This window comes from Microcebus murinus, chromosome 21 (assembly GCF_040939455.1).
Source record: "Microcebus murinus isolate Inina chromosome 21, M.murinus_Inina_mat1.0, whole genome shotgun sequence".
In the NCBI taxonomy this organism is placed as follows: Eukaryota; Metazoa; Chordata; class Mammalia; order Primates; family Cheirogaleidae; genus Microcebus; species Microcebus murinus.
In genome coordinates this window covers 40844665-40986269 of record NC_134124.1, presented here as the reverse complement: position 1 = coordinate 40986269, position 141605 = coordinate 40844665, and the positions used below count along the sequence as shown (strand labels likewise).

General features: G+C 56.8%; 1 protein-coding gene across 3 annotated transcripts; it reads right to left on the bottom strand.

The window, feature by feature from the left end:
• Positions 1 to 20932: 20932 nt before the first annotated feature.
• Positions 20933 to 104747, bottom strand: FBLN2 (fibulin 2). Of its 3 annotated transcripts, XM_012752455.3 has the most exons (19): positions 104654 to 104738; positions 78932 to 79095; positions 74890 to 76200; positions 51102 to 51213; positions 49863 to 49992; positions 46212 to 46392; positions 42032 to 42241; positions 41304 to 41417; positions 40584 to 40685; positions 37197 to 37337; positions 32775 to 32909; positions 31412 to 31549; positions 29568 to 29711; positions 29323 to 29451; positions 28705 to 28830; positions 27556 to 27672; positions 26972 to 27100; positions 22412 to 22535; positions 20933 to 21671 (listed from the first exon to the last, which is right to left on the bottom strand). In XM_012752455.3, the coding sequence occupies exons 3-19, from the start codon at positions 76160 to 76162 to the stop codon at positions 21314 to 21316; spliced, it is 3663 nt and encodes a 1220-aa protein (XP_012607909.1). In that variant the 5' UTR covers positions 76163 to 76200; positions 78932 to 79095; positions 104654 to 104738; the 3' UTR covers positions 20933 to 21313. The 3 variants fall into 3 exon arrangements, with proteins under 3 accessions (XP_012607909.1, XP_012607910.1, XP_012607911.1); XM_012752456.3 differs by lacking the exon at positions 78932 to 79095 and having other exon boundaries at positions 104654 to 104747; XM_012752457.3 differs by lacking the exon at positions 37197 to 37337.
• Positions 104748 to 141605: the final 36858 nt, after the last annotated feature.

Genomic DNA, 141605 nt, shown 5'->3' with positions numbered 1-141605 from the left:
CAGAGGGACAGCGGGACAGAGGGACAGCGGGACAGCGGGAAAGCGTCCCGCCCAGAGGCGGCCGGGCGCCTGGGCCTGTCGGGGAGCGGGCCTGGACGCCCCGCAGCCTCCGGCTCTCTCTGGCAGCTGCCTCCCCCGGAGTGCGAGGCCGGGGCTCCCGGGACGGCCCGCTCGGCACCGCCGGGGCCGGGCCGGGCGCTGCGGGCACCGCGGGAAGCCGGCTGTCACCGCCTTGGCGGGCGGGCCGCGCGTCCCCCGGCCCGGCGCCCCCTGGCGGCAAGCGACGCCGGGCGCTGCGGTCGGGCCTGGGCGGGCGGGAGCGGAAGGCGCGGCGGGGCGGCTCCGCGCCCGCCACCGGCCGCGCCCGGGCCGGGCGGAAGGTTCCACCCTCCGAGGGCCAGGCTAGGGGCAGAGAGCGACCACGCCCGAGCCCCACGGTCAGGGACGCTCCCGTCGCAGCAGCTCAGCAGGCTCCTGCCCCGCCGGGCCCTGAGGGCGTCCCCGAGGCAGAGGGGTGTCTCCACCTGTCACCACACGGAGGGCGCCGGGCATGCGCGCCCCGCCAGCCCGCGTCCTGCCGGTGGGCGTGGAGCAGGCAGGTGGGCTCAGCACGGATTCTGTCAGAGCAGAGCTGTGCGCACGCGCAAACGCCAGGCCCAAGGCCGCAGAGAGGGCGGGCGGCGGGGGGCACTTGCCTGAAGCCACAGTGGGTTGAGGACATGGCCCTGGTCCCTCTGCCCCTAACCCTCCTCCGCTAGCCTGGTAAGCTCTGCCCTTGCATCTTCTGCCCCACACACTAGTGAAGTGAACTGCAAGCTGGGGTGTGGGCAGGGTGGCCAGGGTAGGGCCCCCAAGTGCTGGCCACTGGCCCCTCAACAAGCTCAGACCCCTGTCCCCACACAGGCGGGGCTGGGGGAGGTGCGGAGAGGCAGGCCCTGGATCTAACAAAGGGAGGTGGATGCTCCCTCTGCTGGAGCCTCCTGCCTCTGTTTCCATGGCAACTCCACTTCCAGGACAAAGCCAAGGCCCGGAAGTACCCACATCATCTTAGCAGGCTGCAATAGGGAAAGCCCAGGTCTCTGGGTACAAATGAGGAAACTGAGGCCTAGGGAGGAGCAGTGAGTTGCTGCAAGTCTCCTGTAGAAACCTAGGTTTCCCCCATCACGGCACCCATCACACCACAGAGTCTGTCTCCCAGGGACGCCCACACTGTCATCGTACAGCTAAATATATAAAATAAAACCCCCAAGTGAGCCTGCTTTGAAGAAATACATAAAACGGTAAGAAGGCAGGAACTGAGAGGCAGTGGGGGCACAGGGGCTGTTGTGGGTGGAAGACCAGCTACAACAGCCTCAGGGAAGACCACTCTGAAGAGGTGACATTTGAGAAGAGACCTCCATGTAGAGAGAGAAGGAACTTGATGAACATCTGGGAGGCAACACATTCAGGAGAGAGAAACAGCAAGTGCAAAGGCCCTGAGGTAGGAACGTCCGGGTGAGCTCAGGGACAGTGAGGAGTGCCACAGTGGATGCAGCAGAGGGAGGGCAGGGGGCTGGAAGGAAGGAGATGCGGTCAGAGAGGAAGGCAGGGCACATTCTGAGGGTCTTATAGGCCATCATAAGGAATTTAAATTTCTTCTGGTGTGATGGGAAACCAGGCGTGGGTGGCTTGAGAGCAGTCATTGGTGCTAAGTGCTCTGGCGGCTACGGGAGAAAGGCTGTGCTGCTGGGGCTGCAGACCCAGACGGAGGCAGAGGCCACCGAGTAGGCAACTGCAGTGGCGCGAGAGCTGCTGGTGGCTGGTGCCAAGCTGGCAGTGGCGGGGCAGGGAAGCAGCCTGTTCAGAGTGTTCTGAGGTTGCGTGGGGCTCGCCGATGGTTAGGAGGTGAGAGGGAGGAGTCAGGCTGTTCAGTTTCTAACTGAGCAACTGGGTGACGCAAGGCGCTATCTCCTGTGCATCCCTGATCCAACTGGGACTCACTCCTGCCCCAGTCCTTCCTCGGTGACTTCTGGACTCAGAGTACTGCCAGCGGACCCCCTAAAACCGCCTCTCCTCTCACTCTTGCTCACCTGCGCCCTGGCTCGCTCCTGAGCACCCCTGTGGAGGAGAAACAGTATGTAAAGGCCAGTCCAGCAGAGACCTGTGGGCTGGTGAGGGGACCGGCCCAAAGGAAGGTGGGGGCATTGCAGGTGGGCACATTCACTGAGGTCCTGTGGGTGTGCGTGTCCAAGGGGACTGAGATTCAGGATAATGCCCATTCACCATTGAGGAAACCGAGGCCCAGGGAAGCAGGATGTCACGTCCCAGGTGGATTTCTTTCAGCAGGACAGAGTCCCCAGCAGTATTCACTTTGGACCCAGCCTGCAGTGAGGTTGTGTCTCAGAATGCCTCTGCACCTCCTGCCCCCCAACCCCTGTCCTCAGGCTCTGTGTGGACCCTGCAGGCATGGCTCAGCGCCCGGTGCCGGCCTCAGGACTGGCCAAGGGTTGGGACATCAGGGCATAAATCATGACCCACTGGCAGTGCCCCAGAGCAGGCGCAGACGCCCTACTGCCCCTTCCTGTCCCCACCCTTCCTGGCATGTTTCACAAGGTCAGTAGCTGGGGTGGGGACAAGCACAGAAACCTTGGCCCCCCGCCAGGACCAGCCTTGAGCTTCCAACCTGATAAATGGGCAGAGAGGATGGGCTTGGCTGAGCACTGACCTTTAGGGCCAAGACAGAGTAAGCCACAGAGGGCTGAGCCCCAGCGGGGCTACTCGGGCCTGTGTTGGATCCACAGCCAGGCCCCCTCGAGGAGCACGCTGAGGATCCTGAGCAGATGCTCCAGATGTAGGGGCATGCTGCTCACAGACAGGCCCAGCCCAGGGCACCCAACCCCACACTGTCACCACTGCCACCCAGCCTTGCTGCTGCTTTCTTCAGCTCTGACCCCTGCCTGGACAGTTGGACAAATTCTGATTGCCACCTGAATAGCTGGGAAGGACCTGGCTTTTCTTTCAAGCAGCTCACACATGGGTAGGAGGGTGCACACAAATGCTTGTTTACCCATTCCACAAATATCTGTTGGTGCCTACTTTATGCTGCTCCTAGTGCTAAGTGCTGGGGACTCAGGTGATGTTTATCTGCATGTACCCTGAGAAGGGCACCCTGCAGGGATTTGTGAAAGCACAGAGCAGGGAGGTGCTAACTCTGTGTAGGGAGGTCAGAACTAAGCATTGGAGGATGCATAGGGGTTTGCCAGGCACTACAAGCAAAAGGTAAAGATTGGGCAGAGGCAAGGAGGTGTGAAGGGGCTTGGAGGAAGCTAGGAAGGGCTGGCAGCCAGGGCGACTGGAGTGCAGGGAGTGCATAGGGAGTGATGGGCCATGAGGCCGGAGAGGGCAGGGGTGAGAATGCCGGACCGTGGAGCTTGGACTTGATGCTGTGGGCAATAGGGAGCCATGGTGGGATTTACACAGGGGAGGGACATGAGCTGAGTGCCCCTCTGCTGGCTCAGCCCCAGGCATCTTCCTCTCACCTACTGACACAGCAGACAAGGGTGCTGGGACTCAGAAAGACCAGGTGTTCTGTCCCGCCTTGATTGCCAACCCCTCATCAGCCATGGCTGTGTTCCCTATGGGGCCTGGGCAAGATACTCAGCCCCTCTGGGCCTCAGTTTCTGCGTCTGATCGTGGAAAGGAGGTGTGGTGAGGCAAGAAGGCTACACACGTAGCCCACTTGTCTCCCTCAGAGGAGGTAAGGCAGAACCATCCGGACCACTTGCCACCCTGGGAACGGCTGGGCAAGGTCTCCTCTAAGGGCTGGATGTCCAGGCTGAACATGGGAAACATGGGGCAGTAGGCATCTGATAGAGCCCGGGCACCAGAGATCAGAACGCCCTACATACACACACACACACACACACACACACACACACACACACACGCACCCAGGACTGTGGCTGGCCCTCCAGCTCAGATCCAGTGTCCTGGGTCCCTCCACACACTCACACCCACATGCCCCCGGAGATGCAAGCAAAGACACAACCACCCGATGTCCTGCAGGCCTCAGGCATAGAGCAGCCTGACCCCGGTGTGCGAGGGACAGGCCTGCTTTATACCCACTGTCCTGGCCTTACTGTTATTAATGGTAATTCCCTTTCTCGGTCAGGTTTCCAGGCCCACATAGTAAATTCCGTGATCAGCCACCGCTGCATCCTGGACACTCACTGGCGTTCCCTTTCCTCTCCAGAGGGGTTCTCAACCATGTGTGCATGGGGAGTGTTTGCACACGTGCATGTGCATGCATGTCTGTGTGGGTGCGTGTGCGTGTTTATGTGCCAGGGTCACCTTCGGCAGGCTGGGTGAGTCTGTAGGCTCTTAAACGCCAAATAGATTGAAATTATAGTTAACAAGACACTGAAAGAGGTCTGTCTGTGACACGGCACTGTGTGGGCTTCTTAACACAAAGGTCACAGTGTCGCAGCGGGGCATTGCCCGCGGCAGTGTCTAAGTCCTGGCGAGCGCGGCTGACATGGAGATGCCTGATGCGTGCAGTGCTGCAGTCACTGACTGCGTTCACAGTGACAGGAAACGCTATGCTCCCGCTACAGATCATTGACAAACACGAGATACGTGCTTGCACACCCACGTTCGCATGCCCAGATCCCTTTCCAGCTCCGGGGAGCTGCTGGGTCCTGCCCTCTGGCCTGCACAGCCCTTGGCATCTGCGCCTGCGCGGCCGCCCGCAGTCCCGCGCGCCACCGCCAGGAGTCGCTGTGCACACGCGTGGCCGAGTGGTGCAGGGGCCCGCAGCCTTCCCGATCGTGGAGCGCTCTGCCCTGCTCGGACCTCCTGCGCCCACCACCTCACGCCTCAGTACCTTTGTGCATGCAGATCCCCGCCTGGGCCGTCTCTCGCTGCGCCTGCAGAGCCCACTGGAGGCCAACACCTCCTCCAGGAAGCCCTCCCCATGCAGGTGTAGTGGCCCCTTCCAGTTTCCACAGCCCGGGGCACTCACGGGTGCAGCGCTGCACGTGTCTGCTCCGCGTCGCACTGCCCGCAGCGCCTGCAGGAGGCTGCGCCATAGGTAAGCTTCTCTGTTTTCTAAATAGACTGTTTTTTTGAGAGCAGTGTTAGGTTCACGGCAAAATGGAGTGCACATACAGTGCTCCCATACACCCCGCCCACGCGTGGACAGCCGCCCTCCGCCAGTGCCCCACAGCGGTGCGTTTCCTGCCAGCGCATCACTGTCACCCAGAGTCCGCAGATTACGGTCACTCTTGCTGTTGTACATTCTATGGGTTTGCACAAATGTATACTGACATGTACCCACCATTGTAGATCATATAGATCCTACAATGATCCTACAGTGTCACTGCCCTACAAACCCGAGTTCTGCCTCCAGCCTCCTGGTCTCCCAACCTCTGGCAACCACGATCTTTTTACTGTCCCCATAAGTTATACTTTTTCATAATGTCGTATATGTGGAAATGTTGCAGTGTGTACAGCTAGCATTACAGCTCTTATTCATCTGACCGAGGAAAGAACCGAGCGGCACACGCAGAGTCAGAGAACAGCCTTTATTCTTCTACAGCAGGCTCAGCACACCTAGTGTCTTCCGATGTTCTCCCTTCCTGCCCTTCTGCCCCTGCTTTTATACCCTTGGTAGGGCTCAAGAGGCGTCCAATCAACTACAAGCTTTAACATCCAATCAGCAACGAGCTTTGACATCCAGTCAACAACAAGCTTTAACATCCAATCAAAAACAGTGGGACTCAAAAATTACCCAATCAGAATCACACAAACAGTGTGGCCGGAAACAAGCAGCAGCTTGCGGGGCCCCAGCAGCATGCTCTCCAACTGGGCAGGTGCAGCGCTGGCCTGTGGAGATGCAGAGCAATGGGGAGGCGGCCTGGCGCCCGCCATTTTCCATATCATTCCCCCCTTTTGATGCCCTTATCAGTTTACACAGAGGCATCAACCTCTCTATGAATCTAATAACTACATTGGGCCCCATGGTTACATAGCCCTTTGACTTTGGTAGTTACAATTCCTGATTGGTTTACATCCCCAGAGAGCCCCAACCAAGAACACAGAGCCACCCCAGGTAAACCCAGAAAAGGATTACCAAAGCAAGTTAGTCCAGTCTCTTGGGGTGAAGGCCCCGAGTCCTATTCCCATGAGAGGACCAGTGGTCCTATACAGTCCAGCCATATTCAGGGCCAACTTGTAGACGAGTGTCTGAGCCGGATCTTTAGCGGGTCCTGTTGACCTTGTTGCAATGTCCAATGACTGGTCGTATCATCTGTCTCGGCTCACTTCACCCGAGAATGGTGGATCCATGGAGTGACACCTGCAACTTTGACCGCAGTGGGGGCAACCAATATCACAGTATAGGGTCCCTTCCAGGTTGGCTCTAGAGGTTCCTTCTTTCAATCCTTTACCCAGACCAGGTCCCCGGGTTTATGGGGGTGGACTGGGAGCTGTTGGTCTAGGTTCAATTTTCCCAACTGCCTAGCGTCCCCCTTCAGGCGTTTGATGAGGGGGGGTGGCCTACCATATAGGATCTCAAAGGGTGAGTACCCAATGGGGCCAGGAGTGCATCTTACCCGCAGTAAGGCGATGCTTAACATATCTACCCAGGGTAATGTGTCTCCTGACAGAGTTTAGCCAATGCAACCTTGAGGGTTCGGTTCACGCGCTCTACTCTCCCTGAGCTCTGCGGCCTATAGGCTGTATGTAACTCCCACTGGATACCTAATGCCTTGGAGAGGATCTGTGTAACTTCTGCGTGAAGCTGGGTCCATTATCGCTGCTGATGGAGAGAGGCAAGTTGTACCAGGGGATGTCCTCTCTCAGCAAGAGCTTCACTACCTCTCTGGCCTTCTCAGTTCGGGTGGGGACAGCTTCAACCCAACTTGAGAAAGTACATATCATAACCAGCAAATACTTGTATCCCTGGCTTAGTTTGATTTCTGTGAAACCCACTTCCACATCCTCGAATGGGGACACCCCAGTGTGCTGAATTCCTGGAGCTGGACTTGGTTTAGCCACTGCATTGTTCCTGGCGCAGGTCTGGCACTGGGCACTGGCCATCATTACCGCTGAGGGGAGTTTGGCTATATAATAGTATCAGGCAAGCAGCTGGGTGAGGGCTGTTTTTCCCAGATGAGTCAGATTATGATACCGTGACACAATGGGATAGGCCAGCTTTTCCGGGATGAACACGGTTTCGTTGAGCAACTGCCACCATCCATCTGCGTTTTTCTTGGCCTGTTCCTTCTCTGCCCATTGGTCTTCCTCTGGCGTATACCTCGGTTTCTCTGGCCACTCAGGGGCCAAGAGAATGTGGCATTTGGTGGGATCCTCTGGTTGTCCCATACTGGCTGCCTGCCTTGCTGCCTGGTCTGCCAGACGGTTACCGTGGGTGACTGAGTCTGTGCCCTTCTGGTGCCCCTGCAGTGGATGACTGCAATCTCCTTCGGTGCCCACACTGCTTCCAATAGGTGAAGAATTTCTTCCTTATTCTTGATTCCTTTTCCCCCTGCAGTCAATAGCCCTCTTTCCTTGTAGATTGCCCTGTGTATGTGCACCGTAGCAAAGGCATATTTGGAGTCTGTATATACATTGGCCCTTTTGTCTTGGGCATACCTGAGGATGAGTGCCCATAACTCTGCCCTCTGGGCTGACCATCCCTGAGACAGAGGGACTGACATGATGACTTCGCTCCCTGTGGTGACTGCATAGCCAGCCAACTGTTTGCCATCCTGGATGTAGCTGCTGCTGTCTGTGTAGAGCTTGAGGTCGGGCGCCGGCAACAGACCATCCCCCAAGTCTGGCCGGCTTGCACAGACCTCCTCCACGGCCTCAGCACAGCCATGGTCCGGGGCCCTGGCCCGGTAGGAAGGAAGGTGGCAGGGTTCAAGGTCCGCACATGGACACCCTGCCCAAACACACCAGTCCACCTCCTTCACCAACAAGATGGTCGCTGCCAGTGCCCACAGACAAGGCGGCCATCTAGCTGCTTGGACAGAAAGGCCACTGGCCTCTGCCAGAGGCCCATAGTCTGTGCCAGTACCCCCATAGGTACCTGCCTCTCACCTCTGAGGGCAGCTTGTTCAGCCTCAAGCTGGGCCTGGAGCTCCCACGCCATCTGTTCCAGTGTATTCTGTTCCAGGTGTGCACTTGTGTCCTGCTCCTTCTTCAGTTCCTCAGCCATCATGCTGGCATCGGTCATGGCCTTTTGGCCTTCACTGCCTTCCCACTCGGGTGGGCCAAATCCACCCCGAGCTGCTTCTTCTGGTTCAGGAGGCCTGTGTTCTGCAAATGCAGGAGTTTGAGGCACTTGGTGGCCTCCAACAGTTCCTGCTCCACCAGCCACCGGCTGTGCTCGCCCTGCTTCAGCGCAGCCCACAGCTCCCCCAGCTCAGAAGCCAACGGCGCAGCCCAGCGCTCCAGGGCTTGCGCCTGCTCTCGGAGCTCAGCCGCCAGTCACTGCTCCTCATCCCGCCCTGCCTGCTCCTCCTTCAGTTGGGCCTGCAGCAGCCGTGTGGCCGCCTGGGCCTCCGTGGCCTGCTGGGTAGCGTGGCCCAGCTGCAGCTCCAGGTCCCTGAGGTCGCCTCCATCTGCTCCTTGAGCCTCAGTGCTTCGTTGTGGGCCTGGCTCTCAGCATCCAGGGAGGCCTGCAGGGCCCCCACGGCCTGCTGGTGGCTGCACCTCAGGTCAGCGCACTTCTTATCTTTCTCTGCCAGCTTCTTCTTGGCCTCCTCCAGCTCCTCGGTCCTCTGGATGGCGTCTGCCTCATACTTGCTCAGCAAGTCCTGTCCCAAGAGAGGCACCAGACAGTCTGGCATGTGGAGGACCTTGTGCCTTCTCACAACTGAATGTTCTGCTCCAACGTCCACAAATGTCATCTGTTGGCCCCCTACTTCCATCTTGACTGTGGGTTCCTGAGGCTAAAGGAACCCAGTCGGCCCAACTCGGACTCAATGCCAGTGAGCGCCACTAGCTCTTGGGCTTCCGGTTTCTGTTGGGTTGTCCTGAACGGGGCCCTCCTTTGCAACAGGTGACTTCTCTTGTGGGGACATTCCTTCTTCCAGTGGCCAAACCCCTTGCAACTGGCACACTGGTCTCTTGCCAAGGGTGCCCGTCCTCTGGTTCCCCCCTTTCGTGGGGGTCTGGGCCACCTGCATAGGTCAGATCTACCGAGGGCAGCAGCCAGTAGAGCAGTCTTTTTCTTCATCCTCTGGTCTTCCTCCCTCTGAGCGGTCCAGTCCTGGTTGACGTACACCTCCTGGGCCACTTCCATTAACTGCATGATACGCATGCCTGCAAATCCTTCGAGTTTCTGCAGCTTCCTCTGAATGTCGGAGGCCGATTGCCCGACAAATGCTGCATTCACCATTCTCTGGTTTTCGGCTGCCTCCAGGTCAATAGGTGTGTCTATCCTGTATGCCTCACAGAGGCGCTCGTAGAAGTCATACGGTGACTCCTCTGGCTTCTGGGTAATTAGGGCAACCTTGTTCACGTTGGTCGGCTTTTTGGCCCCTTCTCGCACTGCTTGGAGAAGAGCCTCTCGGTACCGCTCCAGTGCCGCTTGTCCTTCTGGTGCATTGAAATCCCACTCTGGGTTGGTCTCAGGCACCGCTCATGATACCCATTGTTCCACATCCAGGGTGCCCACCGGCGCCCGTTCCTGCAGCCATTTCAGAGTTCCAATCATCATTCGACACCGTTCTTCGGTATTGAAGAGAGTCAGCAGGAGTTGCCGGCGATCTTCCACGTGGGGCGGTGAGTCTGGAAGGTAGACTCCAGGAGGTCGATGAGGGCCTGCAGTTTCTCTGAGTAGGACGGCGTACGGTGTTTCCAATTCAATAGATCGGTGGTGGAGAAAGGCTGATAATACAGGGCAGGTTGCCCCGGCTGGATGGTTCCGTCATCCCAAACCTGCGGCAGACCTTGCATTTCACGCAGAGGCATCTGGAAGGCTGGGGCAGACTGCAACCCGTGGACGAGTGGTGGAGATGCCGGCAGTGGAGAAACCGATGGTGGTGGGGTGTCGGATGCAGTCCCAGTCACCACTCTCCATACTGAACGAATGAAACTTGTCAGCATGCACCTTGCAACTGTTGGCTTGGATTCGATCCCTCCCATCTTTATCCAGCACTCCTGTTCCCTACACCACCCAACAACACTGCTTTCCTGAACCTTGTCATTGGCCAGACTCTGGTCCCTGCTCTGGTTCCTAACCAGTGCTCCTGTTCCCTATGACACCTGACACCACTCCTTTTCTGAACCTTGTCCCTGCCTAGACTCTCATCCCTGTTCTAGCTTCTAACCAGCACCCCAGTTCCCTACGCCGCCCAACAACACTCCTTTCCTGCTCTCAGGTGTCCACCTAGCTGTGTCCCTTGAGGGAACTTAGGCGCGTCTTGGCAATCACTGTTATGCCAACGTCACCACAGAACCCCAGATTAGGACCCACTCAAACCCCGTAGCCGAAGCTGTGGGGCTACCGACACAACCACCGCAAGTCACTGCTCCCTCCTCACATTCACTCAGAGGTTCCACATTCTCTCCCCTGGGTAACCCTGTCCTTAGGAGCCAATGGGGTTCCTCTTCTGTCCTGCTGATGGGATCTACCCTGAGGAGCCAATAGGACTCCTCTTCCGTCCCACTGAAGAGCCTACACTCTAGGAGCCGATGGGGCTCCTCTTCCATCCCCCTGATGGGCTTATACCCTGGGAGCCAATGGGGCTCCTCTTCCATCCCACTGATGGGCCTAAAAACCTAGGAGCCAACGGGGCTCCTCTTCCGTCCCAATGATGGGCTTATACCCTAGGAGCCCATAGGCTCCTCTTCTGTGACAGGCCGATCTCAGGCAGGTCCCAGGGACCCTACCTTGTCCAACGTCCTGGCCTTGGTCTGCCGCTCCAGCTGGCTAAGCCTGGCACTCACCTGCTCAGCCTCCTGCTATTGCAGCCAGCAGCACCGTGGAGGCCAGCACCTGCCAGGAGGCCTGTCGGCAGTATGGCCTGCGTCAGTGCTCCTGATTCCCCTCCCTCAGCAAGGCCTCGGCAAGCTTATTGACCTTGGGCAACAGCTCTGGGTGCTGAAGGAGAGAGATGCTGCTCGGTGCCACCCACTGTCCAGGTGCAATCCGCTCGCCATCCACACCTTAGATCTCAGCCCTCTGCCATGCTGTTTGTGCTGTTCTCCGTCTGCACCGTTTGCCAATCTGGTGGCTTCAAGGGGCCAGCTCAGTCAGCTTTCCGGGTCAGGGAACCAAAATGTTGCGGCAGTGTGTACAGCTAGCATTACAGCTCTTGTTACAGCTCTTATTCATTTGACCGGGGAAAGAATCAAGTAGCACATGAAGAGTCAGAGAACAGCCTTTATTCTTTTACAGCTCTCTTCATATCTTTGGATCTTCTCCCCTTCCTGCCCTTCTGCCCCCGCTTTTATACCCTTGGTAGGGCTCAAGAAGCGTCCAATCAACTACAAGCTTTAACATCCAATCAGCAACAAGCTTTAACATCCAATCAACAACAAGCTTTAACATCCAATCAAAAACAGTGGGATTCAAAAATTACCCAATCAGGATCACGCAAGCAGTGTGGTCAGAAACAGGCAGCATCCCTGCATGTGGGTGGCTGTGTGCCCCGGGGCCCTGCCCCAGCAGCGTGCCCTCCAACTGGTCACGCGCAGCACTGGCCTTCAGAGATGCAGAGCAAGGGGGAGGAGACAAGTGGCTGCGTCCCGGCACCTGCCGTTTTCCACATCAGAATCACATAGTGTGTGGCCCTTTCAGATTGATTTCTTTCACTTAGTAATATGCATTTAAATTTCCTCCGTGTCTTTTCATGCTTGATGACTCATTTTTTTCTAGCACTAATATTCCGTCATCTGGATGTACCACAATTTATCTATTCACCTACTGAAGGACATTACGTCTGCTTCCCAAATTTTGACAATTATGAATAAAGCTGTTATAAATACCTGTGCACAGGTTTTTGTGTGGACATAGTTTTCAACTCATTTGGATGAATACCAAGGAGTGCACTTGCTGGTAAAGTGTGCTTGGTTTTGTATGGAGTTGCCACGCTGCTTCCAAAGTGGCTGCACCTGTCACGTGCCCACCAGCAGTGAGTGTACCTTGCTCCAAACCCTCACTGTGTTCACTGTTGTCAGCGTTTTCAATGTTTTAGATTTGGGCCATTCTAATGGACGTTCAGTGGTATCTGATTGTTGTTTAATTTATATTTCCCTAATGACATAAGATGTTGAGCATCTTTTCATATGCTTATTTTCCATCTATATATCATCTTTGGTGAGGTGTCTGCAGATATTTTGCCCCCTTTTTGATTTGGGTTGTTTTCTCATTGTTGAGTTTTAAGGGTTCTTTGTGTATTTTGGATAACAGTCCTTTATCAGATATGTCTTTTGTAAATATTTTCTCCCAGTCCGTGGCTTTTCTTCTCATTCTCTTGTGCAGTGAGCTCAGTGTGAATCCCTGTGTGACCTTAGGCAAGTCACATGTACTCTCCGAGCCTCAGTTTTCACTTCTGTAAAATAGGAACAGAAGCCCTCATTCCACATTGTACTGAAATGAAATAAGATCCCAGGCACAGAGCCCCCAAGCACAGAGCCTGAAATGCAACATGTGGATGTTGCTGGAACCGAGTCATCTCGGTTCTGCGTGGGTGCACTTTGTCCACAGGTCCACCATTAAAGCACGTGGCCATGAGTGGCAGTCCCATCCGTGACAGGGCAGGCCAAGCCAGCCAAATCTGTTTGCAAGATTCCTGTGGGTGGGAATCCCTTGGTCCCAGGCATGGGACAGAGGTCAAGACCATGGGGCCAGGGACATACCTGCTGTCCAGGGGAGGGCTGGCCACTCTGTCAAAGTCAGGGCACCACCCAGGCCTAAGTTCCCTTGAGAAGCCCCCTCAGCATCCAATCCTTTCCCACAGGGTCCCCACAGACCTCCAGCGCTGCTCCCACTTCGCCCTTCCTTCCAGCTACACTGGAGGCAGGGCCTCCAATGCACCCTGTGAGGCCTGGCGACCCTCCCTGCCACTAGAAACACCTTCCCCCATGCCCGCCATCCCAATCTACTGCCTGGGTTAGTTGCAGGCAAAGCATCTGGGCTGTGCCATGCCACAAGGGGGCACTGTTGCGCCACAGATGTGCAGGAATGCCCGCAGCGCTGGAGGACGCTGCCCTCCCCCGGCTCGCAGAGCAGCCAGCCAGGGGATGCCTGTCGCACAAAATCTCAGAACTTGGACCTGACAGAACTCCAGGGGCCCTGGCCCATGCCCAGGACCTCCTGGAGCCACCCTCACTCCTGTGATGGGGCACTCGCCGCCTCCAGCCCGGCTGCCCGGCCCATCTGAAGTGGTTCTGCCTGGGAGAAAAGCTTTGCAGTGTCCTGAATCTATTTTGCAGAAACCACCAGGCTTATGGGGCCACAGGGATGCCCAAACCAACAGCTGTCAGGAGGACACATTTACCTTGGGAAGCCATAAGATTTCAGAAGAGCTCAAAACCTAAAAGTTCCTGTGACATTTCTCAGTGTTTACATGTTGGCTCAAACCTTCTTTAAATATTGTGCCAGCCACGCAGTGCACCACTTGGGCCTGAAGCCCACAGGGCGGGGCGCTGGTTCACAGTGCAGCTCACACCCTGCCTGTGTGGCCAGGAGGTGTGATTATCAAGGGGATGAGAAGCCTTCTGGAAAGCAGCCTGATAAAATGCTGTCAAAACTGGGGTGCAGACACGCTGTGCCGGCAGTCACTCTTGGCTGCATGACCACAGAAGTCCTCAAACAGGCCACTGCAGTGCAGTGTGATCCCTGGGGCAGCCTGCGAAGCACCCCCTGGGAAGGTGGGGGGATGCCCCACAGGGTTCTGCAGCTGCAGCCACACACTAGACGTACACAGTGACAGCAAGAAAAGCTTAAAACAGTCCTCAGTGCACAAAAATTAAGAAACAAAATAGCACCTATAACACAATGCCATTAAAGCAATTAAAATGTGCAATTAAAAATAATTGCAAGGATATGGAATCAGCCTAAGTGCCCATCAACCAAGGAGTGAAGAAAATGTGGTATATATACACCGTGGAATACTATTCAGCTATATAAAAGGATAAAATAATGCATTTCATAGCATCTTGGATGGAACTGGAGGCCATTATCCTAAGTGACATAACGTAGGAATGGAAAGCAAAATATAACATATTCTCACACATGGGAGCTAAGCTACGGGTGCCCAGGGACATAGAGAGTGGAAAATGGACACTGGAGATGGGCGAGGGGCACAGCAAAGGAAGCAAAACTACCTGTGTGTCACACTGTACACTATGTGGTTGGTGGGTACACTAAAAACCCAGACATCACTGCTGTGCAACTCATTTGTGCAACCAGAAACCACTTGTACCCCTGAATCCATCAAAATATAAATAAAAATATAAGAGCACAAAAGAGTGCAGCACGGCACAAGGGAAAGAAGAGTGGATGCATGGTGGAGACCTACCGGCACGACCCAGCCAGGCCGTCAAGGCCAGTGTCACCAGCACTACGTCACAGCGATGGGTTGTGAGGAAGGCACTGGCCTCGGCGGTCTTCCTCCCCCAACCCGCAATCCTGGTGTAACCATGAGAAAAACACCAGATACACCCCGGCAGAGAGCACCCCACAACACACTGGCCAGTCCTCAACGCTGCCAAGTCGTCAAAACAAGTCTGAGAAACTCTCACAGCCCCGAGGAGCCGTGCCAGATTCCAATGTGACATTCCGGAAGAGGGCCTGGGTCAGAAAAGGACTGTGGGTAAAAACCAAGAAAGGCCAAATAAAACATGGACTTCGGTTAATAACAGCATGTCAGTGTCGGCTCACATGCACTTCATCACGACACGTGTGCACAGTAACGTGAGGTGTTAGCGTGAGGGCACTGGGGTGTGGGCTGCACAGAAACTCGCCTCACTACCTTTCACCTTTTCTGTAAATCAAAAACTATTCTAAAATTGAAAGTTTCTTTTAAAAGACACATGTGCACCGCCCCACCCTGCCGTTTCCTAAAGCCGCTCTCAGCACAGAGACCACCAGGTATCAGGACAGAGGCCTGGGGGCGGGGGTGGGGACACTGCCACAGACCCCAGGGACAGGGCTGTGGGTAGGGCTGGCCCCAGGCCCCCCAACCAGCCTGACAGGAAGGCCAGCGGCCCCAGAGCTCCCGCGCAGCCCCGCGTGCCCTGCTGGTGGGCAGCGGCACAGAGCCGGGCCTGTGAGCCCAGAGCGGGCCGGCGGCTGGCCGACGGAGGCTCCGCAGGTGCCAGGAAGGCCGTGGCCGGGGAGGCGGCAGGTGGCGGCCTGCTGCTCTCAGGGCCAGGAGAGCAGAGTGCACGCAGAAGGGCCGATGGCACGGCATGAGCACACGTGCCACACGTCCACGGGCTGGTCTGGGCTGGCGGGCGATCCCCAGCTTGTCCCTGAGATAAGAAAGAGAGGGCCCAGCATGGGACACTGCCGACGGCCCTACCAGACAGGGCCTCGGCGTCCCCAGAGGGCTCTGCTCCCACAGGGGCCTGCCCGCCCTGCAGCCAGAGGGACCCAGAGCTGTCCCGTCGTCACTCCCCGTCACCGAGCATCTCCCACCGTCCTGAGGATCGGGGAGAGCCTGTCAGGGACCTGCCATGCCCTGTCTGACCTCCCCCTCCCCGAAATGACGCATTCACCCCTCGGCAAGTCCCTACAGACACATCTGTCTGTCTCTGTCCCTGCCAAGGAAGCTTTGCACGTGCTGTTCCCTCAGCCTGGCATGTCCTTCCGCCCTCCTCACTGCATTCCCTGTTGTATCTGACAGAAAACTCACCATCGGGTCTTCAGCCCACTACTCAGCTCTGCCTGCCCGTCCTCCTCCGGGGACAGGTGCCTCTGTGTGGGCTGCCACGAGGCCTCTGCGCCTCTCCTCAGCCGTGGACTGCCCACTACAGCTCTACTCCCATCGCCCCTGCAGGCCGCTGCACCCGAGCAGTCAGCAGCCACGCCCACTGTCTTTGTCGTCATCATTCCCTAGTTTTTCAATGCCTGCATCAGCACTCCCTGCCACAGCATTCCTTCCGTGGGGACGCTGGTGACATCACTAGCAAGTGCACTGCCACCTCGTGCCAGGAAATATCTGTGCCCTAACTACCAATGAGCTGCAATAAAAACTCTGGGTACCAAAGGCTCAAATGAACTTCCTTGGTTGGCAGTCCTCATGTGTCATGTCTGGGAGGGGCCAATGCCACCTGGGACTCCACAAGGAGAGGACATGAGGAAGGAACTCCATGTTTGGACCCCTCCGCACTCAGACCCATGTGTGTCTTCCCTTGGATGGTTCTGATTTAGATTCTTTTGCTATAATAAGATTGCAGCGATAAGTATAGCACTTTGCTGAGTTCTATGAGTCTCTAGTGAATTATTGCACTTGGATATGGTTATGGGAACTCTGAATATGCAGCCAGCTGGTCTGCAATGAGTGGCTGGGCCTGGAGGCACCCAAACTTGTGGTGTTAAGTGGTCATACCCAACCGCGCAATCTGCTGAACTCCTTACACTTGGTGTCAGAAGTGGGACTTGCTAGACCAACCCTGACTCACTGAGATATGGTTTGGGAAGAGCAAAGGTCAAAGAGTGGCACATGAGGAATCTTTGATTCCTGGTGGCCAAGGAAGCATTCACGGTCTGAAAAGGCAGCTGTGCTGCAATCAATTATTGGAGGTAAAATTTACCAATGGAATTTGGAAATGATAGATCCAAATAATAAGGAGTTGGCTCACTGAAGCATAAGGAAATAAAAAGCAACAAGAAAAAAAGAAAGTATAAAGTGCTTTGGGTGTTGGGGCAGATGCTGACGCTGGGCCACGTGGACAGCGGTCTCCAGCCTGGGCCTGAGCAGAGGCCTGTGCCGGGGCAATGCTGGCGCTGGGCCGGGGTGCGGTCGGCGTGGACTGTGGTCTCCAGCCTGGGCCTGAGCAGAGGCCTGTGCCGGGGCAATGCTGGCGCTGGGCCGGAGGTCCTGGTTGGCCCAAGAAGGGCTGCTGACCTCAGAGCCTCCTCCAAAGGGAAAAGGTGTACAGAGACTGACAGGTGTCATAAGAGAATGGACACAACAAAGGGGCAAGACAGAGAAGAAAGTCAAAGAACTCATCCAAGCAGTGGGGAAATTTTTAAACAATGGTTAAGAAATGTGATGAGTCCTGGTGTGGTGGCTCACGCCTGTAATCCCAGCATTCTGGGAGGCCTAGGCAGCAGGTCATTGCTTGAGGCCAAGAGTTCAAGACCACCTTGAACAAGAGCAAGACCCCATCTTTACTAAAAACAGAAAAAATTATCCAGGTATGGTGGTGCATGCCTGTAGTCCCAGCTACTCAGGAGGCTGAGGCAGGAGGATCGCTTGAGCCCAGGAGCTTGAGGTTGCTGTGAGCTAGGCTGACGCCACAGCACTCTAGCCAAGGCGACAGAGTGAGACTCTGTCTCAAAAAACAACAACAAAAAAAAAAAAAAAAAAAAGAAAAGAAAAGAAAAAGAAACAGATGAATAAGCAGACACTGATGAGGTGATAATGCCGCACTCTCAGGAGTCCCAGACTGAAGGGGACCCGGCTGCGCCCCCAACACTGAAGAGCCCTAAACAAATCTGCTTGATTCATCCCAGTTTTCAGGATGTTAAAAAGCAGGAAGGCCTTAAATGACTACGAGAAATCTGACCTCGAATCCCCCAAGGCGAAGGCCCCACACTGTCATCAAGGGGGCCCTGAGAGAAGACAGGTCCCTGGACCAAACCCCAGCGGGGCCCAAAGCCACGTGCACGCAAGAGGGGAGACAGCGAAGGGGAGACTCCAGGACTGCTTTCATGGGAGCCCATGTGTGACTCCAAGACCTCTTGTTAGGGTCCCGATGGGGCCCGGCCAGCTTGGAAGGGTTTGGAGATGCAATGGCTGATGGAATTAAGGTGAGCACTAGACGATACTGGAATGTTTGAACAGTCTCTTTGTGCAGTGGTCGCATCTCCTTGACCGAGCACGCCATGGAGACGCCGTCTGACCGGGACCCAGCGCTGGGAGACCCATCGCGCCGGCCCGCCCCTCAGGCAGTGCCGACCGAGGACCAGCGTCAGCCGGCTTATTCACATTTTGGAGGGCACGCAGTCCACACACAGGAACACTGCTACTCCTAAAGGTGGAAGTCACTCGAAAGAAGGCCTGGAGTCCTACGCACACTGGGCTTTCTGGTAAAATCCTGTCGGTGTCACCCAGGAGTGACCGCTGGGATTTGGGACCGGAAAGTTTCCATTTGAGGGACAGTTGTTGGACTTTGATTGAAACTGTCCTTGTGACTGAAGACCATAAAACGTCCTGAAACCTGAAACACACAGAATGTTTTGGGCGACGCCTGAGAAACACTCCAGCGGGGAGGGCAGCGTCCCGTCCCGAGTTTCGCGTGCAGCGGGAACGGCTGGCGCTGGCAAGGTGTGACCCAGCTCCCACACGCGGTGCTTTTCTGTGTGCACTGCCACGTCCAGGCCAGCAGGGCAGTGCGTCCTGAGGACGGGGCTCGCGCCTGGGCCCGCCCGGGTTCTGCTCGCCACCTCGCTGCCCCGACTCAGCGTGTCCCGGCCTGCGCAGTGCGGCGTGGCTGTAAGTGCAGCGCTCGCCTGCGCAATTCAGGCGAACTGACAGACCTGGCGCTGGCTTCCAGCTGTATCCAGGACATACCAGAGGGGACGGGTATATTCACACTCAGCGGGTGCGGTGTGCACCGTCTGGGGGACGGACACGCTTGAAGCTCTGATTGGGGTGGGGCAAAGGCAATATACGTAACCTAAACTTTTGTACCCCCATAATATGCTGAAATAAAAAAAAAGTTTTTCTTTTTTTCTTTTTTTTTTTTTTTGAGACAGAGTCTCACTTTGTTGCCCAGGCTAGAGTGAGTGCCATGGCGTCAGCCTAGCTCACAGCAACCTCAGACTCCTGGGCTCAAGCAATCCTTCTGCCTCAGCCTCCCAAGTAGCTGGGACTACAGGCATGCGCCATCATGCCCGGCTAATTTTTTTTTTATATATATTAGTTGGCCAATTAATTTCTTTCTATTTATAGTAGAGACGGGGTCTCGCTCTTGCTCAGGCTGGTTTCGAACTCCTGACCTCGAGCAATCCGCCCGCCTCGGCCTCCCAGAGAGCTAGGATTACAGGCGTGAGCCACCGCGCCCCGCAAAAAAAAATTTTTTTTCTTAAACTGACAGTGGTAGTAAGGGCCCCCAAATTTGTAGCCAGCTGGTCAGATGTGAGGGTGTTCCTGAGCTCGAGTCTGGCCCCCAAAGTTAGGGCAGTCTTGTGGGGGGGGCATTCCCTCAAACTGGAGTTTGCAAGACTTGCAGGCATGGAATTCTAGATCACCGAACCTTAGAGACTCTGAGGTCAGCAGGAAAACTGTTTTCCGGGAGCCCACGTGGAAGTGTGCTGGGAGCCAGGCTGCTGATTTACACGTGTTGCTCACTTGTGGGCACAGCAGCCTGTGCAGGAAGAATCCCTGGTGTCCCTGTTCACAGGTGACACAAGTAAGCCAGGATGGTGAAGTCGCTTGCCGGAAGTCCCAGAGGGAGTACCTCACGGCTGAGGGAAGAACCTGCAACTGGCAGGAAAGGAATGGCTGCTGCCATCCCAGTGCCACCTGTCCTATCCCTTGTTGGTCCTTAAACTGCCCGACCTTTCAAATGGAGTGCCCTGCATACTGGCCCCTGCCAGGTAGGTGACTGTGCATAACAAAGTTATTAGCTCTGGTTTTGTGAAAGCCAGAGAAACAGAAGGAACAGAGGCAGCAGGGCCAGTGACAAGGAAGTCCTGGCTTCTGCCTCACCCCTGTGGGGACAGAAGCCAGCAAGGAACAGGGGGAGGAAGGCCCCATCACGGCAGGCTTGCTCATGGCAAGTGTCTTCCAGTGACTCACAGCTGTTCTTTAAAAGCTTCAGTCATCACATCTTAAAATTGAAGGATTCTACATCAAAATATAGTTTGGGAAATTGTTCTGAACAGTGAGACCATCGGGCCATCCCGGGCCCGCACCCAGAGGTTGCAGTTTCTGGAGCTGGGTGTGGCCGCTCCTCACACAGGGTGTGCACACCCCAGCGTGCCCCAGGCCCGCTCCTCCCTCGCCACCCCTCATGGTAGAAAGTGTATTTCCAGCGCAGCCAGAGCTGGCGTGCCCACGTGTGCACACAGACGCATGCACTGTGCTTGGCAAAACAACTCTCTCCACCAGGTGTGAAGCACTTGGACCTCTGGGAGACTGTCTGCTCTTGTCCGCGTGATTTTTAAAATGCTCCCCGCATCCCACTACATTTAACTCAAGACCTGCAAGTCACGGCTGCTTGCTCAGAGAGAGCCCAGGGCAGTGGCAAGCGTGCACGCGTGGGGTCGTCAGAGCTGGGTCCAGATGCTGCTCGGGTTCTGGTGGCCACCTCCCTTCCCCTCCCAGGGCCTCGGTTTCCCCTGTTCTCATACTCTTCTCCCCTGCCCCGCCTAAAATCCCCAGAAGCCTACCCTGAACTCTCTGGAAAAATTGAACTTTCGCATTCTTCATGTTGCCCAGTCCACTGCCTGACCTGCTGTCGTTGGGCCTCAGCCACCAGGACCAGTCCTGGGGCTCTGGATGCCATCCAAGTGACAAGCTGGCAGCCGAGGTCCACGAGAGGAGAAGGGGGGGACAGGAAGGGGAGGGGAAGGACAAACACAGAAAGACTCCCAGAGTCAGCCTCTGTTTACCCTGGGATTCCCTCATCCCCAAGGTGAACTCGGGCTTGGGGGCTCATCATTGAGTATTTGAGTGGCCACCAAGAAAGAGGTTGACGACAAACAGACACGCTGGTCACAGGCAAACCAGGACACTTCACAGAAGTACAGGGACCCAGAGACACTTCACTGTTTTTACTTTATAACTCTTTTGTACTAGCTGATTTTTCTATAATGTACATCTACTACTTTTATAATTAAACGAAAAACTTAAAAAATGATTTTTAAAAAAGAATGAATCACAGTGGAACATGAAACGGAATGTCAGCCTTGGGGACAGGTCATCCAGGTGAGCCCAGAAGCCCCTGCGTGCTGGCTGCCCTCGCGCCTGCAGGTGCACCAGCCTGTGGCCGGCCCCGCTGCCTCCCGGCCTCCCGCGGGGCCAGGAGGGCCAGGGCCCCGGAGGGATCCAGCCAGCAAAATTAAGTCAGTCTACAAAGCTGTAGCCGGCGCCGCTGTAGTGCAGCTCGGCCGCCGCGGCCCTGGCCCGCCACGGGCGCCTCACGGCGCAAGGGCGGTGAAGAAGATGTGCATCTTGGCCAGGAAGGAGGTGACGGCGCCCTGCCGCCACAGCTTCATCTCCACGTCCAGGGCGAAGTCCCGAGGCTGCAGCACCGCCCGCTGCAGGTAGACGACGCCCGTGTAGGCGTTGAGCCGGCGAGTGCCGAAGTAGCCCTCCTCGTTGCCCTTGACGATGGCCAGCGCGATGGTGTCCCCCGCGAAGGCGGGTGCCGGGCCGATGCGGAAGATGTGGGCGGGCACCAGCAGGCCCGTCTGGAAGCTGAGCTGGTGGTGCGTGATGCGCGCCGGGGAGCGCTGGCACTCCGCGAAGTCGTGGCACGCGGCGCGCTCACACCTCCTGCAGGACGCGGCGCTGGTCACCCGGGCTCTCCCGCCCGCCCGACGCGCGGCCAGGCCAGGCTCCAGGCCGCACTGCCCTCAGCAGCCGAGTGCGTCGCCTGTGACCAGCAGCCGCACGGTCTCCCCCACGGGACAGGCGGGCCACAGTCGCGGCACTCACGCGGGGCCTGGCTGGGCTTGGCCATGCGTGTGCTCCGGCCTGCCTTCTCCCTTTCTCCGTCCTGCCCCATGTCCCTGGCGCCCTGCCTGCTGGCAGCCGCAGCCTGCCCGGCCCCTCCCACACCCCTCCTGTGAGCGGGACCGTGGCTGGTGGCACAAGTGGCGGTCTGCTGTTGCAAGCTTAAGTGAGGTTAAGGGACGGTCGCCCACGCTCCTGGGCACCTGTGCTGGGGGAAGGCACGCCGCAGCAGCCTCAGGAGGCCCAGAGCCAGAAACACGCAGCTCCTCCGCCCCGACCTCAGCAACTTGCTGCATGAGGGTGCCAGGTGGGATAATCTGTTACGCGCACTAACTGGCAAGCGTGCGTGAAAGACAGCGAGAGGGAGGTACTTTCTTCTTCCTTCTCTAGGCTGAAGCACCTTTCTGCCAGGTGCTTCTATCTGCTTTGGGTCAGGGCCGCAGAGCAGCGGCCGGGGGCTGTGAGGACAGGGAGCTGGGCAAGGCAGGGGCACCCACCGCTTGGCCTCTCCCGGGGTCGGTGCAGGGTCTCTGGGCCATGGCCGGGGTGCGGGCACTCACGTGTTGGAGACGCGGACGTAGTTTGGAGGACACTCCAAGCGCAGGCAGCGGAAGCCGCCCTGGATGTTGTGGCAGGTCTCGGCCTCGGAACAGTTGTGGGTGCCCAGTGCACACTCGTCCAGGTCTGAGGGAGGACAGGAAGGGCGATGGACCCCACAGCTGGGCTCCCCAGCCTGCACTGGAGGCCTGGCCTCAGAGCAGCCCCCTAGCCACCCTGAGCCGCACAGGCCCTGCTCTGTACCCAGCAAGCTGGGGCCTTGCTTTAAAATGTAGATCATCTTATGTCATGTCCTCTGATGGCTTCTCCTGCTCCCAGAATAAAAACCCAAGTCCCTCCCCCAGACACCAAGGCCCACACTGCAGCGCCTCCCTGGCCCCTCCCATTCCACATGGGCTGCGGTCCTGCTGGATGCCTCTGGACCACCCCAACAACCTGACCCTTATTCCACCCCAGGGCCTTTGCACATGCTCTTGCCGCTGCTGAGACGCTTCCCACATCTTCCCACGGCTGACTTCTCATCTCTTAAGTCTCAGACCTCAAGTCATCTCCTCCAGGATGGCCTCCCTGACCACCCATGATCCTTCTCCACTGTCCTCCAATCCGTCCCACCCCGTTTTCTCATCCTCATACTGCTTGTCACACTCTGAGACATACCTAGGCTATTTTGTATGGCTGTCCTGTTTCCCCTGTCCCCTCCCCAGCCCGGGCTCTGTCTTTCTCACTGCCGTGTGCCGGCACCCAGAGAGGGCCTCGTGGAACAGGCACTTGGCACATCTTGTTGGACGGAAGTGGAGGACCTATCGCTTATGCAGACTCAGATGCACAGCTACAAATGTCCCCGTAAACAATAGGCAAGCGCAGGCTTCCTGTGTGCACGCACACAGACACACATGTATGTGCAAACTCCAACAGGCACATGGGCTAAGTACACGCACAAACTCACGCATACCCGCACAGAAACACACAAACACACACAAGGCCCATTTGGACAAAGAAGCTTGCACACACATAGGTGGATAAGAGCTCAGAGAAGGAAGCACAGGGTGCAAGTGTGTGTGTGTGAGACCCAGGTAACCTGTAGCACAAAAGACCAAAAAATGAGTTTAGAGACCCTTTCTTTGAGGATCTGCTGCTCAGCCCAGAGAGGGCAGCCTCGGGAGGCCTGGGGCTGCCCTCTGGGGTGGGAAGCAGGGGCCTTTCGGGGGCAGCCCGGGAGGGGTTCAGCTTTGTTTTCCGATCCTCCACACTGACCGCATTCAGGGCTTGCCCCTCACTCGATCCTCACCACAGCGGTGCGGTGCGGGTCTCCTCCTCCGACAGGGGAGGACCCTGAGGCTCAGAGCGGGGTGCGGCCTGGCTCAAGGTCACACAGCAGTCGACGGGCGGCAAGTCAGGCTTGCCTATGCCAAGTCTGGGACCCAGTGATGAGCCCAAGCTGACTCCTAACAACAACACGATAGCAATACGATAGCAGCACTGCACCCAGCGTTTACCACCTGATGTCCTTACAATGCTTGAGGCACTCTGCACTCCCACCAACCCCACGGGGCAGGTTCCGGTGTCCCCAGAATGCACGCATGTGCTCATGTGTGCCCACATGTGTCCCATGGCAGCAGCAGGGCAGGCCAGGGCTCAACACCCCAGCCGCCCTGAACGTTGGGCTGTTGGCCACCAGGCTCTCCTGCAGGCTCAGCTCACCTTTCGTCAACTCTCCATGCCCCACTTTCCTCCTCTGCAAAGTGCGTAATGATCCCAGCTTCCAGGGTGGTGTCAAGGCGGGCCGGGCGCAGGTGGGGCGGCCGCTGCTCTGCTGCTTGCGCACAGCGGCTCCCGTGGAGTGGCCTCCTGCTCCTCAGCCCACACCTGGGGCCGCCGCACTGCCCCGGAGCTGGGCCGCGGTGGAGCAGGAGCGGGCGGGCACTGATAGGGCCGCCCGGAGGGAGGGGCCAGAAGGTGCCTGGGGGCCATCGACCCCGCGGCTGCTCTTGGAGCCCGCAGGCTGGCCCAGGGCGCACCAGGCCCCAACCGCGCCAGCCACAACACAGAGGGGAGCGAGGCGAATAGCTGCAGAGACAGCAGGGCACAGAACGCAGCCCGGAGAGCGGCCTGAGGCCGAGTGGGCTCAGATGGAGCCGAGGCCAGCACGCCCCGCCGAGTGCCGCGAGAAGGGCTCACGCTAGAAAGGCGGGATTCCAGATTATTTTCAGCGTGATCCGTATTTCACGCTGTGTGTGAAATATGCACATGTCGCACACGGGAAGACTAGCGGGAAACACGTGCAAACATGAACAGCAGCTGCTGCTCCGTTCGTCACGTGGGCAAATGTTCATGGCCGCCATCCACGTGCTGGGCGCATGGCCGCCTCCTCAGAGTGCACACTGCAGGAGAGACAGCCGACCCTGCACTCCCACAGCTGTTTGCCCTTTTCTTGTCCCACTGCTGAGGAGTGGCCGGGGCGCCCAGAGACACCAGCCTTTCGTCCTCTGTGTGAGCTGGCAGACCTCAGAGTTGGGCCTGCGCCGGAACAGGACAAGGGGCGCAAAGGGCCGGCTCGCGGCATTAAGGGTGCAGCCGCAGACGCAGGCAGCGGGGTGACTTGGGAAGGGGACGAGGCCAGGGGAGTCGGCAGCCCCACTCTGCCCTCACCCACCCCATGAGTCAAAAGACTCCTCCTGCAGGAGAGTCTAGAGAGGAAGAAAGAGCGTGTGGGTGGAGGCTCGGCCTCACCGGCCTCCTGGGCGGTGATGGCGACACAGCGGGGCCTGGAGAGGGCCTGGGCTCGGGTAGGCTGTGGGCAGAGCCGCTGCCCCCAGGAAGAGGGAGTAGAGGAGGGCGGGGCACGCCTGGGCCGGAGAGAGGCACTGGGGCAGGTCCACCCTCGGGGGCACTACAGACCCCTGGAAGCCCCCTCTGGGGGCCAGTGCAGGCACCTGTGGGTGCCCAGGTGCCATCAGTTCCCCCACAAGCACTTGGCATGGCCAGAGAAGGGGACCAGGAGAGACCATCCTGAATGTGGGAGGCTTCATCCCCCCGAGTGCCTCCAAGAGCATGTGCCACTGCAGCGTCTGACAGGGCCTCCCAGAAGTGTCCACACTTGTGCTCTGCCACCGTGGGAACAAGGCCTGTGTCACACGTGAAATCACGTTCTGGAAGCATAAAGTCATAATTCCTGCCCAGCTGAGCATATGGCAAGTGAAATCCTTACCTTTTACAGAGGCCAGCCCAATTCTTTTTAAATTAAGGAGCAGAGGGCTTTGCAGCCAGGGAGCCCCAGGCCAGCCTCTATGAGCTCAACAGGCCTCCCTGTTGGTGATTTTCAGGGTCTTGCTCAGGACCTTGCACTTCATTTATGACTATTTTTCACACCCACCTACAGAAAGGAGTAAGGGCTCCTTTTGCACTGCAACTAAGTACACACCCAAGGAGCAGAACCCGTAGGCACAACACACTCTGACTCAGCCCTGCCAGCCCCCACCTGCCCTATGTAGATTCTGCTCTGCATTAATAAAAACAGAGAACACAGGCAGCCGGCTGCACCTACTAACTCAACCTCAGGGTCCATTTACAGTAGCAAGCACCAGCCTGCACTGTGCTGGTGTGACACTGTACGTACCAGAATGGGGCCAACTCTGGTCCCCCAGCGATACCGAGACCTGCACTTGTAGACCAGGAAGATGCCCAAGCCTCAGCTGGGGCCTGGCCACACCCCAAAGGCTGCAACCCAGAGAACTCCAGGCCGTCGGCTTGCCATCAGGGAGGGCGCAGCCCCTGCAGCCAGGAGGCCAGGTGATCTGAGCTCTGCAGTGCCGCGGCTGGTTCTCCCAGCCGATGCTGGTGCTCCTCCTCCATCCTGCCCCCCAACCTTGCCCTGGTGGCTCCAGAATTTAATGGTCAATGGCGCTGAACTTAGAAACTGAACTCTCTAGCTTAGAAGGAACCTTAAATGTCACAGAACCTGGTCCCTATCCAGGGACACAGTCCCTGCTACTGCAAATTTTCCAGGTGACTGCCCAGGCCTGTCTTGTATGTCCCCAGTGGCAGGAGCCCCTCCCCGTGCAGCCCTTTCCGGCTCTGCACAGCCCTCACTGGGAGAACACTTTCTGCATCAGGGCTGAGAAATGCCTCCCTGCGCCCACTTCCCCTACTCCTGGGGGTCCCACTCTACCCTCTGGGACCACAGAGCTGCCTGCTTCCCCTGTACCTGCATAGCACTCAGAGACTTGACAGTGACTGGGGCCCCTGCGCTGCCCCTCTACAGCACCCTGACTGGGCAGGCCTGCTTCCTTAGAGCCGCCCCACAGTACCCCTGCCCCACTCCCAGGGCATCGTCCAGAGCTGGGCCCAAGCCTGGAAGATTCTAAGCTGGATTGAGCAGCAGCAAGACTGTCACCTTCTTCATCCCAGGGCCAGACCTCAGTTATCATGGCCACCGGTGGCACTGGCCACCCGGTGCTTATGCACTTGGCATTGGAGCTTCGAGCACACACAAGCCGTGTGAGGGTTCCTGTGCCTGCTCAGAGCCTGCCCCAGGCCTGGCAGAGCACAGGCCACTTGCTCACCCTTGCAGGACTTCCCGTTGGCTGTCATGGTGTAGCCCTGCTCCGGGCACGCACACTGGTAGCTCCCCGGCACGTTGAGGCAGCGGAAGGTGCAGAGGAGGCCGACGCCCTGCGTGCACTCGTCAATGTCTGTCAGAGAGAGGCCCAGCGCCTGGTAAACCCACAGGGCCCAGCCACTGACAGCCAGCCTGTCCCTGTCACAGCCAGAGAGTCTGGGGGCCCATTTTACAGATGAGGACAAGAGGCTCAGAGACGGGAAGGGACCGCCAAGGCCACCCGGCAGCACAGCCTCCCCCGGCCCATTCCCTGCGGCTGCCGTGACGCTGCGATCAGCTGAGGGCCGATCAGTGCCAGTCACGGGCCTGGGCACTCGCACACGGACACTGAGCTCAACCCTTCACTGCCCTGAGGTCAGAGCCATCACTCCCATCTGACAGAGAAGGCACGTGAGGCCATCTGCCCCAGTCACACAGCCAAGAAAGCACAGGGCTGGGACTTGCACTCAGAGCTCATGCTAAGGCCTCTGTGTGTCCCGCCCCTGGAGGGCTGTCTGGGAGCCTGCCACAGGGGCAGCGAGCAGGTACCTGTGCAGGTGTGCCCATCCTCGGCCAGCTGGTAGCCCTGGCGACAGTAGCACTGGTAGGAGCCGTAGATGTTGGCGCACTCCTGGCTGCAGCGCTGGCCCTCACACTCGTTCACGTCTGCAGGGACACAGGCCGGCAGTCATGGCGGATGCTCCCAGCCACGAATGAAGGCGACACAGCCTGTCTTGAGGAGCCCAACCGGATGCCGCCCAGCAGCGCCAGGCCTGGCCACGCTGCCCTCCAGGCCGGGTGGCGAGAAGGGACCCACAGCGTCCCAGGAGTCTTGGCAGACTCCCCTCACCCAGAGGAAGGTGCCTCTGGACAGGAGGGCTGGGAAAGACAGTGCCAGGGACATGGGCCAACACCCCTTGGCCCTGGCTCAGCCTCGCCTTCTCACAGAGCAGCCTGGTGGCCTCAGTCCACAGTTGTCCTCATGGGCCTGGCCCAAGAACACCACAGTACGACACCCCTCCCGTCACCCCAGGTGACATGGGCTTCTGATGCCAGCTGTGGGCCAGGTCCAGTCTGCACAGGGCTTGCTTTGACTCAGTGTATTCTCTAAAAATTCAAACCCATCCTCATGTAAAAACCAGCAGCTTTTACATAAATCCAGATTTCTGGCTTCTGAGAGTCAGGAAGGTCAGACCACCTTGGACCTGCATGCTTGGTGGCATCCTCCTGAGGACCCCTGTCTGTGGCCCCTGGACTCTCCGAGGTTGCCTTACGCTCTCTCTCAGGTGTCAGTCACTTGTGTCTCCTGCCTGCAACCCAGGGCAATGTGACCATGACCAGGAGCAGACCCTGCTCCATCAAGGGCTGGGCCAGCCAGGCGGCCAGAGGGCTGGGCTGCCGTCCCTGCCTGTGAGAAGCCCATCTGGGCTGCAGATGACAGAGGCAGTCCCTCTGTCTGGAGGAGCCAGGCCCCAGGCCCTCAGGGGTGATTCGAGGCAGGCAACAGCAGGACCAGTGCAGGCCAGGGGGGTCTGGCCACAGGGAGGAGAGAAGGGCCAGCAGGGGAGGCCGTGGGTGAAGGTGCAGGCAGGAGGGCCAGTGAGGCTCCAGGTTTTCCATGATCGTCTGCCTGTGGTGCATGCCAGGCTGTGTGGGGTCAGAGGCCAGGGTCAAGGTCATAGGGCAGGGCCAGCATACCTTCGCAGTGCTTGCCATCGGCGGCCAGCCGGAAGCCAGAGGCGCAGGAACAGCGGTAGGAGCCGAGTGTGTTCTCACACGTGTGCTGGCACAGGCGGCCCGGTGAGGCCCAGCACTCGTTCACATCTGCAGGTGGGCAGCAAACAGCAGGCACAGGGTGGGGTCCCAGAAGCCAGTTCCCTCCACCCCCGGTGTCACCCAGGGCCACAGATGTGGCTGGGTGGGAGAGGGACTCAGAGGAAGGACAGGGAGACCTGGACAGGGAGGGGAGAAGCTAAGAGACTGGGTGGCAGGGGAGTGAGAGGTATAGGCAGAGGACAAGGGACAGACAGACACCCTAAGAGGCAAGGGAGAGGTGACAGAGACCAAGACCAAGCGAAGCAGAAAAGACAGAGCAAAGAGGAAGCAGAGCGGCAGGGGGACAAGACGCCAGGGACCTAGCGCAGTTCGTAGGGGCGGGGCAGGCCCGCAGGAGGGGCCGGCTGGAAGGCGGGCCAGGAGGGCTTGGGCAGGTGGGCACCGCCTAGGCACTGGGATGCAGGGCGTGGGCAGGTGGAGAGGCACAGAGGGCGCGGCCCAGCTCGGTGCTCCTGAGGGGCCGGCCACCGCCCCGCTTACCGATGCAGGAGCGGCCAAAGGCATCCCGCTGGAAGCCGGCCTTGCAGTCGCAGCGGTAGGAGCCGGGAAGGTTGTGGCACACCTGGTTCTCACCGCAGCGGTGCACGCCCGTCTCACACTCGTTCACATCTGCAGGGGTGGCGGTGGGCAGGGCACCCTGAGGCCTGGGTGCTCCTGCACGGGCCTCCCACAGGTGGGGACTCAGCAGCCATGGCTGGCCGGGGGGCAGAGGCGGCTGGCCTTACCCACACACTTATCTCCGTCCTCGCTGGCGTGGTAGCCGCGCCCGCAAACCAGTGGGTTCCTCTGGCACGTGTAGGAGCCCACCGTGTTGAGGCAGCTGAAGCCCGGCCGGCACGGCTGGGACAGGGACGTGCACTCGTTGATGTCTGCAGAGGGTGTGGGTGACAGGAAGCCAGTGTGGTGCCCTCCCCAGGCCCGGCACCTGAGCCCTAGCCACGCTGGGACGTGGCCAATCCTGGCCCCAGCCCTGTCCTGGTCAGGGCTATAAGCCAGACTGCCCCAACCCAGACTGCATCCCACCACCCCAGGGGTCCAGCTCCCAGAACCCAAGCAGCTGCCCAGCTGATTCTATGTTCTTCTCACATCCGGTCCTGATGGAGCAGCCAGAGGCAGAGCAGGCATCAAGGCCAGGTTTTAGGATAACTACCTCCCTGCCCTACCCAGGTTCGGGGCCTGCCAGCCTGCCACCTCACCCCCATCTCTCCCTCACACACTCCCAGCCCCACTGGCCTCCCAGTGCATGACACCCAGGTACTGCCCCGCCACACGGCCTGTGCACATGCTGCCCCCTAATATCTCCAAGGCTGGCTGGCTTGCTTACACAAGTCTCTGCCCCAATGTCACCTGCTCAGGGAGGCCCTCCCAGACCAGCTGAGGTAGAGGAATCTTTCCTTTTTTACCTTGTACTTGTATTATTATTTATCAAAGCACCTGTGAATAACTGCTACTTTTATAAACGTGTTTGCGTATTTAGTCTCTCCCCTCCTAAAATGTCTTATTAAACCACTGCAGCTCCCCAACATCAAGAACCCTGAATCACTGAGGAGCTGAGTGGGGTGGGGCAGACCCCTCCCCACCTTGCCCTGACCCTGGTGAGAAGGGTGGCCCCAGGGCAGACCCCAGGGACTGCAGGTTCCTCAGGGGTCCCCTGCATCCTGTGATGCTGGTGGGGTCACAGAGTAAGGAGCTGTTAAAGGGGGTGGCTCGGGGTGGGCTCTAGCTCCCAGACAGGCAGGAGGCATCCCAAAAGTCTTGAGAAAGCCTTTGGACAAAGTCAAAGCCACCCTCTGCACCTAGTCCTCTCCCTGTAAAACGAATACAGCCATCCTGCAAGCTACAGCCCTGGTGCTGCCCACCCTAGTGGCTGGCTCCATGCAGCACCTGCCCTGCCACCTCCCATGTCATTCACCCAAGGTGGAGTGTCACCTTGGTCACTCCTATGGGAGATGCAGTCTATCCAGGGCCACTGGTGCCTTGCCTCTGGGCAGGACAAGGTCGCAGCCTCTGGGGAGGTGGGGCCTCCTGGCTGTCTGGCTGGCCCAAGGGCCCTTTTGGAAGGAGTTGACGAGGGCTCAGAACTCAGAATCTCAGATCCACTTGGGGACAACAACTAGGTTGGCATCTGTCAAACTGCAGCTCTCAAGCACAGCACAGAATCATTCTAGAAGGTCTCCCTAGCACTCTGAAAATGGAAATTTTCAGTATCATATGCAAGTTTGTGTTCCAGTTGTTTCCAGATGTGTGTGTGTACCAGGTCATGACATAAAACACAGTTCTTACTGTTGCTTGGGTAAAAACTGATCATATTCATCCAGTGCAACCCCACAGATGGGTAAACTGGGGCCACAGGAGAAACAATTCAGCCAAGCTCAGATAACTCTGGGCAGGAAGTGCAGCTACCACTCAGCAGGTGCCTCCTGGTGGGGCACTGACAGGCCCGCTTACCGGGTGTGCGGGGTGGCCAGGGGCGACAGCAGCAAGCCACCCGCCCGTCTCTAAAGCCCTCGGGGTCCCGAGACGCCCCCTTCGGAGCCCGCCGGACAGGCGCAGCTGCAGCCCCACTCACCCACACAGTTGCCTTCAGGGTCCTGCAGGAAGCCCTCCACGCAGCGCTGCCGAGCTTGGCAGTAGAAGGAGCCCTTGGTGTTCTGGCACGAGAAGCCCGCCTGGCAGGGGAGTGTGCCCACCGCACACTCGTCCACGTCTGCCACACAGACGCCAGGTGTCAGGGGCCGGCGGGCAGGCAGGCCCCTGCCCTACACCCCGAAGCCCTGCCCACGCAGCCCTCCCTCAGACCGCCGAGACCGCGATGGCCTCGAGGGTCTTCTCCGTCCTAGGAAGCTGGTGGAGCCGCACTGCTGGCACGCCCCGCGTCCCAGCACAGCCACGACAAAGCCAGGGCACCACGCTTCTCCTCGCTCCCTTCCTAAGCATTCTGAGATATTCCTATTTACTTAATCCTCGCAACCACGCTAGGAAGTGGATGCTGTGACTAGCCCCATCTTACAAATGCGGAAACTGAGGCACAGACAGGATTCCCCAGCTCGGGAGTGTGGGGCTGGAACCAGAACCCAGGCGATCTGGCTCCCGAGCCTGGCCTGTCGGCTGCTGCCCACGCATGCCGGGCAGAGATAAATGAGGACAGGTGCTTGGATCCCTCAGGGAAGGCCAGGTGTCAACACCATTAGGGAGGAGGCGGTTGGGCCAGGAAGCCTTCGACCTTTGAGACCTTTCTCTTTCTGGAACATGCCAAGATTCTTCCTCCCAGGACCCAGTGGGCCTCCACACTTGCTGATCCCTCGGCCTGAACACCTGCCCAGAAACTTCTCGTCACTCAGGTCTCAACTCTGACCTCACTTCCTCTGGGGGCCTCCTTGGACCCCCCACCCACAGGAGCACCCAACCCACAGCCACTCTGCATCTCCCCATTTGCATGTCTGTACCCCTCTCCCCCCGCCAGGCCAGAGAAGGGCATAATACCCACCCTGGATCCCCAGTGCCCTGAACCCTGCGGGGCACGTAAAAGCAGCTCAGGAAGTATTTGTTGAAAAGGTTGAATAACAATTCTCCCTCTTCTTAGGCCAGAATTATCCAGTGAAAGGGACAGAGTGACCCTTCTACAGCACTCCACCCCAACCCACAGACAGGGAGACCAAGCCATGGCGAGGGGAGTAACTGGCACCTGGACACCAGCAAGCAACAGTGAAGCCTGGGCAGACCCTGGTGTCCCCTGCCCAGCATGGAGAACCCCTCTTTTGTCCCAAACACCACATCTGCAGAGTCCAGAGTTTGCCAGAAGAGAAATGGCTATGGCAGGCCAGGGATGCAGCGGGGCCAGGCCAAGGTGGCGCCCAGGTGGGGTGGGGCCCCGGAGTGGGGTTGGGTGGGGCCAGGCTAGGGCGGGGCTGGGCCTCCGTGGCCCCTCTCACCTTCGCACTGGCCATCCTTGAGGGCATAGCCCGGCTCACAGGTGAGTGCCTTATAGCAGTGGAAGGAGCCCAGCGTGTTCACGCAGTGCTCGCCCCGGCTGCAGGTATGCAGGTCTGTCACACACTCGTTGATGTCTGCAGGGAGAGAGGCGCTCAGAGCCTGCGGACGTTCCAGGGACCGTGGCTGAGTGCAGTCATGGGACCTCCGGCCATCAACCGGGGGGACGCCCTGCCCGCAAGGTGCTCGCCATCCAGAGATGGGGTTGATGTCCCCTGGCCACACATCCCTTCATTCAACAAAGACTCACGGAGCACCTGCGCTATGCGCCAAGCACCGTTCTTGGTGCCGGGACACCTCGGTGAACAAGACACACAGGAACCCTGCCCTGGGGAGCAGGCCCGCAGGGGAGGAGGCAGGACAGACAGACACGTGAGCAGACGTCAGCAGGCGGCCGTGACTGCTATGGACGAAACCCAGTCAGAGGAAGCAAAGGAGAACAGCCCAGGTGCAGCGGCGTGTGCCTGATTTTAAAGTAGATTCTCAGAGAAGAGGACATTTGAGCAAGGATGAAGAGGTGACAGAACGAGCCACACAGACAGTCCAGGCCATGGGGACAGGGATGCGAGGGCCCTGGGAAGGAAGCCTGCCAGGCAGGTTCAGGGCCAGCCAGGAGGCAAGTCTGGCTGCGGGGAAGAGAAAGGAGAAGAGGGTGAACAGGAAGGACGGTGGGAGCCAAAGAGGGTTCTGAGCAGAGGAGGCACTGGTCTGACTTACTTTGAGCAGGGTGCCCTGGCGGGGCTGGGGAATATACTCTGGGGTGAGGATCCAGGGAGGAAATTTGGGGATGCAGACCACCATCCGTGGAGGTGCAGAAAGGTGGCCGTATTCTGGGAGTACTGTGCAGGTAGAACCCACAGACCCACCCATGGATGAGATCAAGGTGAGAGACAACGAGGAGCCGGAGCTTTTAGCTGAGCAGCCGGACAGGTGGCAGTGCCAGCGCCTGGGACAGCGGCGTGGAGGAGCAGGCTTGCAGGGGGAGGCAGGGAGCCTTCCTGGCCATGTAAGTTTTAGAGTCAAGAGGAGACACGCCTCTGAGTTCACACAGGCTTCCAAGTGCAGTGGTCAGGTGGCTGCGGGCACCTTGGGAGAGGGCACCGGAGACTCACTCTGGGGAGACTCGAGGGATAAGCAGCCGGGGAAGGCGGAGGCCAGCAAAGGACAGGGGGAAAGAGCAGCAGGGATACTGGAGGAGAACCACGGATGTCACTAACCCCAAAACCAGCCCAGGGCCAGAGCTGAGAAGACGTGGAGGAATTTCCTGCCCCCTGGTGCTTCCTCTGGCAGGGAGGTGCATCTTCGCTCTGCTCATCCATTCACTACACATACTCAGCCAGCACTTACGCTGTGCCAGCCTTCTGCGGCCCAGCGGCTGTGTTGGCCCCAGTCCCAGCCCTTGAGGGCAGGACAGACAGATGGGAGGGAATGCTCAGGGCACAGAACTGTCCACGCTAGTTCTGGACCATCAAATTTGCTTCTCAGGGCTGGTGACATTTGAGCTGAACCTCCAAGGACAACTAGGGTACCCGGTGGAGAGGTGGGGGCAAGGCCATAGGGAAAAAACCAAATGGCACACAGGCCAGGCAGACCTGGATTTGGGCAAAGCTGGGGAGGAAGGAAGGGGAGGGTGCCGGGCCATCGGTTCCCAAGGAAGGCTTGGCTGGGCAAGATAAAGACTTGGCATTTCCAGGCTGGATTAGCAGAAGGAGACCGTTCCCAGGAGCCGGCAATGCCACAGCAGGGAGCCTCCCAGAGCCTGGTGGGACGGCAGTAACAAGTGCAGCAGCCAGCACTTACTGAGGCTCACTAGGGGTCAGCAGTTTTTAGGACGCCACCCTGCTGTGCAGGAAAGGACAGCCCATTGCACAGAAGAGGAAACAGGCATCCCAGAAGTGACGTGACTGAACCAAAGTCAAACAGGTGCCCTCCCCACCATCCAAGCACCACTGCAGCCTGCTGCCGGTGGGCCTCAGTCAGGGATGCTTCCCTCCCATCTTCCTGCAGCCGGCCCACATGAGCACTCTCCTCTGAGCCTAAGGCAGTCCTCAAAGCACAGGGCACAAGAGGCAAACGGTAGAGCATACGAGAGTCCCTGGCAGAGGTCACACCCAATACTGTCCCACTCAGTTAGCCTCCAGTGATGGGGAGCTCACCATCTCTGCAGGTTGCCTCCGCATAACACACTTGTAGAAGCACAGTACCAACATGCACAGGCTAGCAAGTTCTTTACTCGGACTAACGCATTTAATCTCCACAATGACCCTTTGAGGCAGGTACTATTATCTCATTTACAGATGAGGAAGCTGAAGCTTGGAGAGTTTAGCTGACTTGTTTAAGGTCTTATGACGAGAAAGTGAAGAGCTAGGAGTTGCAGCCAGGCAGTCTGGCTGCCAAGGCCACACCCTTCATCCCAGCACAGGCCTTACCTGCCAGGCTACCAGCCTTGGTTAATAAACACGCCCGGAGCGAACAAATGCACTAGATGCTTGTAGGGCTGAACGATGATGGAATGACCGCGTGAGCAGAGGAAGCGGAGGCTGAAGAGGAGGCACCGATGAGTGTGAGGGGGATGAAGACAGGGGCGTGGATGCAGGAATGCTGACGTGGCGCATAAACTTTGCTAAATGGAATGTGCCCTTGCTCTTTTATTCCCACAGCCCACTTTCCAGCTGCCTGAGGACCCCCTCAGGAACCAGGGAGCCTGCACACTCAGGCATGGCGAAAGGGAAGGGCGTCCTGGCTGGGGTCTCAGGGGCCTTGGGTGATCCGCCTGCCCACACACATGCACACACACATGCACACACATGTGTGCACAAACACATGCATGCACACAAGCACACATGTGCACGCACATACGTGCACACATGCACACACACGCACACAAGCACACGCACACGCACACACGGGCACACATACACACATGCACGCGCTCGCACACGCATGCACACATACGTGCACACACATACGAACACATGCACACACATGCCCACACACACACACACAGACCCGCCCTGGGCGGGAAGTGCTGCCCAGCCCCAGCAAGCAGGTTTAGGAGGCACGTGCTGTGCCGGCGGCTGCAGGCCTGGGGCAAACATGCCCGCAGCACTGCTCAGCCCAGCACGGTGGGCCCATGTGCCCAGCAGCGGAGGGTGAGGAAAGGGACATGTCCAGGCTGGACAAGGTCCCCAAGCACAGAGAAGACAGACAGGGCTCTGGTCGCGTGCCCCGAATGCGCTCTGCACTGTTCCTACCTCCACACCTGTGCTCCAGCTGGCCCTCCACCCCGTGCCCTTCCCGACCTTCCAGTCCTGTCTGTCCTTAGAGGCCAGTGCAAGTCCACCTTCTCCAGAAAGCACGTCCACATGCCGCTGGCTAGACCGCCCTCTCTCTGCTTGTGTCTCCGTTCCAGTCACCACAGTCTGTCGCAAGTCCCTGCTACTCTATCTCTACCTGGGACCTTGGCGGGAAGGAGGCCAAGACTGCGGTCTCCTCTGAGGCCAGGACTGCGGTCTCCTCTGAAACATCAGATGCTTGGACGCGTGAGCGCACGCAGCCCCCCTCCTGCCGCCCACAGAACACTCCCGGAGCCCTGGCCCCAGCCCACACGGGCCCAGAGACACAGGAGGGAAGGACAGAGCACGCACTGGCCCTGGCCACGTGCAGGCCAGGGCGCTGGGGACCAGCCTTGGCCTCTCCTCCGGCCCGCAGTCACAGGGCGGGACCGGCTCAACGAGGAGAGCTCAGAACTCAGGGCCACACAGCAAACGAATGCCAAGCGGGTGGCAAGGCAGGGTCTGCCAGGTCCCAGCATCTGTCCGTTTGCCTCCGGAGGGGACTCTGGATGCGTCTAGTGTCTACAGTCTAAGCAGCTGACCTGACATGCTCAGCGTGCCCCAGGCTCTGCGTCACATAACCTCGCAGGAGGGGCAACAGCCTCCTGTCACAGGCGAGTAAACCATGCTAGCAGAAGACAAGTCGATCACCTGAAGCTGCAGGGTTGGGGGTCCTGCTTGGAGCCCAGGCCTCCTACCCCCAGACCCCACACGCGTCGGCCTGCTGCCAGCACGCCTCACCTCCTCGTTTCCCTCGGCCCAGGACGGGCCAGTGCCCCAACAGGACACACATTCTGAGCTTCCTGGCTCACACGCACGTCCCTCGGAAAGCAGCTTCCCAGTGGAGCTGGCAGACAAGTGGGACAGGACACGAGGACAGGAGGGCATGACACGGAGCACGGGTGCCAGCTGTGCTGAGCGCTCACATGCAAAGGGCAGGCCCTTTAGCATGTGGCCGCAGTGTGGCGGGCTTGGCGTGGAGCAGAGCAGAGAGCCGTGGCGGGGCGGCAGGCGGGGACTCCGGCTTACCCACGCACTTCCTGTGCGCGTTGAGGATAAAGCCCTCGGCACAGAGCACTGTGTGGTTGACACAGTAGAAGGATCCCAGGGTGTTCACACAGAACTGTCGCCGGCTACAATCGTGAGCACCCATTAGGCACTCGTCTCGGTCTAGTGGCAGCCGAAGAAGGAAAAACAGAAGGGCCATTAGAGGGGCGTGGCCTGCCACAGAGCATCCAGTGAGGGGGACGCCAAGACCCGAAAGGCAGGGCTGCCCAGGGCCTCCCAGCCCGCCTGTGGTACAGCGGGACTTTGGGCCCAGGTCTGAGGGTGCAGACAGGTGGTGAGGTGAGACTCAGAGAGGGTGTGCAGCCTGCTCACAGTCACACAGAAGGGTGCGGCCGGAGGCTGTCTCCCACGCACACGTCCGGACCCCACATCCACAGGCAGCCCAGGGAACCACCTCACTGGAGGGGGTGAGACCCAGGTGTTTAGGGGCCAGGCCAGCAACATAAAGCGGGAAAGGGCCAGGGGGGGCTCTAAGGGCACTGCAGGCCTGTGCTCTGCCCACAGGGGATAGGGGTGTGGCCCCTCGTAGGCGGTTTTACAAGTTTTAAGAGAAACTCAAAATCTGGAAATGTTTTTACAGTTCTTTAGCTTATGACATCAGCGACGCGCGTGGTTAAGTCAAACACAGGGAGCGGAGCAGGGCTCCCCGCAGAGCAGGCTCCCCTCCGACGCCCGTGCAGCCTCTGGCTGGCCCCATGGTGGTCACTGCCGGGGCCCGGGGGCCAGGAGGCCTGCAGAGGCGCCTCCCAGGGCTGGGCTCAAAAGCATCCTGATCCAGAAGAGGTGCAGGCCTCTGTCTTCAGGGCCCAGGAGATGGGGCGGAGGGAAAACGGAGGACACAGGCCAGGAGACCGCCCCGCCCTCTGAGAGAGAGGCCTGCCGCTGCGCCACGCAGCGTGGAGGGCCAGTCTGCTGTCCGCTGGGGCCCACAGGATGCGGTCCCTCCACACCCAGATGGTCTCGGGTGCGGCTGGACGTGGGATTTCAGCTTCTGGCAGGGTTGTGTGTGTTCTCCCAGACAGACTTGACTCTGCTACCCCCAGATAGCCACCCGAGTCTCATCTCCTAAACTTGACCTTGAACTGATGCATTTTCTAGACTCTGAACGCCGTCTGTACTGCCTCCACATACGAGGAGGTGAGGTCTAGAGACCTCTCAGGTTTGTTCTTCAGACATCATTCGCTGTAGGAGCCAACCCCACGGGTGTGGGGCCAATGCCCCTATTCTCCAGCAGGAAGTCCCACCCACAGGCCCCCCCATTCTCCAGCAGGAAGTCCCACCCACAGGCCCCCCCCATTCTCCAGCAGGAAGTCCCACCCACAGGCCCCCCCATTCTCCAGCAGGAAGTCCCACCCACAGGCCCCCCCATTCTCCAGCAGAATTCCCGCCCACAGGCCCCCCATTCTCCAGCAGGAAGTCCCACCCACAGCCCCCCCATTCTCCAGCAGGAATTCCCGCCCACAGCCCCCCAATTCTCCAGCAGAATTCCCGCCCACAGGCCCCCCATTCTCCAGCAGGAAGTCCCGCCCACAGCCCCACCATTCTCCAGCAGGAAGTCCCGCCCACAGCCCCACCATTCTCCAGCAGAATTCCCGCCCACAGGCCCCCCCATTCTCCAGCAGAATTCCCGCCCACAGGCCCCCCCATTCTCCAGCAGGAAGTCCCGCCCACAGCCCCCCCATTCTCCAGCAGAAGTCCCGCCCACAGGCCCCCCCATTCTCCAGCAGGAAGTCCCACCCACAGGTCCCCCCATTCTCCAGCAGAAGTCCCGCCCACAGGCCCCCCCATTCTCCAGCAGGAAGTCCCGCCCACAGGTCCCCCCATTCTCCAGCAGAAGTCCCGCCCACAGGTCCCCCCATTCTCCAGCAGAAGTCCCGCCCACAGGCCCCCCATTCTCCAGAAGTCCCACCCACAGGTCCCCCCATTCTCCAGCAGAAGTCCCGCCCACAGGTCCCCCCATTCTCCAGCAGGAAGTCCTCCCCACAGCGCCCCCATTCTCCCGCAGAATTCCCGCCCACAGGCCCCCCCATTCTCCAGCAGAAGTCCCGCCCACAGGTCCCCCCATTCTCCAGCAGGAAGTCCTCCCCACAGCCCCCCCATTCTCCAGCAGAAGTCCCGCCCACAGGTCCCCCCATTCTCCAGCAGAAGTCCCGCCCACAGGCCCCCCCATTCTCCAGCAGAATTCCCGCCCACAGGCCCCCCCATTCTCCAGCAGAAGTCCCGCCCACAGGCCCCCCCATTCTCCAGCAGAAGTCCCGCCCACAGGTCCCCCCATTCTCCAGCAGAATTCCCGCCCACAGGCCCCCCATTCTCCAGCAGGAAGTCCCGCCCACAGATCCCCCCATTCTCCAGCAGAAGTCCCGCCCACAGGCCCCCCATTCTCCAGCAGGAAGTCCAGCCCACAGGCCCCCCCATTCTCCAGCAGAATTCCCGCCCACAGGCCCCCCATTCTCCAGCAGGAAGTCCCGCCCACAGATCCCCCCATTCTCCAGCAGAAGTCCCGCCCACAGGCCCCCATTCTCCAGCAGGAAGTCCAGCCCACAGGCCCCCATTCTCCAGCAGGAAGTCCAGCCCACAGGCCCCCATTCTCCAGCAGGAAGTCCAGCCCACAGGCCTGCTGCGAGAACACCGGGCGTAGGCAGGGCTGCGCGGTGCGAGGGATGTGCTCTGCTTGAGCAGCGGAGGCAGCTGGTTAACTGTCACCAGTGTCCACTCCCCTGCTTGGCTTTCATGACAGACCCAGCCAAAGGTTGCTACACTCCAGCCTCCCTCCCACCGCCCACTGGGGACACTTCTGGTGCTGCCCTTAAAACAATCAGGCACCACTTCCCTCTCTCCTTTTCTCCACTCAGGGCTTGAACGTGGACATGCAGCCACAAACCAGCTTCAGCCACTCCGACCACGACACAAGGCAAGGTGCTGTCCGCGGACCAGCAGCATCAACATCACCAGGACCTTGTCAGAGATACGAATTCTCAGGCCCCACCCAGACCCGCTGGACCTGGATCCAGGGATTCAGTGGACATCCCTGCTGCGCCCAGGTCTCCAGGTGGCTTGGACGCACACACCAGGTTGAGAACCCGCTCCAGGCAGCACAGAGCAACGGACAGAAGAGCCTGGCCCTGGGCCCTCGCAGCAGCGCTGCGGGCCACCCTGGGCGCAGGTGCACACCTCTCGGCGACCCGAGAGGAGCCACTGCTCACGCCGCTCTCCTGAGGTCTTCATCGCAGCAGCCGAACGCGTTCCCTCAGGAACTTGGCAAGTTGCAGGTCCTAGCCAGCTCCCCGGGGCCTCACCCCCAGGCCAGCTCCGGCTGGCACCGGTGGGCAGACGGCCCGAAGCACTCACCTTCACAGGACACACCGTCCGCCATGATGGCATAGCCAGGAAAGCAGGAGCAGGTGGCTGAGCCCCCAGCGACGCTGCACACCTGCTTGCAGGGCCCATTGTCTGGAGGAAACCACACAGAAGTCAGGGAGCCCCAGGCCGCGGCCCCGGCGCACACCGGCTGGTCCCCAGCTCTGGCAAGGAGACTGGAGACAAGGAAGCCCATTCCTGCGCCTCTCCGCAGCTTCCCACAGCACGGCGCCTCCAGACCAGCTGGTGGCCGGGAGGGTGTTCTGGGTCTGCTTCCGCCCCCACTCAGATCCGAGCCCGTGCCTCAAGTGACAGTGACGACAGTGGGATGGGACGGAGGAGAAGGAAGAGAAAGAAGGCAGGGAGGCAGGGAAGGAGAAAAGGGATGGGATGAGGGGAGAAGGAGGAAAAGAACTTTCCAGGCATCACTGAACACAGCCTCCACGACTGCTCAGGAAACGAGGCCTCATTATCTCGATTTGACAGGAACAGAGGCAGAATGCAGTCAGCCGCTTGCTTGGGGCCGCACACAGGCCCCACGCCCCTCCTCCGCTACACTCAAAGCTCCTCACTCAGCCTCAGGCAGGCGAGCCCCACCAACCCCCAAAGCAGAAGCACCCCCTCCGGCAGGGGCCATCTCGCACCCTCCCAGCACCGCGAAGCTCGCCCCTGGCCCGGAGCCCTGTGCGGAGACGCCACCCCTCTGCTCACCTTTGCAGGTGTTGGGCTGCGGCAGCGGCAGCGGGATGGTATTGGGGGCCACTTGGGCGAATTCCGACTGCAGTGCCGGCTCCTGTGTGGCCTCCGGCTGTGAGGGGTCGTGATCTGTCATGGGCAGAGCAGACGGGGGGATGGGAGGGCTCATAGCTTCAGCCAGGCCTCAGGCACTAACAGGCACAGGCCCTTCTCACACCTGGGCACGCGGCTGGCACTGACATTCCATCTCCTACCCCATTTAGCAGGAGAGGAAACTGAGGTTCAGGTGCAGATATACCTTAGGCAAGATCAACCTCCGCTACTCAGGGCAGATGGGGTAGAGGGAAAGGAGGCAGGAAGGAAAGGGAAAGAGGAGAAGGATGTCTAGACTGAAAGCAAATCAATTCCCTGGACAGCTTGCTGGGCGAACACCCTCCTGGACCACCACCAGCCCAGCACCGGGGACACAGCCAGGGTTTGGCGAGAGCCTCTGTGGCCTGAGCCCACCCCTGAGCTCAAATCTATGGCAGGGCACTGGGGCCCAGTCCCTGCAGATGGAGCTACAGGAGGGAAGCCTGTCTGCCCAGCCTCACAAATCCCTATCACCAGTGGCCTTTGGCTCCTGCAGGTTCTAATGGGTGGTGTGGCAGGAGGCGACAGACTCCATGGTACACACCCAAGGAATGCCATGCTGCATGGGCAAGATCAGCCTTGCCCACAGCCCCTGCCATCAGGGCCCTTACCTGGGCGGCAGGTGCGGCCATCATCCTGCAGCGAGAAGCCAGGAAAGCAGGCACAACGGTAAGAGCCCACGGTGTTGATGCAGAGGTGCTGGCACAGCTCCCCTGGGAGGAGCAGGCACTCGTCCTGGTCATCACCTGGCAGGCTGTTGGGCAGCTCAGCCTCTGTGCCCAGCGACAGGGCCTCTCGGGCTGCCACCTCCGCCTCTGAAACTACGGCAGGGGTTAGCACTCAAGACGGCCAACTTGGCCAGAGGCTGTGGCTGAGACCACAGGCTTTGGGAAACTGTTACAGGTCCTCATGAGGACCCCTGTGTACCCAGAAGAGAGAAAAGATGGCTGGATGGATGGACGGATGGATGGATCAATGGATGAATGGACAGATGGGTGGATGGATGGATGGATGGATGGATGGATGGATGGATGGGTAGATAGGTAGGTGGACGGATGTAAAGATGGGTGGGTGGACAGATGAACAGATGGACAGATGGAAGGGTGGATGGATGAGTGGATGGGTGGGTTGATGGAGGGATGGATGGATGGATGGATGGATGGATGGATGGATGGATCAGTGAATAAACATATGGGTAGATGGATGGGTGAGTAGACGGATGGGTGGATGGGTGGACAGATGGTAGGTGGATCAGAGGGTGAGTGGATGGACAGACAAACAGATGAACAGACAGATTGACAAGTGGCTAGATGGATGGGCAGATGAATGGATGGAAGGATGGGTGAATGAATGAACAGACTTCCAGCAATAAGAGTGAACCCACCAGAGCTGGCTCCAAGTCTTCCTCAGAGTCCCCTGCAATAGGACAGCGACAGGCCCACAGAGAAGCTCTTGCTAAATGTGAAACTTGATTCAGACCCCTGACCTCAGTGACATCAGGGAGGACCTTCCCTAGCAACAGGAAGGGCCCCAAACCTAGGTTCCATCCAATCAGATCTAAATGCCAACCTGGGCCTTCCCTGGCTGGGTCACCTTGGAGAGCACTAGGTCTTTCTGTGCCTCCAGATTCTGGGATAAACCCGCCTTCAGGGGCTGCAGTGGGGAGCAGGTGAAAGTGGGAGAGAAGGCTCCTAAGGCTGAGCTGGCTTGGGAAGCTCTCTGTACAGCAGTGTGGGAAAAGCACACAACCTAGACTTCAGGGGGAGGCCTACAGCCCCCTCAAGCTCCATGTCAGCCCAGGGCCTCCACCCTTCCCACCAAACTCAGGCAGCTGAGCCCCCCGAGAGAGCAATTGCATGAAGTCACATCTGAGGAACGTGTTTCATATGGAGGGTGTTTACATTAAGCTGCAGTGCAATCAACCCTGGCTGGCGCCTGCAGGCAAGGCAGTGATGGCCGGTAGTCTGGCCCTACAGAGACGCTGCACTGCAGGTGGGCAGTGGATGGAGTTGGGCCCAGGGCTGTTCTAAGTATGCTGCAGGCTGGGCAGCAACTCCAGGACACAGGCTTGGCTCACGCTCCTCAGTGCATTCCTCACTGGAGTGGGGGACATGTATCTCAGGCTCTGGACCCTCCCCATCCTCCCACCCTTTGACCCCTGAAGCCAGACTTCCTCCTAAACCCTACCTTGAACCAGACTCTTCTGGGTACTAACCTGGTCTTCACACTAGTACTAAGCCAATGCCCTTAGGCCAACCTCAGCAAGTGGTGCTTCCTTGGGCTGAACTTGGCTGCTGTACCACACTGGGGTGGTGAGGCTGGTCGGCCCATCTATCTTGGTTAATCTGCTCTGGCCTAGTCCAACCTCCATACACAAGCCCCTGCCTCACCCTGAGGGGAGATCCAGGTACCTGCTCCTCCATCTGTACCCCACAGGTGTGAGCTCCTCCCCTGAGGGTTCCTCAGCCCATAGCCTGTGGACAGGTGGGATTCCTGCCATCTTGCATTATAGTGACAGAGACCTGGGTTGACTCAAACCAAGGCTGACTAGGTCTGGGTGAAACTCAGGGCAGCAGGAAGCCCAGGACAGAAATGAGAGCCATCAGAGCCAAGGTGTCCAGTCCTGGCTGTGCCAAAGAGCTTGTGTGTGCCTGGGGCAAGGTCCTGCCCTTCTCTGGGCTTCAGCTTCCTCCTCTGACCTGCTAAAACATGGCTAAGTCACTCTGTCAGGCACTGCCTAAGCCCTTGACAAGCATCGCATCATTCATCCTCACATTGAACGGGATGAAGAGTACAACTGTTTGACAGATGCAACAATGATGGCTCGGATAAGGGCTGTGACATCACCCAGGTGAGTGGAGGAGCTGGGCTTCCAACCAGGTGGGCCTGACTCCAGAGGCCATGAGTTTAACCTTAATTCTAGGACCACTTCTAGGGCTTTACCGCCCATTCTATGAAGGTCCCAGGACAGACCCACAGGGGGTCTGTCCCCTGATGGTCCACAGGGACAGAGAAAAAAACTGGGCTGGTGGTTCTGGAACCTTCCTGGGCATCTTGCCCCAGCCAGTCAAGGCAGAACATGTGGACACCCACAAAAAGGGCCTGTCAGGGCGTTCACTGCACCAGCCCAGGCTGCCGAGGCTCACCTGCAGAAAGGACGCTCACTGGGACGCCCTTGTCGGGCTCCTGCAGGCTCACTGGGCACAGAGAAGGCTAATGGCCACAGGCCCAGAAGATAGCCCTGGCCGGAGGCATAGGCACTAGACACAGCAGCTGGGACAGTGGCCACAGTACAAGCAGGGAAGAAGAAGAAGACACTAGGGACGCTGAGGGCTGGAAGCTCCAGGATGTGGCCCAAGCTGACTCAAGCTCCAGGTTCTGCACTGACACCGAAGGCTCAGTGGGGCTTTGGTTCCCACACACGCTGCCTATGGCTGCTCAGGGACAGGCTCTGGGCAGTGGCACAGAGAGGCCACAGCCTGGTCAGCCCTGGAAGGGCTCAGGATCTAGCAGTGAAGGGGTGGCCACCAAGCAACCCCGTCATTCATTGAATTAATGAAGAGCCACCTCTTAGTGACTCTTCTGGGCCAGGTACTAGGAAGATAGAGATAAAAAGACAGTTCCACCTGAAGGGGATCTTCAGGTAAGTACAGGAAATGCTTATTAATGCAATATCTGTACATGGGTAGACTGCACCCTGGGGAAACAAGAATGGCACAGGTGAGAGGGATGAAGGATGGATGGACAGAAGGCAGGGTGAGTGAGTGAGTGGATAAGTGAAAGGCTTGCTGGCTCAGCTTGTGAGTGAATACATGAGCAGATGGAAAGACAAAGGATGGATAGATGGATGAGTGAACAGGTGGATGAGAGGGTAGGTGGGTGGATGGATGGATGGTTAAATGGATAGATGGATAAATGGATGGATGGGTGAGTGAATGGGTGGATCAGTGAATAGGTAGGTAGGTGGGTGGGTGGGTGGGTGGGTGGATGGATGGATGGATGGATGAGTGGGTAGGTGGGTAGATGGATGGATGAGTGGGTAGGTGAGTGGATGGATGGATGGATGAATAGAAGGAAGGATGGATGGATAGACAGATGAATGGATGGGTGGATGAATGAATGGGTGGATGAGTGGGTAGGTGGGTAGATGGATGAGTGGGTAGGTCAGTGGATGGACGGATGGATAGATGGATGGATGGGTGAATGGATAGATGGGTGGATGGGTAGATAAATGGATAGACAGATGAATGGATGGATGGATGAGTGAATAGGTAGATGAGTGGGTAGGTAGGTGGATGGATGGGTGGGTGGGTGGGTGGATGGATGGATGGATGGATGGATGGATGGATGGATGGATGGATAAATCGATGGATGAGTGAATGGGTAGATGAGTGGGTGGGTAGACGGATGGATGGATGGATGGATAGATGGATAGATAGATGATGGGATGGGGATGAGTGAATGGATAGAGAGAGAAAGAGGACTGAGTGTAGAGGGTGGGTCAATGGATGGATGGATGGCTGGATAAAAAGCAGATGGGGAAGAAGATGTCTGGATGTGTGGGTGGACAAAGAGAGTGGACTGCAGAAGGCTGATGGGCAGCAGTTGGTGGTCATGTGGGTGGAGTGGATGGTACATAGGAAACTGAATGAGATCACCATCTTGGAAATAATGGAGCAGAGACCATACAACACTGTGCCTCAAGCCACAGATGACAACAGGGCCCTCACAGAAGGCCAGAGGTCACCCAGCCTTGGCCCCATATGCCCAGGCAGGGAGGGCAGCACCCACCTCTCCGTGGTGCAGCTGCGGGCTGCGGAGGCTGGCGGACCTCAGGCACGATGAGGGGCTCCTCACCCTCACAGCAGGAAAGCATGACATGGTTGCATGGGTAGCCCAGGTTGGGGTTGGACGCACATGGCTGGCCCTCAGCCCGCACGCGGAGGCCCAGGCCACAGCAGGCACAGCATTGCTGGAAAGAGACACGGCCATCGCTGTCCCTGGGTCCTCGAAGCCCACGCGCCTCAGCAGGCTCCCAGCGCACAGCCTGGGGCCAGGCTCAGCAAGGGGCTGGTGAATGGGGAAAAATTAACCATAGTCTTAGCCCTTTGGCAGCATCTGTAGCAGAGGGGTTGTCTGCCTCCATTTCCCAGGTCTGGCACAGGGTAGGGTCAATGTAAGGTTTTTGAAATAAATAATAAATAGCCTTTTGTGGAAGACACTATAAATTAACCTCCAGCCACATCCATTACCCCCCCATCTTTATCACAGACCCCAATTCTATCCAGGTTGGCTGAAAGACAGCATTTCCCAGGGGCCCTTTCAATTAGAGATAGATCCACTTGGTGGAGCTCTCAGGAGAGCTTTTAACTGGAGCTGATGCTACTTGGAAGTACATCTGTTTTGTTCTCTCCCTTCCTCTTTGGAGTACATAAGTAATGGCTGGAGCTTTAGCAGCCATCTTGGGCTATGAAGAGACCCTGAAGGTGGAAGCTACAAGCTAAAGATGATAAACAGAGAAACAGAAGCCTGGGTCTCTGGGAGACGCCTGTCCCGTCCCAGAACACACACACAAAGTTAAATTTTATGTGATTATTTTAAAGTACAGTGGTAGACTAGTTGCAATGATAGCCCCAATTATTCACTCTTCTTTGTGTTCACTGCCTTTGCAGCCATGCTGCGGTTGGCATTGACTAACTGACACTGCAGCTGCTCCTTTAAAGGAGTCAGTGCACTTCCAGCCTCTTGGCTGTGCCCACTTGTTTGACCAGTAGCATGAGGTAGACACACAGCATGCCAGTTTTTAGCCTAGGCCTTAAAAGGCCTTAAGCACTTCCATTTCCTTTCTTGGAGCCCTGCACAGCCGCTAACTGAATAAGCCCATGCTCGCTGCTAGGGCTGAGAGGCTGCACGGGGCAGGCATGAGTCGTCCCAGATGGTGCTATCCTGTCGTCCAGCCCCAGTGGAGCCATCGGCAGAGAGCAGCCACGTAAGCCCAGCCAGGGTCAGCTGGGCATGGCTCACGTCAGAAGTGCTCACTCAGCAGGCCATAGGTCCATGCACCAAGCCAGAAATAAGCCACCAAGTTTTGGATGCAGTGTACCGAGCACAGCTAACTGACACTGTAGGCTTGCGTCTCTCGATGCTGAACACTCCCACTTATTGAAGGCTACCACATACTTTAAAAATACTTAGTTTGTATGATCTCTGACCCTCACAGCCACCCACAAGACATGGACTATTATCCCACCTTACAGATGGAGAAGCTGAGGCCCAGAAGAGAGAACTGGCCAGGGTCAAACATAAAGACAGAATGGGGACTCTAAACTGGCCTATCAACAAGGTCCTCTCACCAATACCAGTTGTTCCTAGGAAAAATTAACCCCAACGTGACAAAAATTGAAGTCAAAATTCTCTCCTAAATGCTGCCACCATCCAGAGGCCTCTGTCACTGTCACCCTGGCTTGACAGGCGGGCTTCTTTACCGCCTCCCTGCTCTCCCCAGGTGGAGGCAGCCCCTCTGCGATGTCTCGCGCACCGCCCGTTCCTGCCCTGGCTTGCCCTCGCCCCACGCGGCCAGGCAGCTCTCGGCCCCGTCTGTGTGCCCCTCCTCATGTTCAGTGGGGCGCTGGACCGCGCAGGAAAAAGGCTGTACTTCCTAGTCTGCCTTGCAGCCAGGCGTGGCCACCACACTCAGCTCTAGCCAACGAGACCTAAGCAGAAGGACAGTCGTCCCTCGAAGAAGGGCCCACGTTCACAGTGGCATTATTCACAGTGGCCAAAAGATGAAAAAAGTCTAGTGTCCGTGGCGGATGCATGGACAAACAAATGTGGTCTATCCACACAATGGAGCATTATTCAGCCTTAAAAAGAAAGGAAATTCTGACACGTGCTACAATATGGATGAACTTGAGGGCATTTTGCTAATAAGCACAAAAGGACAAATACTGTACAGATAGACTTAAATGAGGTCCCTAAAGAAGTCACACCCATAAAGACAGAAAGTAGGATGGCAGTCAGTAGGGGCCAGGGGAGGAGGGAATGAGGGGTGAGTGAGTGACGGGGACAGAGTCCCAGCCCGGGACGGTGAACAGGCTCCGAGGTGGGGTGGTGCTGCACAGTGTGATCGCTAAAGCCACTGAACGAGGCATGTAAAAATGGTTAAGATCGTCAATTTTATATCATGTGTATTTTACCAGGATCAAAAACAATTACGAGAAGGGAAGCTCTTCTGTGCCCTCCTCCTCCCTCTGCCTGGGACTCGAGTGGCTGTCTCGGGCCGCGAGGCGGCAGCCTGAGCTGGCAGAGCGACAGGCGGCTGCCGCCCGCCCGAGGGGCCGCTCGCACCTCTCCCCCGGGCTTGCCGCCTCTGGCACACGAGAGCAAGCCAACGTTCTAGGGTGTTCTCTGTGTAGGCCCGAGGCCAGCGTGAGCTCTAGCACACAATCTGGTCTTCTGTAAACCCTCCCCGGCCCGTGGGCTCTCCACTGAGAGACCAAAGTCCTCAGAGTAACACCTACGGTCCTTCCTGTTCCGGCCAAGGACTCGGGCGGCCCGTGCCCACTGCTGCCAGGCCTGCTGGGCCACGCCCACCCTCACATGTCCTCGCCTCCCTGCCTGAGCTCAGTGCCCAGAACACCCTCCTCTCTGCCCAGTGCTGCCGGGAGGTCCTACCCCGCCCGATCCCGCTGCCCGCACAGGAGAAGCAGCCTCAGTGACCAGTCCCCCGATTGCTGGGGGAAGATGTCCCTTCAAAATCCTCCCTAGCGTCTGCCTCACTCTGAATCAAACCTCCCGACGACGGACAGGCTCTGCCCATCACCTCCCGGCCCCCGCGCCGGCTGCCCCAGCCCCGCGGCCCCACCCCAGGCACGCAGGCCCTGCCACTCCTGGGAGGCGCCATGCAGGCGAGCCCCGAAGGGCCCTGCGCTTGCTGCCCTGCCTGGAAGGCGTCGCCACAGACCTTCCCACAGGTTTCACAGGGCTCCCCACCCCCAGGGCCTGGCACAGAGGTTCCCTTCTCGGGAGGCCGTCCCCCCACTGTCCGTGAAAACTCCAGCACTCCCGGCCGGACACTGCTCACCCCTCCTCTCTAGTATTTCCTCCGTAGCAGGATCAGCTGCCACCCCGCCACACACTAACACGCCCCCCCGATCGTCTGTCTTCCCGACTGGAAAGGAAGGTGACCTGTGCTGCTCGCTGCTGCAGCCCTGATGCCCACAACGGGGCCCAGGGCACACACCGGAGCTAAACACACTCAGTGAATTAATCCGTCAGTGTGATAACCGATAATGGCTTCTGTGCAGATGAAGAGTTCCCCCTGCCAGGTGTGAGTGTCAGTCCCCACGAGGAGCCCGCAGGGGAGCCCAACCCTTCAGGGCTCGGAGACCTTCAGGCCCAGCCAGCCTGCCTGCCCCCCGTGAACCCCGTGGTGGGGCTTGCCTTGTGCAGGGAGACGCCGCAGGTGTCGCTGTCCTCGGGCCCGCAGGCCTCGCCTTCCTTGGCCCCCAGGACGCCAGCCATGCAGCTCTTCTCCTGCAGGTAGGACACGCAGCAGTGCCTCTGGGCGGTCCTGCAACGGAGGGCGCAGCTCAGCCCCCAGCACCCGCCCACCCCCTCGGGAAGCCCCCACCACAGTCCTCAGCCAGTGGTGGCCAGTGCTGGGGGCACAGCTGGCACGAGCCCTGCAGAGTCACACGGATTTCGTTTCTTGGCTTCACCGAGAAGACTCAGGCCTGGGTCCCACCGGACTGTGAGGAAGAGGGGCTGGCTTCAGAGCCCCCACCTGGGCTGAGGATAGGGACATCCAAGCCCACAAAAGGCTGGGCAGTCGGCCTGGAGGGGCAGCCTGCAGACCCCTGGTCGCTGCCTGCTGATCTCTGCAGGGCCACCCCAGGCAGAGGTGGCTGCAGGGCAGCAGCACGGGGAGCAGAGCCAGGACAGGAGGGCAAGGCCATGGGAGCAGGGCCCAGCCCCGCACGAGGAGGGCGCGTCCCCGTGAGGCCACCCAGCGGCAGAACTACTGGCCGTGTGGCAGCGAGCACCACAAAAGGGATCCAAGCGCACACTAGGACTGCGCGGCCAGAGCCCGGGCCTTGGGACGGCATGTGCTCTGAGCCCGGAGCAGCCCCAAACCGCAGGGACGGCAGAAAGGAAGAGAAAGGACGTGATTAGAATATAGATCTTTCCAAAAGAGGTAGTGTGGGTGGACATTAGAAAACGTGGGGTCTAATCCTAGCCATGCTGCCGGCGAGCTGTGTGGCTGTGGGAGAGTCATGCCACCTCCCTGAACCGTAGGCTCCTAATTTGGAAAAATGAGGAGGCTGCATAAAATAGTGTCCCTGGAGAAAAGAAGGGGTGAACAGCTGACCGAGATCGCTCCTGGGCCTGGCAAAGCAGGGGCATGGGGGTGAATAATTCTTTCACCAAGAACACTAGTGTCAGAAGAGACGACAAGCACAGGTGACAGAGGAGGAGAGTGAGCGGCCGCCCTTTTGGAGGTCAGTCTCTCCAGCCCTGGAGAAAGCCTGGCCAGATGCCCACAGCAGCCACATCCAGTCGCCTGGCAGCAGGCAAAGCACATGCTCACCCTGCGCAACCCAGGCTGGGGTCCAAGGCAAGCAGGGTCTCGAGAAGGCGCGTGCGTGGGCAGCTCTGCCGGCTCCAGGGCGCCCGCCTTACCTGCACACGTCACCCTCAGTGCCACTCTCGGGGATCTCCAGGCACTCGTCATTGTCAATGGCCCACTGCTGTCCTGCTGCACAGCACGTCTCGATCAGGTCCCTGGTGGAGCCTGGGGGTGGCAACAGAAGGCACAGTCACCACCTAGGGGAGGCGTGTGGTTCCGAGGAATCCAGGGTCACCAAGCAGATGACACCGGTGCCTGTCCAGAATCCCTCACTGGGCAAGTAAACCTACCCACCACTGGTGCTGTGCATGTTGGCTGCTCACAGCTTCTTTGGAGAAGCTGCGCCCTCCCCATGGGGCCTGGGGCTGGGTGAGCACAGCCAGTGACAGACTAGCATGCGGCTGTACGCCTGGCCCCAGTCTCAGAGAGGACAGCCCCGTGGGGCCTCTCGCACTGCAGAGCACCCACGGGATCAGACCACGTGAGGACCCCAGCTCTGTCCGGCTGTCAGCCCTCACCCCTCGGTTTCTCCCGAGAGTCTCCCCAAATGAACCACCACATATACAAGAAAACCCAGCTCCCCAACTGCTTCCAAGGCGCCAAGGCAGGGCAAGGGGCAAGAAAGCAGCAGCAGCAGCAAGAGAAATCCACAACCATCCAGAAAAGCTAATGGAAGAAAGTCAAGGCTGGCCACACAGCTGAGCCCAGAACAGCAGGGCTGTCCCACCTCTGCCACCCCAGGACTGCAGGGCCAGCCCTCCTGGGCCTCCTCAATGCAAAGACCATGACAATGAAGGCCTCTGCTGATGATCCACCTCCACTTGATGAATCCTAAATATATTTCCTCTTCCTTATGATTTTCTTATTAACATTCTCTTTCTCTAGCTTGCTTTAGTGTAACAATACAGTCTATGATGTCTGTATCTATAAAATATGTGTTTGAGCTATCAGCAAGGCTTCCAGTCAACCGCAGACTATCAGTAGTTAAATAAGAACCATAATAACAGAAGTTACACGTAGACTACATGGTGCTCAGAGATCAACTATATTTGTGAGTGGGGAGGGTGGGTGGAGTCACATATAGGGGAGAACTTCTTAAAACTCAGAGGCACAGATTCTAGGTTAAGGAAAGTGATGAGTCTGACTACTTCAAAATTCAAATTCTGTATAACAACTCCATGGCCAAATATAATGGACTGCTAACAGATTAGGAGTCATTGCTAGAATGTCTAAAACAGACAAGGAATTGCCATCTATAAAATATAACAAACTCTTGAAAAGCAAAAACAATAAAAAGAACTCCAAGGTAAAATGTCTGCTAAACTGGAAAAATGAGAAAGAGTGAAAATGCCACACACGGCTGGGCACCCCGTGTCCTGGGGCAGGAGTGAAGACCGGAGTGGCAGCAGGAGGGGCGCGGCCCACTCACACAGCCAGGCACGTGCCTCGCCAGGACCCGAAGTTCCGCTCCTGGTGTAGACGCCAGGGACGCCTCGCGCTGGCTGGCAACCCACCAAGGGCAGGGGTGCCCATGTCAGGGTTACGTGCAGAAGGAGGTCGGGCAGCCTCGGTGCCCAGCCTGGGGAAGTAGGTGAGGAAAATTGGGGGCCATCCCACATGGAGGACTCCAAATATCAGAAACCAAAGACTAGATGTACACACAGCAACGTGAGCAGGACACACAGACACACAGCAACATGGGGCCAGACATGTGGGCACACAGCGACTTAGAACTGGACACAGGCACACAGCAACACAGAGGAACACAGAACACAGCACGGGGTGGGGGAAGGAAGAAACTGACTGAGATATATTATACAAATTTTAAATGCTGCACACAAAATAGCAATACATATTTTGTAAGAACACATGAAAACAAAATATCCAGCACAGACTAGACAGATGAGAGCTGTGGATGGCGGGTGGCGTGGTAGGTAGGAAGGGAGTAATAAAGGACAAATAGAGGATAAAAGGGAATCAAATATATACATAAAGAAGAGAGGCCTTGCGAAGAGGGCAACAGAACTTCACCAGGAAATGAGGAACCTAACTAGCCCAAGCATTTGCCCCTGAGGTATGAAAATGACATTTCTAAGTGGAGCTCTTGCAGGATGCACCTGCCAGGAGCCAGCAGGGCCTGGAACGAGCACCTGTGAGCCTGCGGGCCCAGGTCGGCATCTCAGCGCCGCCACTGCCTGCCGCTCTCCTCCCTGACCACTCGCGCCCTTCTCCGCCTGAGGACTGAATGGCTGCACCGGTGCTCAAGCCCACGGGACCTCGGAACGTCCTTGAGCAAGTCACATAGCCTGGCCGAGCTGAGGAGCGATGCCCCGAGGAATGCTGCCCACAAGGATCATGGGCTCCTCTGCTCCGTGGCAGGGCAAGCGTCTACCCACATGCCCCTCTGTAACAGGGACAGTGAGCTTCGACAGCAGCCTGCTAATGTTCTTCTCTAAGGAACCAGAGCGAATGAAAAGAGTTCTTGAAAACCAGTGTCCACCAGAAACAAGCAGCAAACATCAGCCTCCAAGGGGAAACAGCAGACACCCCCACGAAGCTTTAACAGGACAAAAACGCACACTGACAATGCTACTGTTTAGTGTTGTCTTAGAATACTAGTAAAGGCAGTAAAATAAGAAAAAAGGGCAGGAGAAATAATAGAAAGAAATAGTCATTATTTGCAGATGTTATAGTTTCATCTTTCTAGAAAATCCAAGAAAATCAAAACTAAGTATTAAAATAAATATTTATTAACAATTATAATAATATGATGGTCAAAAACAAAGTCAACATACTTCAATCAGTGGCTTTCCTATACACCAGTAACAACTCAACAGGGAAGTCAGTAGGAAAAAATCCCATTCAAAAGAGAAACAAACCTAGAGACCACAATGGACACGCTTGGTCTGCATGAAGACGAAAATGTGACCGTCTGGCGGACCTAACAGTCTACCGTATTTGAAATACACACCACATGTCCGGATGGGAGACTCAATACAATAAAGATATCAATTCTCCTCAACGTAATTGACAACTTCAATGCAATCTCAATCAAAGCAAAGGCATAATTGTCACAGAATTTGCCAAGCAGATTCTAAAATTCACCCAAAAAAAGAAATACTTAAGAACACCCAAGAAAATTTCTGAAAAAGAAGAACAAAGAAGGTAGGCTTATCTCTGATAGTATCAAAACACACTTTAAAGTTCTAATGATAGAAACTAAGAAACAAGGACATCAGTAAAACAGAACTTGTTCCATATGGGAATTTAGCATACGAATCAGGATGCATTTGAACTCAGCAAGGAAAGGATTTAATATATGAAGTTGGGACCACCTTACACCATAGACAAAGATAAATTCCAAATCTATAAAGGCAGTATTAGAAGAAACCCTAAGAAAACAATGTTAAGATAAAGACAGCCTTCTTCAGAAATAAAATCCACAAGCAAAAATGAAAACCTTAATACAACAGGCCACACGAAAGCACGGAGTATCTGTGCGGACAAAGCCGGCACGCCGACAGCCCGCTGCTTCCCGCCTCGCCTCTCGCCTCCAGACCTCCTCACAGCAGCGAGTGCCGCGCCAGGCCCGCTCGCTCCTGAGCTTGCTTTTCAGCTGTTTCCTCCTTTGCGCCGTCAGCTGCCAGGCGGTAGGGCACTCCCCTACCTGTTCACAGACACACCCTCCCAGCGCCCGGCAGCAGGGGTGTTCCATGAGCGTTTGCTGCGTGAACCCATGAGACCTGGGCACCCAGGAACTGCCGTGTCGGGCAGGACTGGCGCTCAGCGCCTCCATGTCACACAGCACAGACAGGCCTGGCCCAGGGCTTGGGCGTGGGTGCCAGGCAAGGCCTGCCTCCTCCTCCTCCCCGGATGCCACAGTCAGGACTTGAATCTCTGTGGCCACTGATGCCGCTATTCAATGCTTTGTCCCCTCTTGTTACACTCTGGGCATGTGAGAGTCTCCCCTTACTTAAATACTTCTGGTGATGGGGAGCTCACTCCACTGAGGCAGTCTGCCCCTTTCCTGCACAGTCCAGACTCACAGCATTCTGCTTTTGTAGGACGTTTCTCTCCTCCCTAAGCCTTGCCCAGGGCTGCCTTACAGAGTGTGGGAGACTACAACAGATCTCTGGGTCTTAGCCAGGCGTGAGAGGGATGCCCAACAGAAACAGCTGAGACATACCAAGTGCTAATAGAGAGCAAGGCACGGGTCCAGGCACTTGGGTGCTCACAGCTAAGAGCGAGGACTGTTGTCACTCCTGTTTTGCAGATGATGTGGGGAATTAGAAGTCCCAAGCCTCAAACAACCTCTTCCCTTCCCCACTGCAGACCTCAGCCTCCCCATATGTGTCACACAGGCAACTTGATGCAGCTGATCCTGAAGCTCCTCTCTGTGCCTCTGGCCACTGCCAGCCTGAGCGGTAGCTCTGCTTTCGTGCGGGCTGAATGGCATCCTCTTCCTGCTCCTCCTCGATCAGATGCCAGGTTTCAGCCTGGGCCTGGCAGGCTTCCCACCCCAGCCGTCCCCACCCTGGCTTCCTTCCTTTTTAAACAAAGGGGCTCAGGAGCTCTGACCCTTACGCTGGGAGGGCCACCCACTTGCAGCAGATGAAATGGGTACCAGGGCTAATCGTGACATTGCCAGGGACCATCCTAAACTTGGGCGGCACAGCCACGCAGAGCCCAGCGAGATGGGCAGCTCTCATCTCTGCATGCAGAGAGCCGCGCCTCCCCAGCCCAGCCCAGAGGCCCCTCCTGCAGTCTCCTCCCTGGGCGCGCCTCGCAGGCCCCCAGCCTCGCATGTGTGAGTCTCTGCAGCCTTTCAAGCTCCTGAGCACCAGCCTTTCAGAGCGTCAGCGCCTGGCCTCTTCTTGTCCCCACCACACCCTGCTGATCCCCCATCTCCGAGCTCACAGTGCCACGCTCACCCGTCCCACCCCAGTCCCTTACACTTCGGAGCCACCACGGCCAAAAGCTGCTCAGCTCCCGATTCTCCCCAAGCCACCCTCCCAGGTCTTCTCAGTGCCCACAAAGGGCCCCACCGGGGTCCGGACACTCCCAGGCCAACCCCCATGCCCTGCCTCCCTCATCCAATCCACCCCCCAAAGGCCCCCTCCAAAGTGCTTCCCAGTCCACCCGCCTCTCCCTCTCTCTGCCACCACCCCTTGGCCTCCCTGTTCCCCTCTGTCCTCCTCCAACCATCACCCAGACGGCGCCAGAAGGATGTGCACAAACCCAAGTCAGATTGGGCAGGAGGCCACGCCTGCACCGGGTGGTCTCCACTGCTGTACCAAGCCCTGCATGGTGTGGCCCTGCTGGCCTCCCCACCTTGGCTCCTTCCTCTGACCTGGGCTCTCTCTCTACCCACTGAACTCCGCAGGCCCGTTTCTGCCCCAGGACCTTTGCACTTGCTATCCTGCCTGCAAGCCCTCTTCCCCTGTGCCCTGCCCCACCCTACTCTGTATAGGGCTGGCTGCTTCCCTTTCGGGGGGCCTCATCTCCTCAGAGAGGGTCTTCCTGACCTGTGCATCTAAACTCACCTCCACTCAGCCCTCATCACATCACCCCGCTCAGTCTCCCTCACAATGCCCTGGCCTTCCGCAGCCCTGAGCACAGACCCCACTGGAAAGCCCACAGACAAAGTTCCTCTCCCTGGTGTGACAACCTTCCCTGGGCCTTCACAACCCAGCCCAGACTCACCTCCCAGCCACACACACCTTTGCTTGCAGCCACGCCTTAGCACACGCTGTTCCATGTTGGGAATTCCCTTCCTGACCTTGTCCAATTGGCAAGTCCAACTACCATCCTTAACAAGCCAATCAAATGTGACTCTCTGCTCTCTGTCCACCGGGCCCCGCCAGCCCCACCCCACCCAGGCAGGATGTAGCGCCCTTCTCTGGCCCCATTCACACACTCCTCCCTGTCAGCAGGGAGGCTCGTCCCAACCCCCAGACTGGGAGGGTCTCACGGGCCAAGACTCAGTCTAAGTCATCTCAGGGCCCAGGGCCTAGCACGCGGCCAGCGCTGATCCTGCGCTTAATAACCTCTGGGCTGGATGGAGTATTCCAGGCTCCTGGTATCTCTCATCTCATTTAAAGCTCACGTCAACAGCCTGACGTCAGTGTGCTTTTCTCCCTGCCCCAAATATGTGAACTGAGTTTCTAAGAGTTTAAGATGCACAGCCCAAGGGCACAGGCTTAGGAAAACAACAAGGAAGAATGTAAACCCTCACTTGCCACCCCCCTTGCCGCCTCTGTGGACAGCACCTCCCCCAGGTCATGGAGACAAGCACAGGTGTGTCATTGCCACCACTGGGAGCCCAGGCGTGCAGCTAGGCCACCACCCACCAGCGGGGGACTTGGGCAAGCCACCCATCTCCTGAGCCTCTGTTTCCTCATCTGTAAAATGGGCAAGTAACCTCTCCCTACCTGTATTTCACAAGGTGGGGCGTGAGAAGATTCGGCATGTGGCAAACAACTGGTGCTCAGTAAACGCAGCCTCCTTGCCTGCTGGCACACACCTTGGGTGACTACTCTCTGAATTAGTCAGCAAACAAAGGGACAAATACATGGACAGAGGGACAACATGCCTTCAGAACAGAAGCGGGCGGCACCTCCAGCCACGCCCACCCGCACTTTCTGCTTTCTTCTGGGCTTTTGAGAATTCCCACTTGTCCACTTCGCCGCTTTGCCTAAGCTCCAGCCAGGAAGGCGTGTGGCCTTGCTCATCTGCCACTTCTCAGAAGTACTGTGGAGAGAGCTACAGGTGACCTCTCACTGCGACAGCCGACCCTCACCTGGAAGGCGCTCTCCGGCCTCCCGGGATTGACAGTGACGGGCCTGGAAATGTCCAGCTCCTGGACGCGCCGCCACGGTCTTCTTCGGCCTGTCGGGGCCTGACAGCAGGGACGGCGCAGCCCCGTGCGCAGGAGCCGGCCTCCCCATCCTGAGCAGCGGGGAGCGGGCCCACTCGGGAAGCCACGTTCTGCCATCCGGCCACGTGGGAGACGCACACACCCACCGCCCCGCTGGTCTTTGAGTGCCCACGGGCAGGAAGAGGGTCCACGCCGCTGCCCTGCCCTGCGCGTGGCGTGCACGGGCGCCAGGAGCCCGTCACGGGGCCGCGCTGCAGGCTTCCTTCATGTGGACTTCGAAACTGGAAAACAGCGAAGCAAGAGCGCTGAGGGGCAAAGCTGGAGAGAAAGGAGCTTGTGATGCCAGGACGGCGTGGCCGCGGAGCTGGGGCAGGGCGGCCCAATGTCTGTCCCACGCCCACGGGGACGTGCCTGGCTGCTCACGCAGCCCCACACACTCTGCCACTCCCAGATATCTCGCCGCAACAGAGACAGTACTGGCAACGGCAGCATGAGGAGAGAATGCTAAGATGAAAGACTAAAAGTGTCTTTTAAAAATAGGGCCCAGCCCCGTGAAAGAAGCCAGACACACAAGGACAAATTATCATGTGATCCCACTCGCACGAGGTCCCCAGGGCAGTCAGTTCGTAGAGACAGAGAGTGCAGTGGTGGCCACGAGGGACTGGGCTGAGGGAATCGGGGCCGGTGTTTAATGGGGACGGAGTTTCAGCGGAGAAAGGTGAGAGGTTCTGGAGACCGAGGGTGGCGCGGGCTGCGCAACAGCGTGAGCGTGCTTAATGCCGCTGAACTGCACAACTGAAAATGGGGAATTTTATGTTACATACTAGAAAAAAAACAATGCATTGCAGTGTAAAAAACACTGTGACCAGCATCTCCCCTTCTGGGAAGCTAATCTGATGACGAGTGTCACAGATGTGTGTTGCAGCCACGTTTGTGACAGCAATAATCCCATCTATGGGCAGCGATTAAAGGTCTAATGCACACCCACCCAATCTCATGCGGGTGCTAAAAACAGATCTGCATGCACTCACATGAAACAATTTCTACATGTACTGGGAAGAATATTTTTTTAAACGGTCAATGCTGAATAGTATCTAGAATAAGCTACCACTTGTCTTTTTAAAGGCACGTGTGGACATGCATGGAGTATTTCTGGAAGGAGACCCAAGAAACTGGCAACAGTGGCTGTCTTGGGTAGGGACCCGATCCTGGGGAGGACGGAAGGAAACTGACATATCACCGTTTACCTCTTTTGCATTTGTTTCTGACTGTATGCAGGCATTACCCATTCAAGAAAGGTTCTGGTGACTCTAACCTCCTTTATCACAGGACAATGGGTGCCTGGAAAAATCCAGCCCACAGGTCATGACTCCTCTAGACAGTCCCTTTCCCTGACATTAAAGCCCCAAAGAATTCTGGCTTTGGAAATGCTGCAGAGAAACCTCCACACTGGCAGGGGGGTGACGACTGGCCGCCTCCGCCAGCCCCTTTGGACAGGATGTTTGTGGGGCCTGAGCACACAGCCCAGAGAATGCTGCAGCCCGTGTCCCCCCAGGGACATGGGGGAGGGTCCTGGGAAGGTGCCCTGAGTCTTTTAATGAGGACCGGAAAGTGGACAAGCAGGAAGGTTCCTGAGCCTGGCTGTGTCTTCCAGCCCAGGATCACAGAAATGGCAGGAGCCGCTGAGCCCGCCCAATTCAGCCCCTGAGAGAACCTTTCCTCCACTACCCCAGGCAGGGCAGCCCCAGCCCGCTCCCTCAGCACCCAGCTCCACATCCCGCCCAGCCCCACACTGGCACCTCAACACTCCTGCTGACCGGCCAGAGCTGCCTGCTGGGCCCCGAGCTGCACCCACAGCACCTTCCCTCTGGCTCTGGGAGCGTCCTGTCCCCAACTCCACTTTACAGACAGCAGAGAAAGGAGGCACAGCCTGCCCCAGACCATGTGCCCGGTCAGAGGCAGCCACAGGGCTGTGAGCTCCAGAGTGCAGGCTCCCGAGCAGAGCCTCGAAGGAAGGAAAGAAGGAGGGGACAGCAGGGCAGGAGGGCCGTTTAAGTCCCTCGCTCTGCATCAGTTCTTCCACGGAACGCAGGGCTCTCCCTGTCACTCCTCCAGCCCCTTCCCTAAGTCCTCTCTCATGGTGGGCTCTCGGCTGCACCCCACCCTGCCTGCAAAGGGCATCGTGCTGGGGGGCTGGGCTCTGGGGTCACCCTGCCTCCCCTGCTGAGTGCCACCTGGAGTGCCAGCCTGACCGTTCAGCTCTACCAGGCGGAGATGCCCAGCCCCCAGGTTAGAGCTTTTTCCTGGGCCCAGGTAGGGGGCTAGGACTCCCCCCTTCCACCAGAGCTGCACAGCCAGGATCACCATGGTAACAGCCACCACTCAGCTGGGAAAACCAAGGCCAGAGAAGCAGAGTGATGTGCTCAAGGTCATGCACAGCTCTAAACAGCAGACTCACTTTGTGAGGGGACCCCCACTCCCTAGGACAGGAGTCAGAAGTGCCCAAGTTGCAGGTCTCCTGAGCCCAGGAATGGCGCCACGTGGGGTCTGAGTGCAGAGAGCAGCGTATCACATCTGGGGGAACACTGGCAGACTCAAGGAGCCTCTGCCCCGCCCCATCCCACACCCCTCCCGTCAGGCCCAGGCAAGGGACACTCCAGGCAATGGTTCAATGACCACATTATCTGGACGCAGCCCCAGACACTCAAGGAGGGTGGGCTTCACTTAGCCCTTCAGCACCCCACCCGCCTACCTGGGGCCTGTAAGTTTTCTAAAGGTTTCCAAAAGTGTTTGATCCCTGGCCCTGGGGGAGAAATATAGTGGCTCCAAAATCCAAAAAGACAACCACTAAAAAGAAATGAAAAAATGTTCACTTAAAGGTCTCTACATTTTATAAGGTAGGAGCCTGTCGAAGGCAGATCAGCTCCCTCTGAAACGAAAGCCAGCTGAGTGTCACAAAGCTTGCAGTGCTGGAGGCACAGCAAGAGGGGTATGCTGGTTTAAAATTGGGGTGCTTCCAAGGTTCAGGGAGGAAGAGCTCATGTTTGCCAGCCCTCGTGGTGGACCGTGGTGGGGACTTTCGAGCGTTGCCCCACTTAATTCTCTCAAGAGCCCTGCAAGCAAGGGGTGATCCCCTTCTTCTAAAGGTGAGGACAGGGACGGACCCACGGCCGGAACGCAGCTCCGCGCGTCCCCAAAGCCCAGGCTGTTCTCTATCTGAACAGACTTGAAAACACTTGTGTGCGTCGACGTCACCGTGTGAGTGCGCAGGTCACCTTCAGCCCACGCCTGGTTAACACGCACAGGGCTCCAGTGTGGACCCCACGCTCCAGCGGTGGCTGCTAAATGCAATTTGAATTTTGCCTTCCTGTGATCACTGCACAACTCGCCACAGCTCCTTGCAGCTCCGCGAACTGAGGGACATCTGTCCCTTCACCTCGGGAGCCTGAGCCGGCCTCGTGACCGCACTGCCTGGACAACAGGCACAGCACGTGGGATCCAGAGACGCCGTGTGGCTCTCGCTCTCTCCCAGGACACAGCTGAGACACCACGTGAGGAAGCCTCGGCTAGCCTGAGGAAGGACGAGAGACCTGGCGCTTTGACTGGTATTGTGTTGAATCTGTGGCTTCATTTCGAAAGAACTGACATCTTAATATTAAGTTTCCAACCCATGAACATGATTTTTATTTAGGTCATTTTTACTTTTTGTTTTCTAGCAATATTTTATAATATTTAGGGTAAAGGTATTACATATTTTAATTATTCCTAGCTATTTCATGTTTTTGACACTATGGCAGATTGTATTGATTTTAACACTTTGTTTTGTGTGGAGCACAGACAACCAATGCGATGGAGGCCATCCAAAACCAGCAGCCCCTGCCGACGCCCTCCACACGCACACACGTACACAGGCAAGGCACACACGTGCAAGCCCAACTGACAGCAGCCACACCTGGCCTGGCAGAGCCCAACCCAACTGCCAACCCACAGAATAATGAGCTAAATAAATGGTCGCAAAAGTGAACTAATATGAGCCACAAATAATTAGAAAACAAATCTGCCAATATTTACAAATTGAGAGTTGTCACATAAAATTCCAGATCCCAGGCTTCTTTTAGAAAACTCAAAGCTGTGGGTCCCACTGGGCCCCACAACCCCAGGGCAACCACGGGAGCTGAGCAGCGGCACCCTCTGGGTTCAAGGCCCTGGGCAGCCCAGAGGCTCCTCACTCCGAGCTGTTTCACCTGCAGGCACCTGGGTTTGCTTCCCTGCCGTGTGCCTTCCACAGGTGGCTTGTCACAGTCTCTGGAGTCACAGCAGGTACCCTCATCCCAAGGGAGGTCTCCACCTTTCTGTCCCGCCGAATCCCTGGCACCCAGCAAGTCCTGCTTCAGAGCATGTAGCCCACAGACGTGCCGGGCACGGTGAGCAGGGCAGGCAAGCGAGTGTGGCTGGAAGCAAGGCCGCTGCTCTGTCTCCCAGGCCCGGGGCCGCTGTGCCCAGGCAGGCCGGCTCCCTGCTGCCAGATTTTCCTTTCAGCACCTCCCACCCTCTGGCACATGGATCCCAGAGAATCCCAGCTTCACAACACCGAGCTGGGGAGGAAGCCGGGGCTGGGGCCAGGCACAGAACTCAGGCCAGCCCTGCCCCAGGCCTGGCTCCGCCTTCCAGATCCAGGGCCCAGAGCAGCCCTGAAGCCCCACGCTGCCAGCCACAGGCCAGGCCGCGGCACACGCGGGAGGCGGAAGTGCCTGGTGCACAGGGCCAAGTCGGTGGCTGGCGAACATCTGTTTCATTGACTTCAGGGACCTTGGACCAGGCACTTAACATCCGTGGGCCTCAGTCACCTCATCTATAAAATAGGCATAATAATGGCACCCCCCCATGGGGTGCCACAAGGCTTGATGGACCCATACACGTCCAGGGATGAACATGGTGCCTGGCACACAATAAATGCTCCTGGCACAGGTGATCCTGTGAGGTGATGAAGAAGAGGGCCTGGCAGGTGGGCTCAATGGAGCACCCCGCCCTCGTCCCTGCCCGCACCCTGGGGTGCGGCCTCGTGGGCAGGCTGCGCAGCCGAAGGAGAGGCCAGGCGTCCACTGGCACAGGTGGCAGGCAGGGACAGGAGTGTGGCCTGGGGAGGAAACAGCCAGCGAGGACACTCTGCACACATCTGGAGGCAGCTGGAGTGACAGACGGGGCGGGAAGCGGGAAGCGAGCAGCCCCTGAAAGCCCCCCACCCAACCGCAGCAGGCCTGGCCCTTTGCTCATTCACCAGAGGGGACAGCTTCTGGCCCCAGAAGAGACACACGTCTGCTCGCTTAAACAACAACACACGTCCATCCCCCACATGGTGTCCCCCAGAGCACAGTGACCCTCTGACAGGGGACAGAAGAGAACATGTGGCCCCAAGTGACTGCTTTGTGCTGGCTGTCATTATCCCACCTACTCCCCTCACCAATCCTAAGGTTACTCCCCTCTTCTGACAGATGTAGACACTGAGACTCAGAGAGGGGGATTCATTTGCCTGAGGTCACACAGCCAGGGGCAGCAGTGGCTGGAATTCACTCTCTGAGGGCCAAGGCAGGCTCACCTTCAGTGCAGCTCCAGCCCCAAGCCCATCTTCCCAGAGTGGAGACCCAAGAGTGGATAAAGGGGCGGAGGTCCCAGCAGAGTCCCAGCCCACAAAATTCTGACCTCAGCCAGAAGCCTCTGCTCAAAGACCCAGATGCCACAGGACCCAAAGGCCCCACAAACCTGGCCTGGCCTAGGGGAGGTGCTAGCAGGCAAAGGGTGCTGCCGCTGCCACGGGAAGCCTGCAGACCCCAAGCTTCAGCTCACTCAGGCACCCAAGACTCCGGAAGGCTCAGGGCTCAGAAGGCCAAGGACCCCCAGGAATGGTTCAGCCTCAGGAGAGCTGCATCTGCGGCCTTGGCTGGGGGGTGTGAGCAGGACACACCCCAGAGCCAGAGGCCATCTCCCAGCAGAGCCCCGGGGCTGGGCTCACAACACCCAGGACACTAGCAGAGGCTGAACCTCCTATGTGCCAGATCCCAGCACCCAGTGCATGACATGGGCTCTTTCAGCTCCGCAAGCAGATCTCAGAAGGGACTGACAGTAAACTCCTTTTACAGGTGAGAAAACCAAGGCCCAAGGCAGTCCAGCAATTTGCCTAAGGTCACACAGCTAGTGAGGGGCACAGCCAGCCACCAACCTGGGGAACTTTGCACCAGGAGCCAACTCAGAAATCCAGAGACGCCCTATGCATCCCCAGGTCTGGGCCCACGCTTACACGCCCTGGGCCAAGGCCAGGTACAGGCCCCGTGAAGGCACCTGTGGCCACTCAGACCCAAACAGCCACCGCCAACCTGGCAGCACAATTCCTCGCTAACTGTATTCTGGTGCCTTTGGGCCACCGGGCATAGCTGGCTCACATCAAGGCACCAGCTCTCCTGCTCAGGCCTGCAACAGCGGGCACGATCAGCAGCATCTTCAGAACCCTCAGCCGCCTACCACCACAGCGGTCTGTTCAAAGTGCCTTCAAAAATCACTAAAAGGCAAATGGTCTCCTAAGTGGACCAAACTCCACCTCGAGCTTGGATTTTATGAAACTCTAGGCCCTGAGGCACATGCGCCCCGTGCCAGCCTCCCACATGCCCCCCAGAGGCCCAGCCCTGCCCGCGTGGTCATCCGTGACAGCCCCGTGCACACTCAGGGGCCGCGTGCACAGCGCCTCGCCCATCTCACCAGCAACTTCTCATCGGCAGCCTGATGGGGAGGGACGTGAAACAGGACCCACTGGTGCCAGAGAGCCCAGGGGGCAGACACCCTGGATGCCACCGTGGGACCTGCTCGCTCAAACGGTGCCCAGACAGAAGCTGCCCCACCCCCAGTTCTCGCAGTTCACTCGGGGCACAAGCAAGGCCAGTTACTAATTTCCTCTTCTAAACCACTCTAGGAGGCAGAAATAATCGCCCCAGGACCCATGAACAGCACCACGTAGCTCACCAAGAGAGGACCAGAAAGTCTACACTTGGTGTTTGCTGGTCGCGTCCAGCCCAGACACACACACCGTTATTTCAGGGGCCCAGGGATCTTCCCCGAAGAGACAACCTAAAGAGAAGGGAGGGACAGAAGGATGGATGGATGGATGGCCCAACAGGCAGTTCAGCCACAAATAAATGTCCATGTGGCCCCTCCCATGGGAAAGTCAACAGCAAGACGCCACTGCTCTCTGGCTGGGGCTCACTCGCTGGTCACGTGCCCTCTGGGTCATGGGGCTAGCCTCGGTCCCCAGGGCCTACCCTGACCATGGATTCTTGCTGGAACCGATAGAATCAAGTAGAAATTGCACACCCGAGTGGGGCCAAAGCCCTTGCTGGAAGTCAGTGCTCAAGGGACTAGGCCTGGCCTGCCATCCAGCCTGGACGCGCCACCACCAACGGCTCTCTGGAAGCAATGCCTACACCACTCACAATACCACCTGCACCGTTAAATATGCACTCGCAATGGACGGGTGGCCCCCAGGACGCCCCTCTCCCACACCAGGCTGGCTAAATACCTTATGTGCCATCGACCCTGCAAACATTCTCACACTCTGAAAACTAGATTTTAAGAAGAATCTAAACAAGCTCCTTATCCAGGGCCATGCCTGTGCTCCGATGCTCACAGGCTGCGGACGGAGCACACAGAGCAGCGGGTCAAGAGGGAAGCACAGTCGTTCGCAAGACACGCCCAGCAGATCCCTTGGAGATTCAGATGTCTGTAAGCCCAGCAGTAGGGCGAACAAATGTGAAATCATATCCCAAACAGCATCAGAAGTACGGAGGCTAGGGCCGCCTGGGGCCTAACTCCTCTGCAGCTGGAAGGCCACCTGCGAAGGATGCCCGCCACTGGCTGAACTCCCGCAACACACTTCGGACACACCGTCCCCACCGAGACGACATGGGCAACTCCACCCCTGGTCAGACCCAGACCTGTGGCCTTGACGCTGTCCGGGAGGCAGGACAGCTGGTGACTGACAGCCCCGTGCAGGACTTGGCTGCAGAACTCAAAACCTGCCTTTCTGAGCTCCCTCATGACACCCTTTGGAATGGCACTGTGCGGAGCTCATGCTTTGTTTCCCCGAAATTCTTTGGCTTACCTGCTGCTTGCAAAACCACCCATGGGCTTTCCGACACCTGCCAGGCCACCCCCGCCACTGTTATCCTCTGGGGCAGCTAAGGTGTGTGCGCTCACCCAAAACCTCACTGGGCCCCAACTAACCTAGCCATTCCCTATCTGACCGCGCCTCCCGCGCTGAGCTGGACTGAAGCTTGGGTCCTCTCAGGGTGGGGCCATTTCGACTGTCATCGGGACAGGCATTCTCTCACCACCTGCCACATTCTTCTCCACTCCTTTGTTTCTCTCCTCGCTGTGGAGCCCACCCTCCCCCACCAAACTGCCTTTTCCCAACCACCTCTAGCCGAGCGAATGCCACCGCCTTCCGCCTCTCCGGTCCACGCACACAGGCAGTATCTTCGTCGAACGGGCCGCGCCGGGCTAGAGCCTGGGCTGTGAGACGCAGACAGCGGGAGGCCCACCATGTAGCCTCTGGCCTCCGGCCCAGTCTCCCAGCCTAACTCCACCAGGTAACACCCCTTCCCCACGCTTCTCTGTGCCCAGACACCCCCACCACCCGTCCAAGTCGCTCCTCCCCAGTGGCTCTGGGGTGGCCTTTGAGACCACCCTGGCACTGCGATGTCCCGGCACCAGCAGCCTGCGCCGTGGCCCAGCACCCATCCGCCCGCCGTGTGGAGCCACATGGACAGACAGGCCAGCGATGGGCTCAAGTTCCTGGCTTCAAAGCCAAAACCCCAACTGAGTACTATGCCCTGGGGACATCTGCCTCTGGCGCTCGCTGGGGGCTACGTCTCGAGGCCTCGCCTAGCGCGCTCCCCACCCCCACCGGGTGAGGTGAGCCACCCTCGGGCCCATGCCCCTGGGATGGGGATCATTACTGTCATTAGCAGGAACCAGCACAGGCACCGTCACCCTAACAACATGACGCGCAGACAACCCAAATCTCTCGGCCACTCTTGCTGAACATGTGGCCCTGCTCCAGCATGGCCTCGGCCGAGCGCAGCAATCCCGTGAATTTCCGACCCAGGTGGTATGAGGTGCTCACCCTGCACTCGATTATCCTCTGGCCCGGTAAGGAGGCATCTGCGCCAGGCCAGAAACAGCTCCCGCACCACACAAACCACTCCAGACACAGAGGGATCTAAGCGGCATGGCCAAACAGGTGCACACCTTTCACAACCTTGCCTAAGTCTATAGTAACCTCCCCACACCAACTCCAGGCAAAAGGTTTGATCTATTTACCTGCGTAGACCTCACCAGCTGGGGACAGGGCTCTGAATCAGTTTTTAGACCATTATTTGTCTCCTCATTGGGGAGACATTATCCTAACAACAAAACATCATCCTAACATTAACAAAATGCCCCGGAGATGTCTACAGAGATTTACTTCTCTGATCTTGAAGGTGTCAGCTGTTTAAGTCCTACAAAACTGACACCCATCACAGGATGTAAAGTATTAAAGTTTATGGCAAACATGCTGCCTTGGCCTCCACTCTGTGTTTGGCTACCTAACTTAGATGATACGTTTCCACTGTCTTTTCTCTGCTTGAAGCCAGACAGCTCTTGCCCCAGACCGATACCTGGCCTTGAGAACAGCAGGATTCCAACTTAACACTTCCTGGGGTGAACAGGTTTTGCACTGGCTTGTTTCCAATTTTGCACCTACTTTATTTTATTTTTTGAGACAGAGTCTTGCTTTGTTGCCCAGGCTAGAGTGAGTGCCGTGGCGTCAGCCTAGCTCACAGCAACCTCAAACTCCTGGGCTCAAGCGATCGATCCTCCTGCCTCAGCCTCCCGAGTAGCTGGGACTACAGGCATGTGCCACCATGCCCGGCTAATTTTTTCTATATATATATTAGTTGGCCAATAAATTTCTTTCTATTTATAGTAGAGACAGGGTCTCGCCCTTGCTCAGGCTGGTTTTGATCTTCTGAGCTTAACTTAAGCCATCCGCCACCTCGGCCTTCCAGAGTGCTAGGATCACAGGCATGAGCCACCGCGCCGGGCCCTCGCACCTGCCTTAAACTCCCCAATCACTCTGCTCCCTTGCCACTGCCATTCCCAGCCTGGGCCCCAGTAAAAGCAAGTGCATGAGAGACCACATGGAGCGGACCTGAGCCACCCTGGCTGAGGCCATCCTCCACCAGCCAGCCCCAGCTGAGCCGCCAGCTGACCAGACATATGCTCGAGCCTGGCTGGCATCAGCCATACCTGGCCCAGGTCAGCGGGACTTCCCAGCTCACCTGTGCACCTGAGAGCAACAATAAATGTTTATCGTGGGTGCTACAGTTGTTTGCCACTTGCATTATTGCAGCAATAGATAATTTAAACTGTGACCAATGTGTGTCCCGGGGGAAGACTGGCATCGGTTTGGTGAAGGTGGCAGAAAGACCACCTCATAGCCCCACAGCAGAGCTGGTGGAAGAGTGACCAGTGCGACCTGCTGCAGAGCCGTTGGCCAAGGCAGGTGAAGAGCAAAGCAGGTGTGTATACTGAAACCACCAAGAGATGCTGTTTGCCACCTCTCAGATTGGCCAAGGCCAGACCCTTGCATAGCTTAGCACTTCTCACCATCCAACACACCACCGATTTCACGTGTTCATTGTATTGGCTGTGCTTCCTCCAGACTGGCAGCTCCATGAGGGGAAGGGATCTGGTCTGTTTTGCCCCTGCTGTCTACCCAGCCCTGCAACAGTGAGGTAGGCACTCAATAAATATCAGTTGCATGAATAAAATCGGGAAAGGGGCATCCTCATGCACCACAGGTATGAGTAAAATCCACACACCTTCCAAGGTATGCAGGTAGCACAACATCTATGAGGGTTATAGAAATACATCCTGTAGCTTCTGAAAGCTAAGCATGCATCAGCCTGCACTTCTCAACAGAAACGCATTCGCACAGGAACCACGAAACCAGTATGAGAAGGTCCACAGCCCCGCACTGGAAACAACCCCAGTGCCCTCAGCTGGAGAACAAACAACCAAAGCAGGGCCAGTCCCTACAACACAGCACTACTCGGCAATAGAGGACCAACTCCAGACACATGCAACAGCACGGTGGGTCTCAAAGACACTGAGGTGAGTGAGAGCAGCCAGACTGCAGAGAGAACATGCTGCCTGGTCCATTTACAGAAGTCTAAGAGCAGGAAGATTAATCTCTGCCACTAAAAGTCAGAGAAGTGGTTACCCGGGAGGGGGCACAAAGCCGGAGTGCCAGGGCTGGCCGTGCTGTTCCGTGATCTGAGAGCTGGCTGTGCGGGAGTGCTCGCCGTGGAAATGTATTACCGACTTGTGTGCTTCTGAAGGGTTCCACTGGTTGTGCTTCAACGAACAGTTTACAAAGAAAAAAAGCAGAAATGCCCTACACACTGACCCTGTGATTCTGCACCGGGCTCAGGGCAGAGAGACACAGCAGCATCACTTTGTAATGGCAAAAGAACCTGAACATCCACCAACAAAGTGACTGGTAAAGAAAAGATGGGCTAACTCCTGTAACCCCAGCACCTCGGGAGGCTGAGGCAGGAGGATCACTTGAAGCCAACAGTTCAAGACCAGTCTGGGCAACATAGTGAGACCTCGTTTCTAATTAATTAATACACAAATAAATAAAATAAAAGTTGACATGTGCATACGGTGGAGCATAGCTGCCAAACACAGTGAGGGAACTCTCCAAGCAGTGACAGGGAAAACCTCCAGGATATGCCATTGATCGAAATAAGCACAGAACAGAATGGTGTGCATCATATGTTAGTACTTGTGAAAAATATGTGCACACCCCTACATGCCTGCAGTTGCACTGACCCGCTGACCAGTGGTTCTCAAGTGTGGTCTAGCCCTAGAAGGTTCTTGAGGCCCTTTCAGAGATCCATGAGGTTAAATTATTTTCATAACAACACTAGGACATCGGTTGCCCTCTTCACCATCTCTGCCCCAGAGTACACTGCACTGTGTACAGTGCAGTTTTCCAGAGACTGCATGACACTATGTTGATGGCTAATGGAATGTGTGCTGATGTGTTACAGACTTTTCTAAAGTAATCTCATAAAAATATGCTCAGTACCATCTGTCATCATGGAAACACAAATCAAAACCACTGTGAGATACTACTTCACACCCACTATGATGGTAATAAGAAGAGGTGTCAGCAAGGATGTAGAGAAATGGGAACCCTTGTGCATTTCTGGTAGAAATGTAAAATGGCACTGTCACTTTGGAAAACAAACTATCAGTTCGTTTAACAGCTAAAAATAGAGTTATTGTATGACCTAGCAATTCCACTCATAGGTATACAAGGGCTGTCCAGAAAGTATCCAGCCATTGTTAATATAATGAGAACGGTTACATGGCTGGATACTTTCCAGACAGCCCTCGTATTCCAAAATAAAAATGAAAACATATGTCCACACAAAAATTTGTACCAATAAATATTTATAGCACCATTATTCAAAATAGCTGAAAAGTTGGAAACACAAGGTCCATCAATAAATGCATAGATAAAAATAGTGCCATATATCCATACAATGGAATATTATTTGGCCATATGCCACAAGTGAAAACACTGTGCTAAGTGAAAGAACTCAGTCACATACAAAGACCACATACTGCAGATTTCCTGGCTATTCCAGGAACATCCAGAATATGCAAATCTGTAGAGACAAAAGGCAGATTAGCGGTTGCTGGAGAACAAGGGAATGGAAAGTGGCTGCCCCAGCTCCATGGGGGCCAGGGCCATGCCCATGGACTCCTCAGACCCGTGTGGGTTAAAGTCCCCACAGGCCAGCCCTGGAGGGGAGCATCTGCAGCAATCCTCCAGGAAACAGGGCAAGTCAAGGCAGGTCACAATCTGGGGCTCCCTGGAGCCCCAGGCTGGTGATTCTGGGGACTGCGGAGACCCATGGGCACTGGAAGGCCCAGCACTGGCTTCAGGTGAAAGCGGAAGAGCCCTGCTCTTGTGTTCTCCTCCCTGCACCTGCAGGGGACCTCAAAACACAAATCCTATCATGCCACTTACAATGGTGCCTGGCACGCGCCACAGTGCTACATGGTGTCTGCGAGTGACAGAAACAATCATTCGAATGGTAAAGAGTTTCTCTGCTGACTGGAGCGTCACAGCATTCAGAGACCGCTGCCCTGCAGAGCGGCGTGCGTGAGGCCCTGAGGAAGGGCCCCTTTCCTGCCACGAATTCCTGGGGCCCACAGAGGTTGCACTGAGGCCTCTTCCAGGCCAGGGGCTGTGTCCAGCTGCTCCTGGAATCCCCGACCTCCTGAGGGCCAGCCTGCCCCAGCGTGCCCTCTGCTGTGGCCCTGCGTTGTGCCAGCCCTGCGGGAGCAGCAGCCCTTACAAAGCCCTGAGTGACAAGAGACATCAGACCCCTTCTCTCCAGCCCTAGGAGCTGGGCACGTGGCTTCCATTAGGCCACATCTGGACGTGCTCAGAGGCAGCAAAGCCCAGCCGAAGCAGCCTGGGTCCCTGGCACGGCTCTGGCTCCAAGACAGGACCCCACCCCAGCTGGGCCCAGGGAACCTCCTTCTCCAGGCCCCAGAGCTACCATGGCAACATGGCTGGGGGGTCACTTCCAGCCCCACTGCCTGTCTCTTTGCAGGCCCCAAAGCTAAGGCAGAGCAAAGCTAAGCTGCCTCCTAGCTTCTCCCCAAGGCCCCTCCACCGCCGACCCCCAGCCCTGTCCTCACAGCAGCAGCTGGCTCTGAGGCCCAAACCCCCCTCTCCCCCAGGATGCTCAATCAGGTGACCTGGCCCCCACCCATGGGCTCCCATCTGCCCCGCACCCCTCCATGTGCAGCACATGGCTGGGACCCAGGCGGGGAGACCCTGCGTGCGGGTGTCTGTGTGATGCCCTCCTCCTCCATCAGCCCCCAGAGGGGAGGGGTGCCTGCCTTGCGCACTGGCACAGCCCCTGGCACAGAGAGTGCTCCCCGAATGCCTGCCAAGGAATGGGGTGAATAACGAGCACTCATGCTCCCCACTGCTCAGCAAGCACTCAGCTCTACGTGGCACACTTGACATGAATTGCTCATTCAACCCCATGAGGCAGGGACTTCTCTGCTGCCTAAAGATGGAAAAACTGAGGCACAGACCTTAAGCCACTTGCCTAAGTTACATGGTGGTGGAGCCAGAGCCCGTGAATTGGAGGGTGCGGGGCAGACTCTGGGTGGGCAGAGGGGTGAGAGCGGGTAGGGATATTTATCTGGCCAGGCCCGAGCTCCTGCATCCCATTTAGTCCACCCCTCCCCAGCTCCTCGTGCCTCCACTCCCTGCACACCCCTCCACGCAGCTAATACCAGCCTCAGGGCCTTTGCACGTGCTGGGCCCCCTGTCGGGACAGCCCTCCCGCAGGATCCAGCATGTCCCCTAGCAGCCCTCACCCAAGGCCATACCTCAAAATCCATCTGAAGGCCGGGCGCGGTGGCTCACGCCTGTCATCCTGGCTCTCTAGGAGGCCAAGGCGGGCGGATTGCTCAAGGTCAGGAGTTCGAAACCAGCCTGAGCAAGAGCGAGACCCCGTCTCTACTATAAATAGAAAGAAATTAATTGGCCAACTAATATATATAGAAAAAATTATCCGGGCATGGTGGCGCATGCCTGTAGTCCCAGCTACTTGGGAGGCTGAGGCAGGAGGATTGCTCAAGGCAGAAGGATTGCACTCTAGCCTGGGCAACAAAGTGAGACTTTGTCTCAAAAAAAAAAATCCATCTGAGAAGGCTGAGGGCAGAGAAAAAACTGGGGCTCCTGAGAACAAAGCCTTCCCCAGGATTCCAAGGCCCAGAACCGCAGAGGCCTCCGGCAGTGAGAGGCAGGGTGGGGACGGGGCTGTGTCTATTCTGGAAACCCGGGAGCTGCAGCCTGAATGCACGCACCACGCTCTGGGCCAGGCTGCAAGCCCTCCCGGGCACACATGCACTTCATTCCACGCACACCCACGCATGCTCCCTGCCTCCCTGTCCCAGCTGGTCACCTCCCACCTGTGACCTGGAGCCAACAGCCACACCTCTCAGACCACACTTGGCTTAGAACGGGGAGATGGTGCCCATCGTCCAGACTGGGGAGGATCAAGTCGCAGAAGTGGGGGCCTGGCACCTTGCCGGCACTCAGAGAGGGCGAGTTCTGCGCTCTGCCCACCGACAGCAGGCTGGAAGCAGAGTTCTCAGGGGTGGCATCCCGTGGGCCTGGAGGAGCCCACAGAGCCCAGTGCCACCCTGTTGCACATGCACGCCCAGCAAGTGTGGTGAAAGCGCTGGACAATGGGAAGACAGGTCTCAGCGGCTCAGAGCCTTGCCCGAGGCCACACAGCTATGGACAGCAGGATGGGTCGATGGGAACACTGCAGAAACCCCAGAGCTCCTCATGCCCCCTCCTCCAGGAAGCCTTCCCAGATATCACATAGGCATCTCTCCCTCACAGCACCCAGCCTGTGGAGCAGGCCTGCACTGATCCACCCTGTGTTCCCAGGGCCACCAGCGCTTGTTCACAGGTGACACCTAATGAAGGCTGTAGGGCAAATGGTATGGGACTGAACAAGACGCAGGTGCCCTGCTGTGGGGGAAGATCTCTAGAGATCAGACAACTCCCCAGTGCACCCTCAGAAAGGAGGCAGGGAGAACATAGCGCTGGGGGCGGGCAGGGGAGGGAGGCGGGACAAGACAGAAAGGTTAAGGGAGGCTTCCTGGGGGAGTGCTGTCTGAGCTGGCCAGGAACAATGTGAGCAAATGCTTGGAACAGACGGGAGACAGTGTGGGGTGCTCAGAGGACAGAAGGGGAACTAGGGTAAAGAGGGATGACTGAGAAAAGGGGTGGCCAGGGAACCCCCCACTGATTACCTCATTCATCTCCCTGATATCTATTGAGCACCGACTGTGTGCAGGCCCTGCTGGAGGCCCTTGGACTTAGCAGAGAATGACAGACGTGGTCCCTGCCTTCACTTCTCAGCACTAATGTTCTACTGGGGGAGAAAGCAGTAAGCAAGTTCACAAGGAGTTATGGACTAAAATGTAAGGTGTGCTCAGAGAAGTCATAGCAGGGGAAGAGGAAAGGTGGGTAGGCAGGGAAGACCTCCCTGGGGAGGTGACCCGAGCAGAGAGCTGAAGCAAGGAGCGGGCTGAGTGGACACCTGGAAGAGCACTTCAGGAAGCAAGAGTGGCAAGTGCAAAGGGCCTGGGGCAGAAAGGTGCTTGGCCAGGACCACTGAGGCTTCCCAGAGTGGGTGATAGGGAGGGCAACAGGAGAGGAGGTCATGGGGGCAGGCTGTGAGGGCCTGTGGCCACCCCGAGGGCTTTGGCTTCTCCTCTAAGTGAGGGGAGCCACAGCAGGGCGCAGAGTGGAGAGGCACGAGGACCAACTTGTGTGTTAACAGGATCCCTGGCTGGGAAGAGTGGCAGGGTTGGTACCAGGTGCTCACAGGAGCCCCTCGAGGGAACACATCCCCTCTGCTGCCACCTCAGAGACCCAGAACACAGCTGTGGCCAGAGGCTGCACCAGGGCACCCGTGGGCCCTGCTGGACCGAAATGGCACTTGGCAGGAGCCCTCCTCAGGGAGCCCCAACTCTGATGAGGTGCTGGGCCCTCCACACAACCACAGCCCTACCACGGGCCCGGCACCCTCTATAACAGGAATGCCCCCAGCCCTCTACCCCCACGAGATGGGCCTGAGAGAAGGTGCTCAGAACCTGCTTGCCCGAGGGCCTGCGCTGGCCATCCTGGGCCTGGCCCACAGCCCCAGTGTCTCCTGCCCCAGGCAGCTATGCGAGACCTGGGACAGCCACCAGACCCCCAAGGCTACCCTTCCGGGGCCAAGAGGCCCTGGAGAAACCAGGAAAGGTCTTACCTTCAGTGCTGCCTCTGGGGACAGAATGCACAGAGTTGGGGTCTGTGTCCTCCTCTGCCCGGGACCGGAGCAGAACCTGCGGCTGCTTGGGTACCTCCTGGGTGGGTGTGACCTGGGCTGCATCGCGCGGTGGCGTGGACAGGGTGGCGTGGGCGCTGGGCTTTACCGGGCCCCCAGGAGAGCTAGGTGTGGCCTGCGTCGGGGCAAGACGGGCCGTGCCTGACCCTGGCGTGGGCGTGGCTCCCTCCTGCCCAGCACTGCCAGGCATGACCTGGGCATCTGGGATGAGGTTCTCTTCGGGCCCCGCCCTGGCTTCTGCCCTCTCCTCCTGGATAGGGAGACGGGGTCCGGCTGGGCCTGTAGTGGGCAGCCCGTCCAGGCCCTGGGGGCCTCCTGCTGCCGGTGACTCCATGACAGCTATTTCCTCCCTCTCCTCTTCCTCCTCCTCCTTGCTGTCCTCGGTCACTCTTCTAGCCTTGGTCTGCACAGGGGCTGGGGGACCCAGGGCAGTGGCTGCCGAGGGCCTGGGGAGGGCGGCTGGCCAGGGGGTCACCTGGAAGGTGGACAGTGGCTGACTCCCACCTCCCAGAGCTGCTGGGGGACCCCCTGTGCCCACCTGGACCTCGCCTTCACCCCCTAGGGCCACTGCCACTTCTGCCTCAGCCACCTCCTGGTCGTAGCTGTAGGGGTCTTCATAGTGTCGCTCGGGGTCACCCTCCTCGGCGTCTGAGAAGTTTCCATGGCAACCGGGGAGCTGGTAGCAGATGAGTTCCCCACCGGCATCAGGGCAGTGGCAGGCTCGGCATGGCGGCAGGCGGACAGTGTGGCCAGCAGCGTACTTGTGGCCGTTGTGGACACAGCCCACCTGGCCACACTGCGGGCAGCTGTCGGCCGCCAACACGGCCTCAATGCAGTTCGGCGGCAGCTCTGGGCACAGCATGAACTGGCAGCTGATCTTGCCGCCACCTGGGGGGCAGGAGCACTCGGTGCTACCGAAGTCCACGAAGTAGGACTGGCCGGCGGGCACGCGGCCACGCACGAAGCCGCCCTGCAGGCAGTCATAGTACTGGTAGCCCTCGCAGGCGCAGCCCTGCCGCAGGCAGGCGGCGCAGCAGGCGCCCGGCTCCAGCACCTCCTCGATGCAGTTCTCCAGCGGCGGGCACGTGACGCCCGTGCAGTCCCGCGGCGGGGCGGCCGTGCCCACGCTGGGGCCCAGGACCAGGGCCAGGCCCAGCGCCAGCCAGGCTCCTGCAGGCTCCCAGAGCAGCACCATGGTCCCGGCGGCCAGGACAGTCCCTCTTCTGCGAGGCCCTGGGGGTCAGAACGCAAGGCTGTCAGCACCGGGGCGCACGCAGGCAGCGCCGCGCTCCCGCACCGTCAGGCATGCCCAGGGGCACACGGGCCCTGACACACGGGAGATCGCAGACAGGTGAGCTCAGGGCGACAGGTGTTGGCCTCGAGTCGTTAACATGGCCCCCAGGGAGGCACACACCACCACCCAACACTCCTCCCCGACCCAGCCCATCCCAGCCAGCCAGGACTGCTGCCCAGCCCCAGCCCCCAGGCTCAGCAGGGCCCACTGGAGACCCCTCAGGCTGCAAGTCCAGCCCCAGGGGATGCTCCTGCCCCGCTCCTTGCAGGGCCAGCAAATGCACCTAACATCTCGCCGTCCTTGACACCCCTCAGGTCCTGTCCATTCTCCCCCGAACAGCTCCCCACCCCTCTGCCCCTTCCCTCCACCTCCAGGCCCTGCCCGCTCTGCCTGACACTGGCACACCACAGCCCCACGCCCAGCTTCCCGCCGCAAGAACGCCCCGGATTCCCACTCACAGCCCTGCAGGAGCCACCCTGACCTGACCCTCTCACAGGCACTCGGGCCTGCGCGCTCCTGCGGCTCTCTCCTTCCCCATCCTGTCATCCTGTACGAGCCACTCAAATGCCACCTTCACGCCAGCCCTCTCTCCTGCCCCCACCTCGACCCCTGCCCAAGTCCCCCTCTCCACAGCCCCAGACAGAGTGCTTCCCGAAGTCACACGCAAGGGCTCCTCCTCTACCAACCGCCAGCCACAGGGCAGTGCCAGAGTGACAGCCGGGTTGGTCACCACGGCAGCCCCCGGGGCCCAGCGTGGCCAGTTGACCAGCACTAACTGAGCAGCTCCTCCATGCCAGGCGCCTGTAGGAACAGGGGCTCATCAGCCCAGGAGACAGGCTCCCGGCCATCCCCTAGCACTGACACTCCGGGGCAGGGAGGAGGGGGCTGAAACCCAAGAGGAAACCTGCAAGGAACTGATCGCCCGGCTGTTGTACATGCAATGAAGAAACAGATGATGGAAAGCAAGGAGATGGGGACAGGACGTGATGGGGTGGGCAGAACCTATTTTAGCAAGGGTGGTCCAGGAAGGCTTCTCAGAAGAGGTGGCATGTGAGCTGAGACCCGATGGCCTGATCTGGAGGTGAAGCATGTCAGGCAGTGGGAACGGCGGGCAAAGGGCCTGAGGCTAGACCAGCAGGACACAGGTGAGGGCAGCAGAGGGCCAGCTCGGCCCAGCTGTACACCTGAGCACAAGGGGGCACCTGCAGGCCAGCCCTGGCGTGCCTGGAAGCCCTGGAGCCTGGGAGGACTTCATTGGCTCTCCAGTAAAGGACTCACCTGGCTGCTGTCAAGACGGGAGCCCAGCAGGGAGTGGCAAGAGGCAATACAGGAATTTATTTTAAAGGCAGCATCAAGAGGATTTGCCCACAGGGTGCGTGGGGTGGGACAGAAGAGAGGAGTCCCTGGACCTGGGGTGGGGTGATGGGCAAGCCCAAGATTTGGAATCCCCTGGTGTGATGTGCACAGAATGTGCCGTGAGGGGGGGTCAAAGGGCCAGGCCACCCTGGGGGCCAGGTGGCAGCAGAGCTAGGGACCCGCTTGCTGGATGGGGTGGTGGGGCGGGGCCGAAGGAGAAGCCAGGCTCTGCCTGAGTGCCTGAAGGGGCAGCTGCTGTGTCCTCCAGTGAGGAGGCCTGCTGGGAGGGGTCAGGGGTGGGTGGGCTGCCAGGACAGGAGCCTGCGCCAGGCCAGGCCCAGAGGGGACCATGAGCGCTGGCATGCCCCTGCCCTCTTGTCTGAGGAGGGTGGAGGACTCCGTCAACCCACTGACATCAGAAGTCACCCTGGAGCAAGCTGGGCTTTCATCCCACTTAACAAAGTCAATGGCCCTCTAGTGGTTAGGGAGGGGCATGCGAACTGCAAACGCCTGGGACCCACTCCCTCCAGTGCCTGTTTAGACAGAAAATCTTTGCTGAAGACCTAAACTCTGCCCCCCTCCCCCATTTGCCCTTCTGTTCATCAAACGCCCAGGCAGGAACCAGAATAAAAAGGGTCTGCTTGAGCTTCTCCCAGGAAGCTCCCTTCCCAGCTGGCCCTGCCCCCACCCCATCCAGCAAGCCTAGCTCTGCTGCCACCTGGCCCCCAGGGTGGCCTGGCCCTTTGACCCCCCCCTTGTGGCACATTCTGTCCACACCACACCCAGGTGATTCCAAACCTTGGGCTTGCCCATCACCCCACCCCAGGTCCAGGATAAGGATAAAGAACATCAGGCCCAAGCCTAACTCTGTGTTCTCATTTGCTGTGCAACCCCAGGCAAGTCACCCACCCTCTCTGAGCCTCGACTCTGTATCCACATGCTAAACAGGTTCTTCCACGCCTTAGGTCACGGTAGGGACCCACTGGCACTATCCAACCCCTAAGTGCACTCTGTATGGCCCACACAGTGGTTTTTAGTTTTCAGTTGGTTACCAGCATTCACAAATTGGAAACATTCACATGAAAATTCAGGTTTCCAACTTCTCTGTAAAACTGCTAAACTCTGGCCACCCTGAGATGTCAGATGGAGTTTGGGGTCCTATTTTCCCCGTGGTCTGGGGCACCCCTGTATGCAGTTCAAGGCCCCCTAGTGCAGTCTAAAGATTGTCCAGCCACGAGGGAAAGGACTGTCTGGGATGTGTCCACAGGAGGTGGCCCAGGTGGGGGCGGGGGCAGGACCCTTAGCGTGGCTCACCTGGATAAGACCTCCTGTGCTCACGCCTCCACACCTGCTCCAGATGGGTGCACGTGTACGGGGAGGGGCTACGGGAGACTCCGGTCTCAGTTCCACGTGGAGAAAGCTTTCTCCAGGTCCGGGATGGACCAGGCTTCAGGGAGGAAGGGGTGAGCTCCCTGTCCCTGGAGATAAGCAAGAAGAGTTGAGGAGCACTCCTACGAGTGATAAAGGAGAGCACAATCTCTGTGTTGCTGGGTCATAGATCCAAACATGCTCCTCATGGAGGCTCCAACTGCCATTTCCCACAGTCCCACAGTAAGCAGCCTCCTGAGTGTCCGGCTTCTCCAGACAGCACCCCACCCCACCCATTCGAGAAGAAGAGCCACTAGGGGCGGGCGGCAGGGAGGGCGGCCAGACCTCGCTGTTGAGGGGAGCCCCAGCAGCCAGATCTTGGCCAGCAAACTAAGCCCCCGTGACAAGCTGCTCAGGGCCTGCCGGGCTGGCTCACAAGGCACCGGACAACGCTCCAAGGTGGGGGCTGACTGGCAACCAGCGAGGTGAGACGCAAAGGGAAACCACCACGGGCTCTCCCCCCACGCCCCTTAGAAAGGCTAGCGTCAGAATGGTGCTGCTACTATGGTGCCACCGGCCTTAGTGCCACCTGGAGCAGCCACTCTCGAGGGAGGCACACACATGACCAAGCACACACACCCCATGACCGGCAGTTCAGATGCCCAGTACACGACTCAGGGAGATCCGTGCCAGGTCCACATGGCCCACGGAGGTCACCGGGCCACTGACCAGGCTAGGAAGGGTGGGCAGGGGGCGCCACAGTGCCAGTTACTGTGCAGCCGCCCGTCCCCAGGATGCAAAAATTTTCTCCCATTCTGTAGGTTGTCTGTTTACTTTCATGACTATTTCTTTGGCTGTGCAGAAGCTTTGTAGTTTGATCATGTCCCATTTATTTATTTTTGTTGCTGCTGTGATTGCCTTTGGGGTCTTCTTCATAAATTCTTTGCCTAGGCCGATGTCTGGTGGGACTGCAAACTAGTTCAACTTCTGTGGAAAGCAATTTGGAGATACCTTAAAGCGATACAAGTGAATCTACCATTTGATCCAGCAATCTCATTGCTGGGCATCTACCCAAAAGAGCCAATGACACTCTACAAAAAAGACACCTGCACTCAAATGTTTATAGCAGCACAATTCATAATCCCAAGGCTGTGGAAACAGCCCAAGTGCCCATCAATCCAAGAATGGATTAATAAAATGTGGTATATGTATACCATGGAGTACTATTCAGCTCTAGAAACAACGGTGATATAGCAGATCTTATATTTTCCTGGTTAGAGCTGGAACCCATACTACTAAGTGAAGTTTCCCAAGAATGGAAAAACAAGCACCACATATACTCACCAGCAAATTGGTATTAACTGAGCAGCACCTAAGTGGACACATAGGAACTACAGTAATAGGGTATTGGGCAGGTGGGAGGGGGGAGGGGGTGGGTATATACATACATAATGAGTGAGATGTTCACCGTCTGGGGGAGGGTCATGCTGGAGACTCAGACTTGTGGGGGGAGAGGGGAAAGGGCATTTATTGAAACCTTAAAATCTGTACTCCCATCATATGCCGAAAAAAAAAAAAAGATGGAACGCTCGGTGGCAAAGGCAGGCGATGGGCGAGGTGGGGGGCCCAACGCGGTCCGGGCAGCGCACGCGCACGGGCCGAGCCGAAGACACACGCGGCAAGACCCAGCACGAGCAGGAGCGGCGGGCGGAGGGGCTTCTGCCTGGAGCGGGCAGCGCACGCGGGGGAACGAAAGGGAGAGGGAACAAGCCAATCCATAAAATTAAAGCGGGACCTGCAGAGCCCAGTAGCGTGTAGCGAGGCCAGGATTGTCATTAACCCAACTCTTGGCTCCCAAGGTCCAGCTGGAAAACCAAATGGGACCCTGACCGCCACCTGGGCCTGCGAGCCAGGACGCGCGGAGGGCCGGGCGGGGCATGGCCGCCTGGCCAACCCAGAGGCTCATCGCCCTCCTCACTGCCCTTGAGTTAGGAACGGGCATGTGACCAAGTCTAACCAACGAGACTCAGGCCGTGGCTGCTCTGCGGGGAGGCTGGCAGAAGGGAGGCCGAGGTCTCCGAGAGCCCCGGGCCACCAGGCGAGACGGCTGGCTGGCTGCTCCACCCGCCACTCCTTCCTGCCCAGGCGCGTGTGGAGCTGTTCTGAGGCCCCCAGCAGCCCAGAGCCCGGGTGATAACACCAGCGGCGCCAGCTGACACCGCGTGGGGCAGAGGAAAGGCCCTGCCCAGGGAGCCCCAGTTCCAGAGCGCATTACACGCGGCTGCTGTTTGCAGCCCCGGTGCTGGGGCGGTTGCTATGCAGCAGTAGGTGGCCAGAACCACGGGAACTGAATGTCAGCGCTTCAAAGCAGATGAATCCAGAGGTGGGACATTCTCCAAGACAAATGGCCTGGCCTCTTACACACTAGGAAATGGGAGTGGGAGAAAACGGCTCTCCAAGAAAGAGGCCCAAGACAGACCCACTGAACGTGAGTGGGATCCTTGACGGGACCCTGGTGTGAGCAGACCAGCGGAGACAGGCAGATGGGGCGGGAGAGCAACTCTGAGGATGGGCTACTTACTGAGTGTCAGACACTATGAAGAACAGCGCGGTGGCTCACACCTGTCATCCCAGCACTCTGGGAGACATCGAGGCAGGAGGATCACTTGAGCTCAGGAGTTAGAGACCAGCCTGAGCAAGAGTGAGACCCCATCTCTACTAAAAATAGAAAAAATTAGCCGGGCATGGTGGCACACACCTGTAGTCCCAGCTGCTTGGGAGGCTGAGGCAGAAGGATCGCTTTAGCCCAGAAGTTTGAGGCTGCTGTGAGCCAGGCTGACGCCACTCACTCAAGGCACCCTACCTGGGAAGACAGAGCAAGACTGTGTTCTGGGAGGGGTGATGGCTGGCAAACGCTGGCATTTTGAAAAAGATGAATGCTTTACAAACCACTGTGACTGTAACTGCTCTACTGTACCTCAGCATGAAAGCGGTCACAAGCAATACAGGCAGATGTGAACAGCTGCAAATCGAGCGGAAGTGTGGCTAGGGCTCCTTTCGCCAGCCTCTCCATTTGGTTGGCCATTCTTCATGGGAAGAGGCACAAAGACAATGGGCTTTAGGTGAGAAGGAAGCTCAAGCCACTATGAAGTGGCTTTCAGCACAGAGCACTGGGGAGCTTGTCTAGCCCTGTGGGTGAGTCTTTGACACCTGAGTGAAGAAACGGGAGTAGGCTCAAGATAGGACTGGAGGCAAGTCAAGGTCACTCACCTGGGCTGTCACTCACAGCTTCGGTCCCTGCTGTGGGTGGAGAGACCCTGGGGTCCCTGCTGTGGGCATCAGGGCTCAAACCCAAGGTTACATTCTCAGGACCATAACTGGACGTGGACAGGGCAGGAGGGAGGCAACTCAGCAAGGCTCTCTTCCCAAGGAGCGCCCTGCAGCTCAGTGTGCAGTGTCAGCCCTGGAGACATATTCCCACTCCCCACAGGGCAGGATGGGGGAGGGAGGTCTCTGGCCAATGCGAGCCAGAAGTGCCTCCAGGTGTTGCTCAGACCACAGCCACCCTCCCTTGCCCGGCCACAGCCTTTCCTCACCACCCCCCACCTCCCACAAGACGCAAGCTCACATCTCCACAGTAAGGCGGCCCCACCTCCCAGGGCAAAGCAGCCTTCACATGCGTCACAGCAGGCCCCAGATGCACTCTCCCGGCTGGCAAGCACGCGAGAAGGACAAGGCTGCCTGGGGCGTCCCCAGTGGTGCCGCTGCGAACGTGGGCTCCCACCGCAGTGGAAGCACAGCCGCGTCATATGACATCAGGTCAAGAAGAAAATTTCCTCCCTCCTCCAGTCTCTGATCCTTCTGATTGCCAGATCTTGCAAATACAAATACAGGACTTGCAGTTACATTGGCATTTCAGATAAACCATGAACAGTTGTTTAGTATTTAAGTACGTCCTGTGCAGTATTTGGGACGTGCTTATTTGTCGTCTCTCTGAAATTCCAATTTAACTGGGCAGCCTACATTTGATCAGGCAACTCTAGACAATAAAAAAGTCCCAGGTTGGCCTGGTATGGCTTGAAAACTTTTAATATATTTGCAGGGGATCTCTCTTTTAAACAATAGGCAGCTATATCAAAACACTGGAACTCACAAACAGCTGGGGAGGACAGCAGGGAAATAAACGCGCAAAACACAGACATGCGGCAAGCAAAGCGTGTAATCAGTGCCACCTGGCACACCAGCTCCGCCCAGATGGCTCCCCCAGACCACAAGTCCAGCTAGAGGGCAGGCACAAACCAGCACTATGTTTGTGGAGCCCACGTGGTACTTTTTAGATTAGCTGCCAATATTATTAATTTATAATTGACTAACTATTAAAACATTTAACATGAGAACATGTGCACTGATGCTATGGAGTCTGGCAGCAGGGCTCCCCTGTTCTAACTGGGATCCACACTCACTTCCCAGTGAGTGGCATCTTGGGCTCACTCTGTCCTCTCTACCAGGCCTGGGTTCTCCAAGACCCTGCGCTTCTCTTGTCCACACACAATGGACAAAGGCCCAGGTGAGGTGGGAGTTCCTGCTACCCCTGGCCCCAGGGTCACCTCCCAAAAAGCCCGGTTTCCTGGGTTAGGACTTGCCTCTTCTTTAAGTGCTGGACACTGGGAATGTTCGCCCTTTTCCAAGGAGACTACTCCTAGCCACGTGGTCTTTCGGCCTCAGAATCTTACGTGACACACAATGGTGGGAGGAATGAGCGCGTTGCACACTGTCTTAGATTGGGCTCCCCAGAGGCAGAGGCCACGGTGGGGATGCTTGTGCGCCCGGTTTACTGGGGGAGGGCTCTCAGGAGAAAGGGGAGAGGGAAGCAGGCAAAGGAGGAGAGAGCCGGGCAAAGCTTAGTCTCCGCTGGAGTCCAGCACCAGCCTGATCCATGGGAGCCCTACAGTGTGAGGGGCACCCCGGGACTCGCCCCACTTGTGGGCACATCAGTCACTGGCCAAAGGCCATGGAGAGTTTCCTTCCAGACATCTCAGGGGAGGTGACACCTGCAAGCCAAGGGTACATGGCTGGAGAAGGCACAGGTGTGAGCCATCAGCAGCCAGCACCTGCAGCAGCTGGGGGACACGTGCACCTCCAGGTGAGAGAGGCCTAGCAGGGCACCAGCAGTGACCACGGAGGCCCCAGCACACACAGACATGCACACACACCAAGCGAAAGCAGGTGGGACAGCCTGGTCCTAGAAACTATCCAGAATCCTACCTTAATTTATAATTTAGCCTGGGCTCACCCAAGGCCCAGAAAGGTAAGAAAGTAATTTATTAAAAATAATATTTGCACACCCATGCTCCCTGCGGCATTATTCACAACAGACAGACATAAGGTGAAAGCAACCCAAGTGTCCATCGATGGACAGACGGATGGATAAGCAAAGGTGGTCTATCCATACAAGCAAATGTCATCATCATTAAAAAGAAGGAAATTCGGATGATACAATATGGATGAACTTTGAGGACATTATCTCAAGTCATATAAGCAAGTCACAAAGGGACAGACACTGTATGATTCCATTTATATGAGAATTTACCATTGGTAAATTGTATGTTATATATATTTTACCAAAATAAAAGATAATAATCACACATGACTACTGTGGAGCCAAAAATGAGTAATCAAAGAGCAGGGAGAGGAAAGAGAAGAAAGGGCTACACTGAAGACCTGACAGGAGATAAGGGCTGCCCCTGAGACCTAACCTTAAGTAAGCTTCCTGGCAGCCATGGCCAAAAGGGAAATTAGAGGGTGACCTGGTGCTCCTTGTCTGATAAGAGGAAGTCATCTAGTTCACTGGGAAAAATAAATTTGTTCTTGGCACAAAACATGAGTAGGGTTTTAGCTGTTGATCAGATTCATACTTAACTATCATTTCCTTAGTGCCAACACAATGCCAAACACTGGACTGTGAGTTTCCAGAGATGTTTATTTTATTTAACCATGTTTATGAGGAAACTGAGGCCCAGACAGGGTAAATGATCAGTCCAAGGTCATATAACTAATAAAGGTGACACAGGGATCTGAACCCAGGTCTCTCTGGCCAAAGAGTAGGGCCAGAGTCTTTCAGTCTGCAGCTGCTCATTAAGTACCTGCTACCTGCCAGCTCATTACAGGTGCTGGGATATGTTAGTGAACAAGACCAACGGAAGTCCTACCCTCAAGCAGCCAACATTCCAGTGGAGGGAACAGATAACAAACAAATAAATAAGATAATCTGGGCATTGTGAGAGGGACTGGGCATTCCTATGGCAAGGGTGGTCAGAGCAAGCCTAGGAGGTGACACTGCAGCCAAGACCTGCTTGGTAAAAACGTGGTGGCCCCACAAAGATCTGGGGAATGGCACCCTAGGCAGCTCTAGCAGTGTGTGCAAAGGTCCTGAGGCAGGAAACAGCTTGACAAGTCTTCCTGGCTGGCAGGCAGGAAAGAAGAAGAGAGCCATAGGGGGAAATAAGCAGGGAAAGGAGTGATGGGGCAGTGGCATGAACATCCAGGAAGGAGAGAAGCCGAGGGGAGAGGAGATCAATCAGTCACCCACACCTAGTGCTCAGGGACCTTGGCAAAGCATCGGGTACAGTTAGTAGACATTGCTCCAATAGGGTGGTGGGGCCACCACTAGCTCACAGCACACTGGGCATTCATTAGGGACTGCAGAGATAAAGTACAAAACTGGGTAAACCCTAAACTACATCATGTAGGGACTGCAAACACAGGAGGCAGAAGTAGAACAGTGAGCTGGAGCGGCCGCCACCAGCCAAGCGGTGGGTATGTGGGGCGGGCAGCTCGGAGCAGCCGCGGGCGCGGCGGGGTGGCCGGGTGGACTCAGGCTCGCCGGCGGTGGCTACCCAGGGCTCGCCGCCACCGCATGCTCACTTTTAGGGACTTTTTCGTATGTAGGCTTTTTCTCTGTCAAAAAGACTTTTTAAAGAAAAGGAAAAAGAGCTATTGCAGTAGTCTAGAAAAAAGGAAATAAACTCCAGAAAGGGCACTGGCAGGAGAAATGGAAAGGAGGGAAGGGATGTGAGCATTACCCAGGATCAGGAGCGAAGTGATCACGGTTGGCTTCCATCTCGGGAGCCACACATTCCTTCGTCCCCTTGTGGGCAAAGCCTTAACGATTGACAGCATGCGGGAGGGGGCCCCGGGCCAGGGCTTGCGGGCGGGGCCTGTGGTCCTTCCATGGGGGGGGAGGCTGCAGGCACAGGTGGGGTGCAAGATCCCAGAGGAGGAGGAGGAGGAGGAGGAGGAGGAGGAGGAGAGGCGGGTCCAGAGCAAACCCAGATGCAAATGCTGGCACAACACCGTGGCCCAGCTGGGACCTGAGGTGCTGGGAGCCCTGTGTTCCTCACGTGCTCCCTGGCATGGGGCTTTCCTTCAATGGAGGGAGCTCATGAGAACACTGGGAAAAATAATTCTTCAAGTGTAACAGCCAGGTTTTTGTCCCCTCCCTTCCCTCTCCTCCTTAAAAAAGGAAAAAAAGAAAGAAATGAATAAAAAGCTCCTTAAATTTTGACTGAGATCTGACCCTACATATATAATCACTAATCTTATTACCAATATAAGCAGGTGAAAAATTACAAAGATTAATATCCATGACTTTTAATCAGCCTTTAAGAAAAGAAAATGTTGCTTTTGGCACCAGAAGGAGCCAATATTTTCCTTCCCCACAAGTCACTTACTCTGCAAAGAGGAAACACTCCCAGGGCGGGAGCAATGAGAAATGGGCCTGCCAAGGCTGAGCTCACCGCCCTCCCCACCTGGCTCGCCATGCCCTCCCCCGGCCTGGGTGAGGCACACCCTTGGCACCCTTCCCCAGTCCCCCAGCTCCCGCCCCGTCAGGTCCCCAGGAATCCTCATGTGAATGGCCCATGGTCCTGCCCTCAGGGACTTCTCATCCAATCACCTCTCACCCCTGCTCAAAACCCTGAATGGCTCCCTATCAGCCCTGTCCCCTTGAGATTCTCAGAAAAGCTATGGATAATCCGTCCCCACCTCCACAAAAAGAAGGAAAACATAAACACAGCTCTGTAGTGTCTTTGGGTGGTCTCTGACCACCTGGCACATGTTCACGCCTTTCCAAGAACACCCCAGGACTCATTGTGTGGCCCACCCCACCTCACTGTCTCTCCAATCAGCACTTCCCATTCCCCTCGCAACAGTGCCTGACTCAGGATGGACATCAGGCCAGTTAGAGCCCAGGAGACCCAATTCAAGTGAGATATGGGCAAAGGGCCTCCCTCTTTCCCACTGTATTAGACATAAGATGATTTAACATCAAGGGTCCCTGAAGCCATCTTATCATTAGGGGGAGATTGTCTGAGGCTGGAGCCAACTCATAAAACTCAAAAAGGCCAAGAGATGGAAGAAAACAAAGGTCATAGTGATGGCTGCTGGGCACCTGGATACAGCCATGCCTGAAACTAACAAAAAGCTTAACTTTGCAATGACATGAACCCATTTTGCTTTAGCTAACTTGGACCAGGATTTCTGTCACTTGCAACCAAGAGCCTTAACAGACATATGGGCAGACCTAAAACTGTTGTGTTAGGGTGTCAGTCTCCGAAGAGCTCACTCATGGATCCCGGCTGAAGACCTGTGGCCCAGGGATAAACTGAAGACTCCCACAGGTGGCAGTCAAAGCCCTTCACCATCTAGTCCCCCTATCTTTCCTAACTCAGCTTCCTCTGCTCCCTCCACACAACCCAATCCTGCTAAACTGGAAGACTTCCTCTCATTCCCAACCCCTCGTCTTCGCTCTTGTCATTCCCCCAACCCCAGATGCCCTCCCTCCTGCAACAATCCTGAAACTCTGCACACCCAAATTCCCTCCCCTACTTCAAGGCCAAACCCAAGGGTGGGCAAGTAGGTGGACAGATGAATGGGTGGGTGGTGGATGGACGGATAAGGCGAATGCGTGGATAGGTAGATGGAGGAGGGATGGGTAGGTGGGTGGGCAGGTGAATGGATAGATGAGTAAGGTGGGTGGATGGATGGATGGATGGATGGATGGATGGATGGATGGATGATCGAATGGGTAGAAGGGTGGGTGAGCAGATGAGTGGGTGAGTGTGTGGACAGGCAGGTGAGTCGAGAGGGCTAGATTAATCATTCTACGTGGCCCCAGCACAGGGCTGGCACAGAGCATGGGATGCGTTATGAGTGCGAGTGTCACGAACACTCACCCCAGGAAGGGCCTTCAGTGATGGAGAAAGCTTGCCTGAGGTCACCTGGCAAGTCACTGGCTAAGCTAGGAGCTTCACACTGTGACAACCAAGGTACACATCCCCCTTTGCAGAGAAGCACTTTTAACTCCTGTGTCCTCCGTTAGCCTCACAAAGGCTTGAGATCCTAGATGGGGGAGTGGGTGCAGGCAACAAACAGGCTGAAGAGACCAAGATCGGGAGACACAGAGACTGACAGAGACAAGGGCAGATGTCCATTAGGGAGAGAATGAGAGCAAGACAGAGACAGAGATGAAGAGAAGCCAGACTGGAATCCAGCAGACAGACAGACAGACAGACACAGGCAGGCAGGCAATGGAGACAGGCAGGCGGGGCTGCCCGCAGCATCTGGAAGGAGGCGCCAGCCAGGGGAGCGGGTGGCCCGACCTCTCCACGACTCCCTCAGGCCTTTGCCGTGCCCAATTTATTTGCACAGCCCTGAAATGCAGGAATTTCCCAGGGCTGCCAGCGAGGCAGCCAGTGTGCAACAGACAGCAGGGCCTGGCCCAATCTGGGTATAACCATCGGCCCCAGAGCTTTGGAGCTTCTCCCAAAGCAATCAGCCACCAGTGTCGAAGCAAAAAGGGACAGTGAATAGGACCACGCTCTGGACTCCAGAAATCGGAGCTCAAATTTGAACCCAGGTCTCCCCGTAGGTCGCTGGGCAATGCAGAGCACGTGAGCTTCTGAGCGGCAATGCTTTCATGTGAAATGGGCCTGACCACAGCGGCCTCTCAGCAATGCTGGGCAGACTCAGGAGATAACACAAAGACCTCAGCACTGCTCCTGGCAAACTACAGTCACTCCATAAATGTTTCACATGAAAAATAATTCCTGGCTCCAGCTACTCTAAACCTCTCTCAGCTCCTCATATCTGGCCATTCCTTTGCAAAGGCTGTTCCCTCTGCCAGGCATACTGTTCTTTCCCTTAGCAAACTCCTATTCATCCCTAAAGAGCCAGCTCAATATCCTCTCCTCTGGGAAACCCTTCCTCAGAGGTCACCACTACCTCTCTGTGACCTGCTTCACTCTGTGTATGGAGTTCCCAGATCTTCAGGATTTCCAGACAAGGAAAGTGGAAAAAATGAGAGGTTTAGAGCAAATCCTCAGAGGCTAACAGACTCTGTCCACATCCACACCACTTGGGTAAGTGGGGCTGGGTTGGAGGTCAGGACCCTGCAGCTTCCACGCCTTTTCTATGGCTCCGCATTTCAGCAGGAACCATCCCAGATGGTGAGTAGCTGCTGTGACTCCTATAAGAACATCCTCACATTCCGCCTGGGTGAGTCCACCATGTGAGACAGGGACAGGAAAAGAAATGTGCTAGCTGTGTATGGAGGGCAGATCAGAGATGCTCGGGGACCTCTGCCCTCTCTTGCTGCTAAGAGCACCCCAATATTCCTCTGGGGAACTCTCCTCTCCTACCCCCAGGCTATGCTGACTGCTGGATGGCCAATGAGAGGTCTCCCTCCATCTGCCTGGTCAGGAACAGCTGCCTGGCCCAGTCACATGGAGAAGGGGCTCTCTTGCTCCAGGGATTCTGAGCTCCAGGGTGTGAGCCTGGGGTGCTGGGGCGGAGTCCGCCAGGGAATGCTACTGCAGGGAGAACAGGAGAGTGAGAGATGGAAACACAGTCCCTGTAGACAGCAGATATTGGGCTTGTGGATTTTTATCCACTCTGTCAGTCTATGTCTCTTCAGAGGATAGTTTAAGCCATTTACATTTATTGAGAAGATTAAAATTGGAGGAAGATTACCATTCATATTGTTGGGTGAAGACTTGTTGCTTTGTCTTACTCCTTGAGCCATCATGTAGTTCGAGATCTAAACTTTAATTCTTTGACGATTTTACTTTGAGGAGAGTCTATTGCCCTGTTTGGTTAGAAATGCGGGTCTGAGAACCTCCTGTAGGGCTAGTCTGGACTTTGCAATTTCTTCAGTGATTGCTTGTCTGAGAAGGACTTTATCTCTCCCTCATAGATGAAACTTAATTTTTCCAGATAAAGAATTCTACGTTGGGCTTTGTTCTGTTTTAGAAGATTAAGGATAGGAACCCAATCCCTCCTGGCTTGTAAGGTTTCAGATGAGAAGTTTGCTGTTAGTCTGATAGGTTTTCCTTTATAGGTTAATTCTTTTTGACTAGCTGAACGGAGTATTGCTTCTTCCACGTTTACTTTGGTCAACCTAATGACCATGTGCCGAGGTGATTGCCTTTTCATGTTGAGTATCGCCAGGAGTTCTGTGAGCTTCTTGTATTTGGATATCAAGATTTCTGGCCAGGCCTGGCATATTTTCCTGGAGTATTCTGTGAAATGAGTTTTCCATCCCTTGTGATTGTTCCTCTTCCCCTTTCAGAATCCCAATCACCCTGAGATTCAGCTTTTTTATGGAATCCCACACTTCTTGTAAGCTTTGGTCTTGTCTCTTGTTTCTGTGTTCCCTTTCTTCCTCTGATTTGTTTAGCATATAGGCATAATCGTCGAGCTCTGAGATTCTTTCCTCTGCATGGCCCATCCTGTTCTTGATGCTTTCTACTTAAATTTATCAACTCCATGTATGACAAACCCACTGCTAATATCATTCTAAATGGGGACAAATTGAAATCATTCCCTCTTCGAACCGGAACTAGACAAGGATGCCCACTATCTCCTCTTCTATTCAACACAGTGCTTGAAGTCCTAGCTATAACAATCAGGCAAGAGAGGGGTATTAAGGACATCCAAGTGGGGGTAGATGAGATCAAACTCTCACTCTTCACCAATGATATGATATTATACCTAGAAAACCCCATGGATTCATCCAAGAGACTCCTAGATTTAATAAATTAATTTGGTAAAGTTTCAGGTTATAAAATCAATATAAACAAATCATAACATTCATATATGCCAAGAACCATCAAGCAGAAACTCAAATAAAAATGCAATACCCTTTACTATAGCCCCAAAGAAAATTAAATATCTAGGAGTATACTTAACAAAAGATACGAAAGATTTATACAAGGAGAACTACAAAACACTAAAAAAAGAAACTGCAGATGATTTAAACAGATAGAAAAATGTACCTTGTTCATGGATTGGTAGAATCAATATCGTTAAAATGTCAATATTACCTAAAGTGATCTACAGAATTAATGCAATCCCCATCAAAATACCACCAGCATTCTTTTTTTTTTTTTTTTTTTTTTTTTTTTTTGAGACAGAGTCTCGCTTTGTTGCCCAGGCTAGAGTGAGTGCCATGGCGTCAGCCTAGCTCACAGCAACCTCAAACTCCTGGGCTCAAGCAATCCTGCTGCCTCTCAAGTAGCTGGGACTACAGGCGTGCACCACCATGCCTGGCTAATTTATTACTAATATAATACTAATCTATATATATTAGTTGGCCAATTAATTTCTTTCCATTTATAGTAGAGATGGGGTCTCGCTCTTGCTCAGGCTGGTTTTGAACTCCTGACCTTGAGCAATCCACCTGCCTTGGCCTCCCAGAGTGCTAGGATTACAGGCGTGAGCCACCTCGCCCGGCCCCACCACCATTCTTTACAGATCTAGAAAAAATAATTCTTCACTTTGTATGGAACCATAAAAAACCTCGTATAGCCAAAGCAATCTTAAGTAAAAAGAACAAACTGGGAGGCATCAGTCTTCCTGACTTCAAGCTGTACTATAAAGCAATAATAGTTAAATCAGCCTGGTACTGGCACAAGAACAGAAGCATCAATATCTGGAATAGATCTGAGATACCAGAGATAAAACCATCAGTATACGGTAACCTAATCTTTGATAAAGCAGACAAAAATATACAATGGGGAAAAGAATCCCTCTTCAATAAATGGTGCTGGGGAAACTGGTTAGCTACATGCAGAAGATTGAATTAGGATCCCTACCTCTCACCTCTCACAAAAATTCACTCAAGATGGATAACAGAGTTAAACCTAAGGCATGAAACCTTAAGAATCCTAGAAGAAGATGTTGGGAAAACCCTATCAGACATTGGTCTAGGCAAAGAATTTTTGAGGAAGACCCCCAAGGCAATCGCCGCAGCATCAAAAATAAACAAATGGGATCTGATCAAATAAAATGTTTCTGCACAGCCATGGAAACTAGCATTAGGGCAAACAGACAACCCCCAGAATGGGAGAAAATATTTGCTGTCTACACTTCTGATAAAGGTCTAATAACAAGAATATATCTAGAACTTAAAAGAATTAACAAGAAAAAATCAAACAACCCCATCAAGAAATGGGCAACGGAAATGAACAGAAACTTCTCCAAAGAATAAAGAATAATGGCCTGCAAACATATAAAAAATGTTCAACATTTCTCTAATCATCACAGAAATGCAAATCAAAACCACAATGAGATACCACCTAACCCCAGTGAGAATGGCCTGTATCAAAAAATCCCAAAACAATAAATGCTGGCAAGGATGTAGAGAGACAGGAACACTCTTACACTGCTGGTGGGACTGCAAATTAGTGCAACCTTTGTGGAAAAGAATTTGGAGATATCTCAAACAGCTAGAAATAGAAATACCATTCAACCCTGCAATAGCATTGTTGGACATCTACCCAAAAGAGCATAGGACATTCTATTATAAAGACATCTGCACCCAAATGTTTATGGCAGCACAATTCACTATTGCAAGGTCATGAAAACAACCCAAATACCCGTCAATTCAGGAGTGGATAATTAAAATTTGGTATATGCTCACAATGGAATATTACTCAATTCTAAGAAACGATAGTGAGCTAGCACCGTTTATGCTATCCTGGATTAAGCTTAAGCCCGTTATCCAAAGTGAGGCAACACAAGATCAGGAAAATGGGCTCCACATCTACTCACCATCAAACTGGTACTGACAGATTAAAACTATGGTGCCCAAATGGTGGTGGTGTTCACCAGGGATTGGGGGGGAGGACCCACATCTTAGGGATGTGGCAAGCATTGTGGAGGGGAAGGGCATACCTCTAACCCTTCTTAGGGAGAGGCAAAGATATACAATGTAACCAAAATGTCAACAAAAAAAACTTTTATCCGGTGTCGGCAGGTGGGAGGGGGAGGAGGGGAAGGGTGTATACTTACATAATGGATGCCGTGTGCAACACCTGGGAGTTAGACACGCTTGAAGCTCTGGCACAGCGGGGGGTGGGGGGGAAGGGTGGCAGAGGCAATATATGTAACCCTAACAATGTTTGTACCCCCATAATATAATGAAATAAAAGGGGAAAAAAAGAAAGAAACACAGTCCCGGTAGCACCTTTAGACCCCTAGATGCAGCCACGCCTGAAGCTAGACCCTGTACTTTTTAGTTCCGTGACATTTTTGCTTAAATTGTCCTTTCTATCATCTGCAACCAAAATAACCCTGTCATCTGTGACAATAAGGAAAGAATAACAACCTTCTTATATTCGTTGCTGACTTGACCTCAAGAATGAGTTTCTAGAGTTACTAAGCTTCGTCCTTGCAGCGGGCCCTTTTGGGGTGGCAGCTGCTTCACTCAATCCCCCTTCCCAGGGGTCGGCTTGAGACATTCCAGGAGCCACAGCAATGCCATGATCACATGACTCACCCAAGCACAGCTGACTGGCCCTGGACAGACGCTTTGCCCAAGCTGGGCTGGCAGAGCCCTTCCGGAAGGCACGGCCTATCTGCAGTGGAAGCGGCGGTGGGCTCCGAAGCCCCCACGCCAAGGGCAGGTGCACCATGCTGGGTGGTGGATGCCATTTTGAAAGAATCAACCAGGCTCACAAAGAAAGGCAGAGACGAAAGAAAGATGGGGCATGAGGGAGTCCTCGTAGCTGTGGCTTTACCCAAGGCCAGCGGTCACCAGTCCTCCCCTCAGACACAGAGGAGCCGTGTGGAGGAGGCCGCACTTCCAGCAATGCACAGCCCACTCCAAAGCCAGGAGCGGGAAGTGACTGGGGGACTGAGCCCGGGTGGTGGACTACCAAGCAACTAAGGTAGTTAACTAACCCTGAGGGCTGGAGCCGAGGAGGGGTCACTCCTCCCACCCCATGCACAGGAAGCCACAGCCGTTCCCGAGGGGTGAACCTGAGCCAGGCACGTCCTGCTCCGGGGTCACAGAGGGGGGTTCCGGGGCAGGCAGCTGGTGTTCTAGCCTTGCCATCCTCAGCACTTCATTAAACTAGTCTGTTACAGTCTGAACACCTGTGCCCCTAGCCCCAGTGGAATGGCCTTAGGAGGTGGGGCCTCCTATTAAGAGGTTTAGATAAGGCCATGAGGGTGGGGCCCCATGATGGGATTAGTGTCCTTATCAGAAGAAGAGAGACCAGAACTCTCTCTCCCTCCACCACAGGAGGACACAGCAAGAGGGGCCATGTGAAAGCCAGAAAGAAGCTTTCACCAGGAACCAAACTTGGGGCACCCTGATTGGGGACTTTAGCCTCCAGAGCTGTGAGCAATAAATGTCGTATTATTCAAGCTCCCCACTCTGCAGTATATTGTTGTGGGTTATTTGTTTTTGTTTTTGTTTTTGTTTTTGTGTTGAGACAGAGTCTCGTTCTGTTGCCCTGGCTAGAGTGCCGGGGCATCAGCCTAGCTCACAGCAACCTCAAACTCCCAGGCTCAAGTGATCCTCCTGCCTCAGCCTCCCAAGTAGCTGGGACTACAGATGTGTGCCACCACGCCTGGCTAATTTTTTCTCTTTTTAGTAGAGACGGGGTCTTGCTCTTGCTCAGGCTGGTCTGGAACTCCTGAGATCAAGAAATCCTCTGCCTTAGCCTCCCAGTGTGCTAGGACTATAGGCATGAGCCACCGCGCTGGGCCTGCAGTACATTGTCACAGCAGCCAGACCCGACTAAGACACAGTCTCAGGGCACAGAGCTAAGGGCGCAGAGAATAACTCCAGCAGCTGCCTGAGACCAGCTACTACCTGAGAACAGGGACCTTATCTGGGACAAGGCATCCCTGCTGGATGGCTGGAGCCTCCTCCCACGGCCCCACCCCAGCACAAAATGTGCTAAGGAGGCCCTGGGAGATGTGAGGCGTGTGATGGCCAGCCAGAGGGGCTTGAGATGACCATGCATGGTGACATGGATTTCAGGGACAGGTGTCAAGCATCAGTGGTCCTTAGTGAGGAACTGTCACCCTTCCAATTCTCTCTGAACCAACTAGGCTATCAGAGAATGTCTCTGTGCAGCACAGGTGTGCCTCAACATCTCTTGGACACCTGCCAATTGTCCTTTTTAAGAAAGAAAAGGCAAGACTCACTCGGGCCCCAGGCAGAGGCAGGGAAGAAATGTGGCTAGGGTTTTAAGCACTGCTCTGTGTGTGCCACATTTACTGTGACGAGTATTGCTGATGAAGGTCAAGGCGTGCTGATTTCTAGCTGCAATTGTGACAAAAGTTTTCCTTTTACAGTGAGTATAAGCAAAACAGAGGAGGGTTTTCTTTTAAATAATGTGCTGTAAAGGCAGAGGAGGTAGGAGGAAAGTGCCAAAACCGTGGCGGGGAAGCTCACCTCACCACATCAGAAGAGGAAGCCCACACATGCTGGCTTTTTCCCCAAGAAAGGGCACAGGTCTCTGGTAGAGGACCGCTCCTACCAGCCCTGCAGGCAGACGACAGCCAACAGCCGCCAGGGCCCGGGGCACCGTGGGGACCAAATGGTGGAATTAATTTGCTTCCAAGGCCATGCAGGGGAAGAGATAAGGGACACTGAGGTGCTCGCCAGCAGCAAATCATGAGGACAGCTGTGCTCTCTGCTCCCACAGACTACGGAAGCAAAGAAAGCACAGTGATTAGTGGGGGTCTTCAGTGAGAGCGAGCGAGACAGGGAGTGCATGGGGCCATCGAGGGTGTGACGTGGTTGTGCCTCCTGGAGGTCAGCATGCATCAAGACCACCCATCCCAGATGCCCTGATGCTCCAGGTCCCAGCCCAGCCCCTCCCGGGCCCCACTCTCCCCATCTGGCATGTCCCCAGGCACGTGCTGTCTCCTCACCACCCTGCTCTGGCTCCCCACTGCCCTCAGGGCCACCGGTCGGTCCACAGGCCACAGACCTGCGGAGGCCAGGAGGCGTGTTCAGGGGCCCTGAGAGTTCTCTACTGCAATTGTATTTTGATGTCTTGTTTTCGAAGCTCACTTGGGACTAAGGACAGGCCAGGATGGGGGTCCCAGGCTACGGTGGGAAGAGCTCTGGGAGGCTTACCAAGGACTGGTGTGCCCTGACCACAGGGCCAAGGGCTGGCCCCAACACAGACGATGGCTTCTCAGTGACCAGAAGAGAAAGAAGTGACAGGAGAGATGGGCCAGCACACCCAAAGATCCAGTCGGGGCTAACTCAGCACTATGTGCCGGCGTTCCGTTCATGCTGTAGTCTCCGCGCCAGCCCTCCAGGCCACTTTCCAGGCAGAGGAGCCAGGCTGCAGGAGGAAGTCCTCACTGCCTGGGCTCAGGCCCAGGCGGGCGCTCGCCGCCTCCGTGCTCCCGCACGCCGTCACCCGCAGGGCCCTCCTCCTATGTCAGGCCCTTCCTGGGCACCGAATGCCAGCAGCACCGGGAGGGCTGTCGCTGGTCCGCAGATGAGCAAGCTGCTGCCAGGCAAGGTGAGAGACCTGGCCGGCAGGGTCTGCTGAGGCCGGCACCGGGTGGCGGGCGGCGGCCACACAGCTTCCTCCCCAGCCGCCTACAATGCAGCCCTGCGGAAAAGCCGGGCTCCCCGTCCCGGGAAGGAAATGGCCTTCCCAAACCAGCCTTCCTTTGCAGCGACCTCCACACATGAGAAGACAGAGAAGCATTTTTGCACCGTTTCCAAATTCCAGTAACTGTGAGGACAATGGTGCAAAGTGACCCACGGCCTGACCTCGGAGGGGCCTCAGGGAAGGACGCGCCCACAGGAGGTGAATTAACGATGTGGCCGCACATGGCCCAGACCAGGGCGCTCGCCAGGGCAGGACCTAGAGGCAGACAGAGCTGGCTCTGGTCCCAGTCCTTCCTCTTCACTCTCCGCGTGACTGCAAGCAGGCACGCTCCTCTCTGAGCCTCAATTTCCCTGCCCTGTCACCCTCACTGACCTCTCACCCCTCTGGTTGCACCCCCACAGCAGGGCTGCAGAGGGACCCTCCAGCCTTACAGGCCCTCCTCTGCTCAGAGTGCCCCGTGGCTGCCATTGCCCAACCTTGGGCCATGATTAAAGGTCCTTGGTTTTCAGGGTCCAGTCCCCCACCCAGCCTTACTTCTCACCTCTCCTCTAAGCCCCACTCTGAAAGAAGCCAGGCTTTCTCCTGTCCCTATGTATCCCTCACCCCTCCACCTTTGCATCACGGTGCTGGCACTGCCTCCTCCAGGAAGCCTTCCCTGACCGCCCAGGTTCAACTGGATGCCTCCCTGGCTCCCACAGCTTCTGAATTCTCCAGCAGGACAGCACTGCCTGTGTACGTGTGTCCGGGGCCCTCAGGATGGCCTTAGGAGGGACCCTGTGTTTTGCCCCTTTGTGCACCACCCCCTGGCAAAGGGCCACCCCACACCAGAGGCTACTGCCGGTATGTGGTGTGAGGGAGAGAACCCAAGGCCCTGGGCACTGTCCCAGGCGTGGGATTTCAGGCAGCTGCTAACCCAGGAACCCCAACTCCAGCAAGCCCCTGGCTGTTCCCACACAACACCCAGTCAGGATTCCTAACGTTCCTGGTCTTGAGCCACAAATCCACTACCTCCCACAGCCCTGTAAGGTCCAGCTGTAGACCCCAGCTGGCAGTTCCCAAATCTGCCCCTGCTGGGGTACAGGTTTGGTTCTGGTCCATCAGAAGGGCAGCCCTCCGCAGTCCCAGAGTCTGGAGGGAGCCCTGGGAGGTGGAGCTGCCTGAGGCCACATGGCCACCTGTACTGCCCACCCTCGGGCCTCTGGGGAGGGGAAATGGATGACAGAGGGCTGCTAAGGGACAGCAATGGTGCCTGGTGTTTGCGTCCACCATCGAGTGGGACCCTCGGCCTCACCCGGCCCCCCTCTTTCTCTCACTCCACTTCCAGTCCATCAGGAAATCCTGGCAGCCCCACCTTCAAAGTAAGTCCAAATCGGACCACTTCTGACCTCCGGCACCACTGACACCTTGATCTGAGCACCAGCTTCTCTCACCTGCATGCGGCGTGGGAGGCCTGAGGCAGCCTCCAGCATGCTCCCCGACATGGGCCTCCGCGGACCAGACTCCTCCAGCAGCCCTCAGCACGCCACACTACCCCGGCCCCCTCCTGGCTGTGCCGCTCCTCCAGCCCCCTCGAGCATCGGGGTCCTGCCTTCCAGCTGTGCTCAGTCATCTGTACCTGCTGGGCCCTCTGTCATAATGTCCCCGCCCCCAGCAATGCCCAGGGCTGGGTCCCTACCTCTACAGACGCTCCGCCTGAAACAACCAGACTGCAGTCCCGGCCTGTGCCAGCTCCACGCACCCCGCACATGGGGGCCAGCACAGACGGTGCAGTGGGCACCAGCCTCGCTCCCACCTGTGCCAGCTCCACGCACCCCGCACATGCGGGGCCAGCACAGACGGTGCAGTGGGCACCAGCCTCGCTCCTGCCTGTGCCAGCTCCACGCACCCCTCACATGCGGGGCCAGCACAGACGGTGCAGTGGGCACCAGCCTCGCTCCCGCCTGTGCCAGCTCCACGCACCCCGCACATGCGGGGCCAGCACAGACGGTGCAGTGGGCACCAGCCTCGCTCCCACCTGTGCCAGCTCCACGCACCCCTCACATGCGGGGCCAGCACAGACGGTGCAGTGGGCACCAGCCTCGCTCCCGCCTGTGCCAGCTCCACGCACCCCGCACATGCGGGGCCAGCACAGACGGTGCAGTGGGCACCAGCCTCACTCCCACCTGTGCCAGCTCCACGCACCCCGCACATGCGGGGCCAGCACAGACGGTGCAGTGGGCACCAGCCTCGCTCCCGTGTGTGCCAGCTCCACGCACCCCGCACATGCGGGGCCAGCACAGACGGTGCAGTGGGCACCAGCCTCGCTCCCGCCTGTGCCAGCTCCACGCACCCCGCACATGCGGGGCCAGCACAGACGGTGCAGTGGGCACCAGCCTCGCTCCCGCCTGTGCCAGCTCCATGCACCCCGCACATGCGGGGCCAGCACAGACGGTGCAGTGGGCACCAGCCTCGCTCCCGCCTGTGCCAGCTCCACGCACCCCGCACATGCGGGGCCAGCACAGACGGTGCAGTGGGCACCAGCCTCGCTCCCGCCTGTGCCAGCTCCACGCACCCCGCACATGCGGGGCCAGCACAGACGGTGCAGTGGGCACCAGCCTCGCTCCCGCCTGTGCCTCCCACCGGGAGCAAGCTCTGTGGCGCGGAGGACGCTGACTTGGTCACTGCTCAGCCCCAGCACTCAGAACAGTGGCCGGCGCTCAGCAGATAAATGCCTCTGAATGAAGGTGTGCTCTCATCCCCTCCTTCCAACAGCCCCAAGAGCCAGGGGTCATGACGGCCAGTTCACGAGGAGGAAACTGAGGCTCCGAGGGCGGCTCCCTTGCGCCAAGAGTGTGTGAGTAGCAGAGCTGAGATGCGAACCTTGCAGGGTGCCACAGGGACTTTCCTGACCCCGGCTGCTCCCTGACCCCCAGGCCTGGGCCTGTCCTTGGATTCCACGTCGGCGGAGCAGACAGAGAAGACGGGCTCCGGACAGGAGGCAAACGCACTGATGCCCACCCCAGGAAGAGCCCAGAGTCAAACTGCCAGACGGAGACACACCCACAGGAAAAGAGGTGAAGGAAAAGGGGGAGAGTCTTTTGTCTATTGGCCAAACTTCGCAAAAAGTAAATTTGGTACCACATAATTTTAATCACAGTGGAAACTTTCATATGCCACACCAGGAAGAAGTCTGTTAAAAAAACAAGGTCAGTTAACACAGGGTATTTTTAAAACATCTTAAACACTTTCACTTAAAACTCACAAATGAACATTCACACACCTGCTGCCTCTTAATTTCATGTCACATGTACAGGCAATACCGTGAAACAGCCCAAAACCCAGGCACTATAACAAGCACACAGTAGGACATCTTGCCTCCCCTTGTACCCTCATCCCTTTGACCCTAGGTGGCCACAGGTAACCCCTGAAACTAGTTCCTGGCTTGTATATGGACACACGAGAAATGTGAATTTATATTTATTTTACACACAAGATAGCACACTTTACGTGTTATTCAGCACCTTGTTTTCTTCTAACAGATCTTGAAGGTCTTTCCACAGAGAGCGTCCTCATTTTTCACAGCTGCATAATCGTCCCCTGTAAGGACATGCTGTCATCTGTCAAGCCAGCGTGCACCACCCTGGACCTCAGGGTCTGCCAGCAGGTGGTCTCCCCACCATCCGCAGCTTCTCAAGGTGAAGCCTGCCCCCGGCTGGTGAGGAGCACGGTGAGCAGGCAGCCTGGCTCTGCCAACCGCCCTCGGAGGCCCCGAGCCTCCGTCCCGCAGTGAGCGGCAGTGCCCTAGAGCGGAAATCAGACTTCACTGCTCCCTGGCTCAGAACTTCAATAGGGCCGGGCGCGGTGGCTCACGCCTGTCATCCTAGCACTCTGAGAGACCGAGGTGGGAGGATTGCTCAAGGTCAGGAGTTCGAAACCAGCCTGAGCAAGAGTGAGACCCCGTCTCTACTATAAATAGAAAGAAATTAATTGGCCAACTAATATATATAGAAAAAATGAGCCGGGCATGGTGGCGCATGCCTGTAGTCCCAGCTACTCGGGAGGCTGAGGCAGGAGGATTGCTTGAGTCCAGGAGTGTGAGGTTGCTGTGAGCGAGGCTGACGCCACGGCACTCTAGCTTGGGCAACAGAGTGAGACTCTGTCTAAAAACCAAAAAACTTCAGTAGCTTTCAAACTCCTTGCCCCGCCCTTGACCCCCAGCCTCCTCCCATTTTCTGTCCTTCATACACCAAGCAGGTCCCGCCCCAGGCCCTCTGCACCAGCGGTACCCTGCCACCCCAGCGCAGCTCAGACATCCCCTCCTTGAAGGGATCCTCCCTGGCCCCCTGGATGTTGTAGCCTGGCTGGCTTACGCACAACTTCATTCATTCACTTGCTGCCCGCCTCACCCCACCTCGCCCTGTAACTAGAAAATAAGCTTTGTGGGAGCAGCACCAGTGTCTGGGCACGTCCTGAGCATGAGCTGCTCCAACCCTGCTCAGCCCAGGATGGGCGAACGGCTCCCACCTCAGCGCAGGACAGCCCAGGCTCCGGCAGCAGCGCACATCGACCGCGAGCAGTCGTGACAGCCCTGGCGCCTGGCATGGCACGGCACCCAGAATGCAGTCCCGGGGAAAGGCCTCCAGCAAGCAGCGGCCCTTAGAGTTCAGGGAGCCAGAGAGATGGCCACACCTGCTGCATGGAACTCCTAGAACTCCATGCCCACCTGCCCAGCACAAGACCCACTTTACAGAAGGGGAGACTGAGGCCCAGAGAAAGGAGGAACAAGCCCAGGAGCACACAGCGGCCAGCAACAGACCAGCCCTCTGCACCACCTTGTGCAGTCAGGCCCAGTACCGTCCTCCCCAGCAACGGAAACAAAAGCGCTCTGCTCTGCCTCTCCAGGAGATGCAAGGAAGAGGCCAGGGCCGCCCACCACTCCTGGCCCCGCGCCGCTCACAGGCCTGGGCTCCACTCATCCAGGCAACAGACTTCCAGGAGGCCACGGCGTCCCGAGGCGTTTAGTTTACATGAATGCAGCCACACACAGAGACAGACACAGCAGTTAGAACAGTGCAGCAACTGCCCACCCCCGCCACCCACCCAGCAGCCCTACGCAGGCGGGGAGGTGGGAACCCACTGTGCCTGGCCTGATGCAGTGTGGCGCCCTGCGTCCCTCTCTGTGTGGCATCTCACGGCCAAGGCCAACCATGGGTGTAGGGGGAAATGCTCACGCCCTACGGCCCCTGATGCAAAGCAAACATTGCGTCTAGCCCAGAAGGACACACCACAGTGGCCCTGAGGCCTCTGGGACTCAGCCAGAGCCTCAGTGGTCTCCGGGTCACAGCGAGCATGGCCATCAGGACTCAGGCAGGTACCTGCCCTGGGCTTCCCGACAGATAAAAAGGTCTCACTCAATCTCACTTTGGGCCCTGAATTTAGCTCCACCCTGACCCCTATACAGAACAGTTAGCTCACCTCAGTCATGCCCCAGCATTCATTAGACACCTACTGTGTGTCCGGTGTGGGCTGGTGAGGGAAGTCCTCCCTTTGATGGCTCAATGAGGGGGAGGAGCTTTGCTTCCCGAGGAAACCCAGCCCCCAGCCCTCCCTGCTGGCTGGGAGCCTCCCTCTCCCCAGCTGTCAGCAGGGCAGGGCTCCTGCCTGATGGGGTGGGTGACAGGATCTGGAAGACAGGTGACTGACAGGCCTGACTCACAGCATGTTGTCTGGCACAAGCTCTTGCTTTCCTCCACGGGACGCCAGCCATCCGTCCCCACAGCCCAGCAGAAAGTGTCTGTCACCACCAAGCTGTGCTGTGGTCCAGACCCTGTGCACCACTCGCCTCCTGTGACCAAGGTTAGACGAGTGCTGCATGCCGAGGCCTCCCAGCCATGAGTGCCGCCCTAAGGCAGGCAATGTGCAAACAGCCCAGACGCTGCATGCGGGCAGGCCGGGGCGGGCAGGAACAAGACCAGCAAGGGGGCAGCAGCACCTGCAGACCCCAAACTGCCAGAACTTGCGCTTTCTCAAGAGAAGACGGAAATCCGGACTTTTACGTGAAACCTGCCAATTTGTAAATGCTGGCAACTAATTAATTTTTTAAAATAATAACAACATGGTAAGAGCCAAACAAAACATGCAAGGCTAGCCACAGCCGGGCCTGCAGGCTTGCGCCTCCAGAACAAAATTCTCAACTTCATCCCTGCTCACTCCCCCACCTCAAGCTCTGCGGCATGAGTGCAGGGCAGCAGGTCATGGGAGGGGCCGACAGATCCCTGCCCCCCCTCCCTGGTGAAGAACCTTCACCCACTTTGCATATGGGGAGGGGCCAGAGCCGTTGCTCAGCCACAAACACACGCCCACGTCACATGGGTCCCAGTCCGTGCCACACCCCAGCGAACACTTCCCAGCTGCCACCCAAGGCACAGGGAGTCCCCAGGGAGGGCCGAGGAACGTTCTTCTTCAGGGCCATGGGGTAGCTACAAGCACGGAAACCATGCACTTTCCTTTTCCTCTTTTTGGCCTGTCACGGCGACACCTGCTTCGGACCAGCTTTGGATGGGCCCAAGTGGCCATCACAAAGCTAAGATGGGGTGAGATCTTATCGTGACAGCCAAGAATGCAGGGAGAGAACCCTCTACCCCTGTGTGGGAGACTGGGGCAAGGGAGGGAGGAGGATGCGGAGGGCAGACAGAGTCAGGCCCCTGCTGAAGCCGCGCCCTCCCTGCCTCCCCACACCAACCCCAGCCCCACGGTGGGCGGAGGCCAGGGAGTCCCGGCCAAGAGCAACCCCTGCCTGCCGCCACCTCCCCACCAGGGCCAGCTCCCAGCCCCTAGGATAGAAGAGGGGGAGCCTATGGAGGTGGCGGGGGCACTGGGGCCGCAAGGTTGTCGGTGTCTGTGACGCTGTGTGCGAGACTCACCGGGTGTGCAGCACTCCCAGAGTGGGACTGTTTGTGCCTCTAGGTATGTAAGGGACACATGCATGACACATAATGGAGACATGCGTGCGACGGACACTTGCGTGGCAGACTTGTGTGCCGTGTCAGAGGGACACATGTGTTTAACAGAGACACACTGTGTGCTAGAGTGGCAGAGACGGGTGCAAGGAGCGCTCCACAGGCATGCAGGGCGCACGTCTGAGGGAGGCCGTGTGCAAGGCATGCAGGTTTGAACATGTGTGTGTAACAGGGACATGTGAGACGGCCGAGTGGGAAGAACCCCAGCGAGAGAGCATGGACCGGGCACGGGGACGAGCGGCACTAGGAGAGGGGAGGACGGGGACTCCAGTGCAGGGTGCAGTGTGCAGGCACTTCTGGTGTGTGTGGCGGTGTGGCTGGGGTCACGACCGGGGTGCTGCCTGATCTAGAAGCCCTACTCCTCCCGCTCTGGGGGTGGTGACCCGGCCTCTAGACTGGAGGGGCGGTGGGACCCTGGGGCGGTGGCAGTGGGACAAGAGGAATGGCCAGCCGGTCTTGGACCCGGGGGCTTGGGAAACCCAGTGGAGGAAGCAGCAGAACCGAGTGGGGGTATGCGCCCAGAACCCCGCCCCACCCCGCGCCGGCCTCAGTGCCCGCATCTGTACAATGGGGCGCGGCGCTCAGAGGACTGTCCCCGCGTCGGGACACGGAGAGCGAGAGCAGGCGGGCGGAGGCGTGGGCAGCCCGCGCGGGCAGAGCGGCCGACGTCCCCGGCCGTGCGCGGCGAGGGGCGCGCTGGCGCGGCCGCAGACCCGGCGGGAGGGGCCGCGTGCACTCACCGCGGGGCGCTCGGCAGGGCTCGTCCGTCCGTCCGTCCGTCCGTCCGTCCGCCGTCCGCCGCAGTCTGCGCGTCGAGAGTCCCGGCGCCCAGGCCGGCCCCTCCCCTGACTCCGCCTGCGCCTCCGGGGCGGGGTCTCGGCGCCCGCCGGCGGCGGGAGGGGGCGCCGCTGGCTCGGGGTCCGGATGGGCAGACCCCGGCGGAGAGGCCTCCGTGCGGAGAGGCCTCCGTGCGCGTTTTCTGCGGGGCCCTCCAGATCCGCCACTGCTGCCCACCGTCTTGGGGACTTTGGCCCGGCAGTCTCAGCCCGCCTGAGCCTCCGTGTCCCCACGTGGAAGGCGAACCCAGCAACTTTAGGCACGTTATGAGGGCCTGCGGTGCCCGGGTACGAAACTACCAAGAGGCAGGCCTGTCAGAGCCCAGTCCCAGCCTTGCCCCCCCAAAACACTTCCTACCCTGGAGGCTCCCAGAACACCCAGCCTGCTTGCACGCCACTGCGAATGCAGGCCAGGACGCTGGCACAGGGACCCCGAGCCCACGTGCCCTCCCCAGCACCACCTTAGGGTCCCAAAGGCTAGCCAGGACTGAGCAGAAGCAGGCTCTGTCTGTCTTTGCCTCTCCAACTGAGTCTCTTGTCTCTGCCTCTCTCTTTTTTACTGTCGTAAAATTACATAGTGTACAATTTACCATTTTAACCATTTTAAAATGTACATACGATTCAATGGCATTTTGAACATCCACAGTTTTCTCTCGTGTTCTCTCAGTCACTGCGTCTTTCCATGTCTCTCTGTCACTGTAACTGGATCTCTGTTTCCCTCGGTGTCTCGCTCAGACGGTCCCTGTCCTTCTGTCTCTCTTTGGGCATCTCTCACTCTTTCCCCCAACCTGTCTCTCCTTGTCTGAGTCTCTTTCTGGTCTCCATCTCTGTTGTTGTTTGTTTATTTTGAGACAAGATCTCACTTTGTTGCCCAGACTAGTGTGCAGTGACATCATCATAGCTCACTGCTACCACCAACTCCTGGGCTCAATCCTCCTGCCTCAGCCTCCTACAGGTGTGCGCCAGCACCACCCCACACAGCTAATTTGCCTATTTTTGCAGGGGACTCCCTCTTGCTCAGGTTGGTCTCCAACTCCTGAGCCCAAACGATCCTCCCACCTCGGCCTCCCAGAGTGCTGGGAATACAGGCTTGAGCCACCGCGCCCGGCCTCCATCTGTTTAATGTCGGTCTTTCTCTCTTTCTCAGTGTTTGTCCCTCTTGGTCTCTGCATCTCCCTCTGACTCTCTCGGTGAGGAGTGTCTCTCTCAGTCCTGGGGCCATATTGTCTAAGATCTGAGACTCAGAACCGCCTCCCATCCCTGTCCAGAGACCCATGGCCCAGCAGTCACCTCATATCCTAGCAGAAGCCATGGGCCCAGAGTGTGCCCCACCCCTACTCCACGACGGGGGTGAGGGAGCCAAGAGCAAAGGCACAGAGAAGGGAAGCCACCTACCCAAGGTCACACAGTTGGGAGGAAGTGAATCCAGGAATGTCCCGTTGGCTCAGATAGGGAGCCAGGAGAGGCCTGGAGGGGCCAAAGCCTGGACTGAGAACCCGGGCCCAGCCTGCCCCAGCTTTTGTCTACCTCTGGGAAGGCCCCTTTGCTCTCTGGGCCCTCTTCCCCATTGGAGCTTGTCCTGCTTCAAGGCCTTTGCACTTGCTGTTCCCTCTGCCTAGAATGCTCTTCCCTGAGACCCTCATGGATGACTCATCTTTGCATTGATATATAGCTGAAATGCCACAGCCCCAGAGAAGCCCTCCCTGAGACCACAGTAGAGGTAGCAATTGCCACTGTATCCTCTTACTCTGCTGTATTCTTCAAAGTACTTGTCATTGGCTGATGTTTTTAATTCATTTATAAATGACTATAGGTAGGATAATCTGGTCATTCAGAATTTCACCACACACCAGCTGTGTCACCTTGGGCAAGTTACTTCACCTCTCTGGGTCTTAATTTCCTCAACTGCAAAATGAATGATATCAAGACTTTCCTCATAGGGTTGCTGAGAAGACCAAAAAATAAACTTAAATGAGCCAGACCAAAAGTACAGGTCCTCCTCAATTCTTGATTATGTTCCCATAAGCCCATTGTAAGTTGAAAATATCATAAATTGAAAATGCAGGTCAGGTGCAATAAATCATACCTAGCACTCTGAGAGGCCAAAGTAAGAGGATCACTTGAGGCCAGGAGTTAGAGGCCAGCCTAAGCAAGAGTGAAACACCATCTCTACAAGAAATAGAAAAATTAGCCGGGCATGGTAGCTTGTGCCTATAGTCCCAGCTACCCAGGAGGCTGAGGCAGGGGGATCGCTTGAGCCCAGGAGTTTGAGGTTGCTGTGAGCTGTGATGACGCCACTGCACCTAGCCTGGGAGACAGAGCAAAACTCTGTCTAAAAAAAAGAAAGAAAGAAAAAGAAAAAAAAGAAAATGCATTTAACACACCAACCTATCAAACGTCATAGCTTAGCCTAGCCTATGTGCTCAGAACACTTACATTAACCTACAGCTGGGCAGCACCATCTAACACATCTATTTTACAATTAAGGCTCACATAATTGGATGTCTCACATAATTCATTGAATATTGTACTAAAAGTGAAAAACAGAATGGTTGTATGGGTACTTGAAGTACGGTTTCTACTGTATCGATCTCACACTTGTAAAGTTGAAAAATCCTAAATTGATCCATCCTAAATCAGGGACTATCTGTACTTTGAATGGGACTGGGCCCAAGGGAGTGCTCAGGGACTATCTATTGAGTGGGTAGGTGACAGATTGAATCTGTCCTCTCTAAGGAGGGAGGTGGCCTGGGGTGGTGGGAGGTGTCATCCCTCCCCTACAGGGCCCGGTGGAGGAGCTAGCGAGCCGACTTCAGGCTCACCCGCAGCCCCAGGAGCCCAGGGCCTGGCCAACTTTCCGCAAGATAAAGTGGAGACACTTCTCCGGCTTCTGTTATCTGAGCCAAGATGGGCCAAGCCAGCCTCCCCTCAACAGTTGCCAGGGCTGTTATCACAGACAGAGCACGCATCACCCACCAGGAATTTGGGGCCCAGCGCCTGGCCGAGATATGGTTGGAGGAAGTTTTGGCTGATAAGGCCTAGACGGAAACGAGCACAGCGGGACACCAGCAGCAATCTCACCAGCCCCCTGGGCATCAAGGCGCCACAGCCAGCCGAGGGTCACCTGTACCACCTGGCCAGCCCGGATGGGACAGGAAGGCTCACTGGGCTTTCTGGGCCAGCATCCTCAATGGGTAGCCTTCAGGAGGTCACTGTGCCTCTCTGAGCCTCAGTCCCAGCATCCAAAAAATGAGAAAAGCAATAAAAATAACCCCACACAACTATACAAGTTTAGGCCGACATGCTCTGGGACCCAGTGGCTCTGGTTTAAATCCACATCCTCCCTGTATGACCTTCAGCAGGTGGCTTCCCCTCTGCCCCACTGTCCTCACCGATAGCATAGTTCCTGCCTCATGGGGTGGTTTTGAAGTTAAGATGTTTAGAGCAGAGTCTGGTGTGTGATAGGCCCTCAATTAAACGTTTGTTGGTGTTCATTGCAAACAACCTAAACTGACTTAGCTGTTTGGAGGAGAAAAGGACTTTGCGATCACAATGTCTCTGGAAACCAAGCTTGGAGGGAAAAGAGTGTCAGGGTCCAAAATCTCGCTGCGCAGCCTGGGTGCAGACAACGTGGGGGCTGCCCACTCCTGCACGGCGGGTCTGGCACCCCCAGCAGGGTTTCTGCTGTGGCTCTCCCTCCCCCAGCTGTGGGCCCTACACTGGGCCTGCCGGCCGACTCCCTTGCCCCCATTCGACATCTGGTGTGGCCACAATGTAGGCCGTGCCAGTCTGCCATCTGCCGCCAGCCGCAGAGGGGACAAGAAAAGTCAGTGTCAGAGCTACCAACACTGTCCGGGGACAGAACTCCCCAAATACAGGGAAGACATTCACAGATGACGTGCAGTGACTTTCAGGTGGAGGCCCACCTCACCCGGGGATGGCCCCCCCTGCCATCCTTCGGCCCAACAAACACCCAGGGCAGCACCGCCCCAGACCCGAGCTTTAGAACAAGGCATCTCAAACCTGGCAGTGCACTGGAATCGCCCAGGGAACTCCTTTTGTTTTAAAATGCCACGTCTAGACTGTGCTCCAGAACAGTTAGATCTCAGTCCCTAGAGGGTGGAGCTGGGCATCTATATCTTTCGTAATCCCGGTTGGCTGTACCGGGCTGCCAGTTTGAAAGACGCTGCTGGGAGATTTCCCTCTGGCCTTTGTCTTCCAGCTTTGACCCTCCCCAACAGGTGAGGAGTCTAACAGGACAGTCCCCAGTGCCTCCCCTACCCCCTTCTAGACCATAGGCCAGTCAGTGCCTGGAATTCCCTGCTCAGATGGCCCTGAGCCACTGGGCTTGCCCAGGTCTCTTCCCCTCCTCCTCCTCCCGAGTGGGCTGCACCACCAGTCTTCATGGCTGAGGCCCGAGGGTGCCCCAGGGAAGCTGCTGCTGGCAGATGGTGCGAACAGAGTTGGACATATGGACACACAGTCACTCCTCGGGGCCAAGTTCAGGCCTTCTCTGGTCTGGACCCCAGCCCTCTCCAGCCCTCCACCCACTCACACCCGTCCTTACATCCCAGAACCGTACTCCTCACCCAAGGAAAAGCTGATTTGTTAACTTACAACAGGAACTTCCCACTTCTCTGCCTTTCCATCCCACTGTGAGTGCTGTTCCTCCCGCCCTGATCCTCTCTTCCTGTGGCAGAAACCACTAGTCAGCCCCCACTGTACATGTAAGAAACACAACTGTAGAAATTTCGGATGGACATACAGCTGCCTGGCTGAAGACTCCATTCTCAACCTCCCTGGCGGCCAGGTAGGGTCCTGAAAGTTTTGGACCATTGAGTGGGAGAAGAAGTGACATGGCCAACCTGTGGCTCATGGCCTTAAATGAAAGAATGAGCCTTCCCCTTCCCCTTCCTGCTGGCTGGAAGCAGCCACCTTACTTTGCCAGGTGGACATCACACTGGCATGGAAATAATCCCTGGGCACCATGGAGCCACCATACCTGGCCTGCTCTTTCACATGGAAATTTGCTAAGCCATGGGTCTCTTGGTGGCACCACCCCCCCATTCACCTCAGACTCAAATGCTCCACTGAGCAGTCACAGATACACTGTGTGCTCCACTGAGCAGTCACAGATACACTGTGTGCTCCACTGAGCAGTCACAGATACACTGTGTGCTCCACTGAGCAGTCACAGATACACTGTGTGCTCCACTGAGCAGTCACAGATACACTGTGTGCTCCACTGAGCAGTCACAGATACACTGTGTGCTCCACTGAGCAGTCACAGATACACTGTGTGCTCCACTGAGCAGTCACAGATACACTGTGTGCTCCACTGAGCAGTCACAGATACACTGTGTGCTCCACTGAGCAGTCACAGATACACTGTGTGCTCCACTGAGCAGTCACAGATACACTGTGTGCTCCACTGAGCAGTCACAGATACACTGTGTGCTCCACTGAGCAGTCACAGATACACTGTGTGCTCCACTGAGCAGTCACAGATACACTGTGTGCTCCACTGAGCAGTCACAGATACACTGTGTGCTCCACTGAGCAGTCACAGATACACTGTGTGCTCCACTGAGCAGTCACAGATACACTGTGTGCTCCACTGAGCAGTCACAGATACACTGTGTGCTCCACTGAGCAGTCACAGATACACTGTGTGCTCCACTGAGCAGTCATAGATACACTGTGTGCTCCACTCGCCACAAAAGCTTTAGGTCTGAAACCCTCCAAGAAGACTTGTGCAGTCTGCACCTATGGTTTCTGCCCATGTACATGCCCTGCTCCTGACCAGCCCTGAGTCTCCTGTGCAGAGCCCTCTGGCCTCCGTCCTGGGGCTACGCGGCTGACTCGGGTGGAGCTGGAGCCTTCCTGAGTGGGCACCTGGCTGGAGTGTGGCCCACTGGAGTGTTCCCTCCCGAGCCCCAGTGGTTGGCTCGGGGAGAGCGTGGGACTTAGGTGAGGGCCTCTGTATTTAAGGCAGTCTGTGCTGCCCTAGAGTCAGGATTGGGGAGCTTGGCGGCCACTTCCTAGGGGAACCTGCTGAGCATGAAATCAGCTCAGAGGAAGGCAGGGCTGAGAGGAGGAGCAGGGGAGAGGGGGGCTGTCCGCCTGCATCACATTTAAGCACCGGATCACAGCTCCACCTGAAGCCATCCCACCCTGGACCTTCCAGCCACATAGGTCAATAAGTGCCCTGTGGCGCTTCAGCCAACCTGTGTTGGGGTTTCTCTGCACCCAAGATTTCTTGTACCCAAATTCTGTTACTCAAGAGCCTCAGCTAATAGAATTTGTTTCACTGAGGCGAGACTGTCTACCAAGGCCAGCGTCCACACTTCCCAGGCCCCTTTGGACACCGAGGTAGCCCCTGGAGATCCATTTTTCATGATGCCCAGACTCTCTTCAGGGGTGGTTTGCCCTAAATAAAGGAGACAATGGTTGGAATGAAAAATAAACTCATATCTGTTAACAATATACTGTGTGCAAGCATTTAAGCCAGGCGCAGTGGCTCACGCACTCTGGGAGGCAGAGGTGAGAGGAAGACTTTAGGCCAGGAGTTCAAGACTAACCTGAGCAACATAGTGAGACCCGGTCTCTACAAAAAATAGAAAAATTAGCTGGGCATGGTATCTCAGCTACTCAGGATGCTGAGGCAGGAGAATCGCTTAAGCCCAGGAGTTTCAGGTTGCAGAGAGCTATGATGATGCTACTGCCCCCATGGCTAGGCAACAAAGTGAGACCCTATCTCAAAAACCAAAACAAGCAAACAAAAAACAATATACTACATGCCAAACATCTTAATATAATAGGTACATTACATGCTTTAATTCATTTAATCCTCTGTGCAATCTTAGATTAATAGCTATTAATAGATAATATTACCCCCATTTTACAGAGAAAGAAGCTGAGGCTCAGTTGCATAGGCTAGGGCCCCTGCCCAGAGCAGTTCAATTGCAGAGTCAGCGTTGATTTCCCTGCCCTTCCAGAGGGAGGAGTGGAACATTGTAGTGATGTGGTGAGTTCCCCATCACCCGGGATATGTGAACAGGGATTGGATGACTGCTTGGCAGAGTGGCTGGAGGGGCCGGTGCATGGAATGGGGTGTATGGAGAGAGGAGGTGGGGGAACCATTGCAATTTTTCTTCCACTCCAGGATTTCCTTACAGTTTCCCAAGCTGCCTGCTTATTCCAGGAAAGCTGACTGGCTTCTTGTCTCCCATCTGGGAATGGTCAGCCGCTACCTCCAGTGGCCCGACTCACTCATAACTCACCCGGCCCAGCTCTCCTCCTGGTATGATGAAATTTCTGGCACTTCTTAGAAGTTCTGGTCACTCTGGGATAGACTTGGCCCAGCCTTGCTGTTTGGGCCAGTTCTCCTGATGGGGGCAGCGAGAGGAGACAGGGCGCTGAGCTCAGAGACTAGGACCCCCACAGTGAGCTGGAAAAGTAGGCTGAACAGCCCAAAGAGGGAAGGGACTTGCCTAAGGCCTCAAGGGGAAACCCTGAGAAGCTGAGAGTGACTCAGAACAGCAAAGGCAGCTCAGAGACTGGAGGCCTGGTCCCAGCGATTCTCTTGCCTACTCTAAGCCTCAGTTACCCCATCTGTGAAACAGAAGAGACTGGCTGTGATTTTAATAAATAAGTTAGAAAATATATATAACGAACATTCAACACTGGTGAGATGCTATCTTCCCAAGAACATCTCTTCCAACCACATTTATTCCACACATGTGTGCATGTATGTATGTATGTATGTATGTATGCCTGCCCACAACTTCTAATGAACATGTTTTTCTGCTACATGTTTTCTTCATGTGACGTATTGTGGCCATTTTTCTACAACAATATCATACATCTAAGGAATCCCTTTTAAATGCCTTCACTATATGTTGCCAAAAGGGCCCCAGAAAATGGTCCATTTGCCCCCCCATACTGGGAGAGTGCTCACTGCCTACGTGTTCACCCCACTGGGGACAGTCGCTCCCTGGTTCTTAGACCATCTGTTAGGTGAAGGTGGGACCTCATTGTTTGAAGTTGACTGTCTTTCTTAAAAGTTTACTAGTCGTTAGCATTTCCTGTGAGAACTGCATTTAATATTCTGCATTCATTTTCACTACTGAAGTGTTCATCTTTATCTTAATAATTCATACGAATTCTTCACATAATAAGAGTGTTGGCCTTCTGCCTGCCAAGTACATGCTGCAGACTGCTCTGTTTAACTCTGGTATTACTTTTTTACATATGGCGTTTTTTTTAACTTGATGTAGACAGACCTGCCAGTATTCTCCTTTGTGGTCTATGGTTTGGGGATTGTGACTACCAGAGAAAGGCTTCTTCCATTCCAAGATAGAAATAGTAAGCTACCTATATTCTACTCCAGTTCCTTTTTCATTCATCCATCCATTCATTGTTCATTTCTTGCTGCCCTTAAATCTAACCCCAAGCCCTCCGGCTGCCCTAGCCGGCCAGATGGTCCTCTAACATGCTGCCTTGTTGTGGGCAGAAATTCCCAGTTACTCTCGGAAGCCCCCCCTTCTAGGAACATGAAGAGGGAAAATACATCTCTGTTTAAATAAAAAACATTGGCCTCTGAGTCCCCAAATAACCTCTGGTTACTTGACAGGGCATGGCCCAACCAGTCCTTGGATATCAGTGAGTTTGGGTTAATGATAATCATGGTGGCCATGAGAGTGCATCGCTAATGCCCGGGGTGTAGGTGACTGATGGCCCTGCAGGTCCACATGGGACCTGAGCTGAGGCCACTGAGAGCTGCTCTCAGCCAACAATGGAGACAACCAAGGAGGTGGCTACTAACACAGGAGCCTCCCAGTGAGGCCCAGGACTCCCCCACCCACCTGCCAGAAAAATCCCTGTCATCCTGGCTGAAGTTTTGCAGAACTGCATCACATTCTAAGACTCTTCCTCCCCAGTCTTCCTTCTTCCCCCTCTCCTGGCTCACCTGGCAGAGCTGTGCCACCCTGTGGGCCTCTCTCTGCCCTCTCCTGATCCCTGCCCTGAAACTTCCCGTGCACATTTAATCCTATCTTAGCAAAATCACTCTGGCTCTTGACAGATCCAAACTAATGCAGTGATAGAAATTGTAACAAAATAGTCACTGCGTTGTGCAGTTTGTGATGCTGTGACACTAGTGTCTCTCTTGCACCCTCTCCACCACCCTGGAGGTTAAGCACTGTGTTGCCACTTCACAGATGACAAAACTGAGGCTCAGAGACAGTGGAGCTAGGGCCAAATCCAGGCGTCCTCTGCACCACCAGCAAGCTTGGGTGAGCTCTATGGCCGTCTGAGTCCCAGACTCTTCTGTCTAAGCCTCTCAGTCCCCAGAGTCAGCCCCGGGTCCAGGGCCCAGCAGGCTTGGTGTTTCCTTGTCCAGCTGTGAGACCTTGGACACGCCCTGGGCCACAGGAATGCTGAAGGTTCAGGGCCCCAAACCTCCCTCCCTAGGTGGAAGGAGCCTAGGTCCTCCTGCCTTAGCCGAACCCAGAAGAAGGAGCCAAGAACGGAGCTATGGGGTAGGAGGGCAACGCCTTCTCCTCTTAGGCAACTCTGGGTGTTGAGAGAAAAGTCTTCCTCACACAGAGAGGCAACTCCCTTCTCAGGCTCCAGCCCTGCCCTCTGGTCCTCTAGGCATGCCTGCTCCTCCTCAGCCAGCCCAGCTCCTCCAGGGCTCGCGGCAAATTCAGCCAGTCCGCTCCCAGGACTGCACCAGGGGCTGAGCACAGGCCCGGGGTGGTCTGCACAGCCCGTAGAGAAGCTTCACCTTTCACATTCCAGCCTTTAGACTTCAAGTAATGTGACCCAAGCTGGCAATAATTATTCGGGGTGCCTGTATTGAAGTGCTGACATATACTGGCTCAAGGGCCCCTCAGCCCCCAGCTGCACGTGCTGAGCAGCTCAGCTCCCCGAAGGCCACCTGTCTGCCCATCTGCACAGAGTTGCCCTCTGGTCTCTTTCCAGCCCGTCAGCTGCCCCCGAAGCCTACTTCAGCCTCTTCTCCTTCAGGTCTCTTCACCAAGGCCCTAATAAGCCAGCCTTGAGCGCCTCTCCACCATGCTGGCCAGCGGGCCAAGCCTCCACAGCAGAGAAGTCTCCAGCAAGGTGTGCCTTGCTCCTTCAACCCCGTCTGCCCAGGCCTGGCCCCCAGCATGCTCAGGATGTGGCCCAGTCCCAGCTCCACAGCCCTGATCTCCGTCACCCTGACCCCTGCTGGAACATGGCCCCAGCGTCCACCCATGCAGGGACGACACCACATGAGGTTAAAAGCACAGACCCTGCAGCCAGGCTGCCTGGGTTTGAATCCCAGCTCTGCCACCTACTGGCCATGTGGCCTGGGGGATGTTGCCTCTCTCTGTCTCAGGGTCCCCAACTGAACCAAGTGAGTTGAGGTGTGGAAGTGCTTGCTCAGTAAGTGGTAGCTAATATTACTCACTCAACAAGTCTTTCCCGAGCGCCCATTCTGCAATGGCATCCTGCAGCCCCCATAGGCCGTGCGTGAGTGGTGCTGACTTGCCCCTGCCCTCCTGGAGCGCACACTCCAGCGGGAGGCGGACACAAACCCACCGCGCACGCGGCGAGAAGCGCCTTGCAGAGGCCGTGTGGGGAGGCGCGGGGTGGGCAGTGGCGAGCGGAGCCGGTGCCTGGCTGACTCGCTGTGAGCTCTCGGGGCCTCAGGGCCTCTGCTGTAGTGCCCACCTCATCCTGGGGAAGTGAGCGGAGGCTCAGGGGTGCTTTGAAGGCGGAGTTGCGGGGGGGAGGAGGGCGTCTGGGCCTCACAGGGAGCACTGGGAGGAAGCTCGGTCAGCGGGGAGCCTCTGGTGCAGGCTGGTGCAAGGGTTGGGGGCGGGGAGACACGGTTCAGACTGGGCTGGCGGCATTGGAGAGGTATTAAGGAGAGAGACTAGGCAGACTGGTGTGGTGCTGGGAGCCAGGGAGAGGGAGGGCAGGATAACTGATGAGTTACTGCACTTTCTGCTGCAAGTCATAGTACCCTTGACTCAAACAGGCTTAAGCCAAAAAGGAAACTGCTGACGTCAGCACTGAAAGGGTAGAGGGCCAGGCTTCAAGTACAGCTTGATCCAGGTGCTCAAATATGCCAACAGGAGTAAGTTTCTTCCCCCTTGTCCCTCAGCTCTGGTCCCCTCTGCTCCATTTCTCACCAAAGCCACACCTTCTGCCACCCAAAGTCGCCCAACAGCCAGCCCATAACCCGCCAAGCCCAACCGAAATGGAGCACTAGTCCTCTGGTCTTAAGGTTCTCTCTCCGCGGTTGGAAGGGCTCAAGTCCGATGCCCAGGCCTGAATCACCACTGCAGCCGGGGGATGGGCTGTGCTGAGCCTGCTCCACCCAGGTCCTAGGCACTCACCGAAGCCTGATGGAATGGGATGAATCTCTCCGTGGAAACCGGGGGCTGCGGCAGATGCTAGAGAGGGGCTCATGAATGGCCCTGACAGGGCGGATAAATTTGCAGCCTTGGGTTTCAGGTCAATTTCTCCTACACTAGATTCAGACACTGTCAGATATTTATTTAGCACACATTTTTAAAGTATGTTCTCTGTAGAATCTTCAACAGGCGGGGGGACTTCATCAACCTCTTCCGTGATTGGCTCTGAGCCACAGAAATCCCCGTGATCCAGCCAATCAGAGCCCAGAGATACCTGGTTTCACACAGGGTCATTGGCTCGCCCCAGGCTGGGTACCAGAGGCCAGGCGCACCATCGGGGGAGCATTGTGGATCTGCTGGAGAAGCAAATCACTTGCGGTTGGTGACTAATAATAAAACAAGCAGGTTACACCCATTGCAAAAATGTTAGCCAGCAGGAGAGAATGCAACATGAGCCCGGGGGCTGATGCAGGTTATAGGAAAGACCAGAAGGGTCCTATGAGAAGCAGAGGCCTGCCAACCCAGAATTCCTCTCCCAAGCCCCTCCCCAGTTGCACTGCCTCTCCAGGTTTCCTTGACAGTGTTACCACCTCTGCACGCACCCCCAGTCTGTTTGGTTGGGCTGTTTTTGAACTTGCTACGGAGAGACAGTCTTTAAGTGCTCCTCGTTGCGTTGGTGAGAGAGATGCAGCCACGTCCGCGCTGACAGGTGTCCTTCATTCCTTTTCGGTGTTCTGTAATATTCCACCAACTGGTAACACACTAAATGATTCTCTCGTCTATGGGCATTTAGTTCATTTCCTGTTTTTGTTTTTTCTGTTATAAACAGTGATGCTATAACTATCCTGTGCTTGTCTCCCTGTGACATTTGTGCATGTCCTTTAGGGCGAGTGACCAGGAGACAGAGTGCTGGCTCACAGGGCATGCACGTCCTCAAGTCCCCCAGCCGTGAGCCCTGTTGTTCCAGAGTGTGCTCATCTGCACTTCCACTAGCTGCCATCAAGCACTCCACCTCCTCACCAATACTCGTGTGCTCATGTGGTGGTGTGAGGTGGCATCTCGGCGTGGTTCTGATTTACACATCCCTTGTTACTAGTGAGGATGAGCATCTTGCCATGCTTGTCAGCCATCTGCATTTCCTCTTTTGTGAAATTTCTGCTCATGGCTTTTGCCCCTTAAAACACTGCTGACTTCTTTGTAACCACTGACTCCAAAGCACAATCTGGCCATGTGGCTCTGTCTTTTAACCCTTCTGTGGGTGGGCCTCGAAGGAAAGCCCAAGCCTGGCGGCATGGCCAGTGAGGCCCTGCAGTGGTTTGGCTCCGTTCTCCATAGGAGCCATGCTCTGCCTCTTTCTTCTCACATTCTTCCCTCCCCTCCTGTCCTACAGAGCTCTCTCTACTTGCTAACCCATGTTCTGATCTCTGCGACCTCCCAGCTCCCACTTGCCCTGTGCTACTGCCAGGAATACCTTCCCCTTCCCCAGTGGCCCCACCTTCTGACCTGGCTGCTTCTTAGCCTCAGGTGTCAACTAAAATATCACCTCCTCCAGGGAGGTCTCTGGGCTTCTGCCCACCCCCAGCCCCCAGGCTGTGCAGCCACAACACCTGGGAGCACCTGTCTCAGGGCACTGCTTCTGGGCCCTCACTGTCGGTGGGTTCATCAGGCTTTGCCACTGGATAGCAAAGGCTGTCCCTGAGGGCCAAGACCATGTCTGTTTTGTTTACGCTTCTATCCCTGGTATCCAGAAGTGTGGCTGCATGAAGCCAGCTCTCCAAAACTCTTTGTGGGGCCAGGTGCAGTGGCTCATAGCTATAATCACAGCATTTTTGGAAGGCCAAGGTGGGAGGATAACTTGAGTTCAGGAGTTTGAGTCCAGCCTGGGCAACACAGAGAGACCCTGTTTCTACTTAAAAAAAAAATTGATCAGGCCTGCTGGCACCATTGCACTCCAGCCTGGGCAACAGAGCAAGACCCTGTCTCTAAGAGGAAAAAAAAAGCCTCTCTGTGGAAGGGCAGGAATGAAGGAAGGAGGGAGACGTGGGTGAGGGCAGTGTGGGCTGTTGAAGGGGAGTGGCTGCACCAACAAGAACCCTGGGAGGGAGGCAGGGAGAGCACTGGATTGGGAGTCAGGGAGCTTGGCCATTGTTCTGCCTCTGCTGCAGACAAACTGAGCTCTCTGGGTAAGTCTCTTGTCCTCTCGCTCTCAGTTTCCCATCTAACAGAGGGTAACCCCTGGCCTCCTTTCCATCACAGGCTGTGCCCCTAGATGGCCCACCTGAGGTCTGACCCACAATGCCAGGCCCAGGGAGCAGGCAAACCCCAGACCAGACAAAGGGCCTGTTCCCACCGCTCTCTGGCGGAGCCTCCCCCCACAGCTTGGCTCCAGCTGAACAAAACCATCCGCCGACATGCGGGAGGGGAGCAGGTGATCGGGGAGCAGCCCAACACCCTTCTCTATGCCTGGGCCCCAGAATGCCAGATGCCAGGGACTATGGGGGGTTCCTCTCCACCCCCACCCCCACAGTGTCAGGCCCTCAGCTGGGGCTCCCGTGGGGCTGAGGGAGCCAGTCTACGCACGTCTCGTGCAAGACTCACACCAACCAGCCAGGCGCGTGTTGCTACCAGGCCCATTTTACAGGTGTGAGAAGAGGGAGCTCTGGAGGTGGCGGCCACAAGCCCAGGGCTCAGCCAGGAGGCAGATGCAGCCCGAGCCCACTCAACGGTGGCCCCCAGGTCCCCGCCCAGGGCCACAATGCCCTTCAAAGCTCCCAACAGTTGCCAAACCCCACTTTGACCTTCGCTGGAGAAGATGGGGTGCAGTGCGCTTCCCTCAGCAAGTCAGAGAATGAACTGGGACAGATGTTGTCTGGCCTACTGGACCACTTCAACGAGGGGCAGCTCTCAACCCTCTCACCACTTCACAGCCCAGTCATGGGCCCAGGACCCCAGGGCTCCCCGCACTGCCTGCTCCCCAGCCAGCCAGCAGAGGAACAGGAGACCACGGGCTCCGCCCCCACCCTGCCCCCACAGGTCCTGTGATGTGGAGTAGAGGACTCCCTCCCTACAGTGGGGACAAGTGGCAGTGTGAGAAAACTGAGGCTCCACCCCACTGGATTGTAGAAGGGGCAAGAAATGGAGAAAATAACAACTGTGGGCGAGGAAATGAAGCAACTAGAATGCTCATCTGCCGCGACAGGAGTTCCGAAGGGTGCAATTGTTATAGAAAACAGTTTGTTAGAACGGACCAAAGTGGAACGTATGCCCTCACCATGACCCAGAAATGCCACTGAGCTTCCTCAGAGAAGGACAGCAGGAGCCCTCTGGGCAAGAGACTCAGCGAGGAGGACCCCTGCAGTGCTAGCCACCGCTCCTCAAACTGGCAACCTCTGAAATGGCCACAAGAGCGCGGGCGCGGGCAAGCACGTCCCGGTGCAGTCACACGCCAGAGCACTCACAACGTGCGGCTACACAGAGCAGCACGCACGCCACTCACATACACACCCTTGAGCCAGTGAAGTCAGCCGCAAAGGAGTACATACATGTGACCCATTTTCTAACAAAGTCTTAGAACAGGCAAAACCAATCTCTGCCGTGAGAAGTTAAGAGCAGATACTCTTGGGGTGGCTTGCCTGGAAGGGGAGAACACAAAGGGGACTTTGAGGGGCTGGGCTCTGTTTCCGGATCTGGGTGCCAGGTACATGGCCATGTTCGATCTGTGAAAAGCTGACGTGCACACACTTGTGGTATAGGCATAACTGGTTGATAGAAGACAGGGCTAGGGTACACTGTTCCCCAGGTCTACTTTGTCATTAGTCTCTAAAGGGATGGCTAGAGTGGTCCAGTGGGTACAACGCCCTGCCCATCGTCCTTCAGCTGGTGCCAGAAGTCACCTGCAGCCTCGTGGTCAGGTCCTGCACACACAGAAGATTTCTGCCTATACCTCTGGCTGCAAGAGCTCACCTTGCCAAGTGCACAGGGCAGGCCCAGCATGCTGTGCAGTTAAGGATTGAGGGGGGCGGCTGGCACTGGTGGACAAGTGTCTCAGCCACCTAGCCCCTTGCTGGGGCAATTCTGAAGTGTCCCTTTGGGTCCCCCCTGTGGCCCCGATGGTGGCGTTCGTTGACACGCCTTTGCTGGCTTCCTCCTTTCCCTGTCTCATACCCTCAGTGTGCTCTCTGGGACCACCTTCCAGATAAACTACAACACCTGCATCCAAATCCTTGCCCTCGGTCTTTTTTTGTGTCCTAAATGTTAGGACAAGAGGGAATGAGCGAGGGATTATCCCTATCTGTGAATCGGGAGGCTGGATGCCAGTCCCAGCTCTGATCAAAACATACTACGTGGCTGTGGGCAAGTCGCCAGTCTTGCCTGGGCCTTGGCAGGAGAACAGGGTGTTGAAGGAGACTTCTCCTTTCACAGAATTGGTGGCCAAGACCCAAGGCTCAGGACAAAGAAGCAACCTGGAGCCCATATTCTAAAGAGAGCCGGAAGCAAATGGGACAGACCCAGGCCTCACCCCCAGGTCCTCGCCCTAGCCCCACCCATCTGAATGTGCGGCTGGGCCAGGAGAGAGGAGCCCGGGGTGTGAACTGCTCCTTTGGGGCAGGAGCTGCACCTGCCCCACAGCAAAAGCCGAAGTGACAGCCGCTCAGAAGCCAGCTCTCCGAGAGACGGAGTGGGTCTGCAAGGCGGGCTGGCAGGAGCGTCATCTCGTGCAGGGCCAGCAGCTCTGTGTCCTGGAGGAGGGCGGAGGGTGCGGCAGGACTGTCCACAGTCCTTGGGCTAGTCCTGTGAGTTTCTGCAAGTTAAATGTGGCCACAACAGAGGCCTGGCATGGCCTCTCTCGCTGGCTCCCCACCCTAGAGGGATCCTGGCCTTTGGGGGACCACAGCAGCAGGGGACCCTGCAGGAGACAGGAGCCCAGCTGGTGGGATGGGGTCCAGCTGGAGCCAAATGCCCCCCACATCGGGGCCCTCTGCAGAGGGCCCTCCCCCAGCAGCACTCCTGGAAGGACCACAAAGGAAGCCACCCCAGCAGCATTGCTGGCGTTGCTGGCCAATCAGTGCAGCCAAGGGGCCCACAGAGACCCACAGAGACTGGCCTGTAGCGTCAGACTCTGGCCTCTTTCCTGCAGTCTCTGGCCTCAGAAAATGATAGGCCACACCCTCCCCACCCTGCTCCCTGCTGCCACAGCTGCACTCAAACCCAGGGGCAGGGGAGTGGAGGAGGGTAGCAGTTGACAGTGGCCTGAGCACTCTAGGATCTCCCAGAGATGATTAGGGGACACCAGGGGACACAAAGCCTGGGAGACAGTATAGATGGAAAGAAAAGAAAAGTCTTTCTCCTTTGTCCTCCCAGAGAATTCAGGCTGCCTGATAAACTGGTGGCTTGAATTGGGAAGCCATGGGGCATGAGGGACGTGGGGGGGAGGGATTTGAGGATTTATGGGGAGGGGGACTTAGGCTGTGGCCCGACCCAGAAGCCCCCTCACCAATCCACCAGCCAGACTAAGGGGACAGGGTCTGCACCACCCTGCATGACTTTGCCAATGGCCACCAGCCTTTCAGCTTCAGGATCATTAAGTGCCCCTCCTGGGGTCTCCCAAGCCCAAGCCCACCCAGGGCCCAGGAAGCTCAGTTCCCCAGCCCCAGCCAGGCTCTCAGTCTTGGGGCTGGGTCCAGCTGAGATGGCTGAGCTGGTGATCATGGCCAGGGTGGGGCAGGGGGAGGTGATTGAGCAATAGAAGGTCCTGCGTATGAGAAAGGAAAGTTCGGGCCGGCCTCACCCACAGACACGGATGCAGAAATGCCAAACAAATGTGAGCAAACCAAACCCAGCCCTCTCTGAAAAGATAATGCATCACATGCAAGCAGGATTTACTGGGAAGGCCAGTTCGGCTTACCCCTGGGAGAGTGCGGCAGTTGGTTCACCACAATAGCAAATTCAAGGTAAAAATCACACGATAATCATATGATCATCTCAGTAGATGCAGGAAAGAAATGTGTTTATTAAAGTCCATCTCCTCACAAACGAGGAGAGGAAAGGAAATGGAGGCAGGTGTGCCAGCATCATCCCAATACCCATCTGTCCTGTGGACAAGTGCCACTCAGCACCTCTGGTGCCAGCCCCTCACACGGAAACGGCACAGGTCCCCATCCCCAGGGAAGGAAGCGTGCCGGTCTGGCCGCACTGAGCCCCCATCTTGTTGCAACCCCGAGGGCCGGGACCAAGGCAGAGGGGACCTGGCACCACCACCCCAGCACCCTGAACCTGCCCTTCCCTCCCTCACAAGGACATCTGCCACTTAAACAAAAACATTGTGGAAAAATACACATAACATAAAATTACCATCTTAACTATTGTTAAATGTATACAGTGGCATTGCGCACATTCACACTGTGGTGTAACCATGACCGCCCTCCATCATCTCCAGAAGTTTCCCATCCTCCCAAACCGCCGCTCTGTCCCCACTGAGCACTGACCCCCGTTCTCCACGCCCGAGTGCCGGGTGCCCCCGTTCTACTTTCTCTCTCCTGAGTTGGCCTGCTCTGGCAAAGTAAGCAGAATCGTGTGGCATTCGTCCTTTGGTGTGTACTTGGCATCGTGTCTTCAAGGTTCATTTGTGTTGCAGCACATGTCAGAATTCCTTCTTTTTTAACACCGAGTAATATTCCGTTGTATGTCTAAACCACGTTTCCCTTATCCCTTCACCTGGCCATGGGCGCGCCGGTTGCTTCCACGTTTTGGCTGTTGCGAGTAATGCTGCTGTGAACAGAGGGGCTCGGTATCTGCTCCAGTCCCCGCCTGCGATGCTCTCGCGTGTATATAACTTTGCTATTTCCTGCACAGAGAAAAGGCCTCTAGCTGCAGGGTCACTAGCCCCTTGCCGGCTAGCTCAGACTGGGACTGGGAGATTTGCAGAAGGACTGGGCTTGCTTTCGGAAGAGGAGGGCTGTGGAGCGGGGCATTTGTTGGCATTGCCCACACATGACCTCAGCACAACCTCACAACAACCCAGGCCTGGGCCACAAATGCATTTTGTTTGCCCAGAATACTTTAAAATCAGGACAGTTCAAGAATCTGTATTTCTGGCTTCTCTTGCAAAGCCATGTGGTGGCCCCTAGCCAGGGCCTGGGCTCTGCAGCTCTCTGCAGCCCTGTCCTTCCTGGGACTCCCTGGTGCCGTGCTGAAGGCCAGATACCAACTGCCATCTCAGACCCATTCTCCCTCCTCCCCAGCCCCTGGCAGCAATGGTGTTAGGGGAGGGTGGGGGCGGTCATCTTCCCATTGCATAGCTAAGGGAAAGTAAGGCAGACAGCTTAAGTGGCTGGAGTCAGCACGGGAACACAGGACTCTCAGGTGACAAGCAGACACTGAATGAAAACTTGACTCTGCGGGCCTGGATGCTCAGAGAGGAGCATGGCGGCTCATCCACACACACCCTCCGTCGTCCCAAACTGCTCTCTCATCTACACCCCCTCGCCCCTCCTGGCCACAAGAGGGGTCTTTTGGAAGCAAGCATCTGCCCACATTATTCCCCTAGAAGCCCTCCTTGCCCCCACTGCCTTCAGACCCCACTGCCTCAGCCTGCCCTTCAAGGCACCCTGGGAGCAGGCTCGGCTGGCCCACCCACACACATCTGCCCTCCAGGCAGACCAACCAGTCACACCTCTGTGCCTCTGCAGAGACTGCTCCTCTGCCTCGATGCCCTGTCCTCATCCTTTCCCCTGGAAAACTCCTACTCACTCTCCAGAACCCAAGTTAGACACTGCTCCCCGCCAGGGCCCCCTCCGTTGCACGTATTGCTGCTGTCCTTCTCCTGCTAGACTGAGCTGCTCAAGGGCAGTGACCACGTCTGGGTCAGGTCTGAAGCCCCATGTCCAACTAGGGCCTGGCGCACGGTGGGACAAAATGAATAATAAAGGGTTGGAGGGAGTGAGGGAGAGACGGAGGGATAGAAGGATGGATGGCAAGATGGGTGGATGGGTGGATGGATGGATGGATGGGGGAAGAGGGCTGGAAGGAAAAAGGATGGCAGGGTGGAGGGGAAAGATGGATGGATAGAGGAAGGAGGGGAGGGGTGAAGGAGGGGGAATGCTGGGTGGATGCAGGGATGGAGGGAGGGAGAAGTGGGTGACGCGGATGGGATAGGAGGGCTCTCTCCCCAGTGGGTGGCGGCCTTGGGGGAGGGGACAAGGTCTTCATCTGACCTGTAGGTCCCCTCAGCGCCGACTCAGGCAGGTGCCCAGCGGGAGCTTGAGGCTGATGACGCAGGGTCGCGGGGGAGCGGTGCTCTGGGCGGGGCTCAGGCAGCGGGCAGTGGGGGAGCAGGCTGAGCAACCGTGGCAGTGGCATTGAAGAGCTGTGCAGGGCAGGACAGGATGGGTGGCCGGAGTCCCCGGGGAGAAGGAGGGGTCAAGGGACTGCAGTGGGGAGCTGAGACTGCACGTGCTGAGCACGAGGACTGCCCGCCCAGGGCCGCGCCGGGGCAGCGCTGGGGCTCGGGACAGTGCTCTGGGCGGGAGCCAGGCTGGGGTTCCCCACAGAGACAGTAAAGAGCATGAACGGCTGAGGACATATCCAGATCTTAGTGAAAAAACGAAGAGGCCGAGGGAGGACCTGGAGGACGGGAGAGTGCAGCCAGCCAGGAAGGAAGCGGAGAGGGCGGGGCGCCCAGGAGGAGCCCAGGCCCAGGGGCTACAGAGAAGCATAGTCAGGGTTTGTCCCTTCCCTTAGGCCTCCTCTTCCATCTCATCCTGCTCTTGGGTCAGACAAATGACTGCAGAGAAAGGATGAAGGAGGGTGGGGGCAGAACCATCGCCATTTGCAGCACCAAGGCAGCAGGGCTGTAGACCAAGCAGAAGTAACCAAGGGTCGTGTGGAATGGAGATATGATGTGCAGAAATTGGGGGTGCTGGGTGGTTCTGGCAGTCTCTGGCCTGCCCTGTCTTGGCCCCACCTGGAGCCCGGCCACCCCCAGCCTCTGTCTTGGCCCTCTCCCATGCCCACTTCAGCGGCACCCTCAGCACCCCCTCCGCAGCCCAGCCTGGGGTGCAGAGCCACCTTCTGTGTGGACCTCCGTTCCGCAGACTCAGTCCTAGCTCTCTCTGTAGTTGCTCAGGGCAGCTCCCTTTTCAAGAGTCCTGTTCTCTATATGACAAAGTTATTTTCAGTAATGATCACAAAATGAAAACATTTTATGGATGAACTAGAATGTGCACTTACCAAGCAAAAATATTTCACTCCAAGTTTGCATTTATTTCACTGCTTTAAATTTTAAACTCAAATAAAATCTCCATGTGGGCACATAGAAAGACTGAAGTAGCTCAACTTCTGCCTTCTGTCTTCCTAATCCCCGATCAGGCACTGTTGATTCCAAATCTATCGCCTAAAGGCGAGAGTTGGTGGCACTGCAGGGAATTGGGGACACAAACTGCACCTTAAACTGCTCCAGCGATTTTAAACCAGCACGAACAGACTCTCCAAACATGTGCTCGTCATTGAACCTGCATGTGTCGGGGGCTGACTGAGTCACTGGGAGTTCTGCAATTAAATTCTATGCTTATTAAAGCATCAGCCATCAAAACATGCCGACACGAAGCGCGCATTTATGCCAGTGAAGCTTGCCAGCATCCACAGCAATCGTGTCATGGGAAGGAGAATTTCGTCACGGGCCATTTACAGATTTTGTGGAGCATGGTGACAGCAGAAAGCAGCCTGGCCTTTGGTCACATCCACTCTCAACTCGAACCACATATAGCCAACGCGCCCTCATTGGCTGTCCTGAGACCAACTGTCCCCACCTCCGCCTTAGTCTGCCAGGGCCTGGCCCCTTATTAGGTATGAGAAAGGGTCCCGCTTGCTAGCCCTCTGGCCACCACACAGGTCTTGTGGCTGGAGACTTTGTCCCGCTTGCCCTAGTCCACCTGGACGCACCAGACCGTCGTGGTCCTCACCCTGACTGTGTCCCACCCGCGCAGCCATCCGGGCCCTGGTCTGAGTAGTGACAGGTCAGCCCGAGGGTGAGGTGTCTGAGGATGAGGACGTTTCTGGCATGCCCTATTACCCCAGTAGGACACTCGTCAGGGTCTCTCTCACCTCCCCAGCCCAGATGGCTGTGAGCCCACCCGCTGCAGAGACGTGTCCCATGGCCAAGTCTTCACCCCAGCGGGGACGCCGTGCCCGGCAGGCAGCCCGGACCAGCCCGTGCCTGCTCACCAGACCGCTGACCCTAATCCTGCGTGCAGACAGGGCCAGCCCCAAAGCCTCCCCGTCACAAAAGGTCTTTGTTCTGCTGCTCCTCCTCCCTGCCCCCACCTGCCTTTTCCTCCGCCAGGGAGGAAGGAAGTTTCCCGCCGAGCACCAGCCACCTCCAGGCAGTGTGCCAGCCTGTCTCCCTGTCCTGCCGCTGAAGAGACAGGAAAGCCAGCTGTGGGCTTCGGCGCCCAGCCCAAGAGAGTCTGCCCCTGACGCCACGCCCCACGCACGAGTCTGGGCCGCTGTGGCACCTCTCTGGGCCCACTATTTGGATGCAGACATTTTCTGCTTCCAGAACAGATTTAGGTGGTAGGAGACTGTGTCTCCTGCCCTCCTGGCTGTGTCTGTAGTGCCCTGGCCCTGGTCCTTGCCAAGCCCCTACCTGAGCCCTCCTCCCACATGGCTCATTCTGATGTCACTGATGTCACCGGGGCCCTGGGCACACAGAACATAGCGGCAATCCCTTCACTTTCTGAATTTTTAGCAGATTTTTTTTTTCTTTTTAACCAGAGGTTCTCAAATATTTTACTCTTAGGACCCCTTTACTAGGGCTGCCAGATTTACTCCACAAATAAAATTACAGAATACTCAATTCAATTTGAATTTCAGATAAATGACAAATAATCTTTTTAGTATAACTATGTCCCAAATATTGCACATGATATACTTATATTTGATCTGGCAACCCTATCCTTTACACTCTCCAAAATGATCACAGACCTCAAAGAGCTTTAGTTCATGTGGGTTAATTAATATTGATACTTACCATATTAGAAACTAAGAAAAATTGTTAAACTATTTGTTTATCGATTTATTTTTCAAAATAATAAACTTCACATGTTTACATAACATGTTTTTATGAAAAATGACTACATTTTTTTCAAAACCAAAAAAAAAATCAATGAGATAAGTGGTGTTGTCTTGCACTTTTGTAAATCTCTTTAATGTCCGGCGTAACTGGAGACAGCCAGAGTCTCGTAGCTGCTTCTTCATCCAATTTGTTGCGACAGTGACTTTTGTTGGACTATGTGAAGAAGATCTGGCCCCACACATAAAGGGAGGAGTATGTTAATAGTCGTAGTTAGTATTTTAATGTCTAAAAAGACTATTTTAATAGTCTTTTCAGATAATTATGAATATTTTTCTTTGCTATAACATCAAAACTCAACAAGTGGTAATTTCTTAAACTTCAGTTACTATGTGGATCTGAACTCACAGGAATGAACTTTTCATACTTGGTGACATGAAAATCCATCAGTCTATCTTGTTTGAGTGACTCTTTTGCCCATGTAAGATTTCGTGACATGCATGGCATGTGACAGCATGTATGGAGAACACCGGCTCGCTCCTGCCCGTGTGTGGGCACGGCTCGCTGTTCAGTGACTGAGCCCACATTGGTCGACGTCGCTGCCGACCAGCTGTCAGAGGAGTCCTAGTGCTGGTGCAAGTTTCCTAATACTCGGATTTTCACTTGAAAGCTGGAATCACATCAAGGGCAACAGTTCCTGTCGGTTGTTCTCCCTGAGGGGACAGCTTACTTTGTTCGTTTTCAAGAAATTGTCTGGCAAATACACAAGTCTGAATAGCCACAGTTTGCCAGTTCTTCCATGTAAAAATCAGCAGAGCATAAGCAAGTGGCTAGTTGAGCTGACAGCTCAAGCAGCCACATGTGCCTTTCTTCTGGGACAACTAGGGCGCTTGGGCACGCTCTGCGTGCACGTCCCACGCCATCACATCGACTGTCACAAGGCTGTGCACTCGAGGGTCAAGATCAGTGCCATCAGGGCTTACACTGAGCACGGACACCTCACAAGCGTGTGCTGCCGGTGCCGCTGGGACAGCTGTGCCAGGGCCCCGATGGGCGCTCTGCCCATCGTCTTTGGCGTCACCAGTGTGGGGCGCGTATGAAGTGGGCAGCCAGGTAAGGCTTCCCTGGGAAGGTGACGTTTAAGCAAAGCACTGGCTAGCAGGAGGAGCAGGCCATCTGCATATTTAGGGGAAGCAAGTGGGCGCCAGGCGGGAGCCCGCCGGCCTCCTGGATCCCTGGACAGCGCGGGGGTGCAGCCAGCACCAGAGATGTCCCTGAGAACTGGCCGTGTGCCCGGCACTGTCTGCGACCCTCGTGGAGAGCAGTCCAGTGAGAGGATAGACACAATAAATAAACAAGCAAACTAACAAATCTGTGATGTGTGTGGAAGTATAAGTAAAACTACAACAGGGAAGAGGAACAGGGTGGCGGCTGTCTTTAAAACAGCAGGCAGGGAAGGCCTCTCAGGAGGCGACGGGAAGAGGGGGGCTCTGCGGCGTCGCCCCACATCACAGACGGGAAGCTGGGCTTCCAGGGCCACCACATTGCCCGGGAGCGCGCAGCTGTGCACAGTGGCCGGGGCCTGCACCTCTGAGACGCCTCCCGACGCCTGCCGTGCTCTCTCGCAGCCGGCGCCAGAGCGCAGGGGAGCCTGCCGGCGCCAAGCGGCTTCGCCGCACCGCAGACGCGCGAGACACCGGCGGCGACAGCGATGCCAGCCCGGCCCTGAGAACCTCGCCCTGACTCCTCCTCCTACCCTGTGGGAGGAGTACTATTAACATCCCAATTTTACAGGAGAGGAAAACTGAGGCTCAGAGAGCATGTCTCACACTCAGGGCCACAGGCACACTGACTCTAAGACTATAATTTTTATTTTCACAATTTCCAGTATGAAAGACTTTAGTGTTCAATGTTGGCACATGCACGTTCACATCCTTTTCTTAAGCATCTTCTCTGAGACATGACTCACACTCCACACAATTCACCCATGTAAAGTGTACAATTCAGCCTTTTTAAGTAAACTTACAGGGCAATGCAATCGTCACGACAATCAATTTTAGAACATTTTTATCACCCCCAAAAGAAATCTCATGTTTATTGGCAGCCGCTGACCTACTCTCTGTCTCTATGGCTTTGCCTATCTGGGCATTTCACACACGGGGCGCTGCGACAGTGGGCCTGCTGCGGCCGGCGCCTCTCGCGGCCCGTAATGTTCTCAAGGGGCACCGTGCCAGCCACTGGCAGCACGGCCCTGCGTTACGGCTCGTAACGCTGTGTGGATAGACCGCATTTTGTTCACCCAGCGTCAGCTGATGGGCATCTGGGCAGTTTCCACTTCCTGGCACGCAGTCACGTTGCGCGAGACTGCAAACTGCACTGCCACAGCCGCACCCACATGCGCGGGTCACTTCCTCGCTGCCTCAGGCACAAGCTGAGGAGCCAGAGGTTTCATGCCATGATGGGCAAAGCATTGTGTTTTACAAGTTTTATGATGGAAAGCTTCTAGCAGAAGTAGAGAGCGCGGTAAAGTGACCACCACCCCCACCCGCCCCGACGTGCCCACCACAGCTCCCGGCCGGGGACAGTCTGCTCTTGTCAGCAACTCACGCATTGGCTGATCTGAGCGTGGGGCTTCCAGCCGGAGGTCCCAGTGTCCTGTGGGGCTGTCAGGAAGGAGTGCTGGCACCAAGCCCTGCTGGGGTTCGTCCGCTGGGCAGCTGCCCAGATGTTCCTGGCCACACTGCCAGCCTGCCCCCATTAAAGATGTTGGCCTGGGCTTAGGAGGTGTTATCTCTGGATTGATGCCGTCCCCAGAGCCAGAGAGGTGGAAAGGCCTCCTGGGCACTGGTAGGGGGATGCGCCTTCTCTGTCCCCCACCTTAGAATCCCCTCCATCCAATAAGTTCCAGAAACAGCTTGGGAAGAGCTAGAGTTGGGGAAACAGAGGCCCGGGCAGTGCTGGAGACTTACACACAGCAAGCACACAGCTGGGCCCGCCGTACGCTCTGGGCCCGCCTCCTCAGTGTGGACAGCCTAGGACGCTGTCCTCGCGACTCATGGGGACGACGTGGGGAAGGACTGAGCTGCCCTTTGCAAGCACCCCGCTTGGTTCCTCCCAGCAACGCCCATTTTACAGATGGGGAAACTGAGGCTCAGGAGGAAGCAGGTTTCATTTGGGATCACACGGGGAGGCCAACACAGAAAAGCTCTTAGCTTCCCAGATCATTGCTCTTCTCCTGACCTGGGACAAGGGTTGCCAGAGGATGGAGGTTTCAACGGGAGGGCTGAGGAGGGGAAAAAGAAACTCACTATTTTAATGTTGCTGTTTTGTTCTTTGACTTTTCCCGTTGGGCCCCTGCTCTGTGCCGGACCCAGGAAGAGTATAGCCAAGTTTATGCAGTTTTTTTCCCCTCACAACAGCTGTGAGAGGAGGGAGGGTTGGCCCCATTTTATAGATAGGGAAACTGAGGCTGAGAGAGAACAATTAACAGCCTCAAAGCTAAACAGCAAGCAAGTGGCAGAGCCAGGCAGGGGCCCCAGGTTGCCCAACCCAAGTCCACACCCTTCCTGCTGCCCAAGAGAGGAGATGTCATTGAGGAAGGGGGAGGGAAAGGCCAAGACAAGATGGTCCTGGAGCAAGGAGAAGGCATCAGTAAAACCAGGGCTCCTACCCTGCCGCTAGTGCCCCAGGCTGCCAGTATTGCCCACTTACCATTTATGGAAGGTACTAAGCTCCTTCATGCCCCTGGGCTTTTGTAAATGCTGTTCCTTCTGCCTATAATGCCCTTCCCAACTTGGGATATATTAATATTATTTGTATTTCAAGGCCTAGCTCAAATGTCTCTTCCTCTAGGAAGCCCTCCTGGGCTGCAGTGTCTCCTCAGGCCCTCCAGTCCCCTGCACTTTGCTCCTTCTGGGCACTGATGATGCTGGCTTGCTCAGGGGTGGGCCTAGAAGCTTCCGGGGCCAGACACTCTGAGGTTCTATAGCCAACGAACCTTTCTAGGAGGAAGGGAAGCTGGTGGCTTCGCTGCTATCAGAGTTGGAGGGTTTGCAAATTATTAATAATAGGCTAAGTACATTCTTTTAGGAATGTGCGTAAATGTTTTGACTTCCACTTTCAATGTTCCTGCAGCTGAGAGAAGAGTGCCCCTCTCTGAGGTCCATCGAGGGGTCAGCATAGGAGCCAAGCCCTATGTCCCCAGCCCCAGCCCTCCCCCACACAGCTCTCCGAGGCTCAGGCTGCACAGGGGCAAGTGCTCCTTGGAGACCTCAACCGAGCTCCTGGGGCGCACCCAAGAGGGCAGAGCACCGCTGGGCAGCTGGTGCTGCGTGGTGGGCGGGGCTTCCGAAGCAGTTCCCAGAGGGAGCCCGGGAGAGGCGTGCAGGGCAGCCAGCTGCTCGGGGAACCATGGGCCTCAGGGGGGTGGCCTCTGCCTGGTCCCTGGGTATCTGGGGCGGCAGCGGTGTCCCCTGCAGTCTCCAGTCACAGACCAGCACACCCTCACTCCATCCCCACCCTCACTTATCTTCCTCTTGTCCCAGTCAGGCTTTCCAAGCAGTCTAACCCTGTGTGCAGGGGCCTGGGGGCCAGACCTCCAGCCTGGCTTGGGGCCGGGGTTTCTGAGGAAGGTCGCCTCAGCCTACACCCAGGGGCCTGGAGTCACTGGTGAGGGCGGAGGGGACTCTAGAGACAGAAGCAGTCGAGGCACTGCGACCCAGCTTCCCTCACGCAAGAGGCTGCCTATCCAGGACCAGCCTCGGGGAGGGAAGGGCAGCCCTGCGGGTGGCATGCGCAGAACCTGGGGCGCAGCGAGCCCGGAGCTCTGGTCTGCGGCCCACGAGCTGGGGCCCACCTGGGTCTTGCCAGCCCTCCCAGGGATGGAGATCTGGCCCCTAAAGCCCTGGCCAGCGCAGGCCTGGACACCTGGTCCCAGCTCCCTGACCCCGGACTCTGCCAACGCCTACTAGACAACCCAACAGGGGCTGCCTCCCTCCCCGCCCCCGTGTCCTCTGAGTGTCCGGCCGCCATGGCTCCCCGAGTTGGCTTTGTTCCAAGCATCTTTGGGAAGATACTTGCTCGGTGCCTGCGGCTTCCCTGGGCCTCCCATCACCGCCCTCAGTGGGCAGCACCCGGGGGTGCTGGGCCCTGGCCGCCGTCCCTGGCACAGACTCTGCAGGCGGTGCCCTCTGTCCACTTCGGGCCCAAAGGCCTTGGCAGAGCCCCGGCCGAGCCTTCGCCCTGCCCCTCCTCCTCCCCACCGCCCAGCCTAGGTTCCCGGGGTGGGTGCAGTTCCCACAGGCAGGGAGTTTGTCACTGGGCGGACATCATTTGGCAGAGGCATAAGGACCAGTCTAGAGGTTTCCAAGGATCAAGAGCTAGTGCCAGGGTAAACACCACATGCGCCGGCTTCCCCAGGCCTCCGGACGAGCAGGGAAGGCGGAGGAAGTCACGGCTCGGAGCACCGGCTGCGCACTAGACATTTGGCTGTGTGTGCGGCTGGGTTCTAACTCTACCCCATTGCATCGGTGGCATTACTTTCCTGCTTTGCAGAAGAGGAAATGGGAAAAATGTGGAGCAGTGACTTGCCCGAGGTCACACAGCCAGGAAATGGCACAGGCAGAACTTAGAACCAGGACCCAGTTTCCAACGCCTGAAACCAGCCTCCCCTGCTTGGGGCCAGGGCCTGGCTGAAGCAGAGGGTAGGCAGTGGCCTCCTGCCTGTCAGCAGGTAGGGCCGAGGTCAGTGGCTATGGGCCCTGGATTCACAATGACCTTGGTGCCTGAGATTTATCTGGCCCTATAATTGGGCTCCTGCGTAGGTTTCCCTTGCTGCCTACAAGGCTGCTCCTTGCTGCCTCTCCTGAGTCCTGCAGGCAGTCCCTCGAGCCCAGGACCTCCCAGGCCAGGATGAGCTCCCTTCCGCCTTCCCCAGGACCCTGTGGCTCCGGGGCTCCCCACCCACTCAGCACGCCCTCACTGCTGGATGCACCACACTGGCCTGGACACCTTCTGCTGCAACACAGTGACATCTGGCTCTGCCTCCCAAATGCCAGCGGGGACATAAAGTCCTAAGGAGGCTCAGTGGGTGCTAAGCCGATGTCAGCACCTGCCCTGGGCCCCCACCACGTGCCTCCTGTGGGTTCCTCACGGGTGAGCGTGGGAAGGGCACCGGAGCCCACAGCCCACCCCTGGTTTCCAGGCGGAGGCGAGGGACAGAGACCCGGAGAGCACCAAGCTCCCCCAGGCCACCCGTGCACAGCCCAGGTCATCGGGGGCTGTCCCAGGCCCAGGAGCGGCAGGAGCCGAGGCGAGGGTGGGGCTGCTGGGGGCTGGGGCTGATGACTGCTCTCTCTTCCAAACAACAGCGAGGGACACAGCCAGAATGTCGGGACAGCTTGTTCCCACAGCTGGGCTCAAGGGATCCCAGCCCGACCGCACCTCTGCTGTGCTGGGCCTGACATCTGGTCAGCTCCACCGAGCGACCCGGGCTGGCCCGTCCCTGCCCGTTATTCTGGGGGATGGAACCTGGCAGTGTCCCGCAGGCACCAGTCTGCCGTTTCTGTGGCTGACGGGGAGGGGAGGCCTCCCAGAGGTCGGAGGTCGGCCGGCCCAGCCTCTGGGGCACCTCCCAGGCTGAAGGAAGAAGCAGGGCAGGGAGGGCAGAGGAGGGAGGGAGGATGCTCGCACCCACCCCACCTCAGTGTGGGCTCCTGGGAGGCTGCCACCTCCCTGCCTTGGCACGGGGACGTGCGGAAGTGCAGGCCTGTGGCACTCGGCGTGAGAGTCAGAGCAGGAGCATCTGGGCACAGCAGCGACAGCCCAGCACTGCCCTTCCTGGGCCTTGTCCCGGGTGCTTCACACACACGACTTATCCATTCCTCACAGCCCCTGAGAGGCTGCTGATAATACCGTCCCCACGTTACATTTATCCCCACAAAGCAATTGAGACCAGGGAGGTTAAGTGGCTTACCCAAGGTCAAAGGGCACGTGTGGAGGGTCACCCAGGAACTATAGAAAGGCAGGAAAGTGGGCCTGGACCCCATTCACTCTAGCGCCGTGGCCCCGTGGGTGGAAGGGTGCAGCGTGCTTCCTCCCACGCTTGCTGGCACCTCTCCAAGCCCCGGCCTGGCTGCCAGCAGCTCCTTGGAGGCTCCAGGTGGAAAAACAATTGTGGTGTTGGCCCAGGGTGCTGGAGGGGCAGGAGCTCCCAGCCTGGAGTGGGGCGGGGGCGGGGCGCTTGCTCAGGAGTGGGTGGGGCCCCCATGGATTCAGAGGGGATGCTGGGCCCACCCTCCCCACAAGTGGGGTGGGGAAGCAGGTCTCCACCCTGCCCAGGCCAAAGACTGTCCCTAGCTTCTTCCCCACGGTCTGGAGGGTGGCGACAGCCCCAGTAGGCACCAGCCAATTTCCCTCCTAGTGGGAGCGGCTGACCAAGTGTTTACCAAGTGACTACGAAATGCCGTGCGCGGGCCCTGCTCTGGGGATGGCACCAGGGACAGCCCCAATCCCTGTCCCCTTGCCTTCTGGCAGGAAGAGCAGGCAAGGGAATGAGCAGTGCTGAGATTCAAGGGGGCACTGAGGCCTCGTGACCACGCTCTGAACTCGCCCAGTCACCACCCTGGTCCTACTGCAGCTCGCTGCGCACCCACTGCGAGCCGGGCGTCCTCATGCCCACCTGACCCTTCCACCAGTCCCTCGGGTGGGTGTCGGCATCCCCATCTCAGACACGGTAACTGAGGCTCCGAGTGGGGGATGCACTCTCGGAGGGTCACCTGGCTAGGAGGGCAGGGTCACCTGGCTAGAAAAGGCAAGGCTAGGACCACACCCTGGATGGTCTGACCCCAGAGCCCACGGCCTCTCCCAAACCTTTCCTGCAAACTCCCGGCATTTAGAGTCCTGGAGCCTGGAGGTCTTCCCAGAGGACAGAGGACCCATCTGTCCTAAGCAGGGCAGAGCAGGGTCAGGGCCCTGCCGGGGCCACCTCCTCCTGCGCTGGGAGCAGTTGGGCACTGCACCTCGCCGACACCGCCTTTCTTTCACAGCGATGCGTTATTTATCTAGCTTCAGCCATACATGTGAACTCCCTAGATAATTTTGGTCTCTGCTTTTAAACAACATAGTTATAATTTAACTATTTTAGGAGGAAACGAAGTCTACACAATGTCATCTCTGTGTTTCTAAAGAAAAATGCCACGGTGAACCATTTTCAGGCCACAACATGGTACAGTGAGGGTCTCGCTGCCCTGTGAGACGGGGTGGGGGGTGTCACTTGCACCTACACAAACGGCCCCAAACTGACATGCTGTTGCCGCTGCTGTTTTTGTGTCTGCTTGTAATGGCTGTGTTGTACCCTTTCATATTGTTGAGCTGTTATTTCCAAAAGCACTCGGGGTTTGCTCTGAGAAGCAGAGCACAGGCTTGACGCATCTCGTGGGTGACTGGATTCTCAACAGTTCTCTGTGAGCAGAGCTTAGTAGCAAAGGGGATTTTTCTCAAGAATGAACTACTATACTTATTGAACTAGGGAAGTTCTGGGGCCTCAGCATGGCATAGCCACCAGCCTGTGCAGCAATCCTGTGAAAGTTAAAGAAAGGCTCCAAATCCTCAAGACACTTCTCTGCTATCTGCTGGAAAGTTGTCCTAACCCTAACACACAGATACCGCAGTTGCTGCACCTTTGCATCTTCGTGTATCTTTGTGCATCTTGCTGTAACAGCAGCCTCGAAGGTGTGCAGAGCACAACCTGTGCAGCTGCTCATGGCAGCCCTGTCTTGACATCACCAGGATTTCCTATTTTCCCATCATGTTTTGGTTTTTTTTAAATCTTTTTCCTGCTCCATTTTACTCTTTCCTTCCTCAGACAGGCTTTCTCTTTGTGATAAGAAATATGGCTGCTCTAAAATTCAGTAACTCAAAAGGTAAGGTCCCATCCCTTCCTAACCCAAAATGAAAAAGGACAAACTCTGGTCCAGCTTGAGTCCCATTATGTCACTAAACATCCCTGAGATGAGGGAAGTGCATCAACTATACATATCGGTCAGGCTGGACAAGGTCATGTTACCAAAGCAAGCCGCCCTAAGCCCCCGTAACTTAAACAGCAAAGGCTTATTTCCTGGTCGTGCTGCTTGTGAGCCCAGCTTGACCGGGAGGCCTGCTCCTCTTGGGCTTTCAGGCACCCAGACTTCCAGAGGCCACATCTCAAAGCTCCCACCATCAAGGTGGCAAAGGAACGTGGACTGTCTCTCGGCGCTCCACTGGAAAGGCACACGCCGCTGTGCTCACAGGTCATCAAACGGGACCTGCCTCGCCTGAGCTCGGGGGCGGAGGGCGCCCTGCCCAGCCGGAAGGAGGAGCCTGGACTAGGATTATCTAGACTTGAATCCCAGGCTCCCCGTGGGCCGGCGGGGCTGGCGGGGCTGGCGGGGCGTGGGCAGCGCACAGTGATTGTTACAGCCTGGGATGGAGGAGTGGGGGCTCCTCAAGGAAGGGAGGGGTGCCAGCTGGCCCCAACCACCACCCACAGCAGCAGCCAAGAGTCAGTCAGCCAGCGGGAGGCTGGGCCATGTGTGAGCGGGACAGCAGGGAGTGGCCACACCCCGTTTCGGGACACTGCCGCCAGTGGGAGCCCCGAGGGACCCAAAGAGACAAGCGCTCCCGGGAAGAAACACACACTGGGTCCAGAGACAGGCCTGCGAGGGCCTGGCCTGAACTGCACGCGACATGCTTTAGGCGTGGCCCCTGCATTTGTTCTCGCCTTTGGGCAAGAGGTGGCATGGGTGGGCAGAAGAGCTAGGTGAGTAAAGAATGATCGCCACCATCCCCTGGCATGGCTGGGCCCTTCCTGAGCCCCTTTACTAGGTTTCCCAACCCCGTTTGACAGAGCAGGCTACCAGCACTTGGACCGGTCAAGGGACCTGCCCAAACCCAGGAGCCAATCAGGAACCCTGCAGGTACCGAGTGTCTGCCCGGTCCGTGCCAGGCTGTGTCCCTTCTCAGAAGAGCCGAGGTCAGGGCCATCGCCAGCAGGGTGGGCCTGCCTCCGAGCACCACGTCCCTGCAGCGCTCTCAGCCTGCGGGTGGGGGCAGGGCAGTGGGGGCTGGGAAGCCAGCCTAGGGGAGAGAGCAGTGGTCCTTTAAAAGGATGATGAGTGTGACACGTGACCGAGGAACTCGGGAACCAAATGGGCGTCTGCCTGCTTGTGTTTAAGGCACATTCCTGAGCTCCAAAGGAGAAATAAAAGTGTTCCCTTGTCTGGGAGCTGAAGAGACAGCAATATTGTGGTGTAACTAGGACCAGATGGGCTCCAGGAGTTTCCAAAGGCCTTTTAGCATATTAGACAAAATAGCCTCCCAGACACATGCCGCAGCTTTGGCCGCCTGGTATCAGTTACTGAGACCACAGATGGGCAGGCTGCAGGGGCTGGAGGGTCTGAGAAGGGAGTGGGCCTCTCCCAGGGCCCCACCGCCCCCCTCTGCCCCAGCAGGAGCCCCTCACACGCAGCCCCTTCCCCAGCGTTCCGAGACCAGGGCGCACACCGAGAACCACAGACTCAGAGCTGGAAAGGGATGGGGAGTCCCCGACGCTGCCTGGCCAGCCCACCCGGTGCACGAGCCTGGCCACACACCTGGGGAGGCGCAGGGCTCGCCCACAGGGCACCAGAGGTGGAGTGAGCACAGCCGGCTAGGCGCCAGGCTCTGCGATGCCAGGGCTCTGTTGTCCCGGCTCTGCCCTCCTGGCTGGGAGACCCTCGGCAGGCCACTAAACGTCTATGCCAGGGACCCAGAAGTGCTCCATTTGTGTTGGCCACTGCTATGATGATCTTTGGATGGCTCTGGCTGCGAGAAAATCCTTGCTCACTCTGACTTGAGTAATACCCAGTAACGTCGTCAGCTCGTGTGAACTGAGCACCCGCATGTGCCAGGGCACCCACTGGGGTAAGCGAGAGACACTGAAGGTGGTGGTGCCCTGCCGCGGCCACACGCCGGCGAGCGCACCCCGCACTCCAGCCGCTGTGGCACTGCCTGCCCGATTCGGCCTCCCGTGGGGCCCATGGCACAAGGCTCCCTGTCTCTCTGGGTCTCAGTTTCCCTGTCTGTACAATGAGAGGTTGGACTACACAAGCCAGGAGGGTCCTTCCCGCGCTGACCCTCTGGACCCTAATCCTGCCCTCAAATGACCCAGAGAGGCAGCAGGCTTGGATCCTGGCCTGGAGAAAGTTTGAGCCCAGGAGGAAGGGAGACGTGGTCTGTGTCCCAGCACCCAGCGCGGGCCTGGGCCCGAAGAGAGCAGAGAGGCCACTGCATATGGCAGGTCCTTGAACAATGCCGTTTCGCTCAGCATCATTTTGTGATTAATGTTGATGAGAAAAAATCACTTCCAGGCCAGGGCCCTGTCTGTGGAGTCTGCGTGTTCTCCCCACGTCTTTGTGGGTTTCCTCAGGTAGTCTGGCTTCCTGCCACAACCCGAGACGCACTCGCTGGGTGAACCGGCGTGCAGGCGCCTTGCAGGCCTGAGCCTTGCCTCGCGCTCCCGCACAGGCGTTGGCCACCCAAGACCCTGGACTAGAGTAACTGGGTGAATACGTATCTTGTGTTTATTGGTCTTTCTTAAATGTATATGCAGCTCACGTTTATTTCAATGTTTAGTACTAGAAGCATTTGGGGTCTTTATTTAGAATTTGGTCATGTTTTTGTGGCCAGAAATAAGCTGTAGGAGCTTCACGCTTGTTTATGCCAATCAGCCTGCGGTGAGCCTGCTTCATTGCATATTGTTTTGCTTAAAGTCACAACTTCCAAGAACCTATGAATGACGTTAAGTGAGGACTCACTTGCTACTCTGCAGGCTCCGTGAGGAGGAGGCTGGGGACTGACACTGATGCCCACAACCTCTGCCCCTTGGCAGCAGAAGAGCTGAGGATCAGGTGCAGTTCTGAGGCTTAAAAGGGTTCGTTCACCCCCATAGCCGTGCTGTGAGGCTGGCACTGATGTGCTCCCCATTTTACAGGTGGGGAAACTGAGGCACGGAGAGCTGTCACTTGCCATGGTCACATGGAGAGTATGGCAGGAGTGGGACTTGAGTCGTCTATCCTGGCTCCTGGCCTGGGCATGTACCCGTCACAATAACTGGCTTCTGAGGGGGGCCACCCTCTCAGGACCAGCAGGGTGGCCTACGAGTTCTGGGTGGGATTTCCAGCTGGGCCTGGGTGTGATGGGACTAGCTTTACCTGCCCAGCCTCCTGTTCCCTCACCCAGCCCAGGGAGGGAAGGATTTCATCCTCATTTACAAAGGGTGAAACTGAGGCACTAGGCCATGAAGTCATTTGCCCATAGTCACTGAGGGGCTAGATCCGAACACAGATCTGAGTCCAGGCCTGACTTTTCCCTGTATGAGGCTGCCTCCCTGAGGGAAGATGGCTGTCCTCCCACAGTCTGGAGACGATGAGATGACCAGCCTGACCCCATCCCAGCGAGGCTCCCTGCATCCCAGAGGCCAGGCCTGGGAGTGCCGCCGGGTCCCGCTGAACAGACCCTGTGAGCTCTCCAGTCAGTAGCCTGGAGCCCCGGGGACCTGTGGGGGGCTCAGGCCTGAGACTGGTGAGCGTGAGGCCGGGCGCACCTGGCCTGGGGGTCTGACCTAAAAGCCGCCCCCACAGCCCAAAAGAACCCCCAAACTAGAGATGAAGAAATGACTTTGCTCTGCTCCTGGGTCAAAGAGGCGATGAGAACAGAAAAGGGTGGAGGGCAATGTGGCCAGTGTCACATGCACTATGCACCTGCTGCATGCCAGCCTCATCCACCATCTCACAGACTCCCCCACAGAGGAGGAAGTGAAGGGGAGGTCATCGTCCTGGAGCCACACTGCGGAGGTGTGGCGGAGGCGGGATTGGCCAGCTCTGCAACTTCGTCCTCCCCCACAGGACTCTGGCCCTGTCCACTGGGTCTCAACACTGGTGACAGCCAGGAGTCCACAGGAGGACCCCAGGGTGGTGGTGATGACCGCTCTGCCGCTAAGCCACCTGCAGCCTTGGGCAAGGGCCTGTGGGTCTCTCCAAGCCTCAGTTTCCCAGTCTGTACGACGGAGCTCCAGGTCCCTGCCCCAGGAGGCTACTGTGAGGATGACCAAAGGACCAGGCACAAGAGAGCAGTGTGGCACTTACTGTGCAGTGGGGGAGGGTCCCCACAGTCTCTTGTTGATGTCAGGTCTGGCACACGCCCACCATGCCACTCCCAGTAAGGCGCTGTCAGGGGAAGGGCCAGGAGGCCCAGGCTCTGGTTCCAGTTTGCTTGCCAGAGGTGGCCGTCTCCCTAAAGCCCTCCCTGGGCCTCAGTCTCCCCATCAGCAAACTGGCAGTGCTGCGGGCCAGCACCGAGCCGGGACCGGCAGGCCCTGTCGAAGGACACCTCACTTCTCGAGCACCCGCATGCCGTCCAGTCGCAGCGGGGGCTGGGCCCGGGCGCCCCTCACAACGGGTGCAGACCGGGTGGGCCGCAGGGCCCAGCCCCCGCTGCGCACGCCCAGAGGTAAGGCTCTTCTCCGTTTTGTCAGGACAAGAGTTCACTGCGTGCTTGGAAAGCCCAAGCTGAAGGCTGGATGCCCTTAGGAAGCCTGGCGTGCTTGCCGGCAGAAAAGCGTTCCAGGGGCGGGCGCCGTCCTGAGTGCACAGCCCTTTGCTCTCCCTCGACTCTTCCCTCCCCGGCCCTGCCGCCAGTGCCGAGGAGCCTTGGGTGTCGCCTTTCTCCTCTGGGTCCCGGTCACATCTGGACAGCAGGGTGCTGGCAAGGGTGTGAGCGGGGGAAGGGCATGCAAGGCCAGGGGTGGGACACCATGGCCATGCTTACTGGACACTGCCTAGGGTCTGGCTATGGGTAAAGGGGATAGTTTTGGAGCCAGATGAACTTGGGGCCATTGCCTGACAGTGTGACCTTGGGCAAGCCACTTCACCTGGCTGAGTCTCTGCTTCCTCATCCGTAAAATGGTGAAGATGGCAATGATGATGATCAGTAACTTGAGCACTTACCCTGTGCTTTAAGCACTTTGCTAATATTAACTCATTTAATTCTCACCACACCTCTGAGGTAGGTGCTAACATCTCCATTTTGCAGGTGAGTAAACTAAGGCACAGCTAGCGTGGAGGGTGGTGGGACTAACACCAGGCTGGAGAGGGACTGAGCCTGTGCATTCACCATGGCACCCTGTAGCCGCCCTAACAAGCATGTGCCAGTATCACTCCTGGCAGCACAAAGCCTCCACACGCTGGCGGGGAGCAAGGTGTCCCCAGCAAGTGTTGGCTGAGCTGAATGAAACCAACTCAGGGTAGGCTGCCTTGGGGAGTTCCTGGCCCTAAACCCTAAATATTGGGCTGAGGAGCCAGGG

Coding starts and splice junctions, on each gene's coding strand:
- FBLN2 (XM_012752456.3), bottom strand. CDS start 76,162: ATGGTGCTGCTCTGGGAGCCTGCAGGAGCCTGGCTGGCGCTGGGCCTG. Junction 37,338..40,583: donor GGACGGTGTGTCCTGTGAAG/GTGAGTGCTTCG, acceptor GGCTGCCACTAG/ACCGAGACGAGTGCCTAATG. Junction 29,712..31,411: donor CCCTGAAGGCAACTGTGTGG/GTGAGTGGGGCT, acceptor CACCCTCTGCAG/ACATCAACGAGTGCACGTCC.